At 42.4% G+C, this 121,896-nt stretch overlaps 1 protein-coding gene and 1 long non-coding RNA gene across 15 annotated transcripts in view; both read left to right on the top strand.

The window, feature by feature from the left end:
- The first annotated feature begins 2,322 nt into the window (after positions 1 to 2,322).
- Positions 2,323 to 92,501, top strand: LOC105611988 (uncharacterized). 3 transcript variants are annotated; one of them, XR_001434878.4, is made up of 7 exons: positions 2,323 to 2,434; positions 39,617 to 39,935; positions 63,480 to 63,596; positions 67,217 to 81,026; positions 83,388 to 83,512; positions 84,172 to 84,357; positions 84,534 to 92,501. It is a non-coding gene; the product is annotated as an uncharacterized LOC105611988 (long non-coding RNA). The 3 variants fall into 3 exon arrangements; XR_009601392.1 differs by having other exon boundaries at positions 67,217 to 83,512; positions 84,534 to 84,668; positions 88,736 to 89,595; XR_003589840.3 differs by having other exon boundaries at positions 67,217 to 83,512; positions 84,534 to 84,668; positions 88,606 to 89,595.
- Positions 92,502 to 102,933: 10,432 nt separating this feature from the next.
- APC (APC regulator of WNT signaling pathway) overlaps positions 102,934 to 121,896 on the top strand; it is a 134,449-nt gene continuing 115,486 nt past the window's right edge. For 6 of the 12 annotated variants that reach the window (XM_060418711.1, XM_042251953.1, XM_060418710.1 and 3 more), the window contains exon 1: positions 102,934 to 103,216. In XM_060418711.1, the coding sequence (XP_060274694.1) occupies positions 103,052 to 103,216 (165 nt within the window). In that variant the 5' untranslated portion in view covers positions 102,934 to 103,051. Of the gene's footprint in view, positions 103,217 to 103,442 lie in introns of those variants that run through there. The other 6 variants (XM_060418712.1, XM_060418706.1, XM_060418704.1 and 3 more) reach the window with 3 other exon arrangements.

The following is a 121,896-nucleotide window of genomic DNA, read 5'->3' as shown; positions in this document are numbered from 1 at the left end:
TTGCTGATATAAGTGCCATGGTTTTCCCCACTGAGAGCTAAGACACGGAGTTATGGCTCACAGTGACTGAGCCCATAAAAGGCAGCTCTGACCCCAAAGTTCGAGTTCTGAATCTCTATACTATCTTCTATGGATGAACTCTGTGAACAAAGACCCATCCAGCTTTTCCTTTGGTGGTGGCTGGAAATGGCACCCCACTCCAGTACTCTTGCCTGGAACATCCCATGGACGGAGGAGCCTGGTAGGCTATAGCCCATGGGGTTGCAGAGAGTCGGACACGACTGAGCAACTCCACTGTCACTGAGGAAACCTAGAGCATAGGAAGTATGTAGATGTGGCAGCCTTAGGCTCGCCTCTTCCCTGCTGTGCTGTGTATCTTTACACTCTCTTTTCCAGTGACTATATTCAGTTACATGGGAGTATTATAATTCATATCACTAGTCCCAATTTATGGACACTGACGTTAGGTCCAGTCTTTTGCTACTATGAACAACTGGAAGTATCATTCATTGCTGGGTCACCCAGTAGGTGATACCTATTTTGATTGCAGTGCCGAATGCCCTCCACAGAGTTGCACCAGCTTACACTTCCTCCAGGAAACCTGAAGATGTGTATTTCCTCATGCTGTTGCCGTTACAATACGTTTCAAGCTTTTGAATCACTGTCAGTCTGATAAGCCAAAAATTGTTCTTAGTATACGTTTATTTTATTGTAAATAATATTAACTATCTTTTCCAGTTTTACGATCCATTTATCTAACATTTTCTGTAATCAGTCTGTTACATACTTTGTCCATTTTGCCACTGGATTTTTTAATTTATTGATTTGTAGGAGATCTTTATGTATTAGGAAAATTGCTCTTCAGGGAAAGCATGAAAGAAGTGAGGCAAGCAGGATGGGGAAGAGGAAAGAATGGAGCAGAGGAGGCCTAATGTTGCTCATCCACCTCCTTGCAGAGCTGTCCCCTATTATGACAGACTATCCTGGTGTTGCAGGAACGGGGACCCATTTCAGGGCCTGAGAGCGGGCTCTTATCTAACTTTCCCACATGCTGACAAAGCCAACGCCTGGGGCACCTAGGCCCAGAGCAGCAACGCGTGGGAGCCCAGGAGCATTGCTCTGCCGCCTGGATCACAGCCTCAAGCTTTAGGCGATGGAGTCAGTTTCAGGTTGTCTGGCCGTTCATCTTGCTTGGCCGGTAATTGGTCTGATTCAGGGTCCTTCCTAGTGGCACGTGCATCTCTCAGCCAAGATGGATTCCAGCATGAGAGTTTCTGGGAGGTGGGCAGAACATGTCATCTCCTCCCTCCTCCATTTGGTCCCCCCCCAAATTCTTCCAGGTTAGTTTTACAAGACGTATTATGGGCTGGCAACTCCTCCCGGCTTTTGGCCCGTCCAAACTTCTCCTGGTTCATTTTCAAAAGCAGTACCACCTTCTTTATCGGGACCTCCTGTTATGAGACAACTCATGCCAACGGTTTTCATTGTGCCGGCCAAGACAGGCAGTTTCGATCCATGGTTCCCTAAATGGTATCAGTGAGTGGTTGATTTTGAGGATACCTTCCAGGATAAGGTGGGTCACTTCATCTGAAGGCAATTTTCCAGACGCTGTGGGCCATCAGCACTCAGCGCTCTGACCTGGTCACAGGAATTGTGTGACCCAACAAAGTAACACCTGCCACATAAGGTGAAAACAAGTGTCTCAATTTGGACATAGTAAGTTTGACATATTTGAGGTATTAAGGGTCAAGTAGGCCATTGGAATGGAGGAGGAAATGGCAGACCACTCCAATATTCTTGCCTGGGAAATCCCATGGACCAGAGGGGCTACAGTCTATGGGATCACAAGGAGTCAGACACAACTGGGCTGCAAGCATGGCATGGCAAGCAGTTAGAAAGTCTGTAACTCAGAAAAGAGGTCTTTACTGAATGTACAAATTTAGTCATGGTCAACATACAGATAGTACTTGTTAAATTATATGGATATCTCTTTACTGATACAGAAAAGCTCTAGCATAAAGGGAAAGGGAAAAAAATCAAGAAACAGGATAATGTTTGATTCTGCCTTTTGTGTAAGAAAAGGGACAAATAAAAATACACACATGCTTATATGTATACATTTGCACAAACAAAAGGAAACACTGAAAGAACACTCAAGGAAGAAAGCAAAAGGGTTTACCTGAAGGCTAAATGGGTAAGAGGAGATGGGGACAGAAAGCAGACGTGAAACTTAGTTTAATATAATTTCCATTGTTATGTTATAGCCTAAAATAAATGCATTTTTTTTAATTTTTAAAGGAAAGAAAACCATGTGGATAGTTGAGATCTTCTGTGAAGAAAGGAAAAGACAAAAGGCCCTAGATCCAAAACTTAAAGAAAATCAACGTTTAGAATTTCAACTGTGGAGGAAGGACCAAAAAAATGCAAGAAGCAGGTAAGAGGTTGAAGGAGAAAACTAGGAAAAAGTAGTGTTAGGATTCCGTCCATGGACGCAGTGGTATGTGAGCCATTGGTAAACCATTGAGAGCTTGATATTGGCCACGGTAGGAGTATTTGTTACACTGTGAAAAGAGGGAAATGCTCCAAATCAGGGTTTTTCCCCTCGTTGGAGCCAGTTTACCAGGATACGACCACTGCATGGAAGTCGGGAAACTTCTGAGAATGGGAGAGAGTTTTTGGCTAACCAGAGGCCAAATGAGACAAAGAAACGTATCCACCATTTGCAGGCTATCTACACAGCAGTCACTGATGATGCACGAGAGCAGTGTCAGTGGAGAGGTGGGACTGCAAGCCTGCCCCAGAGGGAAGACTGAGTGAGAGGTAAAAAGGTAGAGGCACTAAGTACAGGCAACTCTTCTTATCAGGTTCGCTGGAAGTTCAGTTCAGGTCACTCGCTCAGTCGTGTCCAGTTCTTTGCGACCCCATGGTCTGCAGCACGCCAGGCTTCCCCGTCCATCACTGACTCCCAGAGTTCACTCAGACTCATGTCCACTGAGTCGGTAATGCCATCCAAACATCTCATCCTCTGTCGTCCCCTTCTCCCACCCTCAATCTTTCCCAGAATCAGGGTCTTTTCAAATAAGTCAGCTCTACGCATCAGGTGGCCAAAGTATTGGAGTTTCAGCTTCAGCATCAGTCCTTCCAATGAACACTCAGGACTGATCTCCTTTAGAATGGACTGGTTGGATCTCCTTGCAGTCCAAGGGACTCTCAAGAGTCTTCTCCAACACCACAGTTCAAAACCATCAATTCTTCAGTGCTCAGCTTTCTTTATAGTCCAACTCTCACATCCATACATGACCACTGGAAAAACCATAGCCTTGACTAGACAGACCTTTGTTGGCAAAGTAATGTCTCTCCTTTTTAATATGCTGTCTAGGTTGATCATAACTTTCCTTACAAGGAGTAAGCGTCTTTTAATTTCATGGCTGCAGTCACCATCTGCAGTGACTTTGCAGCCTCCCAAAATAAAGTCTGTCACTGTTTCCATTGTTTCCCCATCTATTTCCCATGAAGTGATGGGACCAGATGCCATGATCTTAGTTTTCTGAATGTTGGGTTTTAAGCCAACTGTTTCACTCTCCTCTTTCACTTTCATCAAGAGGTTCTTTAGTTCCTCTTCACTTTCTGCCATAAGGATGGTGTCATCTGCATATCTGAAGTTATTGGTATTTCTCCCAGCAATCTTGATTCCACCCTGTGCTTCTTCCAGTCCAGCGTTTCTCATGATGTACTCTGCATAGAAGTTAAATAAGCAGGGTGACAGTATACAGCCTTGACGTACTCCTTTTCCTATTTGGAACCAGTCTGTTGTTCCATGTCCAGTTCTAACTGTGGCTTCCTGACCTGCATACAGATTTCTCAGGAGGCAGGTGAGGTGGTCTGGTATTCCCATCTCTTTCAGAATTTTCCACAGTTTATTGTGATCCACACAGTCAAAAGCTTTGGCATAGTCAATAAAGCAGAAATAGATGTTTTTCTGGAACTCTCTTGCTTTTTCCATGATCCAGTGGATGTTGGCAATTTGATCTCTGATTCCTCTGCCTTTTCTAAAACCAGCTGGAACATCTGGAAGTTCACGGTTGACATATTGCTGAAGCCCGGCTTGGAGAATTTTGAGTATTACTTTGCTAGTGTGAGATGAGTGCTATTGTGCAGTAGTTGGGCATTCTTTGGCATTGCCTTTCTTAGGGATAGAAATGAAACTGACCTTCTCCAGTCCTGTGGCCACTGCTGAGTGTTCCAAATTTGCTGCCATACTGAGTGCCACACTTTCACAGCATCGTCTTTTAGGATTTGAAATAGTTCAACCGGAATTCCATCACCTCCTCTAGCTTTGTTCATAGTGATGCTTCCTAAGGCCCACTTGACTTCACATTCCAGGAAGTCTGGCTCTAGGTGAGTGATCACACCATCATGATTTTCTGGGTTGTGAAGATCTTTTTTGTACAGTTCTTCTGTGTATTCTTGCCACCTATTCTTAATATCTTCTGCTTCTGTTAGGTCCAGACCATTTCTGTCCTTTATCGAGCCCATCTTTGCATGAAATGTTCCCTGGTATCTCTAATTTTCTTGAAGACATCTCTAGTCTTTCCCATTCTATTGTTTTCCTCTATTTCTTTGCACTGATCCTTGAGGAAGACTATCTTATCTCTCTTTGCTGTTCTTTGGAACTCTGCATTCAAATGGGTATATCTTTCCTTTTCTCCTTTGCTTTTCACTTATTTTCATAGCTATTTGTAAAGCCTCCTCAGACAGCCATTTTGCTATTCTGCATTTCTTTTTTAATGGGTATGGTCTTGCTCCCTGTCTCCTGTACAATGTCATGAACCTCCATCCATAGTTCATCAGGCACTCTGTCTATCAGATCTAGTCCCTTAAATCTATTTCTCACTTCCACTGTATAATCATAAGGGATTTGATTTAGGTCATACCTGATTGGTCTAGTGGTTTTTCCCTACTTTCTTCAATTTCAGTCTAAATTTGGCAATAAGGAGTTCATGATCTGAGCCACAGTCAGCTCCTGGTCTTGTTTTTGCTGACTGTATAGAGCTTCTCCATCTTTGGATGCAAAGAATATAATCAATCTGATTTCAGTGTTGACCATCTGGTGATGTTCATGTAGAGTCTTCTCTTGTGTTGTCAGAAGAGTGTGTTTGCTATGACCAGTGCATTCTCTTGGAAAAACTATCAGCCCTTTGCCCTGCTTCATTCTGTACTCCAAGCCCAAATTGGCCTGTTACTCTAGTCAAGTGTTTCTTGACTTCCTACTTTTACATTCCAGTCCCCTATTATGAAAAGGGCATCTTTTGGGGGGTGTTAGTTCTAGAAGGTCTTGTAGGTCTTCATAGAACCATTCAACTTCAGCTTCTTCAGCATTACTGGTTGGGGCATAGACTTGGATTACTGTGATATTGAATGGTTTGCCTTGGAAATGGACAGAGATCATTCTGTTATTTTTGAGTTTGCAGTACTGCATTTCAGACTCTTTTGTTGACTATGATGGCTACTCCATTTCTTCTAAGGGATTCCTGCCCACAGTAGTAGATATAATGAGCAGCAAGCAGCGTGCCACTGGCATAGCTGAGGAGATACCCCACATCCAAGGTCAGAGAAACCCCAGCAAGACAGTAGGAGGGGTGAATTTGCATTTAGAATCAAATCCACCATTCCCACCAGAGATGCTATGAGGGCTCAAACAAATGTTGTGTGCACCAGGACCCAGGAACCCCTCCGAGACTGAGACAGAACTGTGTTTGAGCATCTCCTGTGGAGGTACGGGTCAGCAGTGGACTGCTGCGGGGGCAGGGGCTCTGGGTGCAGCAGACTTGAGTATGGCGTAAGCCCTCTGGGACGAAGTCGCCATTAACCCCACCACAGAGCTGCCAGAACGTACACAGGACTGGGAAATAGACTCTTGGAGGGTGCAAACAGAACCTCGTGCACCAGGACCCAGAGAAAGGAGCAGTGACCCCACAAGAGACTGACCCAGACTTGCCCGTGAGTGTCCAGGAGTCTCCAGTGGAGGCGGGGGTGGGTGGTGGCTGCTGTAGGGCTGGGGGCACTGCGTGTAGCAGGGCCTGCACGGGACCTTTTGAAGAAGGTCACCATCATCTTCATTACCTCCACTATAGTTTGCTGCTAAGTCGCTTCAGTCGTGTCCAACTCTGTGCAACCCCATAGACGGCAGCCCACCAGGCTCCCCCGTCCCTGGGATTCTCCAGGCAAGAACACTGGAGTGCATTGCCATTTCCTTCTCCAATGCATGAAAGTGAAAAGTGAAAGGGAAGTCGCTCAGTCGTGTCCGACTCTTCACGACCCCATGGACGGCAGCCTACCAGGCTCCTCCATCCATGGGATTTTCCAGGCAAGAGTACTGGAGTGGGGTGCCATGGCCTTCTCCAACCATAGTTTAGTTCAGTTCAGTTCAGTTCCGTCGCTCAGTTGTGTCCGACTCTTTGCGACCCCATGAATCGCAGCACGCCAGGCCTCCCTGATCATCACCATCTCCTGGAGTTCACTCAGACTCACGTCCATCTAGTCCATGATGCCATCCAGTCATCTCATCCTCGGGCATCCCCTTCTGGCCCCAGGTAAATAACAAGGAGGGAAGACAGCCCCACCAATCAACAGAAAATTGGATTAAAGATTTACTGGTCCTGGCCCCGCCCCTCAGAACAAGACCCAGCTTCCCCCTCAGTCAGTCTCTCCCATCAGGAAGCTTCTATAAGCCTCTTATCCTTCTCCATCAGAGAGCAGATAGACTGAAAACCACAATCACAGAAAACTAACCAATCTGATCACATGAACCACAGCCTTGTCTAACTCAATGAAACTATGAGCCATGCCACGTAGGGCCACCCAAGACGGATGGGTCATGGTGGAGAGTTCTGACAAAACATGGTCCACTGGAGAAGGGAATGGCAAACCGCTTCAGTATGCTTGCCTTGAGAATCCCACGATCAGTATGAAAAGGCAAAAAGATAGGACACTGAAAGATGAATTCCCCAGGTTGGTAGGTGCCCAATATGCTACTGGGGATCAGTGGAGAAATAACTCCAGAAAGAATGAAGAAAATGAAAAAGTGAAAGTGAAGTCACTCAGTCATGTCCGACTCTTTGCGACCCCATGGAGCCCGCCAGGCTCCTCTGTCCATGGGATTTTCCAGGCAAGAGTACTGGAGTAGCCAGGCTTGCCATTTCCTTCTCCAGAGGATCTTCTCAAACCTGGGTCTCTCGCATTATAGGCAGACGCTTTACCATCTGAGCCTCCAGGAAAGCCCTAGAATGAAGAGGAGAATGAAGAGACGAAGCCAAAGCAACACCACCACCCAGTTGTGGATGTGACTGGTGATAGAAGCAAGGTCCGATGCTGTGAAGAACAATATTGCATAGAAACCTGGAATGTTAGGTCCATGAATCAAGGCAAATTAGAAGTGGTCAAACAGGAGATGGCAAGACTGAACATGGATATTTCACTGGAAGGGCAGGCATGAAATCAACCAGTGGGTGATTTGGAATCAAGGAAGGGGAATGTGTGTGTTTTAAGATGAGTAATCTTTTTATTTTTTTTTTTTTCTCTTGCTTAGAAACAGTTCCTTTCTGTATCTGACTGGGTCAGGTCTTAGTTGGGGCACAGGGGAGCTTCCATTGCTGTGCATGGACTCTCCAGTGGCACACAGGCTTCAGCATAGGCTCCAGAGCACAAGGGCTCAGTAGTTACTACGTGTGGGCTTAGTTGCTCCATGGCATTTCGGATCTTTTCCCCAACCAGGGATTGAACCCATGTCCCCTGCTTTGCAAGGAGGATTCTTAATCACTGGACCATCAGGGAAGTCCCAGAAAGTTCATAATCCTGTACTCTGATCTGATTACTCCAGGGGAGAGAATGTTGAAGAGAGAGGGAAAAGACTAGTCCATCATCCTTGAGACAGAAATCCCAGCACACACAGAGGGACTCTTCGTTTGACGGGAAGGACATTGCTTCTGTTAGAGAAGAGGTTTCCAAGCAGCATCTGAGCTGGGGCGATGCCCAGACACACAGGCCCTGCCAACTCCCTGCCTGAGAGAGTTCATTACCAGCAACCTGACATTCTTAAGACAGAGTATGCACATGTCTCTCTCTGAAACATGTAACCAATTAGTAAATACATTTCTTCTTGCCCTCAGTTTCTCAAAGGAAGCTCAAGTACATACCTAAAAACTCAGAATTCCAGCCATGGAAGGAAGAAAACTTGCCAAAGAGTGTAAATGGGCTTCCCTGGTGGCTCAATCGTCAACAGGAGACACAGGTTCAATCCCTGGGTCAGGACGATCCCCAGGAGAAGGGAATGGCTACTCACTTCAGTATTCTTCCCTGGAAAATCCCATGGACAGAGGAGCCTGGCAGGTTACAGTCCATGGGGTTGCAAGGAGTCGGACACAACTGAGCGACTAACACTCACACTTTCGAAGAGTGTAAATATCCTAGGCAAATGAGTTCCCCCCGAAAAGGGTAGAGGTAATTATGTGTCAAGATTTCACTGTCTGCCACTTCTAGATTACACTTGACTTCAAAAAAGTGCGAGTGTTTGATTAATGTTTTCTTGCTGTTAGTAGCTCAGCTAAAAGCACAGCTTCTAGTGAACAGGTGGTATATTAATTGAAATATAAAAGAAAGAGACTGAAGATGCTTGGGATGAGAAGGAGAAGGGCCTTTAGAAGATGAAACTGATGATTACCTTAATTGTTTCAAAAAGGCAAGGACTGATCATTTAGAGGAAGATGCTCCAGCCATCGTAGCAGTTTCCCACTGTCTTCTAACTATTTTGCAGCTGTAGAGACAAAGGCCTTTGATGAATCACATTTGAATGGGGTTCTCACTATGCTCACTGGGTGTTCATAGTTATATAGTGAAAATAACAAGGTGTTTGGATAAAATACCTAGTACCCTACCTGGGATGAATAAATACCAACTTTTTTATTACTTTTATTATTTAGCCACTTATTTCTGAAAATTCTTTTGTTACTGTTATTACCCAAATGTGTGAGCATGACATGTGACTTGCATCCTTTTCCAACCCATTATCAGAGATGAATTTTCCAATGGTTAATAACTGTAACTGTTGCATGAATGATGAGTTCCTATTTCAACTCAGCTGGGTTTTAGTATATTTCCATTCAAATTCAAATGAAGACATCTGTCTGTGTACATTGTATCCAGATCTATGTCTGTGGTAACTGCATCTGACCAGTTGGCAACTTCTTATATTTCAAGTGGCATTTTAAGTCCATCTGAAGAGTCTTGAATACCTTGTTCTCAATAGCAATATATCATTAAGGAAGATATCTCTCACTCATTTGGAAAGATACCTTAGGACAGGCTCCTTGGGAGCAAGATTGGGATTCTTGGGTAAGCAATTTGTTGACAGAGTGAGAGAGCAATCTTGGGGAAAATCTGTAAGGGAGTGAGGGAAGCAGAACTGGGGAGGGGAGATTGTTAGGGAAAGGTGTGGTTTCAGGAGAAGTCTAGCCTGAGTCTTATCTCATAGGGAACTCTGCAACATGACTTGTACCGCAGCTTGTTCTGCCTAAGGCACGAGGTTGGCTTGTATACCACTCTCTGAGTCAGTCACAGGTCACAGGCCATCCTCCCCAGGTGGCTGGTGGCTATACCCTTCGGCTTCTGTGGACAAGGGAGTGCCCACTAGCTAAGGGAAAGTACCCAAAGACAGAGGCAGCTGTGAGCAGCTTTGAACAGCCAACACCCACAGCAAATGGAGTGGGCTGGGAGCTTCAGCCTAGAAAAAGAGGATTTGGGTGGGATAACAAGAGCATCTGCCTCAGTGGGCAAATGGCAGCAGTGATTCCAATCCCGGAGCAGATCCAGCAGTGACTCCAGTCTAGGAGCAGAGCCAGCAGGGAATGCAAGTTCCCTTAAGCCGTGCCATTTCGATCGCTGTTGGCAGTTCTTGAATGCTCAGTCATGGGACTTCTCGGTAACGAAAACAGAACTGCCAAGTAATACCAATTGATCCAAGAGCTACAGTTACAGAGATGTTCAGCCCACAAGCTCACTGTTTCTGCAGCACTGTGTAATGGTTGTGAAACACTTTTTTAGGGGAGCTCTAGGTAGAAAACAACACATCAAATGCACAATTCTTATTCTATTAACAGAAATACACCATGCACTTCACAAAGTTTGATGCCATTAGGAGCTGTCCATATAAGACAATAAAGATGACATCATAATATGAGCTTAGCTGTCTATTTTGGAAGTAACGTCTTGGAGGGCAAAACCCTGTTAGCATGAGTAATATGAGGAAAAGCAGAGGACTGTTTGCTAGGTACATGCTGTTGTATTGTTAGGAGAAAAATAAGTACAGTGTGGGCTCTGTGTTGTCAGTGACCGAAGGTCACTTGAGTCACCATTCCCCGAGATTAGCAGATGAACTTCCGATGAGCAAATAACACAAATCAGTGCTTGCTTCTCTGGCACGTTAATCACAGAGTGAGATTCCCTGCAGATTTCCGCCTTCTCATGCTATCTGCTACTGAAAATGCCTTCTCAAGCCACGGATCTCATGACCTGAAAGGTCCATTATGAAGCTTCTTGTTCATAATTCACGCTCCTGGCTGGGTAGGACTAGGACATTGAATGCAGAGCCTGAATTTAGCAGCTTGGCCACTTGCCGAGTGGTGGGACCTCCAGGCAGGCAGTACGCTGAAGAAGAAACTGGGCTGAGAGCACCAGGGTGAATTCAGGGTTGAACGGAGAGAATGTTTTATCTTGCTTCTAAAACAGTACTCTCTATGAGACAGGAATCAAGGGTTCCAAAGAGAACAAGTGGGGAGAAAGATGACTGGCTGCCTAAAGAAATGATAGCAGGCAAACCATGAAAGTGTTTGGAAGACAAGAACTGTGTCATTTATTTTTCTTAAAACTGCCCATCTCTGCATATGAAGGGATCAGGCCTGACTAAGCTGGGTCTTCAGCATATTTAATTTTTCCATTGTCTTCCAAAGTGCTTGATGTTTTTAGGAAGAGCTTGCTGTAAGTACATGTTGACTTACTATTGGGTTGTTATTAATGTTCTGCAGGCCGGTTAGTTTTAACTTATTCAGATTGAAACAGGGGATATTAACTGGGTACCTGTGTGAAAAGATAGCTTTTTGAGAAATAGCATGTTTATAAGTCACCTCAAGAAGCCTTCAAGTTTGAGTTCTCACCCCTTTAATGAAATGATTCAGTGAGAAATTTTGTTTCCTGGTTCCTTTACAGTCCCAAATTTCCCAGAACAGTATTTTTTTTTTTTTTTGTAGGCCAATGTAGCAACTCTGTGGGTGCCAACCTACTGCTGTTTCCACACTGACAAAAATAGCATGATGATAAATGCTGTAACCCAGTAGTAAGCATGAGCATCTCCTAGAGATCTTGGTAAAATCAGATTTATAAGAACAAGATGATGAGTTATTAGGTCTAGGGTGGGGCTCAAAAATCTCATTCATAAGCAGCGCTTGTCTAGTTCTTTAGTTGTTATTCTCATTTTATTTCTTGATTTGTAAACTTTTTATTGTATTGGGCTGTAGCTGATTAACCATGTTGTGACAGTTTCAGGTGAACAGTGAAGGGACTCAGCCAAGCATGTACCTGTGTCCATTCTCCTCCAGCCTCACCTCCCATCCAGGCTGGCACATCACACTGAGCAGAGCTCCCGGTGCCGTACGGTTATCCCTTTTAAACATGGCTGTGGAGCGCTCGTTTGGCTCTGAGGCAGATGCGTTTCCGTAGGCTACTGCCACAATGATACTGCATCACGAACCACTGGAACCTCAGGGGCAGACAACAGTCAACATCTGCTCCCACTCGTGTGTCCACAGGGAAGCTGGAGTACAGATTAGCTGGGCTCCAGGCTGTGGGCTGCGTCCAGACCTGCTGCACGTGTCTCTCATCCTCGAACCAGCGTCTACCTGAGGCAGGCTCTTGTGGCAAAAAGCAGGAGATGAGGTGGCGCACCAAGCCTCCACTGTGTCTCATCCCCTGATATCCCGCTGGCCAATGAAGTGACTGAAGCAGAAGCCAAGGGAGGGGAAGCATACTGTTTTTGTGGAATCCTGGTGGAAGAAGTAAATATTTGCTGAATGATAACTGATCACAAGGTCATACACAAATTCTGTACATTAAAAAGTGCTAGAGTCTCTGGGACCATCCAGGAAGGGTGAATGCAAGGTCACTATTTGCTTGTAGAGAAATAGAGGAAAACAGAATGGGAAAGACTAGAGATCTCTTCAAGAAAATTAGAGATATCAAGGGAACATTTCATGCAAAGATGGGCTTGATAAAGGACAGAAAAGGTATGGACCTAACAGAAGCAGAAGATATTAAGAAGAGATGGCAAGAATACACAGAAGAACTGTACAAAAAGGATCTGCACGACCTGGATAACCATGATGGTGTGATCACTCACCTAGAGCCAGACATCTTGGAATGTGAAGTCAAGTGGGCCTTAGAAAGCATCACTATGAACAAAGCTAGTGGAGGTGATGGAATTCCAGTTGAGCTATTTCAAATTCTGAAAGATGATGCAGTGGAAGTGCTGCACTCAATATGCCAGCAAATTTGGAAAACTCAGCAGTGGCCACAGGACTGGAAAAGGTCAGTTTTCATTCCAATCCCTAAGAAAGGCAATGCCAAAGAATGCTCAAACTACCACACAATTCCACTCATCTCACACGCTAGTAAAGTAATGCTCAAAATTCTCCAAGCTAGGCTTCAGTAATACGTGAACCATGAACTTCCTGATGTTCAAGCTGGTTTTAGAAAAGGCAGAGGAATCAGAGATCTGCTGGATCATGGAAATTGCCGACATCCGCTGGATCATGGAAAAAGCAAGAGAGTTCCAGAAAAACATCTATTTCTGCTTTATTGACTATGCCAAAGCTTTTGACTGTGTGGATCACAATAAACTGTGGAAAATTCTGAAAGAGATGGGAATACCAGACCACCTAACCTGCCTCTTGAGAAATATGTATGCAGATCAGGAAGCAACAGTTAGAACTGGACATGGAACAACAGACTGGTTCCAAACAGGAAAAGGAGTACGTCAAGGCTGTATATTGTCACCCTGCTTACTTAACTTGTATGCAGAGTACATCAAGAGAAACGCTGGACTGGAAGAAACACAAGCTGGAATCAAAATTGCCGGGAGAAATATCAATAACCTCAGATATGCAGATGACACCACCCTTATGGCAGAAAGTGAAGAGGAACTAAAAGCCTCTTGATGAAAGTGAAAGAGGAGTGTGAAAAAGTTGGCTTAAAGCTCAACATTCAGAAAACAAAGATCATGGTATCCGGTCCCATCACTTCATGGGAAATAGATGGGAAAACAGTGGAAACAGTGTCAGACTTTTTTTTTTGGGGGGGGGGGCTCCAAAATCACTGCAGATGGTGATTGCAGCCATGAAATTAAAGGACTCCTTGGAAGAAAAGTTATGACCAACCTAGATAGCATATTCAAAAGCAGAGACATTACTTTGCTGACTAAGGTCCATCTAGTCAAGGCTATGGTTTTTCCAGTAGTCATGTATGGATGTGAGAGTTGGACTGTGAAGAAGGCTGAGCACCGAAGAATTGATGCTTTTGAACTGTGGTGTTGGAGAAGACTCTTGAGAGTCCCTTGGACTGCAAGGAGATCCAACCAGTCCATTCTGAAGGAGATCAGCCCTGGGATTTCTTTGGAAGGAATGATGCTAAAGCTGAAACTCCAGTACTTTGGCCACCTCATGCGAAGAGTTGACTCATTGGAAAAGACTTTGATGCTGGGAGGAATTGGGGGCAGGAGGAGAAGGGGATGACAAAGGATGAGATGGCTGGATGGCATCACTGACTCGATGGACGCGAGTCTGAGTGAACTCTGGGAGTTGGTGATGGACAGGGAGGCCTGGCGTGCTGCGATTCATGGGGTTGCAAAGAGTCGGACATGATTGAGCGACTGAACTGAACTGAACTGATTCAGCAAACATTTATCAACAACAGCCAAATGCCAGCCAGATGGTTATTAGTTTTTGTTTAATATTAATGATAATTAATATTTTGTTTAATTTTGATAATAATTAGTTGTTGTTTATCTGAAAGGAGTCCAATCCAGAGAAAGATAAGCACATAGATAACTACAGGCAATGTTCTCTAATGGCTCAAGCAGTAAAGAAACTACCTGCAAATCCAGGAGGCACAGGAGACGCAGGTTCGATCCCTGAGTTGGCAGGATTCCCCAGGAGGAGGAAATGGCAACCCACTCCAGTATTCTTGCCTGAGAAGCCGCACAGACAGAGGAGCCTGGTGGGCTACAGTCTACGGGGTCGTAAAGAGTCGGACATGATTGAGCATGCAAGCAGGTGCGGGGGTGCCAGTTACCAAATAAGAGAAATGATAAGATTCATTTTTTAAAAAATCTAAAACCAACCTGAGAAGCAAAATGTGATGCTCTCTGTGAGCCAGCAATTGTAAAGTATCCTTAAAATATGGAAAACACATAGAATTGGATTATAAGATGAAATCAGGTCCCAGGGTACTCTCTGGAGGAGACTGCTGAAAGTAATAATAGTGGCTTCTGGAATGTTTCAGGCTCACAGTTTGCAGACACAAAGGCAAGAGAAGGCCTGGGGGACCATTCTCTTAGCAAACAACAAAAGTCTTGGGGATGATGTTGATCGGCCAACATAGGGGCACCATTCCTGTGATGCTAATTGGCGCATATGAATCTTAGTCTGGCTTCTAGATGGAGTTCAGTTCAGTTGCTCAGTCATGTCTGACTCTTTGCAACCCCATGGACTGCAGCACACCAGGCCTCCCTGACCATCACCAACTCCCAGAACTTACTCAAACTCATGTCCATCACATCGGTGATGCCATCCAACCATCTCATCCTCTGTCATCCCCTTCTCCTCCTGCCTTCAGTCTTTCCCAGCATCAGGGTCTTTTCCAATGAGTCAGCTCTTCTCATCAGGTGGCCAAAGTATTGGTTTCAACTTCAGCATCAGTCCTTCCAATGAATATTCAGGACTGTTTTCCTTTAGGATGGACTGGTTGGATCTCCTTGCATTCCAAAGGACTCTCAAATATCTTCTCCAACACCACAGCTCAAAAGCATCAATTCTTCGACACTCAGCATTTTTTATAGTCCAACTCTCACATCCATACAAGACTACTGGAAAAAACCATAGCTTTGACTAGACTGACCTTTGTTGGTAAAGTAATGTCTCTGCTTCTTAATATGCTGTAATATGCTATCTAGGTTGGTCTAGATGGAGAAGAGGAGCTTATTAGACCCATGGACAAACAGTACAGGAGGTGGTTTCCTAAGAAAATATCATGATACTGTCAAAAGAAATATGTCCTTCATGCTAAAATACTATGTGGCTAAAATAGAGATTTATTTTTCTGACATGGAATACCTTTCAGACATATTGTTGGATAAAATAAGAAAGTTCCAGGATATTTTACATGTGAATTAATTCTATATTTCTGTGTATACATTTGTGTATATGAAAATGCATCAAAATGTTATAGATACACACCAAAGTCCTAAAAATAGTCGTTACATTGTGGAGGAGCCTGGGCTTTGAGGATAAAGCATAATAGAAAGGAACGTTGAGTTTTCCTATATTATCTGATGCTGGTTGCCTTTTCCTCTCACTGGGTATCCCAAGACAATAGAGGCTTGACTTTGCCTGTCTTGCTCACTACTGTATCTCTGGAGCTTTGAAGCACAGCTAGCATATTTTTAGTGAGTGCTTAGTAAATGTTTATGGAATGAATAAATGGAGAGCATGTATGTAGGGATGAAGGTGTGAAGTGTCATGGACCAGTTAGGAAACTTTGAGTAGTTTAACATGATCAGAGTGCTTGGTACAAAAGAAATGGCAGAATGTGAGTCTGAAAAGTCAACCGGAATCCACTGATATTCGATGCCAAGGGATTGGATTACTCACTGCAAAACGGAGCCATTAGACAGGCGAGAGCCATGAAAGAGCTCGCATTTTAGAAAGGTGCCTTGTGCAGCCATCTGAAGGATGAAAGAAAGCAGATGGAGAACTGAACACCAGTCAGAGAAAGGCTGCTATCAGAGCCTGGGTGAAAAATGACAAATCCTGAAATAAGCGTGGGGTAGGAGGGATACAGTTGGACTATAAAGAAGGCTGAGCACTGAAGAATTGATGCTTTTGAACTGTGGTGTTGGAGATTCTTGAGAGACCCTTGGACTGCAAGGAGAGCCAACCAGTCCATTCTGAAGGAAATCAGTTCTGAATATTCATTGGAAGGACTGATGCTGAAGCTGAAACTCCAGTACTTTGGCTACCTGATGCGAAGAGCTGACTCATTGGAAAAGACCCTGATGCTAGCAAAGATTGAAGGCAGGAGGAGAAGGGGATGACAGAGGATGAGGTGGTTGGATGACATCACTAACTCTATGGACATGAGTTTGAGTAAGCTCCAGGAGTTGGTGATGGTCAGGGAAGCCTGGTGTGCTGCAGTTCATGGGGTCGCAAAGAGTCGGACACGACTGAGCCACTGAACTGAGAAGGGATAAGGAGCAGATGATGGTTTTGAGAGATAGGCAGACCTTACTGACCCTTGGAATGTGAGCAGGGTGGGGTGGGGGGTGTAGGTCGATTCCAAGTGTCTGGATAAACCACCATGGGGATGCTGGTGCCATTCACCAAGAGAGGGGACATGTGAAAAGAAGTCTGTGGGTGAAGGATAGGAACCCATTTTTTGATAAACATTGATTTATCCCCAGTTCCTCATTTTTTCTTTTTCCTCTGTATTTTAAATTTTTTTCATTTTGTATTGGAGTATAGTTGATTTACAATGTTGTGTTGGTTTCAGGTATACAGCAAAGTTACACATGTACACATGTCTGTCCTTTTTCAAATTCTTGTCCCGTTTAGGTTGTTACAGAACTCTGAGCAGAGTTCCCCGCGCTATACAGCAGGTCCTTGTCGGCCACCTATTGTAAATATAGTAGTGTGTATCTGAACAAGTCCATCTCCGCACATGCTGATTTCCAGGGAACAGTGGAGCCTCCAGGTAAAGATGTCCCACAGAAAACCTGGGGTCTGGAATGAAGTCTCACTTTTCTTCTGCCCAAGGAGAGCCTTTCATATTTCATTAAGCATTTTTAAAAGGAGTCAATGCTCAGACAATAGAATGTTTAATGCTTACCAACTTAACAAAAGAGAGGCAGCCCAACAGGGATGATTTTTTTCTCAGGGCCTAGGATTTCAGCTTACCCAGCTCAGTCTGGTATACCTTATCCTCCTGCTTCATTAGCCAAAATAGCAATAATTCTGCAATTAGTTACAAGGAAAGACTATAATATGTACACCTGGAGAATTAGAAATATTAAGGCACACAGAGAGACGTTTGGGGACACAGGCTGCCTCCAGTTTAAAGGGCTTATCTGGCCAGGGGTTGCTAGGGGAGAGACAAAGGAACGCACAGCCCCTCAGCTGAGGTTCTATCTGGCAAAAACCTCTGCTTTCTTGCATGCTCTGAAATCCAGAGCATCTATTTCTTTCAGTGGCCTGTGCATCCTTCTCTTTCATCTGTTTCAAGGCTCAGAGTTGGCAGTAGCGATAAACAGTAAGAATCGGGATCAGTGGCCGTAAACAGAAAATGATGATCTGACTCCCCTGGGAACCCAGTTCCGCACCTGGCACTTCAGCGCAGGAAGCGCAGGAGTACAAAAGAGGCTCTCACCCTGTATTCTTTTTCCTCCCGCTCTGAAAAGGTGAGGCCTGGGATGAGGAGAACTTTCTTCTGCCACAACAAAAGCTGAAAACTTAAACCCACCTTGTGCCTAACCGCCGGCCTTTCTGGAAAACCTTCCCCTCTTTGTCTCTTTGTGTTTCTCAGCCGTTGGAACTGGAGTGCTCAAAGAAGTACCTGACCTTGTTTGTCAGAAAAGAAACAGGAAATGCTGACCCTGAATTCTCTGCTTTGCTCCTGCTGCTAACCTAGCAGTACTGCAGAATCTCAGACACTTCAGCAGCTTTGGCTGGCTGGGGCTGCAGAATAATGAGTGCATAAAGCTGCTGGACAAGAGCCTTCTCTTCCCTCTAGAGGGAGGAAGGCCATTAGCAAGGAGTGAGCACAGAGGAAGTGGCATGCAGGCGCGCCCAGGATAAAGGCCCATTTCAGCCAATACTGATGACCTACTAGAACTGTCCCTACTCAGAATGGCTTATCTGCTTTGTTGCATTGTCTGGGCCCTGCCATTAATTTTGTGGGTTTTTTTGTTTTTTGGTTTTTGGGTTTTTTTAATTTTTGTTTTTACTTTATTTTACTTTACAATACTGTATTGCTTTTGCCATACATTGACATGAATCCACCACGGGTATAAAGAAACAGCCCATGGGGCAGACGCAGTATCTCCTTCATTGCCAGAACCGAAGACAGAACCTAGATTTAGAGAGGCAGAGATTATGGGGAAGACATCTTTTGCAAATTTGAAAGCTTTTACATTCAATTTGCAGAAGAGAAACACAGCGTTGGAGATGTTAAGAGACTGGATTCATGTTGATGTATGGCAAAACCAATACAGTATTGTAAAGTAAAGAAAACTAAATGCTGGAGAGGGTGTGGAGAAAAGGGAACCCTCTTACACTATTGGTGGGAATGCAAACTAGTACAGCCGCTATGGAGAACAGTGTGGAGATTCCTTAAAAAACTACAAATAGAACTCCATTATGACCCAGCAATCCCACTGCTGGGCATACACACCGAGGAAACCAGAATTGATAGAGGCACGTGTACCCTGATGTTCATTGCAGCACTGTTTATAATAGCCAGGACATGGAAGCAACCTAGATGTCCATCAGCAGATGAATGGATAAGAAAGCTGTGGTACATATACACAATGGAGTATTACTCAGCCATTAAAAAGAATATATTTGAATCCATTCTAATGAGGTGGATGAAACTGGAGCCGATTATACAGAGTGACGTAAGCCAGAAAGAAAAACACCAATACAGTATGCTAACACATATATATGGAATTTAGAAAGATGGTAAGGATAACCCTGTATGCAAGACAGCAAAAGAGACACAGATGTAAAGAACAGACTTTTGGACTCTGTGGGAGAGGGAGAGGGTGGGATGATTTGGGAGAATGGCATTGAAACATGTACACTATCATGTAAGAAATGAATTGCTAGTCTAGGTTCGATACAGAATACAGGATGCTTGGGGCTAGTGCACTGGGATGACCCAGAGAGATGATATGGGGAGGGAGGTGGGAGGGGGGTTCAGGGTTGGGAACTCATGTACATCTGTGGTGGATTCATGTCAATGTATGGCAAAACTAATACAGTATTGTAAAAAAATAAAATTTAAATTTTAAAAAATCAATAAAAAAATTAAAAATAAAAATAAAACTATAATCTTAAAAAAAGAAAAGATAAATTAAAAGCTATATATGACACACACAAAAATTAAAAAATAAAAAAAATAAGAAAAAAAAAGAGAGACTGGTTCAAGACACAAAGCTCATCAATAGCAGTGTCTCAATTGGGCACCTTTGCAGATAAGCATCAGAATACAGCTCTGGCATATTAAACCAAAAAAACTGTCATTTTTTAGAGGGATAAAAAGAGGATGGAAATCTAGAAACCCAAATCAGGAAGAAACTCCTGTCCTAATAGGAGTTAGAACAGATATAAAGAGAGAAGGGGTTTTCAACCCCCTCACTTAGGAGTCAGTTTGAACCAACAGTTTTTTAGCATCTTTGCCTTCACTCTGCTCAAGATGGTCCATGTCCTAAGAGAAAGTGCTAGATTGACCAAGCTCAGTTCCACATGTCCACCAATTGGAGGTGGTGGGTAAGACACTGTCTCCAAGATTTAGAGACCCATCAAGTCAACATACAGTGGAGAAAGGTTATTTCCCCAAAAGAAAATGGGATACTGTTAACAACAGAGAATGGGTGAGGAGTGGCTACCAAATTCAAATGTCCTCTAGCTCATGAACATCTAAGACCAAAGTCTGCATTCTTTCTTTCCCTATTCCTGCATGGTATAGGCAAAGGTTCTTAATCAGTGGTGATCTTGTCCTCCTACTCCCAGAGACATTCAGCAATATCTAAAGACATTTTTGGTTGCTGGGAAGAAGTGTGATTGACATCTAGTGTACAGCAGCCAGAGATGCTGTTGACAGTCCTGTCATGCACACGACAGCCCTCCAGAGGAAAGAATAATCCAGGCCACAGTGTCAGTCAAGCCAAGCTGGAGAAACTCTGGTATGAGCAGACAGGGAACTGAGATAATACACCATGTGTTTAAGAAAATTCAATAATTTAATTTGGTGAAAGTATGGGATCACATATAGAAAAGTTGGAGGGGAAAAAAGTTTTTAAAAATGGTTTCAGATCAGATTTTGTGGGGTCTTGAATCACAGGTTAAGTTGTCTATAGGCTATATTTAATAGGATTGGGTACTTTGTAGCACAAAATGAAATCTTGGTTGCCTGGGCCTGGCAGATCTCTGTTTTTGTCTGGAGTTTGTCTCTAGGAGACTTTTGGAGAACAGGACTGGATGCCCCGAGGCCGTCCGTGATGAGACCCCGTCGGTGCACCCTACCCTGGACAGACTCACGGGGCCTCTCCTAAGAGCTGTGCCTCTCTGTGCCGCTCACTCTCTCGGATGTGTGATTTCAGAAAGGTCGTCGCTTCTTAGAGTGTATATTCCTGCTAAAGAGATTAACACTAGCATCAACATTCTTTCAAGTACTATAGCTGCCAAATGATCTTTCTTATTTAAGAACAAGCTGTTTTTAAAATTGGCATATTTCATTGGTTCATTTTTTTCACACCTCTGAAATGAGGATGTATTTACAATCAATACTATGTCCTTCTTTAATCAGTAGCACTTTTTTCTGCATATAGAGATACATACAGTTATGGCACTTAGATGCCATGACCCTTTAAATTCAATGAAATATGATACATTTATTATTGTTTAAATTTTATTCATACTCATTTCAAAGAACTGGGATTGTATATGGGTATTACGCAGAATATTCTTAATATTCTGACAGAATATTAAGAACTATACAGAATATCATAATGGAACTGGTCATTCTCTGTCATCATTGTTTTATAATTAGAAATACAGCTCTTATATTGAACAGAAGAGGTTTTGTAACCACGCAACCATCTCCCCAGTGGGAGCATCCAGGGCCTGACCCCAGTGAAATGTTTCATCTGTGTTTCAGAGCTCTTCAAGAGTATTTGACAGAAACATTCATTCAGGTCAAATTGCGCTGACATATGCTTTGGGGCTGTTCTTGTTTTATACAGACTTCCTTGGTCCATCATTAGATAATTGTATTTGTACAAAGGAAATGGAGTTAAATTTCCTTCTGCATCTTTTCTGTGTCTCTCGTCTTTTTCTCTAAGAGGACTTTCGCCCTTCCTTTGTCATCTGTGTGTATGAATACGTAATGACATCCACCCTCCTGCAATATTATCAGCCCAAGAAACAAAGGCTTGAAGTAAGACTGAAGAAGAAGAGCTGGAAATGAAGAGTGGTGAAGCTTAAGCAACTGTGACTTTCCAAGAAATATTTATGAGCTGATTTAAATACTAATAAGCTGTCGTCTGACAGCAGCAGCAAGAAGATGAAGATACTGGAGCTCAAAGTCTCAGCTGAGCCATGGGCTCTCTCATATCTACACAAGCTGCACAGCAGAGCGGCCACGTTTTAAGCCTCCTGCTAAACAGACATTCCAAAATGCTGTTAAGTGAGAAATTGACATTTTCCCACTGATTTTGATTATTTATTTCTGCCATAGTACTTACCAATCAATTTGAATCCCATCTTAAAAAAGTATCTAGGGCCGAAATGTAAAAATTGCTTTGCCCAAACCTTTTATCTCAATGACTACTATATTAGGAAAAACGCTTTCAATTTCCTTTTCTGTCCACTGTAAGAATCTGCCAAATAGCCTCTCCTTGCAAGTTCCGATGAAGCAGCATGAACGATGTCTCCAGAGTGTAGTAAGAGGTAATTTATCTGAAAATGTCTCCTGTCCCAGCCTGAATGCAGAAAATACTTCAGTTGCCTATGGGTTAGAAAAGATAAAAACACTTGCTATTGTAAAAAAATAAATTTAACTTCCAAAGAGCATTTTACATATATTGCCTTGGGTCTGACAATCTGCTGACTTGATCCAAAATAAACAACTGGCTTTTGCATTTCTAAATCATAATTCAAAGTTCCACACACAGAACTGCTGTCAGGGTTTATTCAGAGAGATTTTTTTTGAGAGGTGGGGGGGCCAAGGGGGTGGATGTAGGATGCAGGAGGCTTTTTTCCAAACATGTAGATGCTGAGTAAGGCAAGGAGAAAAATAGAAGGAGGGAACCCAGAATGTTTCTGGGAAATGAGTCACCTTTCGAATTGAGAGGCTGTAAATCCCCAAAGCTGGACAGCAGAGAGTCGGGCCGCACCATCTAGAAACTTTGCCAATCACGCCCTGCCCTAGAGACATGGCGACCACAGGGCCTGGGACTGGAAGAAGGTGAGTGAGGTTCTCAGGCGCAAAAATTAAGGCAGCACCAAAAAACTCAATAATCAAGAAAAATACTATTCTTATGCAGTATTTTTAAAAAATCAAGATTAATGCAAAAATAAATAATGAACCTAGCACAATTTTAAATAATTACTGGATTCAACAATGCCGGGCTGAGCCATGTTGAAGCCCAAGGCAAAAGGAATAAGGCGCACCTCTATATAAAGAGTTTAATGTTTTAAAAAATTTTGTGAGATATAGATTGTGAATATATTGCTGATATTTTGCTCCACTAAATACAGGAAAGTAAAATTATAAAACATTCTGCTTGGAATATAAGTCAAATGTTTAAACTTAATATAATGTGGGTTTTTATACACCTGTTTTTCCAGTTTTCGGTATTTTTTCAATTTCATGAATGTTCTGGTCACAACTCTGTTGTGGTAGCGTTGCACTGAGCTTGCCCAGAAGACACATTAGAAACACTAATATGCAAGCCTGAGCACCAGACCTGTCAGGGGTGTGTGTTTGTGTCTGTGTGATGTGGATTTCATGGTATGTGCAACACTTGTGGACCACTGGATTAGGATGCTCCAGTTAAAAGACAACTCATTGCTCACTACTGAACAATGAAGAGAAATTATTTTCATCTAACAAGAAGTCCAAAGGAAGAGTGGCTGCAAAGTGGTTAATTCAATATCTCGATGACAGCAACCAGGATTCAGATTCTTCTTATTGTCCTGCTCAGCTAAACACAGCAGCCAACTTCATCTTTGACAGGCTCCTCTCACAGGTAGAAGGTGGCTGTCTCACTTCCTGGCATGCATGCTAAGTCACTTCAGTCATGTCCAACTCTTTGGGATCCTGTGGATTGTAGCCTGCCAGGCTCCTCTGTCCATGGAATTCTCCGGGCAAGAATATTGGAGTGGGTTGCCATGACCTTCTCCAAGGACTCTCAAGTAAATACAATGGAAGAAGAGGGATTGTTTTCTTCCCTCTTGGTCTCAGTTTAAAATAGAGGAAAATTTTCTCAGAAGCCTTCCAGCAGACCTTTCCCACATCTCATTGACCAGAAAGAGGTCATATGCTACCACTGAAGCCTGTCCCAGAGAAGAAGAACAGCAGGCTTAGGTTAATGACCCTAACACATCATGGAGGGCTAGTTATCCAAGCAAAGTTAGGGCCTGTGGCAAGGAAAATAGAAGCAAGAGCTATCAGCTGGGCTGCTGCTGCTGCTGCTGCTAAGTCGCTTCAGTTGTGTCCAACTCTGTGTGACCCCACAGATGGCGGCCCACCAGGCTCCCATCCCTGGGATTCTCCAGGCAAGAACACTGGCTGCTAAGTCACATCAGTTGTGTCCGACTCTGTGCGACCCCACAGACAGCGGCCCACCAGGCTCCCCCATCCCTGGGATTCTCCAGGCAAGAATACTGGAATGGGTTGTCATTTCCTTCTCCAGTGCATGAAAGTGAAAAGTGAAAGTGAAGTCGCTCAGTCGTGTCCGACTCTTCGCGACCCCATGGACTGCAGCCTACCAGGCGCCTCCGTCCATGGGATTTTCCAGGCAAGAGTACTGGAGTCGGCTGCCATTGCCTTCTTCGATCAGCTGGGCAGTCTGTTACAAATGTCAACTATGAGAGGAGAGACACTGGGTAGAAAATGCACCACAAAACTTTGTACCAGGCAAATTATTCATGAGCACAGGAAATGGCCATGATGTGTGCAAGACAAACTGCAGAAATCTTCAGTGAAACTATATTTGTTGTTGTTCAGTCACTCAGTCATGTCTGACCCCTGGTGACCCCATAGACTACAGCATGCCAGGCTTCCCTGTCCTTCTCTATCTCCCTGAGTTTGCTCAAACTCATGTCCATTGAGTCGGTGATGCCATCCAACCATCTCATCCTCTGTTGTCCCCTTCTTCTCCTGCCCTCAATCCTTCCCAGCATCGGGGTCTTTTCCAGTGAGTCAGCTCTTCACATCAGGTGGCCAAAGTATTGAAGCTTCAGCTTTGTGTCAGTCCTTCCAATGAATATTTAGGGTTGATTTCCTTTAGGATTGAATGGTTTCATCTCCTTGTAGTCCAAGGGACTCTCAAGACTCTTCTCCAGCACCACAGTTTGAAAGCATAGTTAGATTCATACCTCCCAGCTGGCAGCAGGAGAAATTCCAAATAGATCATAGAATTAAATGTGAGAACTTTACTCCTATTAAATGAACACATTGGAGAGCTCTATTACAATCTTGGAGTAGGAGAAGGCTTTCTGATTTTGACTTAAAATCAAGAAGTTGTAAAGGGAAAAAGAATCAGTGTGGAATGAAAACACCAGAAGTAAAGTCAAAAGATAATTGGTTAACTGAGGGGCAGAGATTGTAACTCGAATCCTGAACAAAAAGTTCATCTCCCTATTGCATCAGAGCTCCTACAAATCAAGAAAAAAATAAAAGATATCAGCCTATAGAATAACATAGGATGATAGGCAAAGGGGATAAACATTTTTCCACTAGAAAAAAAAAGCCCACAAATGTCCCTTACACATATGAAAAGTTGTTCAGTTTCACCTCATTCATATTAAGAAACATGAAAATTAATAAGTATCCTGAAATATTATTTTTAAGCTATCTGATTGGCAAAAGTTTGATAACACTCTGTTGACAAGGTTGTATAAAAAGAAAGATCCAGTGAGAATATAAATTGGCATAACTCCTATGAAGGACAGTTCAGCAGTTAGTCCAGCAATTCTGTTTCTGAGACTACATCTGTGGATTCTATAGATTCCACAATCTACAGATATATTTGATTATATACAAAAAGATTTTTCAGGGCTAATATTTAACGGAACATACACATAAAACCCAATTGATTAGTTCATGGCCAGTATCTCTCCTAAAATGTTAATGTCCCTGTTTACTTAAATTTGAAAATTTTGAAGATTATTCTTTTGGGTATGTAGAACTCTATTGTTTGTGAAAAAAAAAAAAATTTAGGGACAATCCAGCCAACCAGAGTGAACTAATTAAATAAGCTTTGGTGATCCTTACAATGGAATATTATACATCCGTACAAAAAGGGGAGTATACTGAGGCTTCCCTGGTGGCTCAGTGGTAAAGAATCCACCTGCCAACGCCTCCAGGAGACACAGGTTCTATCCCTGATCAAGAAGATCCCGCAGGGCACAGAGCAACTAAGCGAGTGCGCCGCAGCTTTTGAGCCTGTGCTTTAGAGCCCCAAAGCTGCAACTGCTGAGCCCGTGAGCCATCACTGCTGGAGCTGCCAGCCTTAGAGCCCGTGGCCTGCAACAGGAGCAGCCCTGCAGTGAGGAGGAGCCCGAGCACCACACCTGGGGAAAAGCCCGCGCGGCAACCAGACCTAGCCCTGCCGGAAACACGTGAATAAATATGTCAAAACGGAGGACCACCATTAAAAACAAATGAGGATACATATCTGTAGGTAGGGATACGGAAAATTCTCCCAAGCATAAAGCTGGGGGGAAAAAGCAAGATGCTGATCAGTACTTGTAATACTCCAGTTCTGTATAAAAAGAAAAATAACCGTCATTAATATATCAAAAGCATTCATCATGATATTTGATTATAAAAATGTAAAGAAACTCTGTAGGAAATACTAGAAAAATAACAGTAGTTCCCTGTATTGGGGAGATGCAAACAGAAGATGAAAAGTTTTCATTATATATCATTTATTTTTCTTTCAGTTTTGAGCTATGGTAATGTATTTGCTCTAAGTTTTTCAAAAATTTATTAAATATCTACAATTGTTTACCATCACATACAGTTCCAGTTCCAAATCTTTAACTTGGGATTCAAGACAAATCATAATTTAGCTCAAATCAACCATTTCATGGTGAATTCCTACTAATTTCTCCTAATGTCTACTTCCACCCCTACTGCCCGCCCCCCCCCCCCCACACACACACAGAAACACAAACACACGCACACACACAGCCTTCCCTGGATCTTCTCCCTAAAGATAATCACTGTTAACAGTTTTCACTTCAGAAAAAAATGTCATATGCCTATGCCTGCTTTTATATTAGCTATATAACATTTTTGAAAAAATGTATACTTGTGATCATGTTTTTATTTATTACATGTTTTAAACATTTTTATATAGCATGAGTTTTTTCCACTTATTTATGTATTTTGTAATTTTTCATGGCTTTTTTAATGATTAGATAGCAGTGCATCATCACAAGGATACGTCTTAATTTAGCTTATTTCCCTTACAGAGTTAGATGGTCTTTATTATATTAATAATCGTTGGTACAAGCTACGCTGCAATAGACATCTTGTCATTTTTTTGCCATAATATCAAAGTACAGTTGTTAAGGAAATGTTATATGTTTTTGTAAATTTGATTGATAGTGTCAAATTGACTTCACAAGTTATATGATGTACACTTTCAACAAGTATTTGAAAATGCTCCTCCTTTCCTCATTCTTTCACCAATATTATTTGAAACTTCCAAGAGCTGCCTGATAACAAAAAAGTATTCTCTTTATTCTTAATCATCATTTCCTTAATTATGAGGTTGAGTATATTTTTTTAAGTATATAGGAATTTTTTTTTATGAACTGTCTGTTCTACTTTCATGGATCAGGTGAAGCCATCTTTTCTAGTATGACTCGAGGATTGAGAGTTGTGTTAGAAAGGCTTCTCTGCTCCCACATGCCTCTCTTACACACACAGAAGTTCTCCTATACCTGCTTCTAGTCTCTTACATATCTTTAAATATTTAAATCTTTAATCCATCCAGATTTGACAAGAGTAGGAGAGAGCTGGTATATCCTAAAAAGTAGCATTGTAATTAATTTTCCCCCAAATGTCTCAATGTAAGCTCCTCTACAATCTATATCTTCTCCACTGATTTGAATTACAATAATTGTTATATACTGAATTCCCATAGGCCATAAGGGCATTTTTAAAGTATTTATTTATTTATTTTATTTGTTAGGCTGCATCAGCTCTTTTTTAAAAAATTTTACTTATTTTGTATTGAAGGATAATTGCTTTACAGAATTTTGTTGTTTTCTGTCAAACCTCAACATGAATCAGCCGTAGGTATACATATGTCTCCTCCCTTTTGAACCCCCCTCCCCTCTCCCTCTCCATCCCACCCCTCTAGGTTGATACAGAGCCCCTGTTTGAGTTTCCTGAGCCATACAGCAAAATCCTGTTGGCTATCTATTTTACATATGGTAATGTAACTTTCCATGATACTCTTTCCATACATCTCACCCTCTCCTCCCCTCTCCCCAGGTCCATAAGTCTGTTCTCTATGTCCGTTTCTCCATGGTTGCCCTGTAAATACTTCAGTACCATTTTTCTAGATTCCATGTATATGCATTAGAATATGATATTTATCTTTCTCTTTCTAACTTGCTTCACTCTGTATAATATGTTCTAGGTTCATCCACCTCATTAGAACTGACTCGAAGGCGTCCCTTTTTATGGCTGAGTGATTCCATTGTGCGTATGCACCACAACTTCTTTATCCATCCATCTCTCGATGGACATCTAGGTTGCTTCCATGTGCTAGCTATTGTAAATAGTGCTGCAGTGAACAATGGGATACATGTGTCTTTTGCGGTTTTGGTTTCCTCAGGGTATATGTCTAGAAGTGGAATTGTTGAGTCATATGGTGGTTTTATTCCTGGTTTTTTAAGGAATCTCCATACCGTCTTCCATAGTGGCTGTATCAGTTTACATTCCCACCAACAGTGCAAGAGCATTCCCTTTTTTCCACACCCTCTCCAGCATTTATTGTTTGTAGACTTTTTGATGATGGCCATTCTGACTGGTGTGAGGTGATATCTCATTGTAGTTTTGATTTGCCTTTCTCTCATAATGAACGATGTTGAACATCTTTCCATGTGTTTGTTAGCCATCTGTATGTCTTCTTTGGAGAAATGTCTGTTTAGGTCTTTTATCCACTTTTTCATTGGGTTGTTTGTTTTTCTGGTATTGAGTTGTATGAGTTGCTTGTATATTTTGGAAATTAATCCTTTTTCAGTTGTTTCATTTGCTATTATTTTCTCCCATTCTGAGGGGTGTCTTTTCACCGTGCTTATAGTTTCCTTTGCTGTGCAAAAGTGTCTCAGTTTAATTAGGTCCCACTTGTTTACTTTTGTTTTTATTTCCATTACTCTAGGAGGTCAGTCATAGAGGATCTTGCTGTGATTTATGTCAGAGAGAGTTCTGCCTATGTTTTCCTCTAAGAGTTTTATAGTTTCTGGTCTTACATTTAGGTCTTTAATCCATTTTGAGTTTATCTTTGTATATGGTGTTAGAAAGTGTTCTAATTTCATTCTTTTACATGTAGCTGTCCAGTTTTCCCAGCACCATTTATTGAAGAGGCTCTTTGTCCCATTGTATATTCTTGCCTCCTTTGCCAAAAATAAGGTACCCATAGGTGCATGGGTTTACTTCTGGGCTTTTTATCTTGTTCCATTCGTCTATATTTCTATTTTTGTGCCAGTACCATACTGTCTTGATGACTGTAGCTTTGTAGTAAAACCTGAAGTCAGGGAGCTTGATTCTTCCAGCTCCATTCTTCTTTCTCAAGACTGCTTTGGCTATTTGGGGTCTTTTGTGTTTTCATATGAATTGTGAAACTTTTTCCTCTAGTTCTGTGAAAAATGCCATTGGTAATTTGATAGGGATGGCTTTGAATCTGTAGATTGCACTTGGTGGTAGTATAGTGATTTTCACAATATTGATTCTTCCTACTCAGGAACATGGAATATCCCTCCATCGGTTTATGTCATCTTTGATTTCTTTCATTAGTGTCTTATAATTTTCTGTGTACAGTTCTTTCATCTCCTTCAGTTAAGTTCAGTCGCTCAGTCATGTCCGACTCTTTGCGACCCCATGAATTGCAGCATGCCAGGCCTCCCTGTCCATCACCAACTCCTGGAGTTCACTCAGACTCACGTCCATCAAGTCAGTGATGCCATCCAGCCAGCTCATCCTCGGTTGTCCCCTTCTCCTCCTGCCCCCAATCCCTCCCAGCATCAGAGTCTTTGCCAATGAGTCAACTCTTCGCATGAGGTGGCCAAAGTACTGGAGTTTCAGTTTTAGCATCATTCCTTCCAAAGAAATCCCAGGGCTGATCTCCTTCAGAATGGACTGGTTGGACCTCCTTGCAGTCCAAGGGGTTCTCAAGAGTCTTCTCCAACACCATAGTTCAAAAGCATCAATTCTTCAGTGCTCAGCTTTCTTCACAGTCCAACTCTCATATCCATACGTGACCGCAGGAAAAACCATAGCCTTGACTAGACGGACCTTAGTCGGCAAAGTAATGTCTCTGCTTTTGAATATGCTATCTAGGTTGGGCATAACTTTTCTTCCAAGGAGTAAGCGTCTTTTAATTTCATGGCTGCAGTCACCATCTGCAGTGATTATGGAGCCCCCAAAAATAAAGTCTGACACTGTTTCCACTGGTTCCCCATCTATTTCCATGAAGTGATGGGACCAGATGCCATGATCTTCGTTTTCTGAATGTTGAGCTTTAAGCCAACTTTTTCACTCTCCTCTTCCACTTTCATCTAGAGGCTTTTTAGTTCCTCTTCACCTTCTGCCATAAGGGTGGTGTCATCTGCGTATCTGAGGTTATCGATATTTCTCCCAGCAATCTAGATTCCAGCTTGTGTTTCTTCCAGTCCAGCGTTTCTCATGATGTACTCTGCATAGAAGTTAAATAAGCAGGGTGACAATATACAACCTTGACGTACTCCTTTTCCTATTTGGAACCAGTCTGTTGTTCCATGTCCAGTTCTAACTGTTGCTTCCTGACCTGCATACAGATTTCTCAAGAGGCAGGTCATTAGGTCAGTTTATTCCTAGATGTTTAATTATTTTTGTTGCCATGGTGAATGGGATTGATTCCTTAATTGCTCTTTCTGATTTTTCATTGTTAGTATATAGAAATGCAAGTTATTTCTATGTATTGATTTTGTATCCTACAACTTTTCTAAATTCACTGATTGGTTCTAGTAATTTTCTGATACTATCTTTAGGTTTTCTATGTACAGTATCATGTCATCTGCAAACAGTGAGAGCTTTACTTCTTGTTTTCCAGTCTAGATTCCTTTTATTTCTTTTTCTTCTCTGATTGCTGTAGCTAGGACTTCCAGAACTATGTTGAATAATAGTGGCAAAAGTGGACACCCTCGTCTTGTTCCTAATTTTAGGGGGAATGCTTTCAGTTTTTCACCATTGAGAATAATGTTTGCTGTAGGCTTATCATATTTGACCTTTACTATATTGAGGTAGGTTCCTTCTATGCCCATTTTTTGAAGAGTTTTAATCATAAATGGGTGCTGGATTTTGTCAAAGGCTTTTTCTGCATCTACTGAGATTATCATATGGTTTTTATCTTTCAATTTGGTAATATGGTGTATTCCATTGATTTATTTGCATATATTGAAGAATCCTTGCATCTCTGAAATAAACCCAGCTTGATCATGATGTATGAATTTTTTGACGTGTTGCTGAATTCTGTTTGATAAAATTTTGTTGAGGATTTTTGCATCTATGTTCATTAGTGATATTGGCCTGTAGTTTTCTTTTCTCGTGTTATCTTTGTCTGGTTTTGGTATCAGGGTGATGGTGGCCTTGTAGAATTAGTTTGGAAGTGTTCCTTCCTCTGCAAGTTTTTGAAAGAGCTTTAGAAGGATAGGCTTTAGCTCTTTTCTAAATGTTTGATAGAATTCTCCTGTGAAGCCATCTGGTCCAGGGCTTTTGTTTTTTGAGAGATTTTTGATCACAGCTTCAATTTCAGTGCTTGTAATTGGGTTGTTCACAATTTCTATTTCTTCCTGGTTCAGTCTTGAAAGATTCTTTTTCCCCAAATGTCCCAGTTTAACCTCCTGTACAATCTATACCTTCTTCACTGATTTGAATTACAATATTTATTATATACTGAATTCCCATAGGCCATATGGGAATTTTTTTAATATTTATTTTTTTTTTTTACTTTATTTGTTAGGCTGCATCAGCTCTTCTGTTTTTTAATTTGGAGGATAATTGCTTTACAGTGGTGTGTTCATCTTTGTCATACAACAATGCGAATTAGCCAAAGAGGGAGGAGATACATATAAACTCACGCACCAGGTCTTAACTTGCAGCATTTGGGATCTGATCCAGGACTGAACCCAGGGCCCTGCACTGTGAGCACAGAGTCTCAGTCACTGGACCACCAGAGAAGCCCCTGTCATATCTATTATGTTCTGGTCCCTGAAAATCTCTTCTCACCCAGTATCACCACATTTAACTTACTATAGTTTTGTAGCATGTTTTTAATCTACAGATAAGACTGTCTGGTCCCTACCTCATAAGTCGTTTTTTTTTCTAAAAAATTCTCAGCTATCACAGCTCATTTCTATAAGAAGAACGTATAGATTAATTTGAGGGAAAATATATTTTTATAATATGGAGTCCTGACTGTAAGTCCAGTGCTGAAAATGTCACATGAAATCACTAGATTTTCACTTAGAGAATCTGAGACCAGATCCTTGAGGACATTTCTGACCAGATTAGTTGTGTGAGTCATCGGAATCTGTGGCCTTATTATGCATTTCTCCCCTTTCTCGGGTACACCCATGGGAACTACATGGGTATCAAGAAAACCAGGCCCAGAGCAAAAAAAAAAAAAATAGTTCCTCCATATCCTTCAGGAATTCTTTAATAGAAAAATTAATCATTCACATCCTGTCCACAGTGAGAGCGGAGCTCCAGTCACAATCAATACCGCTGCTCATGTGTGCTGCAGGCTGCGTGCATTTTGGGTATAGAATTCCTGGCTTGTGGCCATAACCAATACAGGAGTAAATGCCATTTAATTCCACCCAGCTGTTCCTGGGGCCTTCCATGGGTGGGTGTGCTGAGGGGTGTTTCATTCGATTCACAGGAAAAAATGTGCCCCTCAATTGCTTGGCGCAGAGCCAGATTTGCTAGGACTTTCCGAGCACACCACTGTCAGGAAGCCATGGAAGCCATTCGCATCGCCGCCCAAGCAGCCCAGGGCGCTCTACGGGCTCCGGCAGTCTGTCCAGTGCTCTCTACTTGTGCTTCAATGCACGCTGAAAACCCAGCGCTTTGTGTTCAGCTTAAGGTCTTCCCAACGTGTGAGGTTAAGAAGACATGTTTACCTGTTTAAATCAGTGAAGCAATGGACATGATTAAATAGAAATTATACTTTACGTAGTATTAAAGGTGACATCCATCTATGTAAATTTAGTGTAATGGAAGACTTAGTTTAAGAATGTAATATTCTTAATCCAAAAATAAAAACCTGCTTTGCTTGACATAGGTTACTGAATTGATGTTTTGTAGTGTGTTTAGGTGCCAAAAAAGCCATTTTGGTTTCAGCAAAGAATAGTCATTTTCCAATTCACATCATATAATTCCAGTGTTGTAGGTCAAAACACATCCTTCTTCCCTTGAAAAACAAAGACAAGGGACCCTGTATGGTTTGCTCTTGTGTTGTTGTTTTATTTTGTTTTGATACATCCCAAGATTTCTGCTTTATTGGCTATGCCAAAGCCTTTGACTGTGTGGATCGCAATAAACTGTGGAAAATTCTGAAAGAGATGGGAATACCAGGCCACCTGACCTGCCTCTTGAGAAACCTGTATGCAGATCAGGAAGCAACAGTTAGAACTGGACATGGAACAACAGACTGGTTCCAAATAGGAAAAGGAGTACGTCAAGGCTGTATATTGTCACCCTGCTTATTTGCTGGGCTGGATGAAGCATAAGCTGGAATCAAGATTGCCCGGAGAAATATCAATAACCTCAGATATGCAAATGACACCACCCTTAGGGCAGAAAGTGAAGAGGAACTAAAAGCCTCTTGATGAAAGTGAAAGAGGGGAGTGAAAAAGTTGGCTTAAAGCTCAACGTTCAGAAAACGAAGATCATGGCATCCGGTCCCATCACTTCATGTGAAACAGTGGAAACAGTGTCAGACTTTATTTTTTGGGACTCCAAAATCACTGCAGATGGTGACTGCAGCCATGAAATTAAAAGACGCTTACTCCTTGGAAGAAAAGTTATGACCAAACTAGATAGCATGTTCAAAAGCAGAGACATTACTTCGCCAACAAAGGTCCGTCTAGTCAAGGCTATGGTTTTTCCTGTGGTCATGTATGGATGTGAGAGTTGGACTGTGAAGAAAGCTGAGCACCGAAGAATTGATGCTTTTGACCTGTGGTGTTGGAGAAGACTCTTGAGAGTCCGTTGGACTGCAAGGAGATCCAACCAGTCCGTTCTGAAGGAGATCAGCCCTGGGATTTCTTTGGAAGGAATGATGCTAAAGCTGAAACTCCAGTACTTTGGCCACCTCATGTGAAGAGTTGACTCATTGGAAAAGACTCTGATGCTGGGAGGGATTGGGGGCAGGAGGAGAAGGGGACGACAGAGGATGAGATGGCTGGATGGCATCACTGACTTGATGGACGTGAGTCTGAGTGAACTCCGGGAGTTGGTGATGGACAGGGAGGCCTGGCGTGCTGCGATTCATGGGGTCGCAAAGAGTTGGACACGACTGAGCCACTGAACTGAACTGAACTGAACTGAAGATTATGATGGAGGAGGAAATGGCAACCCACTCCAGTATTCTTCGTGGAGAATCCCATGGACAGAGGAGCCTGGTGGGCTACAGTCCATGGGGTCGCAAAGAGTGAGACACAACTGAGCACGCAGTTCACAAGGTTGTGATAATGTGTTAATCGGGGCTTCTCTGGTGGCTCAGTTGGTAATGAGTCTGCCTGCAGTGTAGGAGACCTGGGTTTGATCCCTGGGTCAGGAAGACCCCCTGGAGAAGATCCCATTCTCTAGGAACAGAGGAGCTTGACAGGCTGCAGTCCCTGGTGATGCAAAGAGTCGGACACGAGTGAGTGGCTAAACACCACACGCGCCGTTAGATAGATTGTTATACAGGGGTTAGGAATTGTGTGCCATGCTCACAGTTATACCAAAAGAGGCTAATGCGGCCAAATCCGTGTGACATAGTAGAGTTGGTGGTTCTTTGGGCTTGAAATTTGGCTAAATGTGTTTGGGACAGCTCCAAACCAAGGAGTCCCTCCATCTTTGGCTCTGTTAGGCAGAAACTATATGGGATAGGACAGAAAAAGAATCTTTATTGAGAACCCGCTTAATACAAGGTGCATATTTGATCATAGTTTAACCCCCACCAGATCCTGATTTGAGAACTAAGTCTCACAATTTAAATTAGCTGTATGCATGTTAACTGATTTCATCAGAGTCAGTTCTAACATGAGAAATCTGTCGATTGGCCAACCCCTGTTTTAGGAAAGGAAACACATTCACAGAGTACCTACTGTGTTTAAGTTTAAAACTGTGGTTCACATTCCTGGCCTACCATATTAGCTTTGCAGTGTTTCAAATTCTGTGGGAGAAGGCGAGGGTGGGAGGATTTGAAAGAATAGCATTGAAACGTGTATTATCATATGTGAAATGAATCGCCAGTCCAGGTTCTATGCATGAGACAGGGCGCTCAGGGCTGGTGCACTGGGAGGACCCTGGGGGATGGGAGGTGGGAGGTGGGAGGGGGGTTCAGGAAGGGGAACACCTGTACACGTTCATGTCATTGTACGGCAGAAACCACCACAATATTATAAAGTAATTAGCCTCCAATTAAATTAATTAATTTTTAAATTTACATATTTTAAAATGTTTAGTTAAAAAGTATGTTGGATAATCTATAACACTTTGAGAAAAGAAAGTCGGGAATTTCTCCAAAGGAGTTGTTTTAAATACAGAGAAGAATATCTGTGATCTAGATGCTCTTATTAAAAGGGTTTTAGAATGTTTCTCAAGCTCTATAGTGCAGCACATCATAGGAGGGGATATTCCTTCTAAGGGACATATTTCAAACAGCAAATAACAAGGTGCTGGAGAGAGACTGGCTTGGATATGGTTGACTTGGATATGGCTGAATGAATGCTGCTCACCACGCATTCAGTCTCACTGTCTGTGCTTCCCCACAGCAGAGGCTAGAAAACTGAAATCTCCATTTTCCCAGACTCTCCTGATGCCGGAGTTCTGGATGCCTCATTCGTGCTGGTGACTGCATGCACTTTGATTTGATTTGGAGACCGGAAGTGAACCTGAGATCATATTCCTGTGACTTTCTACTGACAGACAAGGCAGCCTATCAAGAGGGCAGGTAGTGGCTGAACACAGACTTTGGATTTCTAGGCTCCAGCTTAAAGGGACTGGAGAGGAAGTGGTGTTCACTCTGCCAGCGCTTCCTGGTCTCTGGAGCCACACTTCAGCAGTGTGTCCTTGAACTCCATCGTTCAGTTGCTGCCACTGTGTGTGTTGGTCGCTCAGTCATGTCCGACTCTTTGTGACCCCACGGACTGTAGCCCACCAGGCTCCTCTGTCTGTGGGATTCTCCAGACAAGAATACTGGAGTGCGTTGCCATGCCCTCCTCCAGGGGATCTTCCCGAGCTAGGGATCAAACCCAGGTCTTCTGCATTGCAGGTGGATTCTTTGCTATCTGAGCCAGGGCCGGGAAAACAAGGAAACAGATTCTCCCCTAGAATCTCCAAAACAGACGTAGCCCTGCTGACCCATTCTAGATTTCTGACCCCTAGCGCTGTAAGGGAGTAATTTCTCTTATTTTAAGCCACTAAGTTTGTGGTCATTTTTTACAACAGCAATAGGAAGCTAGTACAAACATTTCATAAATAACTATTTAGATCTTATCATGTGGTGCTGGGGTAGTTATAACAAAAGTAAGTGCCTGTCCTGATATTCCAGCTTGCATTCTTGCCCAGAGTGAAGCAGAAGCAGGACTCCAAGCCCAGACCTGTCCCTCTTGCAAGCCTGTGCTCTTAACACTGTCTTCCTCCACCCTCACCAGACCAGGCCCCAGGCAGGCGTCCAAGCCTGGGGTCTCTTCTGTTCTAAAGGGATCTAATGAGTTTTATTCCTGATTGGATTCTCAGAAGTTGATATAAAGCATCTTTTCTCATTTGTAGGAACCTGGATGAGTCTTCCTTCTGAGGGTCACTGTGGTATTTTCTGTAAAGAACTCCACCCACCCCCACCACCACTCAAGTCCATTTCTAGACCTTTGATTTGTCTCCTGATATGAGGGGTTTGTTAAAATGTTCAGCTTCTAGAGTTCTAATTCCATACATCTTTATGGGGCCTGAGGATGTACACTTTCACAGCCCAGGTGATTCTGAGGCACACCAGGGACCTCACCTGGGAAATACTCTTTATATAAAATTATAGAAAAGCCTTACTTTCTGAATCCTTAGAGACACAGTTTCCAACATTCCAATTGCCTTAGTTCTTCTAGAGGTCTTTCAAGTAGATATTCTTTTCCTGATGACACATTTTGCAATGGCATTAGAAAATAGCAAAATCCCACATTGACTAATAATATGGGTTGTATTGTTTCATGTTTTATTTGTGGTAAAGTAATGCTACTAGAGTTATCTTTCTTTTTAATATTATAATGATATTATTAATATTACAACTACTAAAAAGTCATGTTGAAATAGCCAATGTATTTCAACATTCTCAGACATACTCCCGTAGGATTTGAGTTTTTTTTAATGTCATTTAAATTCAGTTACAGATTGTTTCACTGAAATTGCTACTTACTGGTCTGTGGTTTAAGAATTCCTTCTAAGTGACAGCTCAGAAGCCAACTTTGCTTCACTGGAAACAACAGATTATACTGGCTTCCTTTAGATATTTACAATATTTCTGTGAACCAGAGAATTTTCTTGCTCTAAATAGCACCAGTTATCCAACCCAGCCCTGTCATTTTACAAATGAGGAAAATGAGGTTTAAAGGAGGGAAGTTACTTGCCTACAGTTACACAAGTAGTTACTGTGAGGTTAGCAGCTGCTTTCCTGATTCCTGGTCTATTCAGAGTCCCGGTGACTATAATTTTATTTCTAAATCCACTTACAGTATTTCGATCACTTCCAGTATAAGTTGATTTTTTATAGTGAATAATCTGAAGAAGATACATTTAAAATATTCATGTATTTGTTTTGCTAGTTTTTTCTTTGAAGAAATAAATTCACAACCTCTTCTATGTTAACCGCAATTTTTTTTCCTGTAAGTATTCATTATTTAAAATAAGATTATTAAGGACTTAGAAAAATTTTTGTGGCTCTCTACTTCATTAGCCTTGTCCTCATAACTCTCCCATTCAAACAGAGACAATGTTGTTGGGGGGAGGGCGGGGGGGCTCCAAATGAGACCTAGAGCACCAACCTCACTCTGTTTAATGCACTATTAATTTAGTATGTCATATCCAGCCCTACCCCCAAATCCTCTCCTACCCCCAAATCCTCTCTTTCTTAGCAACAAGGAAATGGTTTCACACAATTGACTCAAGCGAAGTTCTTTGAACAGTTGTTAGGGTGGGAAACTCAACACCCCAGAACAGTGATCACAGAGGTGGTAGTGGAACAGCTGGGGGATTGCACTACCAGCCACCAGCAGACGTGCTGTGGGTCTGACTCTCAAATCACCATTACTCAGATTTGGATCCAGGAGCAGAAAGCTTAGAATGGTGAATACCTGATTCAGTGTGAAATTCAGAGACACCCATCCCACAGTTTAATTAGTATAACCAAATGACCCCTGAAGTCTTGCTGTTTGCTAATTCTTCTGGTCTAAATGCCTTTCCCCTGCCAATGGAAAAGCAAGGGGAGGGCAGTGCTGACCAGCAGGGTATGAGTTATACATAGCAACTGGATATCAAAGGGCGGAGGGAGTCCTCTTTCTCTCGAAAGAGGAAGGAGAAGGGAGGTGGATAGAGGCACGGTGCAGCTAATACTGTTCTGACTTTACCTCCATCCTGTTGAAGTCCTGTTTCTAAAACAGCCACACAGAACTTCCGGTTTCAGCTCCAATATGTAAAACAGTCACACTCAGATTATCTTGACATGAAGCAGAGCAGGAAATTGAAGTGGGGGAGGGAGTTCTCATTGTGTCTCTTGGCAGCAGGGCTGACAACAGTCAGAGGTGGAGGTAGTAATTTTGTGGGAGAGGCTTAAGATAAGTGTTGTGTGTTTTCACATGTCTTTTACAGATTTTCAGTTCAGGCATGAGAAACATTGGGTTGACACTTAAGTTTATTGTCTTGAATTCCAGCCCATTTGGGACAAAGTCATCTTGTTTGGTTACATCCCACTGGAAAATTAGTTCAATGTCTTTTTCTTCCTCCAGGACACAGATTTTCTTTGTAACAGTTCATTTATTCACTTGTTTATCCTTTCAACAAACAATTATTTCAATGTACAATACTTGCTAAGTTTGTAGGATATAAGGGTGATTATAGCTGCTTTCATAAATAAAGCTTAAGGTCCTGTGAGGGAAGCATGCAATCAAGTCAGGACAATAAAGTGTATTAAGATTTACAGTAAAGGAAGTGAAGGGATGAATAGCTGAAACACCAATCCTGCCTACTCCCCCCCTGAAAAAAAGGCATGATGAAAAGAATGTCTACCTCTGGGGCAGGCATGTGGACCAGATGAGATGGTGTGGTTAAAATCTCTGTTAAGTGAAATGACTCTTAGTTCTACTTTCTAGTCAAATCCTCTGTTGAAATCGTTTAAATGCTGCCAAGAAAGGTTCGTTAGAACACTTCTCTTATTTTAAGCGTCCAGGCTCTGTTTCCATAAGATACAAGAGGCTGGTCAGGCATCCTCCACCACATGCTAAACACGACTTATAGCAGCCTGTGTGGATGAGTTACTCCCCATGAAGGCCCTGCCCCACTCTGTGTCCGTGTCCAGAGCAGGCTACATGGGCCAAAGCAGGGCCCAGGAAAGTGCAAGGCACAGAGGAGTGGTGTCCGTGGGTCTGAGCTCACCGTGGACCTGCCCGGCCCACCTCTAATTTCCTGGCTCCCTGCCTTTCAGTCAGCGTTTCTCGCAGTTGTATTCATCTGTTTGTGAGATCATTTTGATCCGTCTCTCTCTTCCCTGGTAGATAGTGTGCTCCAGTACAACAGGCCAGAACTCTTTTGCTTCCCACTGTAGATGCCCCTGAATATTCATTGGAAACACTGAAGCTGAAGCTGAAGCTCCAGTGCTTTGGCCACCTGTTGCAGAGAGCTGACTCACTGGAGAAGACCCTGATGCTGGGAAAGACTGAGGGCAGGAGCAGAAGAGGGTAACAGAGAAGGACATGATTGGATGGCGTCCTCAACTCAATGAACATGAGTTTGAGCAAGCTCCAGGACATAGTGAAGGACAGGGAGGCCTGGCATGCTGCAGTCTGTGGGGTCGCAGAGAGTTCGACACGACTGAGTGACTCAACAGCCAGCAACATAGATGCCCCAGCCGTTGCCCCAGAAAGGTAAGTAGTACTGCCTGGGTATGGTGCCTGAAGGAGCGACCGCAGGCGCGCTGCTTACTCCGACTTATACTCTTAGGAAAGCATCGCTTTCTGTCTATATAGACAGTACTCTATAATGAAACCCCTATAAGACTATTCCTAGAAGATGCTAAAGCAGGATGAGGCAGTGACCCAGAGTGAAACTCAGGTTGAAAGGGGTCAGGACAGTCACCGAGAGGGCCTTTCAAGTGCCTTCAGCAGGATATTCTAAAAAGAGTCTCACAGCCCACCTCCAGCTGGGAAATATTTCCAGAAAGGAGGGAAATGTGTCCTTTTAAAAACAAGGTATTTAATGCCCTTTTGGGTTTGGAGAGGCACTGGGCTCGGCACCCTGCAGTGAGGAGGTTTCTTCACGCCAGAGCTCCATGTACGTTCTTCAAGGAAAGAATGGGCATGCGGCCTCAGCTTCTGGTGTCTATTTTTATGCCCTGGTTGTGTGTAGGGGAAAATGGGAATATATTTTCGGTATGTGTGTTTTTTCCCTGGTGTCTGCTGACTCCCATGGAGGCTGTAAATCCCCAAATCCAAACACAAGAAGTCCATGTCAGGAGGCAATGACCCACCACTTTGGACTCTATTCAACATCTACCCAAAGAATATCCTTGGCAAAGAGCAGTGACAGCAGAATAGTGGTAAAAATAGCAATCATTCTCTCAGTTGTCAACTAAATATAATTCCTAATGGCTAAAGTTCTATAAACTACTCAATTTTTTTTTGTTCTAACAAAATAGTTTGAAAATCAATGTTACCTTGGACACACAAATTCAGTATGACATCAGATATTCCAATTATCATATAATTAGTTGTTTTACATCATTATCTTAGAATTTCCAGTGTTCCAATGTTTTCTATACAGAGTGAAGGGAGAATAGAAGAAATTGGATTTACTGTACACTTTTCTTTCTGTAAGAAATTATATATTCTGTATACACTGAAAAAGATGATGCTGAACAGTCTATAGATAATTTTAAAGAGAAAGTAAGTTTAGTAAGCAATGGAGAGGACTTCCTGGGTGGTCCAGGGCTAAGACTACATGCCCCAATGTGGGGGACCTGGGTTCGATCCCTGGTCGGGGAACTGGATCCCACATGCTGCAGCTAAGACCAGCAAGCCAAATCAGTATTAATAAATGAAACAATGGAGAATATTGGAGCCTTGATTTCAGGAAAACCTCCTGGAGAAGCCAAAGGTTGAAGGGAACTTGAAGTTAGTCAACTGGCTGCCATGTGGTTTTGTGAAGCTAAGGGGGAGTAGCATCATTGACAAATGAGCGCTTCAGTAGACACTTGCCCAGTGAGAACCTGTTACTGAAGAGAAAGGAAAGTGACTTAGGATGCACAGTGCAGGGAAAGGGGCACAGAACTAGGAGAAGTAAAGTTGAAACTAGAACAGATGAGGGAGGGTAGAAAGGCAAAACGTCTTGCCCATTGTAGTTCTCTTTTCAAGCTCCTCTAATGAAAAACAGACATGACTAACATGTCTGCAAGATTTATTCATTCAAGAACATCAGAATCAACTCTGCCTTTCCCCTGAAAGGGGCCATGCATGAAACCTTTGCTCTACACAGTTCAACCAGGAGATAGGCTAGGCTATATACCGTTTTCCCCTATTATACTGTTTTGTGCCTCAAGACATTTTCCTTTACAGCACTAAATAGGGGTTGTCATGTGAAATTTACATATATGATTGTTTGATAAAGGTTACTCTCCCCCGTTAAACTACAAGCTCCCCAATGACAAAAATTTTGTCTTCTTTTTTCACTAACCATTGGTTCCTAGTGTTTGGCATGTTGCCTAACACGTAGGAGACACTCATTTATTGAATGAATGGATGAAGCCCACTTGACCTTCCCCTTTTGTCTCCTTTCTGTCTTCCTTTCCTGCACAGTATTTTCTGGCTTTCCTCTATTCATTTTACTTCCAGATGAAAACCAAAATTCATCTCAGTTCAGTTCAGTTGCTCAGTCGTGTCCAACTCTTTGCGACCCCATGAATCTCAGTACGCCAGGCCTCCCTGTCCATCACCAACTCCTGGAGTTCACTCAAACTCACGTCCATCGAGTCAGTGATGCCATCCAGCCATCTCATCCTTGGTCGTCCCCTTCTCCTCCTGCCCCCAATCCCTCCCAGCATCAGAGTCTTTGCCAATGAGTCAACTCTTCGCATGAGGTGGCCAAAGCACTGGGGCTTCAGCTTTAGCATCATTCCTTCCAAAGAAATCCCAGGGTTGATCTCCTTCAGAATGGACTGGCTGGATCTCCTTGCAGTCCAAGGGACTCTCAAGAGTCTTCTCCAACACCACAGTTCAAAAGCATCAATTCTTCGGCACTCAGCCTTCTTCACAGTCCAACTCTCACATCCATACATGACCACAGGAAAAACCATAGCCTTGACTAGACGGACCTTAGTCGGCAAAGTAATGTCTCTGCTTTTGAATATACTATCTAGGTTGGTCGTAACTTTTCTTCCAAGGAGTAAGCGTCTTTTAATTTCATGGCTGCAGTCACCATCTGCAGTGATTATGGAGCCCCCAAAAGTAAAGTCTGATACTGTTTCTACTGTTTCCCCATCTATTTCCCATTAAGTGATGGGACCAGATGCCATGGTCTTCGTTTTCTGAATGTTGAGCTTTAAGCCAACTTTTTCACTCTCCTCTTTCACTTTCATCAAGAGGCTTTTTAGTTCCTCTTCACTTTCTGCCATAAGGGTGGTGTCATCTGCATATCTGAGGTTATTGAAATTTCTCCCGGCAATCTTGATTCCAGGTTGTGTTTCTTCCAGTCCAGCATTTCTCATGATGTACTCTGCATAGAAGTTAAATAAGCAGGGTGACAATATACAGCCTTGACGTACTCCTTTTCCTATTTGGAACCAGTCTGTTGTTCCATGTCTAGTTCTAACTGTTGCTTCCTGACCTGCATACAGATTTCTCAAGAGGCAGGTCAGGTGGTCTGGTATTCCCATCTCTTTCAGAATTTTCCACAGTTTATTGTGATCCACACAGTCAAAGGCACAGAAAACTAGTCAATCTAATCACACTAGGACCACAGCCTTGTTTAACTCATTGAAACCAAGCCATGCCTGCGGGGCAACCCAAGACAGGCGGGTCATGGTGGAGAGGTCTGACAGAATGTGGTCCACTGGAGAAGGGAAAATTCATCTCAACTCTTCCATATATTAGGTTCTTTTCATCAACAGCCCAGAAGAACCCAATCAAGCTAGGAGTAGTCTCTTTTGCCTCCAGACTACTCATATGTCTATCCCTTAGAACAAAAATTGGAAACCTTAGATGCTCCTGTACCAGCAGTAGTCCTGGGAAAGGTGAGCAACATAGTGGTTCCAAGTGCAGAAACTGGGTTTAAGTCACACTTCGGTACAGTTCACCAAATGTGATCCTGCATGAGCTGTTTAATCTTTCCAAGTCTTAGTTTCTGCAACTATAAGATGAGGATGATAATAAAATCATCCACTTCCAATGGTTATTTTAATGATATAATGATTTTCTTAACAAACGTAAAGTGTCTGGTGCTGGAAAGCCCTATAAAGTATCACCTATCATCATCTCAGTGACCACAAGGCCTAAACATGGACCTTGTTATATATTTTTGAATCTGGTTCCCAATTTGCACCCCTAAACTGGACAACAAAGCTAAATGTTAGATCTTTGTCCTCTGCTGCCTGTTACGTTTCACTGGCAGTCTCCTTGCCCAGGTATCCAGGCTGCAGAAATGTCTGCTCTGGGATGGGGGAGCTGGGGCAGGGATCATGGGGTCACAGGGTCATGAAGAACCCCACGAAAATCAGAGCCCAGTGGCCAGTGGTTTTTCCAGGGCAGAGGTTTATTTGTTTCCACTCTTGGTCTTCGGGCATCTCTGTGATGGCTCTGCCTTGTCTTTCCAGGGAAGTCGTCTGTGCCTAGATGGACAGCCTCCTTCCAAGAGCTCTCCTCTCTTACAGCCCCCTTCCCAACACCAGCAGGTTCCTGTGGTTAAATTCCTGTGTCACTGGAGAAGGAATGCTTTATAACTCTTCTTCAGGCATCTCAAGTTTTCTCTCCAAATCTGGAGAGAGAGAGAGAGAAGGTTTCTGTGACGCACAGCTCAGCAGGCAGAAATGGTTGGGGCTTTGCAGGGAGGGGAGGTGGGAGGCTGCCCAGAGCAGCTAGGGGGCCAGAGTCCCTGCACCCACCAGCCACTGCTTGCAAGAGAGCTTTTCTGAGAGAAATGGGAAAGTGTGGGTACACTGTCAGCATTTCTGCATTTTGCTTTCCAGACAAGCCTGAGAAATCAGAATGACAGGTAGAGTCCCCTGCTGGGGGAAAGCGGCTCTTTGCAGTCCAGTTTAGACAGTTGCAGCGGGGAGGAAAATGGAGTCACCTAGGCCCACGTCTCCTTGTCCAGGAGGTGGGGGGGAGTAAGGAAGAAACAGCCGTCCAGCCTGTCTCCCAGTCGACGCCCCCGAGACTGGAAACTGCTCTGGGTCGGGAGGGAGATGGGAGGGAGGGTCAGGATGGGCAACACATGTACACCCATGGCTGATTCATGTGAATGTGTGGCAGAAACCACCACAGTAATGTAAAGTAACTAGCCTCCAATTAAAATAAGTTTTTAAAAAACTGCTCGTGGATAAGACCAGCAATGTCCACAAAGCCGCACTGCAGCTTTCTAGTCGGGGATTGGTGACTGTAGAGATGGAGACTGAGTTGTCAGGGACCCTAGGAGGTGCTTAGAAACCACAGACCAGAAGAGCTGGGAGATGGGGGATGTGCTGAGAGAGATCCTGCTTGCAGAATTGCACGGGGAAGAGAAAGCCCACAGAGGTGCTGCATTCTCAGCCACGACGGGAGGACTGCTGCCAAGGGGCCTGTCCCTTAAAAGCAGGCACCCTGAGCTGTGTGTCCAGGCTCAAATGCCAGGGCAGAGAAGTCTTGTGGATCAGTTTTGTGTATGAGGTGTGGAATCAAACTTTCACACAATTAGAGAACCTCCTTTTTCACAATCGAGTCACAAGGCAGGAGCTCTGTGTTTTCCTAAAGTTTCCAGTTTGTGGGAAATGAGAGAGAGGGAAACAAGAGTTTGTCATCATTTTCATCCCCACCTGGTTTTTCTTCTCTGGGCCTGGTTTCAAAACCCACACATATAATCCTCACCTTTGAAATTAACCTTACTTTTCATTTCTTGGGGCTTCCCTCATAGCTCATTCGATAAAGAATCTGCCTGCAATTCAGGAGACCCAGGTTTGATTCCGAGTCAGGAAAATCCCCTGGAGAAGGAAATGGCAACCCACTCTAGTATTCTTGCCTGGAGAATTCCATGGACAGAGGAGCCTGGTGGGCTACAGTCCATGGAGTCACAAGAGTCGGATATGACTGAGTGACTAAACCACCACTTTCATTTCTTACTGCTTTTTTTTCTCTAAGTTTCCATTTAGATAAATCTCTTTCACCAATGGGATGTTTAATGAAAGATGTAGGGGGTCTAATTTGGGAACATTTTCTTAATGGTTATACCTCTTTGGAGGAAGGTTGAAAATACTTAAAATATTGGCGAATTTAACATTTTTTTTCCAAAGCTGACAAATAATTAGAACTCCAAAACAAAACAAAACAAACAAAAAAAAGAAGTCTTGGGGCTTGGGGAGGGACCCTTACCCTTTATTTAAATGGAAAAATTAAATTAATTTCCCGAAGAGAAATTTTAATTTTTGTGGAACCACCAGTTTTACTAAAACTACTCCAACAGTGTGAGCTAGTCAGTTGTGTCCAGCTCTTTCAGACCCCTATGGAGTCAGCCAGACTCCTCTGTCCATGGGATTTTCCAGGCCAGAATACTGGAGTGGGTTGCCATTCCCTCCTCCAGGGGATCTTCCCCACCCAGGGATCGAACCAGGATCTACCGCATTGTGGACAGATTCTTTACCATCTGAGCCACCAGGGAAGCCCAAACTGAGCTGCTAATACTCCAATACTACTTCCTAGCTTCAGTCGATACTATTGTTAACTTTACCATTGTTAGGCAAATACTCTAAAGCCATACTGATTTACTTCAGCAACCATGTACATCTCGAACTTATAGATCATGAAAACCAAACACTCATTTAAAAAAAATTTTTTAATTGTTTACTTTTAATTGAAAGATAATTGTACAATATTGTGTTGGTTTCTGCCATACAACGTGAATCACCCATAGGTATACATATGTCCCCTCCCTCTTGAACCTCCCTCTCACCTTGCACCCCAAGGTTGTCAACCTCTAGGTTGTCAAAACACTCTTATTTTTAAATGTATGTTTCTTTTTGATTGCGCTAGGTCTCTGTTGCTGCTCCCAGGCTTTATGGATCTGTGGTGAGCAGGGACCGCTTTGGTTGTGGGGCAGGCGCTTCTCACTGTGGCGGCTCCTCTTGTCTCAGAGCACAGGCTCAGGGTGCAGGGGCTCAGGAGTTACGGCTCACAGACTTAGCAGCTCCACAGCAGGCAACCAGGGGCCAGGGATTAAGCCAGTGTCCCCTGCATTGCCAGCCAGGTAGATTCTTAACCACCGGGCTACCTGGGGGCCCCAAACACCCTTATTTTAATCAGGCATTACACTGATGCAGCATTTTCCAACCTTCACTATGCTGTTAGATACATTATCTCACATCTATTTCTCAAAATGGTCTTCTGAAAGCAAGCATTATCGTTGTTTGTTTTGTTTTTAACTAGCTTATTTCTTGAAAAATACACTCCCACAACACAGCAACAAATTCAAGTAGAAGAGCACAAACAGAAAGTTAAAGCTCTCATCGGGGTTTCGTACGTAGCAGAGCAGCTCCCTCGCTGCGATCTATTGAAAGTCAGCCCTCGACACAAGGGTTTGTAAAAAAAAAAAAAAAAAAGAAAGTTAAAGCTCTCAAAACCTGTCCCCACTCATCTCCTCCTGACCTTAGGCATTCTTTCCAAGCCAGGCTTCAATAGTACATGAACCATGAACTTCCAGATGTTCAAGCTGGATGTAAAAAAGGCAGAGGAAACAGAGATCAAATTGCCAGCATCCATTGGATCATTGAAAAAGCAAGAGTTCCAGAAAAACATCTACTTTTGCTTTATTGACTATGCCAAAGCCTTTGACTGTGTGAATCACAACAAACTATGGAAAATTCTTAGAGATGGGACTACCAGCCCACCTGAACTGCCTCCTGAGAAATCTGTATGCAGATCAAGAAGCAACAGTTAGAACAGGACATGGAACAACAGACTGGTTCCAAATAGGAAAAGGAGTACGTCACAGCTGTATATTGTCACTGCACTTGACTTATATGCAGAGTACATCATGAGAAATGCAGGGTTCAAGAAGCACAAGCTGGAATCAAGATTGCCAGGAGAAATATCAATAACCTCAGATACACAGATGAAAGTGAAAGTGAAGTCACTCTCATTGCGACCCTGTGGACTGTAGCCTACCAGGCTCCTCCCTCCATGGGATTCTCCAGGCAAGAATACTGGAGTGGGTTACCATTTCCTTCTCCAGGGGATCTTCCTGACCCAGGGATCAAACCTGAGTCTCCCACATTGCAAGCAGACGCTTTAACCTCTGAGCCACCAGGGAAGCCTGATACACAGATGGCACAGATGACACCACTCTTATGGCAGAAAGTGAAGAGGAACTGAAGAGTCTCTTGATGAAAGTGAAAGAGGAGAGTGAAAAAGTTGGCTTAAAACTCAACATTCAGAAAATTAAGATCATGGCATCCAGTCCCATCACCTCATGGCAAATAGATGGGGAAACACTGGAAACAGTGACAGACTTTATTTTGGGGGCTCCCAAATCACTGCAGATGGTGACTGCAGCCATGAAATTAAAAGATGCTTGCTCCTTGGGAGAAAAGCTATGACCAAACTAGACAGCATATTAAAAACCAGAGACATTACTTTGCCAGCAAAGCCCATCTAATCAAAGCTATGGTTTTTCCAGTGGTCATGTATGTGTGAGAGTTGGACTATAAAGAAAGCTGAGCGCCGAAGAATTGATGCTTTTGAACTGTGGTGTTGGAGAAGACTCTTGAGAGTTCCTGGACTGCAAGGAGATCCAACCAGTCCATCTTAAAGGAGATCAGTCCTGAGTGTTCATTGGAAGGACTGATGTTCAAGCTGAAACTCCAATACTTTGGCCACCTGGTGCGAAGAGCTGACTCATTGGAAAAGCCCCTGATGCTGGGAAAGATTGAGGGCAGGAGAAGAAGGGGACGACGGAGGATGAGATGGCTGGATGGCATCACCGACTCAATGGACATGAGTTTGGGTGAACTCTGGGAGTTGGTGATGGACAGGGAGGCCTGGTGTGCTGCAGTTCATGGGGTCTCAAAGAGTCAGACACGACTGAGTGACTAAACTGATACACATAGCAACCCAGATCTATGTGTTCTCTTTAAAGATAAAGTCACACACATGGCAGCAGGCTCTCCCCTGGTTTGTGCCTTGCTCTTTTAATTAACCAATGACTTGGAGATCTTCAATAAGAATATACAGAGCTGTGCCTCATTCTTTTTTAATGGTCTATGTAACTGGTTTCCTACTGTTTGTAAAACGGAAAACTCTATTTTCCGTTACAAACAATTCTACAATAAGCAATATTAGCAAAAACTTACATAGTTCTTACTTGGTGTTCTTCATGCACAGAAAGTCAGTTAGTCCTCATAACTGTCCTATAACAGAAACTGTCATTACTTCATTTAAAGATGACAAAATAGGCACAAAGATAAGTAATTTCCCCAGTCACACAGCTGCTGCTGCTGCTGCAAAGTCACTTCAGTCGTGTCCGGCTCTGTGTGACCCCATAGACAGCAGCCCACCAAGCTCCCCATCCCTGCGATTCTCCAGGCAAGAACACTGGAGTGGGTTGCCATTTCCTTCTCCAGTGCATGAAAGTGAACAGTGAAAGTGAAGTCGCTCAGTCATGTCCGACTCTTCACGACCCCATGGACTGCAGCCCACCAGGCTCCTCCATCCATGGGATTTGCCAGGCAAGAGTACTGGAGTGGGGTGCCATTGCCTTCTCTAGTCACACAGCTAGTAAGTGGCGTTGATTTGCACATGTTTGAATTTAGATAGTCTGGCTCTAAGACTCAAGCACAGTGTCCTGCCCCTTGTGTTTGCCCTGTGCATTTAGACCTGAAAAGCCAGGCCACACTTCACAGGGTGGAAAGATTGAGCCCAGAAGGGCAGAGTCTGCTCAGCCAGGCGGCGGCAGAGCCTGGGCTGGAGACCACGTCTCACGGTTCCCAGAGCCTGGCTCCTTCACTGTCCGTCATGCCCTGCCGCTCCTGCAGAATATTATCTGTGGCTTCTCGAGAGCTTCTGAGCGCTTTAGACATGAATAGAGCAACTACACTGAGAAGTACTTTAGGAAAAGTGGTTCCAGAAGAGACTTGGGACTGTGATGAAGGAGTTCAATTCTCAGGGACTTTCTACTGCTCACGTCCTGTGCTAGTAGACACATACTTAAAGCAACTGTTGCCGCAGAGTATCTCTAACGTAAAAACGTGCTTTTTGAGTTGCAAGTTTAGAGATACATTATGTAAAATTTTATTCAATGTTATCCCTCTTTTTTTTTTTTTTTTGCAATTGCCGTAAGACAAAAACTGTATTAAATCATGAAAGTTTAGACTAAAGAGTGTATGCCCCATTTAATCCTACATGGCTACTCATTAACCACAGAGAAAGCAGCATGGAACCAACATTCTGCCCCCAGCTTGGGAAAAGTACAGCTGTACTCTATCTGAAACCTGCTTCCAAAGTGCTGGGCAGCCCTGAAGAGTTGTAAGCAAAACTATTTTCGGGGACCCCTTGAGTTTAAACAGTTCAAGAATTTCCCATAGATCCTCCCAACACCCTGGCCCTGGCCCTACTTGATTCTGAATGCCTTTGATACACAGACTGGAAGGCTCCTTAGAAGCATCTAGCATCATCTTTCACCACGACGTGGCCTCACATTTGCCTCATGCTTTACTGTCTTCCGATTATTTCACCATTTACGTGTTTCTGTGATCCCCATGACCACACTGTGAGAGCAGGTTCTTTGTCTTCACAAGTTTTGTATCCCCTTCACCCAGGCAGGACTTAACCCAGCATGGAGGCTCTACAAGTTTTGATTGCATCCTTCCCTGTTTCTCTGTTGTCCTTAAATTTCCCCCCACTATTATCCAACTGTTGCCCAGGCAGCCTGAGCTCTTCCAGCAGCAATGCAGACTTGACGGGGAACCAGGCTCCTTGGCTCTGCTGCCAAAAGAAAGACTTGAGACGGGTTTCTGGGCTACACATTTAGCTTTATCATTTTTCTTCATTCATTCATCAGCTATGTACCTGCTGAGGGCTAGGTATACTGCCAGGGCCTCGGTGTACAGAGATGAACAACTCTGTCGGAGTTACCTTCTGTGTGAATGACCAATTCAATGTGAGACACACAAATACAGACTCAGCGCTCCTGGCATGGGCACTGAAGGCGCTATGAGAGAGACTGCCAAAGCAGACATAACCTAGACTGGAGGTCAGGGGAGGCAACTCTGAAGAAGTGAAATCTAAACTGAGACTAAAGGCTATGGCAGGGATCCAGGACTCACAGAAGGGGGAGGAGAAGGAGGCCCGTGTAGGGAACCACGTGCACAGTCACCAATGCAAGACAGAGTTTGGAGGAGGAGACTCTTCTGGAGCCCCATGTTACATATTCTCAGCCCTCCTCTGTTTCTACCACAGCTGTGATGGACACTCCCCTGACAGCTCAAGCTTGCATCCATCAGACAGCCACCCCCTCAAGCCTCTGAGCAGCTTTCTCTTTTCTCTGACAATGGCCCAAGTGCAGCCTAGAAACCCCAGGAAATTAGTGCTGCCCCGTTCCCAGCCCTCACCAGGCAACCCTCAGCAGTGGGGCCACAAGCCGGTATACACATGTCCCAGCTTCCCTCCTTTCAGTGAACATCACTGGGAAGCATTCTGTATTCTTCTCAGCAGAAGAGAGACATGTTGCTTAGAACAGCAACCTCCAAAAAAGGCTCTCTTTGTTTTTGCCTCTTCTTTTCTTATTCTTCTCATGCCGTCACTCCTTTCAGATCCCTGATCTGGCCCCCACTTCCCATTTGCCCCTAAGTCATTTCAAGGAAACTCAATCTAGGATATACACACACTAGAGGAGCTGGAAGAGGGTCTTAAAGAGGGTGGGCAAAGAGGAGAGTAAAGCAGGGTGAGGCCAGAATTGTAGGGTGGGGCAGGCTATGCAGAGCTGAGAATGTTACACTCTATGGCTCCATGGTTCTGGGTGCAGACTGGGTTGTAGTAGCTGAGCAGAGCAGGAGGCTCACACAGTAGCCCAGGCAACAGAGATACTGTCTTGTAGTGTGATGTTAGACATCCCAGGTGGCACTACTGGTAAAGAACCTGCCTGCCAGTGCAGCAGACATAAGAGACACAGGTTTGATCCCTGGGTTGGGAAGATCCCCCCGGAGGAGGATCCAGGTCAACTCACTCTAGTATTCTCTCCTGGAGAATCCTCATGGACAGAGGGACCTGTCCACAGGTGGGCTACAGTCCAGAAGGTTGCAAAGAGTCAGATACAACCAAAGTGATTTAGCACGCATGCATACATGCACTGTAATGTTGGCAGAGGTGATAAAAAAAGATACAGACAGGACTTCCCTGGTGGTCCAGTGAAGAAGAATCCAGCTACCACTGCAGGAAACACAGGTTCAGTTCCTAGTCTGAGAAGGTCATGCATGCCGCAAGGCAGCTAAGCCCAAGTGCCATAGCTCCTGAGCCCGTGATCTAGAGTTTGGGAGCCACAGGTTTGAGCCCACAGGCCACAGAGCCTGTGCTCTGCAGAGAGAGAAGCCCACGCACCTCAACTGGAGAACGGCCCCCGCTCACCAGCAACAAAGAGCCAGCACAGCCAAAAAGAGATACAGACAGGCTGGAATATGGTTTTGGGGGAGGGGTTGGTTGCCCTGGGTCTGCACTGGTGCTCGCAGGCTTTCTTTAGTGGCAGCAAGCGGGGTCTGCTCTTCGTTTTGGTGCACCGGCTTCTCACTGCAGCGGCTTCTCTTGTTCCAAAGAGCAGGCTGGAGGCACACAGACTCAGGAGCTGCCGTGTGCAGCTCTAGAATGTGCCGCCGTCAGCAGTTGTGGCACATGGGCTTAGCTGCCCATATAGCATGTGGAATATTCCCAGACCAGGGATCCAACCCCTGTCCCCTGCATTTGCAGGCAGTTTCTTATCCACCATACCACATCCCAGGGAAGTCCTGGGATGTGTTTTAAAAGTAGAATGATCTGCACTTGCTGATGGGTTGGGTTAGAGAAAGGAAGGGATCAAGGATGCCTTTACTTGGGTTACTGAGTGGATGGTGGTAATGTGTAACTGAGAATGGAAGGATGGTGAAGGAACAAGATTGAGCAGGAAAATTGAGTGCAATTTAGTACTCACAAAATCTAAGATGTCTGTGTGACATCCAGGGAGAAAGCATCAATTATGCATTTGTTTACATGAGTCAGGAACTCAAGGGTGGCCAGCAATGTGGATTTGGGATCATCTGTTTACGCACGGTGCTTAAACCAAGGGACTAGATAGGCAGAGAAGACGAGGATTCACAGTAAAGCTCTGAGGGACTCCATCATTTAGAATTTGAAAAGACCCTGATGCTGGGAGAGGTTGAAGGCAGGAGCAGAAGGGGACGACAGAGAGGAGATGGTTGGATGCCATTACCAACTCAGTGGACATGAGTTTGAGCAAGCTCTGGGAGATAGTGAAGTACAGGGAGGCCTGGTGTGCTCCAGTCCGTGGGGTGGCGAAGAGTCAGACATGACTGAGCAACTGAGCAGCAACAAAGGGGGCAAAAGGGCAGCAAATGACATTCAAAAGTAGCCAGCAAAAATAGAAGAGACTATGATATCACACAGTCCAAGACGGGAGAGAGTTTCACGAAGGAAGGGGTGGTCAACTCTTCTGAATGCTGCTCAGAAGTGGGATAATTTGAGGATGTAAAACTACCACCTTCTCTCATATCTTTCATCAGCATTAATCACAAAAGGCTCACACCCTTAGGCCAGGCATCCCAAGTGCAACCAAGCTACTTTTAAAAATCAGCAGATGACTCGAGGCAGAAACTAAAAGCTTTGTCTGGCTTAGGAGACATCTCACTCAGAGATCCTTAGATCTGTGTGCCCCTGTCTGCCTTGGTCTCTCTCTTCCTACCTGCTTCCAAGCTGCTGAACTTCTAGATCTGATCCAAGTCCTTGAGTTCTTCTAGCCCCAAAAAATGATTATATGAGTTTTATAGAGCACTGTGTTACTTTTCTAGGACTGGATGACTTGAACAGCAAAAATGTAAACCACTCTGGAGGTTAGAAGTACAAGCGCAAGGTGTCAGCAGAGCCGGTTTCGTTCTGAGGCCTCTCCTTGCCTCGTAGTGGCCATCTTCATCCCTGTGTTCATGTGGCCTTCCTTCTGCATGCATCTGCTTCCTAATGTCTTCTTTTAAGGACTCCAGTCATATTGGACAAAGGCCCACCTTAATGACCTCATTTTACCTTGCTGTTGTTGTTCCAAGTCATGCCCAACTCTTTGCAGCCTCATGGACTGCAGCGGGCCAGGCTTCCCTGTCCTTCACTATGTCCCAGAGTTTGCTCAAACTCATGTCCATTGAGTCAGTGATGCCACCCAACCATCTCATCCTCTGTTGTCCCCTTCTTCTCCCAGGCTAGGGATTGAATTCTGAGATGCTGGGGATTAGGACATTAACATATGATTGGGGGGACACAGTTCAACCCATAACTGATATATATGTCTTAGACATGATTTAAGAATCTTACCTCAATAGGCCTACCTTTCCTAGGTCTCAGATCCATTCACTTAGTCAATTTCTAATGATCCTCTTGATTTCCTATCTTTCTCTTACTTAGTGCTTTTTAAAATTCTTTGTTTTTAATTTCTATAATTTTAAAGGTTACTTTCCATTTACAGTTATTACAAAATATTGGCTGTGTTCCCCATATTATGCAGTAAATCCTTGAGCCTGTCTTACACCCAATACTTAATATCGCCCCCTCTCTCACCCTTCTGTTGCCCCTCCTACCTTCCCACTGGTAACCACCAGTCTGTTCCCTATTCTTGATACATTCATTTGATTGTTGTTTTTTTTTTAGGTTCCACATATAAGCAATACCATACAATATTTATTTTCCTTTGTCTGACTTATTTCAATTACCATAATGCCCTTCAAGTCCATTCATATTGCTGCAAATGACAAAATTTAGTCCTTTTTTGTGGCTGAGTAGTATTTCATTGTACGGGGCTTCCCAGGAGGTGCTAGTGGTAAAGAACCTGCCAGCCAGTTCAGGAGACATAAAGAGATGTGGGTTCAATCCCTGGGTCAGGAAGATCCCCGGAGGAGGGCATGGCAACCCACTCCAGTATTCTTGCCTGGAGAATCCCATGGACAGAGGAGCCTGGCGGGCTACAGTCCACGGGGCCGCAGGGTCTGACATGACTGAGCAAGCAAGCAAGCGAGTATTTCATTGTATGTGTGTGTGTGTGTGTGTGTGTGTGTCTGTGTGTCTGTGTGTGTGTGTGTGTCTGTGTGTGTGTGTCTGTGTGTGTGTGTCTGTGTGTGTGTGTCTGTGTGTGTGTCTGTGTGTGTGTGTGTCTGTGTGTGTGTGTGTGTGTGTGTGTGTCTGTGTGTGTGTGTGTCTGTGTGTGTGTGTGAGAGAGCCGTACCTGCTTTACCTGTCTGTCTGTTGATGGACACTGAGGTTGTTTTCACGTCTTGGCAACTGTAAGTAGTGCTGCTGGGAATGTAGGGATGCATGTGTCCTTCCCAGTTATAGTTTTATCTGGATACATGTCCAACATGGATCATATGGCAACTCTATTGTCAGCTTTGTGAGCCACGGTGGCTGCACCAATTTACGGTCTCACCCTCCCAGCGTGTGAGAGTGGTTCTCCACATCCTTGCCAACGTTTAGTATTTGTAGACTTTTTGATAATGGCCACTCTGACAGGTATAAAGTGATACTTCCTTGTGGTTCTGTTTTGTATTTCCCTAATGATTAGCGATGTTGAACATCTTTTCATGTGACTATTGGCCATCTGCATTTCCTCTTTGGAAAAATTTCTACTCAGTTTTCCTGCCCATTTTTAAATCAGGCTATTCGTTTTTGTTTTTTTTTTTTTGGATGTTGAGTTGTATGAGCTGTTTATATATGTTCGTTATACCCTTATCGGTCATATCATTTGCAAATATTTTCTCCTATTCAGTAGGCTGTCTTTTCATTTGTTGATGGTTTCCTTTTCTGTGCAAAAGTTTTTAAGTTTACTTAGGTCCCATTGTTTATTTTTGTTTTTATTTCCGTTACTTTAGACGACAGATCAAAAAAAAAAAGTTGTTGTGATTTATGTCAGATTGCTGCTGTTTCACATAGCCTTTAGCTTTGTTTGGCTGTCGAGACTTGCTTTAATCACTCGGGTTTAAAGTTACCACACCGTTGGCCTCTGTACACAGTAATATGTATTCATCAGGAATACATAGACTGGTCCCAGGAAAATTCACTGAGATGTATACGACCTTTCTTCACTGAAGTTTAGTGCTCTACACCTTAGGAGGTTAGCTTTCCAGAAGTAGTCCTTTTTTCCCAGCAGCTCTTCAGTTCCGATTAGCCAGCGATGGCTAATACTCTAAGATTGTTATTGGGGGTGGGGAGATTTAGTTCATGGCTATCCCCTGAGAATATATGATCATATAATTAGAGAACCGAAAGGATTCACATTGTGCAGCCGGATTTTCAGGATAATCAGAGATGCTCTCCATCTCCCAAGTCACCCCAAGTACCTTCAAAAGTCGACCACCCCTAACTCCCTCAAGTCATCTCATTTGTATTAGATCTTGCCTGTGCTCAAACGTTTCCGTGTCTCTTTCTTGCTTGTTTCATCGAGCTTTCATCCTTTGGTAAGCCAGCCCTACCAGTCTACCATCCATATGATGAAATAATGCAGCCCTTTCTGGAGCCCTTTCTCCCCACGGATGCAGCACTTTCTCCTCTTGGTTGTGGAAGCTGACCTTGCCTCTTCCCACCTGTCCCGTAGTTCTCGCTCGGACCACCATCCTCCACGCAGGCCTCACCCTTCCTGGAGCCCTGCCTGCCACTATATGCCAGGTTTCGCATTATTCTCTTCAAAATCCCAGAGGCCTTGGTATCCATCCATAATTCAGCCTTTTACCTTACCTTCTTTCCCCTTTTTATTGAGTTATAATTGATTTACAATATTGTGTTAGTTTTAGATATACAGCAAAGTGATTCAGTTATATATATATTCTGATTATTGATTCAGATTATTTTTCATTATAGGTTATTGTAATTAATAACCTATAGGTTATTCATTATGTATTTATTATAGGTTATTATATTATAAAATAGTGAATATAGTTCCCTGTGATCTATAGTAAATCCTTGTTACTTATCTATTTTGTATACAATAGTTTTTATCTCTTAATTCCATACTCCTAATATGGAGTTAATATTAGGAGTTCCCTCTCCCCTTTGGTAGCCATAAGTTTGTTAGAAAATAAATGTCTGTGACTTTGTTTATGTTTGACTAATACATTAATTTGTATTATTTTTTATATTCCAGATATAAGTGATATATAATATTTGTCTTTCTCTGTCTTTCTTTGTCTTTCCCTGGTAGCTCAGTTGGTAAAGAATCCACCTGCAATGCAGGAGACCCTAGTTTGACTCCTGGGTCGGAAAGATCCCCTGGAGAAGGGATCGGCTACCCACTCCAGTATTCTTGGGCTTCCCTTGTGGCTCAGCTGGTAAAGAATCCGCCTGCAGTGTGGGAGACCTGGGTTTGATCCCTGGGTTGGGAAGATTCCCTGGAGAAGGGAAAGGCTACCCACTCCTGTATTCTGGCCTGGAGAATTCCGTGGACTGTATAGTCCGTGGAGTGGCAGAGTCAGACAGGACTCAGCAACTTGCACTTCTCTGTCTGACCTACCTCACTAAGTTTACCTCGCCTTAATTTTCAATCTCATTCTGTACACTAGTCTGAACTCTTCATCCAAACTGTAAAGTCCTCGCTAGTCTCACCACCTGGCACTGACATAGTTCAAGCCCTAAAGTCTCTACCAGAATGACCTTAATAACACCTGACTGGTCTGATAGAGTCCCTCCTCTACTTAAAAGTCCTTTACAAGCTCTCAGGATGAAGTTCCTCCGCTTAACCACGCGCACAGCCTCGCCTGTTCCTGCCTCGCTGGCCCTGAGCCTTCGCCTCCCAGCTTTCTCCTCCCTTAGGACCACACACAGCTTGGGCCCCAGCCACGTGGAGCCCCTTGCTCCCTGAAGCTGCTGTGCTAGCCTGTGCCTCTCACGCACCATTGCCTGATTGTGCTTCCATGCTCATCCCCCGACCAGCCCTACTCGCGTTTCAGTGTAGCTAGAGTGAAACCTGGGCTTCCCTGGTGGCTCAGGTGGTAAAGAGTCCGCGGGCAATGCAGGAGAGCCCGGTTCGATTCCTAGGTCAGGAAGATCCCCTGGAGAAGGGATAGGCTACCCACTCCAGTATTCTTGGGCTTCCCTGGTAGCTCAGCTGGTAAAAATCCACCTGCAGTGCAGGAGACCTGAGTTTGATCCCTGGGTTGGAAAGATCCCCTGGAGGAGAGAATGGCAACCCACTCCATATTCTTGCCCAGAGAATCTCATGGATAGAGGAGCCCGGCAGGCCACAGACCGTGGGGTCACAAAGTGTTGGGCACGACTGAGCAACTAAGCATGGCATAGCATGAAACCCCCTCCAAGAAGTCTTCCCTCATTTATTTACCTAGTTATTGAGTTTAAAGAATCTTTTTTTTAGCAGTTTTTAAAAATTGAAGTATCCTTAATTTACAATGTTGTATTAGTTTCAACTTTTAGTTGTATTAGTTCAACTTTTCAAGTGAGCAAAGTGACTCAGTTACACAAACATACACACACACACACATATAGTTTTTTAGATTTTTTCCATTATAGGTTACTGCAAGATACTGAGCATAATTCATTTATCCTGTTGTTCACCTGTTTTATATATAGTAGTATGTACCTGTTAATCCCAACCTCCTAACTTACCTCCCCACCCCACGCGGTCTTCCTTCATTTAGATACCCCTGTCCATGCTTCCGAAGCGCTTCTTGGCCTGTTCTGTAAACACTAACTCATTTTAGCAGCGGAGGTAGTCTTCTTTGTATTGGTAACCCTACTGCCCAGCATTACAACTGGTAACAATAACAATAAAATATCCCACAAATACTTGTTCAGTGATTAGAAGAATTTACCACTGGTTTCCTGCCCACTGTTCCTTCTCATTGCTTCCCTACATATTGGTGCCATAGTTCCTGTTAGAACAGATACTTTGTATCTCCCCTACCCAAATGCTGCTGATGGATGATGTGACTAACAAAATCCATCCTCTTCAGTTTAGAATTCAAGATCCTTGGCAATCTGATCCCTACTCTGCATAGACCACAATTCTACTCCCCATTTTGTAAGAATGTGTCCTTTGCTTTCCAAACCTGGGAATTACCTCAAACCTGAGTGGCCTGCCTGGAGGGAGTCCTCTTGTTTCCCCTCCTGTGTCTCCTATCAGTGCTGGACCATTCTCCAAGCCTCAGGTCCATCCCATCTCTTCTATAAACACATTCCCAGATTCCCCCTCTGCATGGTTATAATTAATTTTTTCCTCACTATTTTTATAACATTGTGATATCTAATTATAGTATTCATTTCTATTTGCTTTATATGAGGGGAGTGTATGTGTGTGTTTGTGTGTGTGTGTTCCCCGCTAGATCGTGAGTCCTAGATGGTAAGGCCTCCAGGGTACCTAGGGAGTAGAGCATGCTCCGTGAATGTACTAAACTAAACCTTTTTGTTAAAAGAAGCCCCAAGCTACATTCTGGCTTCTGTTCCAGGCACAGCTGCTTATAACCTTGGGCAGGTCCTCTAAGTTCTTTTGGTTTCCTTTGCTTCATCTCTAAAATAAGATTAATCATATCAAGGATGCTGTGAAAATTAATTATTTATCATTTTGAAAGTGCCTTGATATCTTTAGAGATTGGCATTTCTATTTTTGTGGCATCCTTCTCACCAGAGCTTGCCATTCTTTTAGAAGAAACATGCAAAGGAGAGGCAGGGACTGTTCAAAGAACAATTTTTTCAGAAGCTGAAATAATTATATCCTGTATTTCAGACAAGGTCACCTTTTACCCTTAATAGCAAATGATGGAATCTTGAAGAAACCTGTTTTTCCTACTAGTGACTTTAAAGTGATTATAGTATCTATGTACATTTTTTAAAAGATGAATAAAGATTCTATCACGCAGAGCACAGAGCTTTCCCTGAGGGAAGAAATAAATGAAGTAAACTTTTAAAACATTCCTGATGTAAATGACCTTCATAGACACAAGTCCCCTGTTATACGTCCTGGTCAAGACTAGCAGTAGAAACACTCACTTGAGTGTTCAAGACATATCCAAAGTCAAGGGCAAAGGAAGCGAAGTCACTGATGTAATAACTGATGTTTCATGCACATCAACTCAATTCCCACAATACTTTCATGAGATGCCCAGAGCAGGTCTTACTAACCCCTTTTGGTGGTTGAGGAAATTGCAAGCCTCTGTGGTTATGCAACTTATCCAAGGTCACTCCGTAAACAGCAGAGCCAGAACTCAACTCAGTCTTTTGACTCAAGTTCAGGGCTTCTCCCAGTCACCTCACTGCATCTCAGCCCTAGTGCAGTGAACTCTGAACAGGACACCGAGGCTGCTGTAGAAGGAGATGGGCTTAGTTGCTCAGTTGTGTCCAACTCTTTGCGACCCCATGGACTGTAACCCACTAGGCTCCTGTCCACAGGATTCTCCAGGCAAGAATACTGGAGTGGGTAGTCGTTCCCTTCTCTAGAGGATCTTCCCAACCCAGGGATCACACCCAAGTCTCCTGCATTGCAAGCAGATTCTTTACGTCTGAGCCACAAGGGAATCCTGAAGGAGGGGGATAGACTGATTTTTTAAAAAAAACAGATAAAAAAGTGAAAAAGACGATAAACAAAAACTGAGGTCAGGGCTGGGTCCCCTGGGTAGAGATCTATTGCCTCTGGTCTGACTTTAACCTCCACCCCCTCTCTGCTTGCCAAGAGATGACAAAGACCTTGCTGACCCCAGTGCTCAAATCTGGCATAAAAGATCCATGCTCAGCAGCTCCCAGGGCAGATGGAAACAGTTTGACCTTGCCCAACAACTGGCCCTTCTCCAAGCGTCATTCCTCCTGGAGATAGCCACATTTTTAAAGTTAACCACGTGCGTATCTGTAATGCAACCTGTGGCGCTTATTACCTTTTTTAATAAGTGGGGTGTAACAGATCAGAGTTTTACAGACAGACCTAATAAGCAGGCCCACTTATTTTTCCAGTCATTAGATGGCTCCACAGCCTGCTTTGCTATCTCTCTTAGGTCATTTCCACACTCAAGAGTTATAGATGTGGGAGGAGGAGGCAGGCTGTCATTTCGTAAGAGCCAAAGGTGGCAGTAAGCTCAGCCCCTGAGATGCCACCAAGGTGGTTTGATTTTTAAATTGGGACATACATACCAGGTTTCATTTTTTTATAGATTTCATTATCTTTATTTTTGTTCAGACAAAATAATTCAACGTCAGCTAATTTGGAGATTTTCTATCGAGAGAGAAGAAAAGCAGATTATAGTGAAATGGGGTTAAGCTGGAAAGGGAAGGAAGCAGAAGGAGTTTTTCCCCAGCATGAGTACAGTCTCAGCCCAGATGCCTTCCTTCAGCCAGAATGAAAGAACCGGCTTATTCTCTCTCCTTCAGAACCCCAGCCCAGTTTACTTTTTAAAATTCTGTAGCACGCCGTGTTTACAGAAATCCACCCAAGCATATGTAGTTATATTTCTTTCTTCCAGAAAGATTTCGATCTCACGGTTTCAAAAAGTTTACCTATAATGTCTCAGCCTAAAGGAAATAGCTGTTTACATTCCTTAGTTCTCCTAATCTTTTTCCACATATACACATACTTTTCACAGGATTCGTATCATAGAGTATGTATGATTTCGTGTTTCTAGTGGAGATTTTTTTTTTCAAGTCATCAAGGATGCCTTGAGACCCTATTTCTCTAATTCTTACATTTCAAAAGAGAAGATTTTGATTTTATAGTGATTGAAGTTACTATAAAAACTGAGTTGCAAGAAATTTTTTAAAAGCTGAGTTGCAAAAAAGAAAAAAAAAAAAACCTGAGGAGTTGCAAGAGTTGCTTCAAGTGGAGTAATTTTTGAATTTAGTTTCTGAGAAGCCTCTACCGTAATTTCATTAAGTCGTAATCTCCCTATTTGTCTGATTCTGCCCTTTGCCCCACGTCCTTCATGTGCTGTTTCTAAGAATAAAGTGCCACTGTGAACTTTATAAGAGAAAAACATTTCTTAGAGATTTCAAACAGAGAAAATGGAGACTATGAGGCTCGTGATCCAGAAGCGCAATCAATTCCCATCAGCTTGAACCAGAGGGAAGACAGCAGCAGTGCTGGTGCCTGAGAGACTGGACAATCCCAAGGATCCAAGGGGAGCTCTAGAAGCAGATAGAGGAAAGTAAAGAGGTTCTTGGAGACGGCATCGACGGCTTCCTTTGTCTAGAACTTGTTAAGCTGCCTCTTGTCAACTAAAAGTGTTAACCTGCAAACTTGTTCTTTTTATGGATAAAGTGAGGAGGGAAAAGACAGACTGGATGCCTTCCCTCTTCACTGTCGTCCAAGAAATAAAATGATGAAAGATCCCCCAGCTCCCTTATGACTTATGTGCAATAGGAAGGAGTAAAAAGCAAAGTTTAGCATGTTATGCCATGTTCAAGACAAAAACATCAACTTCAGAGGTGGACTGTGGCAAATTTAAGTTGCATATTTTAAAAAGGGAGAGCAAAATGTAGTGTCATAGCCAGCCCCAAGTTTACCCAAAAGAATCTAACTAGGAAATGGAAAATCTAACCAATTTTATACTTTATCTATTGCTGCTTAACAAATCACCCCCAAATTTAGTGGCTTAAAATGACATTCCTTTTCAGTTTGGGGGAGTCAAGAATCTGGAGACGGCTTCGCTGGGTGGTTCTGGCTCCAGGTTTTCCATGAAAAGACTTGCTGGGGTTGAAGGACCCTCTTCAGCCTCACGTGCTGTTGTCTGGAGGCTTCAGCTCCTTGCTGGCTGTTCACAGAATCAGACCCACAGGATCTCTCTATCGGGCTGCTGAGCTTGCTCACAATAGGGTGGCTAGCTTCCCTTAGAGTGGCTGATGAGAGAGAGAGAAGAAAGTTAGCATGCCTTTCATGACCTAATCACATAGCTTCACTTCCACCATATTCTGTTCATTAGAAGACAGTTCAGCCCCACACTCCAGGCATTTACCTCTGCCATTTAGGGGAAGGACATCAAAGAATTTGTGGATATATTTTTAAACTAGAGTACAACAAACTTTTTAAAATGGGGCAGCTGGAGGTGTAAAGGGCTGCAGAGGGGATACCAGCTTCTAGAAGAGAGCATAGAAGCTAGATACACAGGAGAGCCCAGCTCCTAACCTCACTACCACTCCCAGAAACTGAAGATAGTCAGTCAGATCCTGAGGAGTCTCACCAACACTCCCAAATCTGGAGAGAAATATATTGAGTGTATATGTACCTGTCTTTCGTCTTCTGACTGAGGATGAGTGGAAATTGATATGGGGAGAAACAGATAAAATAGAGCAGGGGGCAATCGTGTTAACTCTCTGTAGCAAACGTGAACGATTCAAGATCCAGGGTGAATTGGGGGAAAAAATCCCAAACCACAGTGTAGGGGCTTTGCCCACCCCTCCTCAGCATTCATAGTTACTGTGTTTTCAGGTCGCCAGTGGCAAGCACCGACAACTCGGAGTGTTTTGCTTATTTCTGACCAGCAGCATGCACATGGCCTCTTGTGGGGCAGGCAGAAGTGCTGGGCAGTGAACGCCTCCTCCCAGCAAAGCTGACCGACAACCAGGGGCTCCGCCCTGGTGCATGCATGCTGACCCTGCTGTGTGTTCTGTGCTGTCTGCCCGAGTTCCTGTTGAGCTCTCAGGAAGAACTCCACTTTCTGCTTTCCCTTGCCTGCCCGCCTGCATTCTTTCTCCCCCGACCAGTGTCAGTCGTGTCCAGCTCTGTGCGACCCCATGGACTGCAGCCCAGCAGGCTCCTCCATCCATGGGATTCTCCAGGCAAGAACACTGGAGTGGGTTGCCGTTTCCTTCTCCAATGCATGAAAATGCAAAGGGAAAGTGAAGTCGCTCAGTCGTGTCTGACCCTTCACGACCCCATGGACTGCAGCCCAGCAGGCTCCTCCATCCATGGGATTCTCCAGGCGAGAGTACTGGAGTGGGGTGCCATTGCCTTCTCCAGTGCTTCTTGGGATCACTTCCCAAATGCAGCCACTTCTACTCATTTCCCCCCCTCAGGTTCTGCTTCTGTGGAAACCCAACCTGCAAACCACTGAAAAGAGTGGAATACCCTCTCTAATGAAGAGTGTAAACCCTGGCACGGAACAGTTAACAGAATCCCAGAAGAGAACCCAGGTAATGACAAAGATAGTGTAACAACTGTTGTGTATAGTGTGACTACATTTTTGTGAAAGTCTACCCTTGCTCTCCATCCAGCCAACCAGCTCTCTATTCCTTCTTCTCTTATTCACCTGATTCTATAGACATGCATAGAAAGATGTCTGAAATCATGCTTTTCTAATGTTAACTCTAATTATTTCTAGATGGTGCAACCCAGGGCTTTTTTTACCTTTATACATAACTTTTTCCATAGGATGTATGTTCTTTATAACCAGCACGTGCCATTTTAAGGAAAACAGTAGTGAGTTTTTTCCTTTAAACAACAAAGACCAGAAACAGATAACCAAGAGGTAAGTAGGGGTAGTTTATATGAGACAGTGTGACTCTAGATGGCTGTGATTTTCTCTTGTGAGGTTTTTAAACTTTTAGTGAGAAATTAATTCCTCTTCCTCATCCCTATCAAATCAATAATGAGTTTTTAAACTGAAAATACATACTGTTTGTAAAAGACAGCAAAATAGGTAATTTTATTTATTAAAAGGCAGAGAGGACTCTTCTTTAATGTAGTTCACTGATAAATTGGCCAAACCTTTCAGGAAGGTAAATTAACAATATAAAGCAGAGGTCTTAAAAAGTATCTATCTTAAAAAATATGTTTTTGATCTGGTAATCTGCTTCTATGCATTTAGTCCTAGGCAGCGTTTCCCAGAGCGTGGTCCTGGCATCAGAATCTCCTGGACTTACCCAAAGATGGGGGAATAAAGATATTTGAACATATCTGGATCAGCATCTGTGATTCAGACTGAGATGTGGGAATTTTGAGTTCACGAAGTCCCCTGATAGTTCTTTTTTCCTTTTGGCCTCTCGGGGCAGGCAACTTGTGGAATCTTAGTTCTCTGACCAAGTATTGAACCCAGGTCACTGCAGTGAAAGCACTGGGTCCTACCCACTGGACCACCAGGGAATCTCCCTGATAATTCTTTATTCTCTTATATCATTTTAAAAAATCTTTAACTTTTTAATTTGTATTTGGGTATAGCCCATTAACAGTGTTGGGATAGTTTCAGATGGACAGCAAAGAGACCAAGCCATATCTTTACATGTATCCATTCTCCCCCAAACTCCCCTCCCATCCAAGCTGCCACATCACACTGAGCAGAGTTCCACGTTCCCCTGATAATTCTTATATACCTTAAAGCTTCAGCACCACTTGCCTGGGCCAATGAGAGTCAGTCCCCAACATTTATTGAGTTCCATGAGGAACTGGGCTCCATTCTCTGCACTGAGGACACAGCAGTAAATAACACAGAAAAATCCTTTGTGCTAGTAGAACTAATTTTTCTTACTCAAAAATTTTATATTAGTATCATTATGGATTATTTATGTTTTGATATAATAATATTTCAAAGATGACATGGAAAACTGTTCACCAGGTGTTGTCAGAGGAAAATAGCTAAGGTTACTTTCATTAAATATACATATACATTGATAAAAAGACTAAAGGAAATATCAGTATACAAAAACACTAATCCTGATTATCTCTGGAAAGCATGATTATAGATTATTTTTATTTCTTCTTCATACTTTTAATATTTTCTAAATTTCTAGAATAAATGTGATTTACTGACATGACCAAAAGAAATATTTTTAAAGTTCATTTAAACACCAGAGGAAATGGGAATTTTCCAATGCTGTCTTTTCAAATAAATTTTGACTTACTAATATTAATGCACAATTTCTTTCACTTAAGAATTAAACCTTAGAACTTTTGTCCCCCAACCCCACTGCCGGTGTCTCTTTAGGAGCCCTTCTGCCCCATTTTCTGAGCAGGCAGGGAACTCCTGAGAGGTGGGTCCTGGCTTGCTTTGCCTGTATTGTCAGCAGGACCCAGGATGCTGGGCGGGACCAGGGGTTTGTGGGGTATCTTAGAATATTTGATTCCATTTCTGGAGCTATTTCATCTTCAAGTTCAACCTTACTTAAGGAGATGAGCTTTCAAATTCTTGGTGAAAGGAAGGTGTTTGACTAGCTGATGACCCCAGAGTACTTCCCAGATCTAATGAACGGAGAGCTCAAGAAGAGTATAGATTTTTTTTCTTAAGTTTTTATCTTTGTTGCTTTTTCTGGATTTCAAATGTGATACATACTTGTCATGGGAAAACATTAGAGAAATACGGAATATAGAAAGAGGAAATTATCCATAATTTCAGCTCTGTCCCCCACCCCTAATATAACTACCTTAAAGTATTTGGTTATGTTTTTTCAGATTATTCATCAGTTCAGTTCAGTCACTCAGTCATGTCTGACTCTTTGCAGCCCCATGAATCATAGCACGCCAGGCCTCGCTGTCCATCACCATCTCCTGGAGTTCACTCAGACTCATGTCCATCGAGTCAGTGATGCCATCCAGCCAGCTCATCCTCTGTCGTCCCCTTCTCCTCCTGCCCCCAATCCCTCCCAGCATCAGAGTCTTTTCCAATGAGGCAACTCTTCGCATGAGGTGGCCAAAGTTCTGGAGTTTCAGCTTTAGCATCATTCCTTCCAAAGAAATCCCAAGGCTGATCTCCTTCAGAATGGACTGGTTGGACCTCCTTGCAGTCCAAGGGACTCTCAAGAGTCTTCTCCAACACCGCAGTTCAAAGCATCAATTCTTCGGTGCTCAGCCTTCTTCACAGTCCAACTCTCACACCCATACATGACCACAGGAAAAACCATAGCCTTGACTAGACGGACCTTAGTCGGCAAAGTAATGTCTCTGCTCTTGAATATGCTATCTAGGTTGGTCATAACTTTTCTTCCAAGGAGTAAGCGCCTTTTAATTTCATGGCTGCAGTCACCATCTGTATATATATATATATATATATATATATATATACATGCACCCATATAAATCATACATATCATATTTTATGTATGGATTACACACACACACACATATATATATACATATAATTTTATTTTATTTACTTTAATCCTTTACATTCTGGGGCTTCCCTGATAGCTCAGTTGGTAAAGAATCTGCCTGCAATGCAGGAGCGCCCAGGTTGCTTCCTGGGTTGGGAAGATCTGCTGGAGAAGGAATAGGCTACTCACGCCAATGTTCTTGGGCTTCCCTTGTGGCTCAGCTAGTAAAGGCTCTGCCTGCAGTGTGGGAGACCTGGGTTCAATCCTTGGGCTGGAAAGATCCCCCGGAGAAAGGAAAGGTTACCCACTCCACTGTTCTGGCCTAGAGAATTCCATGGACCCCCATGGGGTTGCAAAGAGTTGGACACACTTTCACTTCACATACTATTTGGACCTTGATGTTTCCTAGTACTAAGTATCTTTCATATCATTTTATGGAGATCCACTTCCACTTCTTTGCAATGGCTGTATATATTATATTGGATGGGCATATGCTGATTTATTTTTAAATTCCTCTTATTTAATCTTTTTTACATTATATTTTATAATTGATTACTGCTGATATGTAAGAAACTTACTGATTTGACCTGCTTATAATTATACCTGGCCTCCTTACTCATTCCCTTCAGTAGACCTCATTGTTTTTTCCTTTGATTGCCTTAAATTTTATATCACTGTCATTAAGAGATCATGACACCTTTGTTCCTTTCTTTTCCGTATTTCTCTTCCAGTTTCTTCCTGTTGTCTTATACTTGGCTGAGACCTCCAGAAACGTGATAAATATCGCTGAGTGGTAACTATCCCTATAATTTAGGTAAAAGTTGATCTTTGGGTTCTAGGACTATTAAACTAATTAGCCTGTATGTATCAAGTCTGTCTGTTCAAGCACTCCCATGCTGTCTCTTAACTTGTTGATGTACCCAGGGATACGGAATTCAAGGTGGACGTTTTCAACTGCACACAGCAGAGGCGGAATGAGAAGGTGATGGGTGCGCTTTTGTAGGTGGTATTCACTTGTAGTTTCCAGCCTCAGACATATTCCTGTTCTATTCGCAATTTCCTATTCCTGCTAACTTCTATCACCAGAGAAGAAAAATAATTAGGAACCCTCATATTCTGCTCTTTTCATATCTGTCCTGTCCCCAGAAAACTTTCCTCCTAGCTGGACAGTGATAACTTGGAAAGGTACAGTTGCTGCATCAAGTAAGTTGTAGAGGACTTAATTGGATACTAGTGTCTCTCCAGGTTTTAGTGGGAGGGATAACTGAACCTAAAGACTTTGGTAGAATTACTGATACTGTTAAGCCAGTATAGAAAGTTGCTTTAAATTGAGTGAGGGAGATGGCTAATTAAAAAAAAATTTTTTTTTCTACTTAATCTAAAAATAAAGGTAGAAAACTGGAATTATTATGGCTTCAGGGGGAAAAAAGCAAAAACTGTGTGAGGTCAGCACAATTCTATCAATAACCAAGTTAGAAAAGTTGGAAAGTTATGCTGTTTTTTCTTAGCCTCATCTTGTTCTCAGTAATTGCTTCCTTTCAACCATGAAGTTGTTTAGTGTAGGAGAGATATTCCAGAGCTTCTCTTTATATTCACTGCTGCAGGATCCTATTTTAGCATAATTACAGTCTTGGAGTTGCAGAGACAGGCTCACTCTATCTAACTGTGCAGCTGGCTTTCTCAAATGACGATGGGATGCTCACTAGCTTAGCAAAGTCCAAGGCTGTGCACCAGGGGGAGGCCCTCATGCTGAAATTTTGCCCTTGCTTGGTCTGTATTTCCTCCATGAAAATGGGGAAATGGTTTAGAATTATAAAAAGCACAGTTTTTATTCTCTTAGGGCTTTTTAAAGGGATACACTGAGTTTAAATGCAGGTTTCAAAATCCTAAATCGGAGATTATTCATCTTTACATCTCAGACTGACATTTCAGAGTAAACACAACAAAACAGGAAAATGAGTTTCGTAGTACTTATCTCCTTGTCCTTCCTCTTATATTTCTCTTTTCTTTTTGCAAGAAAACTAAAGAAAGTCTAAATTTGCTTGCCTTCTTTACCTGCAAGGTGCCTTCCTATTCAGCTTGCTTATTTTCTGTTCTTTCGATGATTTGATAACCAATAACTATTCACACTCAACACTCAGTTATCTCTTTAGAGACTTCTGCTTATGTATATTTTGATTTCCCTGCTTCTCAGTAAGACCAGGGCCCTTCTGGGTGAACACACTTCACCCAGATGCATTCTCCTCTGCCCCCAAGTCCCATACAGTCTTCCTTAACACAAATTCTTGCATTCATCTCTTTTCTCTTTCACTTAGCATAACCTTAGTTCAGGTCTTTATATCTCTTTTCTCATTTATTACAGAATCTTCCTAAATGGTCCATCTACTTCTAGGCTTTCTCTATCCAACTTTTAAAGGTTTCAAATCAAATTTTTGGTAGCACCATTCAAAGAGGAATGAACAAAAAAGACATACACCATCCATTCTGTATCAGGTGCCAAAACTGACGCTTGGAATGCATAGGTGAAAGATGCTGTCATGAGTGGACTTTATGTTCTGATTCAACTGGTGTCTTTTCTAGCGCAGAGACAGGCTCCATATATCAGTGGTTCTCAACTACAAGTCATTTCTGATTGTTCCAACTGGGGTGGAGAAAGAGGATACTGTCATCTAGTATGTAGAGGCCTGGGATGGTGCCAAGCATCCCACAATGTACAAGACAGCTCCCTCAAACCGAAACAGTACGACACAGAGTGCCAGTGGTGCCAAGATGGAGAAACTGCACATTTCATAGCCAGTTTATGAACTGTCCCTTCAGTTCAGTGCCGCCCGTCTCCACGTAATCACCTCCTACTCAGTCTCCAAAGCTTACTTCAACTCCATCTCTCCCAGTTCCCTCCCTGAATTCCTGCAGTCCATGGAATTCTCCAGGCCAGAATACTGGAGTGGGTAGCCTTTCCCTTCTCCAGGGGATCTTCCCAACCCAGGGATCAAACCCAGGTCTCCGGCATTGCAGGCGGATTCTTCACCAGCTGAGCCACCAGGGAAGCCCTTCCGTTACATACCGCATTTTGTCGGTCCATCCATCCATCAGGGAACACTTGGGTTGCTTCTACCATTGGCTAAGGAATAAGGGCTTCCCTGGTGGCTCAGTGGTAAATAAGCCACCTACCAGTGCAGAAGACTCTGCTTCGATCCCTAATCCAGGAAGATCCCCTGGAGAAGGAAATGGCACCCCAGTCTAGTATTCTTGCCTGGAGAATTCCATGGACAGAGGAGCCTGGCAGGCTATAGTCCATGGGGTCGCGAAGAGTCAGACATAACTGAGTAACTTTCACATTGGGAATGAAGCTGCTATGAACATAGATACATAAAAATCTGTTCAAGTCTCTGCTTTCATTTCTTTAGGGTATGTACTCAGAAATGGAATTGCTAGATCATGTGGTAATGCTATTTTTAATTTTTTGAGGGGTTGCCATGCTGTTTTTCACAGAAGCTGCACCATTCAGCATTCCCCGAGACAATGCACAAGGCTGCCAGTCTCTCTACATCCTTGACAGCGTGTATGCTTTTCTATTCTGTTTCATTTTTTAATAACCATCTTAACGAGTGTGACGTATTATCTTATTGTGGTTTTGCTTTGCACTTCCCTAATCACTAATGATGTTGAACAGTCTTGCATATTCTTAACTGACCGTTTGTATATTTTCCTGGACAAGTGTCTGTGCAAATCCTTTCCCCGTGTTTTAATCGGGTTCTTTATTTTGTTGTTGTTGAATTATAAGAGTTCTTTATATAATTTAGATATCAATCCTTATCAAATACACAATTTGCAGATATTTTCTGCCATTCTGTGGGTTGCATTTTCATTCTGTCGATAGAGTCCTTTGATGAACAAATATTTTTAATTTTGAAGAAGTTCAGTTTATTTATATCTTTGCTTTTGTTGCTTGTGTGTTTACTTTTACATTGTCAAATTCTCTGTCATGGAAATTTTTCTCAGTGTTTTTCTAACAGTTTGATGGTTTTTGCTCTTATGTTTAGGTCTTTGATTCATTTTGAGTGAATTTCTATATATGGTGCAAGATAAGGGTTCAATTTCATTCTTTTGCATATGGATGTCTAGTTTTCCAACACCACTGATTGAAAAATCTGTCCTTTCCCCGTTCACCATCCTTGGTCTTGGCATCCTTGTTGAAAATCGTTTGACTATATATGAGAGGATTTATTTCTGAGTTCTGTATTCTGCTTCATTGCTTTATACGTCTGTCATGATTCCAATAATCACTCTGTTATGAGTCCTGGGATTTTGTAGAAAGTTTTGAAATCAGGAAAAGTGAGACCTCCAACTTTTTTCTTTTTTTTTTTTCAAGATCACTTAACTATTTTGAGTCTCTTGAAATCCCACATCAATTTTAGGACGAATTTTTCTATTTATGAAAATGGTGCTGTTGGAATCTTGATAGCGATTGTGTTGAATCTGGGATCCCACTTTGGGTAGTACTGATGTCTTAGCAATATCACGCCCTCCAATCCATGGACGCTGGATGGCTTTCCATTTATTTGTGTCTTCTTTAATTTCTTTCAACAGCATTTTATAGTTTTCACAGTAGAAGTCAATTGATTCTTTGTAAAAGAAGTTATTTTTTTCAAACAGTATAATAATCCTAATGGAAATTTTAAACTAGAAATTATTCACTCTAAAACTCACTTCACAAGAAATAATTTGGCTTCATATTCACCCATCTTCTTATTGTCTTACCTGCATATATATATGATATCATTGTAGGAGCAGTCATTTCGTAAATCTAATTTTGAACCCTGGTTTATTTACTTATTACTATACCCTGTTCATTTTCCACATAGTCATGTAGTCATGTATGGATGTGAGAGTTGGGCTATAAAGAAAGCTGAGTGCCGAAGAATTGATGCTTTTCAACTGTGGTGATAGAGAAGACTCTTGAGAGTCCCTTGGACTGCAAGGAGATCCAACCAGTCCATCTTAAAGGAAATCAGTCCTGAATATTCATTGGAAGGACTGATGTTGAAGCTGAAATTCCAATACTTTGGCCACCTGAAGTGAAGAACTGACTCATTTGAAAAGACCCTGATGCTGGGAAAGATTGAAGGTGGGAGGAGAAGGGGACGACAGAGGATGAGATGGTTGGATGGCATCACCGACTCAATGGACATGAGTTTGAGTAAACTCCAGGAGTTGGTGATGGACAGGGAGGCCTGGCGTGCTTCAGTCATGGGGTCGCAAAGAGTCAGACACGACTGAGCGACTGAACTAAACTGAACTGATTCCTTTTCCATGTGGTCATATAGTCATTTTAGCAGATGCTATATCAATAGTGAACTCTATTTAGAAGGAGGAAGAACAGTAGGGGTTTTTTTATTTCATGAAGTAGCAAAAACAAGTCCTTCCTTAGCAAATTGAAAGCAAGAGATTTAGACATTCTTCTTGGGAAACTCCTTTACTGCTCAAATGAAAGTAGTCAAAATGTAAGAAGATACATTCACTGACTTTGCTAGTCCTATCTCTGACCGGGAGCTGACTGTGGCTCAGATCATGAACTACTTATTGCCAAATTCAGACATAAATTGAAGAAAGTAGGGTAAACAACTAGACCATTCAGGTATAACCTAAATCAAATCCCTAACGATTATACTGTGAAAGTGAGAAATAGGTTTAAGGGACTAGATCTGATAGAATGCCAGATGAACTATGGACGGAGTTTCCTGACATTGTATAGGAGACAGGGAGCAAGACCATCCCCAAGAAAAAGAAAGGCAAAAAAGCAAAATGGTTGTCTGAGGAGACCTTACAAATAGCTGTGAAGAGAAGCAAAAAGCAAAGGAGAAAAGGAAAGATATACCCATTTGAATGCAGGGTTCCAAAGAATAGCAAGGAGAGATAATAAAGCCTTCCTCAGCGATCAGTGCAAAGAAATAGAGGAAAACAATAGAATGGAAAAGACTGGAGATCTCTTCAAAGAAATTAGAGATACCAAGGGAACATTTCATGCAAAGATGGGCTCGATAAAGGACAGAAATGGTATGGGCTTAACAGAAGCAGAAGATATTAAGAAGAGGTGGCAAGAATACACAGAAGAACTCTATAAAAAAATCTTCACAGCCCAGAAAATCACGATGCTATGAAAGTGCTGCTTTCAATGTGCCAGCAAATTTGGAAAACTCAGCAGTGGCCACAGGGCTGAAAAGGTCAGTTTTCATTCCAATCCCTAAGAAAGACTAATGCCAAAGAATGCTCAAACTACCACACAATTGCACTCATCTCACACGCTAGTAATGTAATGCTCAAAATTCTCCAAGCCAGGCTTCAGCAATATGTGAACCATGAACTTCCAGATGTTCAAGTTGGTTTTAGAAAAGGCAGAGGAAACAGACATCAAATTTGCCAACATCTACTGGATCATCAAAAAAGCAATGGAGTTCCAGAAAAACATCTACTTCTGCTTTATTGACTATGCCAACACCTTTGACTGTGTGGATCACAACAACCTATGGAAAATTCTTCAAGAGATGGGAATACCAGACCACCTGACCTGCCTCTTGAGAAATCTGTATGCAGATCAGGAAGCAACAGTTAGAACAGGACATGGAACAACAGACTGGTTCCAAATAGGAAAAGGAGTATGTCAAGGCTGTATATTGTCACCATACTTATTTAACTTATATGCAGAGTACATCATGAGAAACGCTGGGCTAGATAAAGCACAAGCTGGAATCAAGATTGCCGGGAGAAATATCAATAACCTCAGATATGCAGATGACACCACCCTCATGGCAGAAAGTGAAGAAGAACTAAAGAGTTTCTTGATGAAAGTGAAAGAGGAGAGTGAAAAAGTTGGCTTAAACCTCAACATTCAGAAAACAAAGGTCATGGCATCCGGTCCCATCACTTCATGGCAAATAGATAGAGAAACAGTAGAAACAGTGTCAGACTTTATTTTGGGGGGCTCCAAAATCACTGCAGATGGTGACTGCAGCCATGAAATTAAAAGACTTACTCCTTGGAAGAAAAGTTATGACCAACCTAGACAGCATATTAAAAAGTAGAGATATTACTTTGCAAACAAAGGTCCATCTCATTAAGGCTATGGTTTTTCCAGTAGTCATGTATGGATGTGAGAGTTGGACTATAAAGAAAGCTAAGTGCCGAAGAACTGATGCTTTTGAACTGTGGTGTTGAAGAAGACTCTTGAGAGTCCCTTGGACTCCCTTTTCCTAAAGGAAATCAGTCCTGAGTATTCATTGGAAGAACTGATTTGAAGCTGAAACTCCAATACTTTGGCCACCTGATGCAAACAGCTGACTCATTGGAAAAGACCCTGATGCTGGGAAAGATTGAAGGCGGGAGGAGAAGGGGACGACAGAGGATGAGATGGCTGGATGGCATCACTGACTCAATGGACATGAGTTTGAGTGAACTCCAGTAGCTGGTGTTGGACAGGGAGGCCTGGCATGCTGCAGTCCAGGGGGTCACAAAGAGTCGGACATGACTGGGTGAGTGAGCTGAACCCTAACTTTAAAATGTAGCATTTAACATTTTGAATTTTTCTTGAAATAAAAGTCCCAGAGCAATAAGAATATTTGTTAGGTGCACTTATTACAGTGGATAATTGAAATATTTATATCCATCTGTAACTTTTAGTTACTCTGTTTTCAATAGCTGTTCAGAAATTCTGTGAAACTGGATAAAATTCCAATAGCAGTTTTCCTAAATATGAAGAGCCGTTTTAGTCATATTTGACTTTATCACCTTTCTTGGAATGAAAAACTAAGCTGACAGTGTCAAATGTTGAACTGGGAGGTATGAATTGGTAAAGACAGGTTTGGGAAGAGTTGCTGTGCCAAAGTTTATAATCAGAGTAGCGAACATGCCCCTACAGGGAAAGCAGCCTGTCTCCTAGAATTACTGTCCTCAAGTAGTTAGAAGGAACCTGTACATACTTGATTACATCAGTGAAAATCCACTGTTTCACCTTTCCTTTTACAACATTTATGCCATTTCTTGGATGAATTTAAGGACTGATGAAATATAATCATGGGTCTTGGAATCTTCTTTTCTCTGGCTGTGTGCCGCCCACCCCCTTTTTACTTTTCTTTATTTAAGGACCATGCGTTTCTAATCAGTTACTAACAATGTTATAGACAAAAATTCTCCCATTTTTCTCCCCCTCGTTCTCCACCTCCTCCTTTACCATCATTGTTATCATAGATTCTTATTCCAGTTTTCAAACTATTTATGTTGTCTTAATTATGTCACATTTTTCTCCTAGCACCACTTTCTCCAGGTTCAGAAATTGAAACCTGCGTAAAGCAATCGCAGTGCTCCTTTTAACTGACTTTTTGTTTTTGCTTTCCCACTCAGCTAAAGATTGAATAGTTTTTTTAACTGGAATGTTTTTTGACAGTCTGGAACAAAAACTTTTTTTTTAAACTCCTAGTGACCAGCCCTGAAAGATCTGAGGTTTAACTTAAGAAGTTAAAATAACAGCTATGCCCACTGAGTAGCTCCTGGAGAACTGGTTGGTTTAACTTTGCAGGCTGGCTGCCCACGGTGGTCTGCTTTCACCTGTGGGGCACACGCACCTCACTGCAGAGTTCAGAATGCACACACTCTAGCCAGTCACTATCAACACGCATGAGGGGAGTAGACAGCTCCGTTAGGCAATGTCAAAGAAAATAAATGTGTCCAAATTACTAGCCAGAAATGCTTAGTAAGCATCAGATAGATGGGTTCTGCTTTCCAAATTATTAAGTGGACTATTCAGAAGTACTGAAACATTCATTTTTCATTACAGATTGTTGACCAGAAGCCAGGGACAGCTGTCTTCCTGTAATGGCCCACAGTGACACCCACAGAACTTTTCCCTTCAGTGTTCAACCCGCTAAAATGTGTGAAGAGATGTGCAGTCATTTAGCATCCCTGACATCTAGGATTAGATGCAAGCGTTTTATGCAGAGAAGTGCATGGGTCCTGGAAGGTCAATTGTCTACCTTTAGATGAATTTGTTTCAGTAAAATCAACTTGTCTGGTTTTCTCTGCATAAAAATACCGAAATGATCACAGTACGTATATGCATTGTGTGCATAAATGTATCATAGGCTGTCTGTAAGCATCTTTCTGGGAGAAAGGCCTTGGATCTGAGTCATGATGAATTTTAAATGTGAGATTTTGCTTTCATTCTACAAAGGGTAAAGTGGAGACATCAACCATCTCTAAGGAACTGTTTTTGAAAACGAGGTCCTAGGACTGTCTGCATCAGAATTATCTGACTTTAATATCTCCATATTTCAGAGTTTCACCCCAAGTAAGGTGTGGGCACCTGCTTTTTGGCAAACACCTAGGGCATTCTGATGCACACGACCTCATAATCTCTTGTTCTACTATCAAACTGTGCCTATTCACTTATTAAAATCAATGCAGAAATCATAAAGATTATCAAAGAGAATCCAGCAGCACATCAAAGGACTAAATGACCAAGGTCAAGTGGGTTTCATTCCAGAGATGCAAGGGTAAGTCCATTTTAGGAACTCCATTAACTGAATTCATTTTAATAGATCTTAAAAGAAAAGTTATCTAATATTACCTACATTGATGCTGGAAGAGCTCTTGAAAAAAATATACATCTATTCTTCGTAAAAATTCTCAGTCCTTAGTGTGACTGAGTTGATCTGCCGTAATCTGAAGCCCACATCATACTTAATGGGAAACCACCAGAAATATTTCCATCAAAGTCAGAAACAAACAAAGGATACTTATTCAATCACACTTGTTGTAAGAGGTACTTTGGTAAGTGGTAAAGTTTGTGGACTTTGGTATTCACTACTACTATCAAGGTTCAAATCCCAACCTTGCAATTTATTTAATATTTCTCTGCTGAGTTTCCCTTTCTGTAAATAGGCATAATTATAATACTTAAATCATAAAGTTCCTTGCCATGAGGTATTAGTAGCTTGATAGGTATAAAATAATTGATAGGTTCATGGAAGTGTTTGACAAATATGAGCTACCATTGTTATTATTTACCATTATTTTTGAAGTACTAGACCAAACAGAAAGAAAGGATTTAGAGGTGCTAAAAGAAGAGACAAGATTATCTGTAGATAAGATTAACTATAACTAAAATATAGTTACTATAATTGTAAAACTTGAAAATCCAGAAAGACTACTGGAAAACTATGACAGATAATAAGAAAATTCTCTAAATAGCAGGCTATAAAATTCTTGTACAGAAAGCAACAGAGCTCATATATACAAAGAAACTTGAGTGAAAAGAAGGCATACACTGTTCCTGTGTAGGAAGACTCAACATTCTAAGGATGTTAATCCTCTCTAAATTAAATTATAAATTTGACACTGTCATTAATAAAATATAAGGAATTTTTTTAAAAACTGGATAAATTGATTCTAAATTTCATAAGCAGAATAGTCATATGGAAAGTTCCAGAGAAATTCTGGGAAAGAAGAGTTTAAGTGATAATTTATTCTGCCAGATGTTAAACATAGGCAGATCGAGAATAGAATCTGAGCTCAGAAATGAACCTGAACTCATACAAAAATCCAGTATACAGTTGTCACCAAGAATCAGTTGGCAAAAGAGGAACTATTCCTCACTTCCAGAAAAAAAAAAAAAGTAATAGGAAAACAGCCATTTGAAAAAAATGGAGGCAATTCCTGTCAAGAACTGTGGTGAGCCTGAGGTTTTCGCCTTCTCGTAAGCTGGCCAGTTAGCCTATCAGGTCTTCACAGATGCTATCAGAAGACAGGAAGCTCCTGGGTCACAGGCTTTCTTTTGTCTTCATGGAACAGCAAGGAGCTTGAGCTTCCCAATTGCGTTTGTCTTGCTCCCTAAGTAAGGCAGAGGTTTGGTCCAGATGGAAGCTACATACACAGTGGGTTTGGGTCATGGCTGAGGAACTCTGAGTTTAGGAAAGTCTCTACCTCATAAGGGGATTGCTAGAAAATCTAACCCAGAGGGAAACATTATATTTATCATCCTGGAAACCAAACCAATCTGGCGTTTGACATGGAGACACTATTTCTATCTCCTGAGGCTGAACTGATTTGTAGCTCAGATGGTAAAGAATCTGCCTGCAATGCAAGAGACCTGGGTTTGATCCTTGGTTCAGGAAGAAGATACCCTGGAGAAGGAAATGTCAACCCACTCCAGTATTCTTGCCTGGAGAATTCCATGGACAGAGGAGCCTGATGAGCTACAGTCCATGAGGTTGCAAAGTCGGACACGACTGAGCGATTAGCATACACATGGCTGATCACGATACAAACATCCTTGAATAGTTTGGAACAAAAGGTGTCATAAGATGCACATAAACATGAGCTATCCATGAAGAATCAACTCCTATATCTTTCCCTTATACCAAGATAAATTCCAAATGGATCAAAAGATTAAATGTTTACCAAAAAGTGGTCAACATAATAGTGATAAAAAGGAAAATACTCAGATTGATAAAGGCCTTTCTAAATTATAACACAAAAATGTTAAATATATTTTTAAAGTATATACCATAATCACTATAAACACAGAAAAGAAAGAAACTTGAAAAAGGAATTTGCAAATCTATTATAAACACATAGCTAATTAACCTAGTATAGCTGTTAAAAATAAAATGCTCAATGGAAAACCAAAGACCAATAGAAAAATGAACAAAGGAGAAAAGTGATTCACCAGAAAAGAAAACATAAATGGCATCTAAACATATGGAAAAAATTCAGTTAAAATACACGGATAATATTTTTCACCTATTAGATTGGTAAAACCATGAAAATTTGATACTACACTGAATTGGTGCTCTGCAGTATAAAAAGTTGTATATGCTGAACAAGCCTATCTTGGATTTGCTATAGTATCACTGTTTACAATTCTGAACCACAAGAAAATGTTTTAGCTATTTTTAAAAATTAAAGTAAAATGTTAAAAACTGGAAATTCTCTTGGCTGTCCAGTGGTTAGGGCTCCAAGTTTCCACTATAGGGGCAGGCACGGGTTTCAAGGCCCGTTCAGGGAACTAAGATGCCACATGCTATGTGATGCAACCAAAATAGATGTCTTTAAACTTACCTATTGCAGCTCATCATGGCTTTATTCATAATCACAAAAACAAAAACCACCCAAACTCACCGGTATTCATGTGCTCAGCCTGCTGTAGCAAAATCTGACAGGCCAGCTGACTTAAACAGTGGAAATTTATTTTCTCACAATTCTTGAAGTTGGCAATTCCAAGATCCAGGTGCCAGCTGATTCTGTTTCCGGTAAAGACTCTCTGCTTGACTTGCAAGTGGCTGCCCTCTCTCTTTGTGCTCACATGACCTGTCCTACGTGTGTGCTGGTGGAGAGAACTTGTCTCTTCCTCTGCTTACGAGGATACCAGCCCTGTTAGGTTAGAACCCTACCCTTATGACTCCACTTAGCCTTAATTAAGGTTTTAATCAATTTAACCTAAAGGCCTTATCTCCAAATACAATTATATTATGGGTTAGAGATTCAACATATTAATCTGGCGGGGGGCGGGGAGGGGGGGACGGACACAATCAGTTCATAACAGCCCTTTAACTGGGCAAAGAATACACAGAAACTGGTACCGTCACACAGTGAACCCTTACTTCAAGCCATGCATAAGAATTTCAGCAATGTCTCATTCTGCGACCCCATGGACTGTAGCCCATCAGGCTCCTCTGTCCATGGCAGGCAAGAATACTGGAGTGGATCACCGTGCCCTTCTCCAGGGCATCTTCCCAACCCAGGGATCAAACCCACCTCTCTTGCGTCTCCTGCATTGGCACATGGGTTCTTTACCACTGAGTCTCCTGGGCTTCCCAAATGATAAAGCCAGATTTGAAAGGCTATATACTGTATGTACCCATTTACATGACATTCTGGAACAGACAAATCTAACAGATCAGTGGTTATAAGAAATGGAGAAGGGTTTGACACAAGGGATATAGAGGAATTTTTTGTTGTTGTTGTGATGGAAGTATTCCATATCATGTTGGTTATGGTGTGGTTACATGGTTGCGTGTATTTGTAAACACTTACAAAACTGAATATTAAAAGGGCTGAAAATTGCTCAATCTAAATTATATTTAGTTTTAAAAATGAAAAAAATAAACACCTGTTCTGTATCCTATACCCTATCAACTTGTCATCATATTATAAGGTAATACTATCTGATATTAATATAATAGTTCTTTCTACCAAGGATTTCTTTTTTTTTTTTTTTTTTAATTTAACAGAGCCTTTCAGGGAAAGATAGTGACTTAACTAAAGCAATGAATCTCAGTGAAAGTTTAGGGAAAGATTTTTTTTTTCCTTGTGGGTTAGGATGTCCTTTGTGTAACCCCACAAACAGAAAGTCACTAACTTAGCCTCCAAGTCCATGAACTAATTATATTGCTATCAAGGTTAAAGTAGAAATCTGTGGAAACAGCCCTGAGCTTTCCTCCAGGGGGGCCAGTTTTTTTAAAACAACGGACAAAGACATCAAAGGAATTCTGAGCACTCGAACCCAACCTGCTGTGTCCTCTAGCAGCACCTGCTCAGAGGAGGAGAGCTAGGCTTCTGTTTCTCCGTTGATTCCTCTGCTTGTCCCCCCACCCTAGCCTCTCCATTTTCCTGCCATGTGCCCAGTGTCCACACAGCAACCAGACAGCATTCCTACCACGTTTTACCACCAAAAAAGAAAAATAAACTGGTGAGCAAAGTCCTTCCTTATAGCAACATTAGAATTTTTTTTAACTTTACTAAGCAGGAAATAACAGTTGAAAGTCACAATCTCTAATGGGACTTCTCTTAGTGAAAAATAATAGCACCATATTGATAGGCTATCAGTTATAGGATGTAACAAATGTGCAGGCAGATTCCCTAGGGAGTTTCTCCATTTATTTGATATGCAGTGAGATATTTTATTTTAAAATTTTTTAGGGAATCATCAGACTCTAAATCATCAGACTGGAAAGGTCAACTGTCAAGGATGAAAACAAAACCTACTTTCCTCTAAAATGAAATCTCTCACCCTGCTCCTCATACTTTGCGACCCCATGGACAGAGGCCCGGCTCCTCTGTTCATGAAATTTCCCAGGCAAGAATGCTGGAGAGGGTTGCCATTTTCTACTCCAGGGGCTCTTCCCAACCCAGGGATTGAACCTGCATCTCTTGCATCTCCTGCATTGGAGGCAGATTCTTTACCACTGTACCACCTGGGGAACCCAACCTTAGATTCCTTTATCAATTCCTCCGTAGTCAGCTTTATACACTGTGGAAAGACAGGTGTGAGTCTGTTACCCAAACTCTTTCCAAGCTGATGAATTCGTCTGAAAAGTAGATGAGAGTGGGACTGGGGATATGTAAGTGGTCAAGATTCCTGGACTAGCTCTGGACCTCTGTTCTACAGGACGTGAGCCTCCAGCCCTTACTGTGAGTCCGAGGTCTGTGTCCGTCAGGTCGGCCTGCGTGGGAAGAAGATGCAGCCACTGGCAAAAACACCTCTGCCAGGTAGCTGGTGGTCAGGCAGCTGCGCGTGCTCAGTGCTGCTCTGTTACTGCAGCTGCAGCGGCAGCTCTGCAGGGCTTCTGTCAGGCCTGGGCTACTTGATGAAACCCACAGAAGTATCTACTCCTCCCCACTCCTCTCAGCCAGTCACTCAGCCCTATTTTTAGGATTCCTTAGCAACTGAGCAGCCTGTTATTCGGTAGCTAATATTTTGCATTCCTGATTCCATTACTACTGGTAGCACCCCCTGCTTCCCCCAAAACGTATGCCATACTGTCCCTGCAAGTTCTCCGCCCCTCCCAACGCAAATGTATGTCTTATTGTTCCTGCAAGTTCTCCAAGGGCAAGAGAAGTACATTCAGCGTCTCTGCTCTGTGACTCATAAGTCCTGGATTCAGGAAATTCTTCAAGCGTTAACTGCTTCCAACAAAGTTGAGCGCTATTCCCAGCTCTCCATCTTCACCAGAATTGAGGAATAGCCAGTCAACATGCCCTCTGTCATAAACTTTCATTTTGCTTAACCAGAAACAAGACAAGCATGATATTTTAAAAAATCAATTATCTGCTTTGGAAAAAGTCAGAGGGCAAGAGAGCTGCATCTGTGACCCCACTATGGGAGGAGGTAAGGGGAGAATTTCTAAGTCCCCAGACCTAAGGAATTCTGCCATTTTTGTTGTAAATCAGAGAAGCATTTGTGTTACAATTACAAGATAACATGACACAGTGGAATGGGAGGAGGCGGGAATCTCTGCCTTTTTAAACTCAGGATCATTTATAATCATTCAGTCTTGGCAGGGCTAGTTTTCATCTATCACTCCCTCTTACTAACAGCTTGTTCCTATTCTTAGCTTGCTGGGAATGTCTGACTGTGTGATGTACTTTGGGAAAATAAGCTAGAGTCATTGAATGCACAAAGGAAGAAGCTCATTTTATAGATATTTAAATTAAGATAGTACTAATCTTAAAACTCTAGTCTATCTTCACAATAAAATCCAAATTTAAGTTATATACATATATATGAATGTCTCTTTCTAATGAAAAGCGATTCGACTTGTCTTTGCCATGGGAACCTGGCAGTAGTTCTGCGAGCTTTCATGAGTCCCCAGTGCAGCTTCACGCTGTGCAGTGTGGGTTCTAGGCTCGCTGGTGGGAGCTCCGTGCTGCTGCCTTCATGGGGCAGCTGGTATGCTCCACTGAAGAATTTGTCCTCTGTGGACACTGAAGCAGGACATTCTTTGGGGCATGCCCTTCATTTTCTTGTCAGCTCTTTGAAGCTTTGCCCAGTGCAAAGCTCACACAGTGGAATGACAAGATGGAATTTGCATCAGCAGGAGCTCTGTGAGCCCACGAATTATAAACTCTTTTCATATTGATTAGAATAATATTAATTAGAAAAACCTTGCTTCGACACCGATTTCAGCTTAATAAACTAAAGATAGAAAATTAAAGAAAGATGTTGTGGGATTCTGGCTATATTCGAGCCGCCACTTGCCTCAAAGAGCCCCATTTGACACAGAATATTACATGCTTCCTAACAACCCACTGGAGGAAGTCACCATTTTGACTGTTACCCCTGAGATTAAGGTATTTGTAGATTTCACACTTTATAATTTTGCCACCAGAGTCTGTCTTTTAGACATTGTCATCTGGTCTTATTAAATGCTGTGGATAATTATATTCTAACAGCTTCAACCATATTACTCTTGCCTGGAAAATCCCGTGGGCAGAGGAGCCTGGTGGGCTGCAGTCCATGGGGTCGCTAAGAGTCGGACACGACTGAGCAACTTCACTTTCCCTTTTCACTTTCATGCTTTGGAGAAGGAGATGGCAACCCACTCCAGTGTTCTTGCCTGGAGAATCCCAGGGACGGGGGAGCCTGGTGGGCTGCCACCTCTGGGGTCACACAGAGTCGGACACGACTGAAGCGACTTAGCAGCAGCAGCAACAGCAACCATATTAATACATTTTTTCAAACAAGTATTTTAATTCTCATCTATACCTACCAAATGATGTAAGTAACTTTTATTGTTATGTAAGATAAGCCAAAAAAGATCACTTTTGCATTAGCCAGCTATATGTTTGAACAGAATTATTTAGGTTATTTGCCTTGATTTTCAGAATCACTTTGTCCAGCTATCACTCTGGTAGTTTGAGTCACAGGCTGCTTGGCATAACCCCACCCATGCGGTTCCCTGGGGACCTTAGGGACCCAGAAGTCTTTGGTCCCCTGAATCTAGAGGCTTTCAGTCAAGGGGCTAGCGAGGCAGAAGTGGAGACTACACCTCGCTGCCATCCTCCCCTCTGCAAGTTTTTCAGTTCAGGACGACAGTTCATCCGAGATCTGACATGTTTTCTTGGTTTTAGCTCCACGCTCTCTAGGACTGCTTTTCCTAGATTCTAGCATCAGGATCTGATGGTTCTAAGTAATGGAGCCCTCACCCGTCTTCTCCTTGCCTACAACTCTCTGCCTCCTCCAGCAGGAACAAATGGTAAGCGTTGTGTTTCTCCAAACTCAGCAAGACACACATTAAATTCTGCTACCCCAAGGGGCCACTTTGTTCTTTTACTAAAGGCAAGTCCATCATCTTCTCTGTTTAACACCTGAAAAGCCAGTTTGTGATAGCGATTTATGAGTAACACCCATAGAAACAATATATCTGAGTAATTCCTTATGGTGAGATTTTGCCAAAATGTCCTACTTCATTTGTATGTAACTCCTGTGAGCTAATCTGTGAAATAAGATTTTGGCCCTAAGCACATTTCTTAGAAGTAAATAAGAAATTTAGGTAAAGATTATGCAAGTTGCTTTGAAGCTACTGCTATACTCCCTCATCCATCACTTTTAATAACTGTTTTTAAAACACCATGTTTTGAAGGGAGCTTTGTTTTTCTCAGCTCCATCTCCCATCTGCTACATTTAGTAACAAAGCCATAATCTGGGGTTTATGATATTAGTTGCTGTGGAAATTAATGTAATGCTATGCTCTCAATGTTTTACTGAGACAGCATGGATCAGTAAAGGGGTTTGAAACATAAACAATAAACTATAGTAAGCATTTGAGAAAAGTGAAACATTCAATGAACGGAATCAGTTTTAGAATTAATTAATATGTGCTCACCTTTGTACTCACATACTGTTTGGTTGCAGGTACAATTTAAGGATGAGGTCAAAGAAAATTCTGTTAAAAAGGAAAAACACCTATTACTTGGGAAATGAAATTGCACACAAAAGAAGAGATGAAGCTGTTGTATTTTAAAGTGGCCTCCATTCTATGTCCCAGGATAAAATGATTTGACGAAGATAACTGATCTGTCTTCTGCCTCAGAATACTAGGTTAGTAACACCTGGTTGTGTGTGTGTGTGTTAGTTTAGTATTCAGCACTAAAAGAAATAAACTACCAAATCATTAAAAGTGGGGAGGGTGAACTAGTGTAGGAGGAAAGAGTCCTGTTATAGAAGATTTTTCTTGCTTTAATAATTTTCTTAAAGCCTTTTATTCCTGCAACTAGACTGGAAGGAAACAATGCCTCTCATCCTTAGCATCTGCCTGCCTTCCCATTCCCTCCAGTTCAAGATGGAACAAGACCAGGCCTGAGCCTTTCTCCAAGCTTCTTGCCTCAGGGATTGACTAAACCCTGGAACTAGTGAGTAATTTACAACATCCATGTCAAATGACAATAACAAAAAAGGAAACTACTCTTCTCTTGTCCTATATGCAAAAATAGATGGCAGACATAAATGTATTATACAACTTACAAACTATAAAACTTCTAGAAGAATTCAGTGGGATTGCTGGGTCATATGGCAGTTCTATTCCCAGATTTTTAAGGAATCTCCACACTGTTCTCCATAGTAGCTGTACTAGTTTGCATTCCCACCAACAGTGTAAGAGGGCTCCCTTTTCTCCACACCCTCTCCAGCATTTATTGTTTGTAGACTTTTTGATAGCAGCCATTCTGACTGGCGTGAAATGGTACCTCATTGTGGTTTTGATTTGCATTTCTCTGATAATGAGTGATGTTGAGCATCTTTTCATGTGTTTGATTGCCATCTGTATGTCTTCTTTGGAGAAATGTCTATTTAGTTCTTTGGCCCATTTTTTGATTGGGTCGTTTATTTTTCTGGAATTGAGCTGCAGGAGTTGCTTGTATATTTTTGAGATTAATTCTTTGTGAGTTGCTTCATTTGCTATTATTTTCTCCCATTCTGAAGGCTGTCTTTTCACCAGCAAGTTTTTTTTAGCTAGAGCACGAAAAGCATATTTTATTAAAAAAAAACCAACAACTGATCATTTAGACTTCAAAATGTTAAACTTCTCTTCAAAAGAGACTGTTAAAATGAAAATACAAGATACAGACTGGGAGAAAATATTTGTAAAATGCACATCAATTAAAAGATTTGTATCCAGAATGTGTAAAGAATTCTCTAAACTTAAAAACAAAAGATACAAGTGCCACCATATAGCTATTAGAAGGACTAAATCTGGAACACTGACAACCCCAAATTCTGGTAAGGATGTGGAACAATCGGAAGTCTCATTCATTCTTGATGGGAATACAATATGGTACAGCCACTTTGGAAGACAGTTTGGCAGTTTCCTACAAAACTAAACATACTTTTACTATACAATCCATCAATCATGTTGGTATTTACTCAACGGAGTTGAAAACTTAAATCCATGGAAAAACCTACACACAGATGTTTATAGCAGTTTTATTCATAGTTGCCAAAACTTGGAAGCAACCAAGAGGTACTTCAGTAAATGAATGAATAAATTAACTGTAATAATTCATATAACAGAATACTATTCAGCTGCTGCTGCTAAGTCGCTTCAGTTGTGTCTGACTCTGTGCAACCCCATAGACGGCAGCCCACCAGGCTCCCCCATCCCTGGGATTCTCCAGGCAAGAACACTGGAGTGGGTTGCCATTTCCTTCTCCAAAGCGTGAAAGTGAAAAGTGAAAGTGAAGTCGCTCAGTCGTGTCTGACTGGTAGCGACCCCATGGACTGCAGCCTACCAGGCTCCTCCGTCCATGGGATTTTCCAGGCAAGAGTACTGGAGTGGTTTGCCATTGCCTTCTCCCACTATTTAGCACTAAAAGAAATGAACTACCAAATCATTGAAAGACATGAAGGAAACATTATGGCCATAACTAGGTGAGAGATGAGATGGCTGGGTGGCATCACCGACTCAGTGGACATGGGTTTGGGTAGACTCAGCAGTCGCTGATGGACAGGGAGGCCTGGCGTGCTGCGGTTCACGGGTCGCGAAGAGTCGGACACAACTGAGCCACTGAACTGAACTGAAGTGAGAGAAGACAATCTGGAAGAGCTTCATGCTATGTAATTCTAGCGATGTGACATTCTGGAGAGGCAACTCTATGGAGAAGCATCCTTGTTTCTTGACAGGCGGTGAAGGGGTGTGTGTGTGTGTGTGTGTGTGTGTGTGTGTGTGTGTGTGTGTGTTAGACACTCAGTCACGTCTGAGTCTTTTTGACTCCATGGACTGTATAGCCTGTTTGGTTCTTCTGTCCATGGAATTCTCCAGGTATGAACACTGGAGTGGGTAGCCAATTCCTCCTCCAGGGTATCTGCCCAACTCAGGGGTCAAACCCAGGTCTCCCACATTACAGGCAAATTCTTTACCATTTAAGCCACCAGGACAGCCCATGGTGGAGGTGTAGGCAAAGCACTAATGTCAGTGAAAATGCTCCGTGTGATATCCTAATTACGGCTGTATGTCACCATATATTTGTCCAAACCCACAGAATGTACACCACCAAGAATGAACCCTAAGATAAATGTGAACTTTCGGTGACTGTGCTGTGTCACTGTAGGTTCGTACTTGGTAACAAACTTGTATAACATTTTCATGAGTGATGCTAATAATGGGCAAGGTGATTCATGCAGGGAGTACTTGGGGATATATGGCAAATCTCTGTACCGTCCTCTTAATTTTGTTGTGAACCCAACTCTGCTCTCTAATACACTATCTTAAGTGAAAGTAGCTAGCCTCAAAAGGCTACATGCTGTATGAGTCCGTCTCAGTGTCGTTCTGGAAAACAAAACAAGAGGATAGGAAAGTGGCTAGAGATGGGGAGAAGAGTTGGTCACAAACAGGCTCAAGTGACTTTGGGGAGATGATGGAAATGTCCTATGTCTTCACTGCAGTGGTAGTTGTGTGACTGTATGCATTTATCAAAACTCATAGAACGGTACTCTATGGTGACTTTTACTGTATATAAATTATACCTTTATTTTTTAAATGTGAAAAACGAGCAAAAAAACCTAAAATGACCTCTCACCGAGGTTCAGCATGTTCACTGTTGCTGGAAACTGCTGGCTCCTTAGCTCTCTAAAAGTAAGGTCACCAGCTAACTCCATGAATATTTGTGACTCCAGGTCACAATAGTTGTGCAATGGTTTGTCTCTTATCTTGTAGAGAGCTGCTGACTGATGATGAAAGACAAGACAGGGAGAACTTTCTTTTTCCTTTCTTTCTCTTCTTTTTCTTCCTCCATTTTCTGCTTTCCACCAGCTCTTTTCCTTCACTTCTTTCCCTGTTTATCAGTCTGTGTGTAGCTGAAAGGGATCTGCTAGAGGCTATGGTGAGCAGGGCAAAGGGAAGCGTTCGATGTGATCAGTAGTGTATTAGTAAATGATTAACAGCCAGCTTTGTGAAGCACACATATTAACACACATGCAGATTTAGTTTAAACTCTACTGATATAAAGGGTATAGAACCCATAGTTTTCAAATACTAATAAAATTTACATCATTCTTTAGTGTCAATTCCATATAGCCAGTTGATTTCCATCAAATGTTTCACTGATTTTTTGCTGAACTTTGGTATCTGTAGGCTTCCCTAGTAGCTCACTTGGTAAAGAATCTGCCTGCAATGCAAGAGACCCTGGTTTGAGTCCTGGGTCAGGAAGATCTGCTGGAGAAGGGATAGGCTACCCACTCCAGTAGTCTGGCCTAGAGAATTGCATGGACTGTATAGTCCATGGGGTTGCAAAGAGTTGAACATAACTGAGTGACTTTCCCTTTCTTATCTGTAGCCAACATACCATTGTAAATACTAAACAAATGTAGTTTTGCAAGAATCTTGGCTGATATTTTCATTAACAGTAATGATTGAGATGAAAGTGAAACAACAGAGATATGTGTTGGATCTTGACTCATTAATCAAGGATCTGAGTGACTTGGATTAATTTGATAGTTCTTGAGTACTGGAGGAAGAGTTCCTTGAACTTTGTGCTGGTCACAATATAACAGTTATAGACACATTTTAAAAATTTTATTCTACATTGTTAACGTTTTCTCTGTTACTATACAATCAACAAACATATGTGAACCCAAATTTGGAGCTTTCTTCTATTTCCATGGTTTAAATACTCTCACCTTGAAGGATTCCAAACTACCAAGGTGAAAACGCTGGATGAAGAGACGTCCTCCAGCCACCATTATAGCCTATTTCCACAGTGTAGATGCAATAGATAGAAACAGCATCAGGAACACAGTTCAGTTCAGTTCAGTCGCTCAGTCGTGTCTGACTCTTTGCGACCCCATCAATCGCAGCACGCCAGGCCTCCCTGTCCATCACCAGCTCCCGGAGTTCACTCAGACTCACGTCCATCGAGTCCGTGATGCCATCCAGCCAGCTCATCCTCTGTCGTCTCCTTCTCCTCCTGCTCCCAATCCCTCCCAGCATCAGAGTCTTTTCCAGTGAGTCAACTCTTCACATGAGGTGGCCAAAGGACTGGAGTTTCAGCTTCAGCATCAGTCCTTCCAAAGAACACCCAGGACTGATCTCCTTCAGAATGTACTGGTTGGACCTCCTTGCAGTCCAAGGGACTCTCAAGAGTCTTCTCTAACACCACAGTTCAAAAGCATCAATTCTTCAGTGCTCAGCTTTCTTCAAAGTCCAACTCTCACATCCATACATGACCACTGGAAAAACCATAGCCTTGACTAGATGGACCTTTGTTGGCAAAGTAATGTCTCTGCTCTTGAATATGCTATCTAGGTTGGTCATAACTTTCCTTCCAAGGGGTAAGCGTCTTTTAATTTCATGGCTACAATCACCATCTGCAGTAATTTTGCACAGGCACTAGCAAAACATAAATGATTAAAAATGATGATTTGTATGTATTTATGACCTTAGCTTTGAATAGAATTTATTTAATTGAAAGCTTACATCCTTTAATTTTTAATAATGACTTTGTTTTAGAGCTAGCTCACAAAACTCCTGAAATTTAACAATCAGTTCTGTGGCACTTCTTTGAGTTGGTTCCAGTTCATTAAGGATTCAAGTGCAAGGCCACAAGCCGCCCCTCCACACACAGATTCTGTAGCAGCAGAGGCAGCGTGAAGGGAGAGAGGGGTGCAGACATATGTGCTGCCCTCAATATGCTGCCAGGGCTGCTCTAGCCTTAGGAGATATTTTCCTGAGCTACTCAGACTGATCGTCAGGGCTAAAATATCCATTGTCATAAGCCACACTTTAAACTGTATGAGAAAATGGATATGAATTGCAGTGGAATAAATGGTTTGACATTCTTCATTAAATTTCATCCATTAAAATATTGTGTCCTTAATAAAAAAAGCCAGAAAGAAAAACACCAATACAGTATACTAACACATATATATGGAATTTAGGAAGATGGCAATGACGACCCTGTATGCAAGACAGGGAAAGAGACACAGATGTGTATAACGGACTTTTGGACTCAGAGGGAGAGGGAGAGGGTGGGATGATTTGGGAGAATGACATTCTAACATGTATACTATCATGTGAAATGAATCGCCAGTCTATGTCTGACGCAGGATGCAGCATGCTTGGGGCTGGTGCATGGGGATGACTCAGAAAGATGTTATGGGGAGGGAGGTGGGAGGGGGTTCATGTTTGGGAAAGCATGTAAGAATTAAAGATTTTAAAATTTAAAAAATAAAAAACTAAAAAAATAAAAAATAAAAAAATAAAATATTGTGTCCTTAATGAAAATTTGTTGTTGAGGGAAAATAGTGTTATTCTGAAATTCCTTTTATTTTTAAAGCCAAATCTGAAAAGATTTTCATAAAAATGTGAACAGTTATCTTGGATGGTGAGGTTTTTTTTTTCCTTCTTGTAATTTTCTGTATTTTACAAATTTTCTATAATAAATATATAACACGAAACTGAGACAAATCTTTGTTAACTTGATATGTTAAAGTGCATTGATGTTATCCTTTTAAAAACCAAAACAATAAGTTGCATTTTCAGTAAAAAGAATGCCCTGGGAAACAAACATTACTATATGTTCAGTTTCATTTAAAAGCCAGATGTCCAGGAATTGGATATGGCTAATTATCAAATTCTACCCAGATGGAGTGTTGTTTTTTTTTTTTTTCTATCATTAGATGGAAAAGCAAGTATCTCTGGCTGCTTACTTTATTATATTTAATCACTTTAGTTGGAAAACTTTAAAGAATAGATGCAGCTTAGAAAAAGGGCAGTTTATTCTATCATGAATGAAAAGTTGAAACAGGTACAAGAAATAGAAGAAAAAGAATTAAAATGTGTAATTAGTTATGTGATAAAGAAGTTTAAGCTTGCTCTTTGACAAATTCCACCAGTGTTAGAAATGAAATTGATCCCATCTCTTTTGGGGTTGGTCTTCCTGAATTGATCTATTGCTGTGTAACAAATTACTCTAAGATTAGCAGCTAAAAACAATAGCTATTATTTCACAGTTTCTATAGAAAGAAGTCAGGAAGTTGAGCATGGTTTATGAATTAGTTGACTGCCAATGACTCAGGGGGCTTCCCTCGTGGCTCAGCTGGCGAAGAATCTGACTGCAATGTGGGAGACCTTGGTTTAGTCTCTGGGTTGGGAAGATCCCCTGGAGAAGGGAAAGGCTACCCACTCCAGTATTCTGGCTGGAGAATCCCATGGACTGCATAGTCTATAGGGTCTCAAAGAGTCAGACACAACTGATGGGCTTTCACTTTCACTATTATTCAGGGTCTTTCTGTGAAGCTGTTAGCCAGGGCTGTGGTAGTATCTGAAGGCTTGATGGGAGCAGATCCACTTCCAGGCTCACTCACATGATTGCGGGAGGGATTACATTTCTTGTGACCTGTTGCACTAAGAACCTCAGTACTTTGTTGGCTTTTGGCCAGGAGCCTCCTCTGATCTTTGCCATCTAGACCGAGAGAAACATCGAAGGTACTTGCTTCCTGCCTTTCAGGGCTCATTGTTCTCTACCGCCAGGTGTCCAGCGCCTCAAAACAAACAAAAAGACAAAGCCATCGCTTCATGTATTTTTCCCAGCTTGGGGTTGTTTAACGCTTGAGGGTGTGCCTGGCACTTGTGACTTCATCTTATCCAGAAGTGGAAGTGTCTGAAAATCACTAATAATTCTATCATATTTCTCTGCCAGAAACAAATTTAATTATTTCTTATACTTTCATTTTTATAAGCATAAGGTAATATGTTTTAAAATTATTCTTATTGATTAAAGAAAAATTACTAGCACAAAAAGTAAAATTTGTTAGAAATCAATGTCATCATGAGACAGACTGGGGACATTAACAGAGCATTAATAAACGTTAAATTATTCTTTTGCTTGGCATTCAGGGCAGTGAATCTCTGAGAAATGCTTGTTTCTCTTTGGTAAAGTGGTGGGAGAGCTATTGTGATAATGGAGTTGACAAAGAACCAGTATGTATAAGTCAGGATGCCTTCTCAGGTAAATCAGTTTTAGAAAGAAAGTCATGAAATTTGGTGATCTGAGAATTCCTTTCTTAAAACCATCCCTTACACATACTATTATTTCCCACATGTGCCATGACACAAAAATGGGTGGGGGAAAAAAATGGTTGGGAAACACTAGTGTTGACAGTGCTCCATTTTCCATTTGTGCCTGTAACTATGACTAGCTAACCTGTATCTTTGCTAGACTTCTCCAGAAAGTACTAGCAACTACCTCTGCCGTGATCCTTCACTGCAGTCTTTCTCCCTCTCACAAGCTGATGCAACACTCTCCCATTCTTAACATTCGTGGATGCATTCCCTTCTATGAACACTTGTTGGCCCCGGGCTTTAGCTGCAGTGAGCAGGGGCCTCTCGTCACTGCGCTGTGCGGGCTCCTCACTGCTGTGGTTCCTCTCCTTGCAGGGCATAGGCTCCAGGGCTCACAGGCTTCAGCAGCTCTGGCCCACGGGCTTGGCTGCTCCACACACGTGCAATCTTCCTGGACCAGGGATCGAACCTCTGTCCCCTGCGTTGGCAGGCGGATTCTTAACTACTGGACCGCCAGAGAAGTCTTCTCCATTTCTTTTTCCAGGGAATTGCAGGGACAAGTTCAATTTCTTTAATGGTTATAGGACTACTGTATTTCATCTTGTTAGAGCTTTGGTAGTTTGTAGAATTGGTCTATTCTAAATTGTTGAATTATAAGTTTGTGATATTCCCTTATTAAAGACTGCAGAAATTATAATGATAAGCCATTTCATTACTGATACTGACGATTTATATCTTCTCCCTTATTATTTTGCACTCTTTTAACTAGGATTTTGTTGCATTTCTTGTTTTGTTTTCCAATGTCATTGATTTCTGCTCTTTCTTTTTTCCTAACATCCTGAGGTTATTGATATGAGACTTTCCTAATGTAATATGTCACATTTTTCTGAGTGATATTTAATGTGTAAATTACCTTCTTAGTACTACGTTAGCTGTAACCCAGAAATTTTGATATGCTGTATTTTTGTTTTCATTCAGTTCTGTGGTTTTTTATTTTCTGTTTATGTTTTAAAATTTTCTTTGGATCTTCTTTGACAAGGTGTGTGTGTGTGTGTGTGTGTGTGTGTGTGTGTGTGTGTTTTGGGGTGCCTTGTGGGATCTTAATTCCCCAACTAAGGATTACACCCAGGCCCTCGGCAGTGACAGTGGAGTCCTAACCAATGGACTGCCAGGGAATTCAAACCAGGTATGATTAAAGTGTGCTGTTTAATCTCCAAGTATTTGCAAAATTCCCTGTTGCCTTTCATTGCTTTTTAATTCAATTCCATAAAGGTCAGAGAACATACTTACATCAATCCTTAAATGTGTTCACATTTGTTTTCTGACCTAGCATTTGGTCTATTATTGATGCTTGAAGAAAAAAACATGTGCATTCTGCTGTTGTGGGTAGAGTGTTCTATAAATGTCATTTAGATCCTATTGCTTGATTGTACTGTTTAGGTCTTCTATATCTTTGCTCATTTTATGATTTTTAGTTCTATCATTTGCTGAGAGAGGGATGTTGAAGTCCCCAGTTATGATTTCAGGGATCCATGTCTTATGGGAGATGAATTTTTCTGTCCCTGTGTAAGAGAAAAAATACAAAATGTGAATACAATTTAAGTATGAAAGTATTTATTTAGAATGAGAAAAGAACCACAACAAATTACACATTTTGGAATGCTAACATAAAATCAACAAATATCACAAAATCCAAGAAACAGCATCATAGGTGTATTATTTTACCACCTGATATGATTTCTATAGTACTTTTTCCTTACACTTTTTGCGTAGATGCTCTTTTCTTTTTTTTGGCATGTGACAGTTGTTTTATCATATTTGTATCAACTGAACAGATCATTCACTCTTTCTAAGTATGGTTGATCAAAAAAAAATTTTATTGCTGATAGTTTTTTTTCCCAGCTTGACAACTTGTCATTTTTTTTAAAGATTGTAGTCACATTTGGGGATGCTTCTATTAGGTTTCATTTATAGGAATTATAAAATTTGGAATAATTTCCCACAAACTAGCTTCTTGCTCCATACATACTTCTGGTATGGATGACATAGGCTGTGTTCATATTGCCACACAGCCTCTGGCTCTGCACCTTGGTGTTACAATCCTGGGAGAGCAGACAGTGGGCTGGAGGCAGATGGCTGGAAGCTATTCTTCTACAGCGATGGTTAACAATAAAATACTACTCACGGAAGTGATTGTGAATCATGTAAATATCCTCCCACTCAATTCTAACAACTTGTATCTCAAACTTAACTTCCCTTTAACTGGAACCTCAAAATTACTCCAACCACTCTAATACTACCAGACACAAGGAGAACTGTGATAGAGGAGAAAAAGTACAAACACACGAACATATTGCTAAGGCACCTTCCAGGACCTTGGAAAGAGCGTGTGTAAATGGGGGCCTTTGAAGCTTAACCCTCCTTAGTTTAATTGAAAATTAAGCCTTGCTGCTGACATGTTACTGGGATACAGAGGGAAGGACGTAAACACTTGTACTTGGTCAGCTATCTTGAAGCAGAAGTTTCTTGGATGTCTTTAAAAAATTTTTTTTATTATGAAAATTTCCAATTATACACCAAAGCAGTAAGAATGGTATAATGGATATCCATGTTTTTCATCAAGTTCTAAAATGATCAGATTTTGCTGATCTTGTTTATTTGGGTGCTGCCAGTTCAAGAAATTGTAGGGGATAGATAGAAAGAATGAGTCATGAGCTCTGCCCTCACGTATGTATCTGATGAGGAAGATGTGGCGTGAATCCAGCAAACCCTGTCACACTGCCCACGAGAGAACTCGGGTATGAAGGAGAGAACACCTTCAACAAGAAATAACCAGTAATGGATTCGAGGAGGAAATAAGTACCTATTTTAGAAAACAAGAACCTATTTTAACTTGTCCAAGCTGAAACAGAATTGAAATATCTGAAATACATATTCTGGTTTTCACTCTAGAATGTTCCTCTCAGCTTTGGAGAAATAGTTCAATCTCTTTGCTATTTACCGAAATCTTTAATACTCAAATTATTCAGATGTAGGACTTCCCTTTCACTTTCATCAAGAGGCTTTTTCGTTCTTCTTCACTTTCTGCCATAAGGGTGGTGTCATCTGCATATCTGAGGTTATTGATATTTCTCCCAGCAATCTTGATTCTAGCTTGTGCTTCATCCAGCCCAGCGATTCTCATGATGTACTCTGCGTATAAGTTAAATAAACAAGGTGACAATATACAGCCTTGACGTACTCGTTTCCCTATTTTGAACCAGCATGTTGTTTCATATCCAGTTTTAACTATTGCTTCCTGACCTGCATACAGATTTCTCAACAGGCAAGTCAGGTGGTCTGGTGTTCCCATCTCTTGAATTTTCCACAGTTTGTTATGGTTCACACAGTCAAAGGCTTTGGCATAGTCAATAAAGCAGAAATAGATGATTTCCTGGAACTCTCTTGCTTTTTCGATGATCCAGCAGATGTTGGCAATTTGATCTCTGGTTCCTCTGCCTTTTCTAAAACCAGCTTGAACATCTGGAAGTTCGCGGTTCACATATTGCTGAAGCCTGGCTTGGAGGATTTTGAGCATTACTTTGCTAGCATGTGAGATGAGTGGAATTGTGTGGTAGTTTGAGCATTCTTTGGCATTAGCCTTTCTTAGGGATTGGAATGAAAACTGACCTTCTCCAGTCCTGTGGCCAATGCTGAGTTTTCCAAATTTGCTGGCATATTGGGTGCAGCACTTTCACAGCATCATCTTTTAGGATTTGAAATATCTCAACTGGAACTCCATCATCTCCACTAGCTTTGCTTGTAGTGATGCTTTCTAAGGGCCACTTAACTTCACATTCCAGGATATCTGGCTCTAGGTAAGTGATCACACCATCGTGATTATCTGGGTCGTGAAGATCTTTTTTGTACAGTCCTTCTGTGTATTTTTGCCACCTATTCTTAATAGCTTCTGCTTCTGTTAGGTCCATACCATTTCTGTCCTTTATTGAGCCCATCTTTGCATGAAATGTTCCCTTCGTATCTGTAATTTTCTTGAAGACATCTCTAGTCTTTCCCATTCTACTGTTTTCCTCTATTTCATTGCACTGATCATTGAGGAAGACTGTCTTATCTCTCCTTGCTACTCTTTAGAACTCTGGATTCAAATGGGTATATCTTTCCTTTTCTCCTTTGCCTTTCACTTCTCTTCTATTCACAGCTATTTGTAAGGCCTCCTCAGACAACCATTTTGCCTTTTTGCATTTCTTTTTCTTGGGGATGGTCTTGCTCCCTGCCTCCTGTACAAGGTCACAAACCTCGTCCAAATTGCCAACATCTGCTGGATCATCGAAAAAGCAAGAGAGTTCCAGAAAATCATCTATTTCTGCTTTATTGACTATGCCAAAGCCTTTGAATGTGTGAGTCAAAAACTGTGGAAAATTCTGAAAGAGATGGGAATACCAGACCATCTGACCTGCCTCTTGAGATCTGTAGGCAGGTCAGGAAGCAACAGTTAGAACTGGACATGGAGCAACAGACAGGCTCCAAATAGGAAAAGGAGTACATCAAGGCTGTATATTGTCACTTGGCTTATTTAACTTATATGCAGAGTACATCATGAGAAACGCTGAGCTGGTGGAAGCACAAGCTGGAATCAAGATTGCCAGGAGAAATATCAATAACCTCAGATACGCAGATGACACCACCCTTATGGCAGATTTCATTAAGCAGATCCTCTTAATGAAAATGAAAGATTAGAGTGAAAAAGTTGGCTTAAAGCTTAGCATTCAGAAAACAAGGATCATGGCATCCGTTCCCATTATTTCATGGCAAATAGATGGAGAAACAGTGGAAACAGTGACAGACTTTATTTTGGGGGCTCCAAAACCCCTGCAGATGGTGACTGTAGCCATGAAATTAAAAGATGCTTACTCCTTGGAAGAAAAGTTATGACCAACCTAGACAGCACATTAAAATGCAGAGACATTACTTTGCCAACAAAGGTCCATCTAGTCAAGGCTATGGTTTTACCAGTAGTTATGTATGGATGTGAGAGTTGGAGTACAAAGAACCCTGAGCGCCAAAGAATTGATGCTTTTGAACTGTGGTGTTGGAGAAGACTCTTGAGAGTCCCTTGGACTGCAAGGAGATCCAACCAACCATCCTAAAGGAAATCAGTCCTGAATATTCACTGGAAGGACTGATGCTGAAGCTGAAACTCCAATACTTTGGTCACCTGATGCAAAGAGCTGACTCATTTGAAAAGACCCTGATGCTGAGAAAGATTAAAGGCGAGATGAGAAGGGGACCATAGAGAATGAGGTGGTTAGATGGCATCACCGACTTAATGGACATGAGTTTTAGGAATCTCTGGGTTTGGTGTAGGACAGGGAGCCCTGGTGTGCTGTAGTCCATGGGGTCGCAAAGAGTAGTACACAAATGAGTGACTGAAATAAATTGAATTGAATGATCTAGTGGTTTTCCGTATATCTTCAGTTTGAGTCTGAATTTGGCAATGAGTTCATGATGTGAGCCACAGTCAGCTCCCGGTCTTGTTTTGGCTGACTCTGTAAGCTTCTCCATCTTTGGCTGCAAAGAATATAATCAATGTGATTTCGGTGTTGACCATCTGGTGATGTCCATGTGTAGAGTCTTGTCTTGTGTTGCTGGAAGAGGATGTTTGCTATGACCAGTGCGTTCTCTTGGAAAAATTCTATTAGTCTTTGCCCTGCTTCATTCCATATTCCAAGGCCAAATTCGCTTGTCCAGGTGTTTCTTGGCTTCCTACTTTTGCATTCCAGCCTCCTATAATGAAAAGGACAGCTTTTTGGGGTGTTAGTTCTAGAAGGCCTTGTAGGTCTTCATAGAACCGTTCAACTTCAGCTTCTTCAGCGTTACTGGCAGGGCATAGGCTTGGATTACCTGGTATTGAATAGTTTGCCTTGGAAACGAACAGAGATCATTCTGTCGTTTTTGAGATTGCATTCAACTACTGCAGTTCAGACTCTTTTGTTGACGATGAAAGCTACTCCGTTTCTTCTAAGGGATTCTTGCCCACAGTAGTAGATATCATGGTCATCTGAGTTAAATTCACCCATTCCACTCCATCTCAGTTCTCTGATTCCTAAAATGTTGACATTCACTCTTGCCATCTCCTGTTTGACCACTTCCAATTTGCCTTGATTCATGGACCTAACATTCCAGGTTCCTATGCAATATTTACATAGGATATTTACACAGCATCAGACCTTGCTTCCATCACCAGTCACATCCACAACTAGTTGTTGTTTTTGCTTTGACTCCATCTCTTCATTCTTTCTGGAGTTATTTCTCCACTGATCTCCAGTAGCATACTGGGCACCTACAGACCTGGGGAGTTCCTCTTTCAGTGTCCTTTCTTTTTGCCTTTCATACTGTGCATGGGGTTCTCAAGGCAAGAATACTGAAGTGGTTTGCCATTCTCTTCTCCCATGCACCATGTTTTGTCAGAATTCTCCACCATGACCCATCTGTTCTCGGTGGCCCTACACAGCACAGCTCATAATTTCACTGAGTTAGACAAGGCTGTGGTCCTTGTGATCAGATTGGTTAGTTTCCTGTGATTGTGGGTTTCATTCTGCCTGCCCTCTGATGGAGAAGGATAAGAGGCTTCTGGAAGCTTCCTGATGGGAGAGACTGACTGAGGGAGTCAGTGAAGAACTAAAGAGCCTCTTGATGAAAGTGAAAGAGGAGAGTAAAAAAGTTGGCTTAAAGCTCAACATTCACAAAATGAAGATCATGGCATCTGGTCCCATTACTTCATGTCAAATAGATGGGGAAACAGTGGAAACAGTGACAGACCTTATTTTGGGGGGCTCCAAAACCACTGCAGATGGTGACTGCAGCCATGAAATTAAAAGATGCTTGTCCCTTGGAAGAAAACTTATGACCAACCTAGACAGCATATTAAAAAGGAGAGACATTACTTTGTCAGCAAAGGTCCATCTAGTCAAAGCTATGGTTTTTCCAGTAGTCATGTATGGATGTGAGAGTTGGACTATAAAGAAAGCTGAGTGCCAAAGAATTGATGCTTTTGAACTGTGGTGTTGGAGAAGACTCTTGAGAGTCCCTTGGACTGCAGGGAGATCCAACCAGTCCAGCCTAAAGGAAATCAGTCCTGAATATTCATTGGAAGGACTGATGCTGACGCTGCAACTTCAATATTTTGCCCACTTGATGCAAAGAGCTGACTCATTTGAAAAGACCCTGATGCTGGCAACGATTGAGGGCAGGAGGAGAAGGGGACAACAGAGGATGAGATGGTTGGATGGCATCACCAACTCAGTGGACATGAGTTTGAGTAATCTCCAGGAGTTGGTGATGGACAGGGAGGCCTGGTGTGCTGCAGCCCATTGGGTCACAGAGTCAGACACGACTGAGCAACTGAACTGAACTGAACTGAGGGCTTCCTTGGTGGCTCAGATGGTAAAAAATCCACCCGCAGTGCAAGAGACCTGGGTTTGTTCCCTGGGTTGGGAAGATCCCTTGGAGGAGGGCATGGCGACCCTCTCCAGGAATGCATCACTAGCTGCATTTCAGCCCCACAGGCTGAAGTGACATTTTGGGTCCATGTGTGCCTGCTAAGCCACGTCTGACTCTTTGTGACACCGTGGATTTCTGCCCACCAGGCTCCTCTGCCCATGGGATTTTCCAGGAAAGAGTACTCTAGGGGGCAGTCCATCCCCATCTCTTCCCTCTGCTTCAAGCCCTGACAGTCTCCTTCCTCTACTTCAAGTCCACACACACACACACACACACACACACACACACACACACACACACATATGAGGAGAGAGTGTGGCGTATTAGTTTCTAAGGCTGCTATAACAAAGTGCCACAAACTGGGTAGCTTAAAACAATGGATATTGATTGTCTCACAGTTCTGGAGACTATACATCCGAGATAGAGGTTCCAACAGGGCTGTGTTTCTCCTGAAACCTGCAGAGAAGTCCTCACTTGCCTCTTTCTCAGTGTTGGTGGCTGGCCAGCAGTCTTTGGTGTTCCTGGCTTGCAGGTGTATGACTCCAATCTTTGCCATTGCCATCAAACAGCCTTCTCCCTATGTGTTTCTTTCTTCATTTGGCTGTCTTCCTATAAGGACAGTAGTTATTGGATTAGGGGTCCACCTACTCCAGTATGACCTCATTTGAACTTAGTTACATGTGTAATTATCCTATTGCCAAATAAGTTCATATTGTTGAGTACTTGAGGTTAGGAATTCAACACATCTTTGAGGAGTAGGGGAATGATCAACCAATAACAGATGATAACCATGAGGAAAGCATACCAGAGAAACCAAAGACATTGCCTTGATTCCAGAATTTATTCCAAGAAGGAGTCCTACTACAGTGGGGTAGAAGACCGAAGAATCTTTTTAAGTATGTATCAGTTCAGTTCAGTCACTCAGTCATGTCTGACTCTTTGTGACCCCATGAATCGCAGCACACCAGACCTCCCTGTCCATCACAACTCCCAGAGTTCATTCAGACTCACGTCCCACCTACTATTTGGTTAGCGATGGACTAACTGGGTTTGATTGACAAGTGTATGCTATCATGAGTTAATTAAAAAATTAAATTAATTTAAAAAGTTAATTTAAAAAACTGAATGCCTTCATATAAAGACTGAATGGCCCTGGATACAGGATAGCGGCCCTATCCTTTCTTGTAGTTTTCCCCAGCTATCCTGTTTGGAGGGAAATGATGGCGTATAATTTTGATGAGTAAATGGGATAAGTGATTGTTGTGGTGAGGGTGTCACTCTTAGCCAGAGAACTGTCTTTGATGTCTAAAGTATTACTTGGGACCTAGATGAAAGAGTTAGTCATACAGTAACAAGCCTAACCAAGGGGATGCAGCTAGCATTTAGGAAATGTACCCATTTTTCTGAATCTCTTTTCCTTTGATCAAACATGTACATATTATTAATAAAAATAAATACAAATTTTTAAAAAGACATGAAAAGGAAATGGTAAAATGAACTCTGCCCTAGTCCAAAAGAAAAAAAAAGCCACAGCAATTTCAAATCAGGCCCTTTGTTGAGATCCTATAGAAGAACAGCAGTATGATTGGGATTCTTAAATGGCAGTGGCTGAAATGACTAATAAAAGCCTGCTAATAACACAGAATCAAATCACCAAACAAACCCATCTCAAAATCCAGTTTCTCTAGAAGGGAAGGGCATGAACTTTATGGTTGGCACCATCTCTTAATGTAGGACCTTAGGCAAGTGACTTAATCTCTCTCAAGTTTGCTATGTATAAAACTAAGGATAACTACCTAGCAAGGCTGTAGTGAGAATTAAGTATCTAGCTGAATGCAGGACACATAATAGGTGGTTCACTAAATTGAAGCCTTCCACCTCCCAGTCCTGCATATATATGCAAAATACAATCCTTGCCCACTACCCCGTCACCTCCTTTTCATCTCATTCTCTTCCTCTCTCTCTCTCTCTTTTGCCAAAGTTCTTATTTATAATCTAGCAAAGGGCATATAAACAGGAAATGACTTGAATTTATTCTTAAAAACCAGTGTAAAACAATGTAGTATACCACTGACTACTTAAGTGCTGACAAACTCGACATTCCTAAAAACAGCAAACACATATTGAGTGATCACTCATGCCAGGCATGGTGCTAGGCATGGAGTAAATGAAACGTCTTCCCTCCCTGGTGGAGTTCAGTTTAGTGAACTGAATGAAGAAGCAATGAATAGATAATTGAAAAATATGTTCAGTGCCCTAAAAGAAATGATCAGGTGCAATGATGGAGACTAATGAAAGGGTAGGTGGGATACTTAGTTTAGGAAGGATGGCCTTTCTGAGGTGACATTTAAACTGAAACCTGAAAGATGAGAAGCTAGATGTGTAAAGAACAAGAGCAAGTGCCTTCAAGACAGTGGAATCAGCATGTGCAGTGAGGCAGTCAGGAGCTAGAAGGGTTTGAGGAGTAGTTCTGGCAGTGTCAATAAGATAGAGGGGCCACCATGAAGTAAATCCAACTCTTATCATGGGCTCAATGCCCTACCTAAATTGCCCCTGTCCTCCCTGCCCCAACCTCATATCCTCCCCAGGTATCCATATCACCTATCCTTTCTCTCCTTTATGTGCTGGTCTCATTCCCACCTCAAGAATGAGAGGTTTGCTGCGTTTGCTGTTCTTCTGTCTAGAACGCTCTGCCCAGACGATTCTCATGAATGACTTCTGGCCCCTGTGGTCAGCCAGGCCTCAGATCAAGTGTCATCTCTGGAGAGAGATCGCTAAGTACCACCCCTCACCCAACATTAACTTTTGGTGTTTTTTTCTCTTCCCATCCCTCATCACTATCAAACGTTATTTTGTTGATTTTTAAAAGTGCTTTTTGTTTGTTTTATACTCTCCGCTAAAATATAAGTCCCATGAGTTTATTTTCCTTATCGCTATAACCTAGAATCATATCTAGAATATAAAGGAAACTCAAATATTACTTGTTGAATTTATGTTGAATGAAATAAAGCTTAAAGAGGTAACGCAAGATGTTAGAAAAGAACTGACCCAATTGTGTGAGCGAGGGCTTCCTGGAAGAGGTGTTTTCAGTTAAAATTGAAGGGGCAAGAGAGCGAAGGTGGCATGCAGGTGAAAACAAGAACTGTGGAAATCACTAGTTCATTCCCGTCCTTTTTCACTAGCTTGGTGGTGGTGGTGGTGGTGCTTTAGTCGCCAAGTCGTGTCCGACTCTCGCTTAGGAACACCTTTAGCGCTGGAGCCGCGTTTTACTAATCTTTCGCCAGCGCCTGTCCCGGGACCTGGCATATAGATAGGTTCTTTACACAATGACTGGCTCTGGGGTGCGCAGAAAGGTCTGTTAACTCGGCTGCAGTACACTTTGAGACTGGCCACTAAGTCTGGCAGCACCCGCGCAAGAGAGCAGAACGCGCCGCCGGAGCCGGGCTTGCCGGCGGCCCCCGCGCCTGCGCGTCACGGTGCCCTCTCGGCGCGGCTCGCGGAGCCGGCAGCCTCGGCGCGCGCCTGCGCAGTGCGGTCTTCCCGCCTCCGACAAGATGGCGGCGGCCGAGTAGCGCGGGGGCGGGGTGTGGCCGCCGGAAGCCCGGCCGCTGCCGGGGGGAGCCGAGGGCGAAGGCCCGGGCGCAGCGGGCCGAGGCGGGATGCTGTTCCCGGGAAGCGCCGCTGGCCACCGGTGAGGAAGGTCAAGCACGGAGCTGCCTTCCCGGGCCCCCAGCGCCCCCTATGTGCACCCCCCTCTGCTCGAGTGCGCTCGCCGCTTCGCCTGCTTCGGTGCCGCCCTGTGCCGTCGGGTCCCGGAGCTGCGGCGGCGGCAGGGGCTGTGTCCGGCAGGAGAGGAAGCGCCCGCGCTGCGCCCGTGCTTCTGTCCGCGGGGCGAGCGTCTGGCAGGTGGGTGAGGATGCAGGCTTCGGGGTCTCTTCTCTGGGCAGAGCTTTCTCGGCTCTGCCCCGCCGTGGCTCAGACCCCGGCGGCGCTCAGCCGGACCGCGCCGCTCCCTTGTCTCCGCGTCCCGCCCCCTCTCCGCGCCCCGCTCCAGGCCTCCGGCTGGCCCCTGGCTTTGCACGCCTCCATCCCCACCCAGGGGCCGGGGGGCGCGGCGCCGGCCGCCCCCCGCAGCCTTCCCTGGCTCCTGCAGGAGCGTCAGCCCTTGCGAGCGGTTTCTCCTTTGCGTTAGGTGGGTGGGCCGTCTGCCTGTTTAGTCACCTCCCCATCTTCTGGTTTCGACCTTCTTGCTTCCTTGAGAAGTCTCTTAACTGTATGGAAAGCTTATCCTGGCTTATAGACTGACAAAGAAAAGCTTGCTATCCAGACGCCAGTGGATTTTGTTCATCTTGTTGAGGGAATCCAGCCCCCAGGAGACTGGGATGGTTTGGGGAATTTGACCATCGAAGTCCTGCAAAGTTGAGGAATGGTGCCAGTGACGGCAAGTGATTCTTCATCTAAATTAATCCTTTTCTCACTACTTGGTCTCTAAACTTTGTTGGGGGGGGGGGGGCGGGGGAACATATGTATGCTAGATCAGGGAAAGAATTGAGAAGTGGTCCTGTTTTAAAAGAAGGCTTTATGAAGGTAAGAAATGTAATAGCCCAAGAAGGGATAAGTGATTTTAGTGATTATTTTGTTCACTGTTAGCCTAAATTGTCCACTGAAGCTTCAAAATCTTGTGTTGTCCGAGCCCTTTGTTTTATTTGGAAAGGACTAAAATGGAGAAAACGCTTTTTAAACTTGAAACTTCTCAAATTTCTTGGATTCTCAATTGTTATTAGTACTACTTGACGATCCTTACTGTACTTGATGTTTTCTGCAAAATTTAGGTTGTCCCAGTATCGTTTCTTCTTCGTTACTAGGGCAAGAGTAGTCAGAATTAATGGTGTAAAAAGTGCAAACTGAAGGGGGGATGTAGTAGTGGAGGAAGTTGCCATGTCTGATTTTTCCCATTTTTTTCCTGTAATTGGATAAAGTGTCAAGAGCAGCAGAATGGTAAAAAATGAGATTATGAATATAAATGATAGCTTGTCCCTTGAGATTGCAATGGGTGGACCTTTTAAAATTTAATTGAGTGATATCCTTTTTTTGAAGCCATGCTAGGTGCTCTCCAGAGTTACTAAAGCACAAACTGTTGTTGCCTTATTGGAATTCCATGCTAAAAATCTTTAACAGGTGGGTTACAATTGGCCTGACAGATTTAACTTTTCCTTCTACCTCCTGACACACATCTGCCTTAACCTTTATTGTAGACGTTTGTCCTCTTGATGAATTTCTTAAATTTGGAGATAGAATTGTTCAATTTAAAAGGAGAGGAGATATTTTAAATGTGTGATTCCTGTGCGGGCAGATTCATCCACTTGTTTGTTGCTGTGCTGTGCTGAGTCGCTTCAGTCATGTCCGCCCCTTTGCGACCCTGTGGACAGCCGGCTCCTCTGTCCACGGGAGTTCTTCAGGCAAGAGTACTGGAGTGGGTTGCCATTTCCTCCTCCACAGGGTATTCCTGATGCAGGGATCGGACCCACATCTCTCATGTCTCCTGCACTGGCAGGTGGGGTCTTTACCACTAGCGCCACCAGGGAAGGCTGTTTCCTGCACCCAAGGACTGCGTGTTTTTAGAGGTGATGCTCTCTCAATTCTGTGCTTTTAGCTGAGCCCTAGTCAGTAGCTCATTGCCTGAGGCATTGTGTCAAGACCTGTCTGACCACAAACAATCAACTCTTCCACACTTCTGGAACCTGTTTTCTCTCTCTCTTCCCCTCTTCCTCCCTTTGGGAACCCTCCCATCTTGGTGTCTCTATTCATTCAATTTGCTAGCCTACTGCTCTTTTCATTTGCCTCCCCTTGTCAGCAGGGTCCCAGGGCCATCATTTTTTACCAGCCTGTCATTGATACCTTAGAATAGTTAACTTTATGTCAGTTTCTCTTTCTAGTGACCAGTTCTGAACAGGCCTCATTTTTGATCCCTGAAGGATACAAGAGACAGTTGTGTGAGGATTTTGGTTTGTTGTCATACGAATTAGTGTTCTGTTATCCCAGGTCTTTAATGTCGGTTGTGTGGTGGTTTTTTTTTTTTTTTTTGATCTTACTTCATGAAAGCTTTTATAGCAAATAACTTTATCTTTTCCTTTCCTGAGAAAAATCTCAAACATCTGAGGTATAATCTTTTCTATCCTGATATCGTTTCTTTCAGTTCAGTTCAGTTGCTCAGTCGTGTCCAACTCTTTGCGACCCCATGAATCGCAGCACGCCAGGCCTCCCTTTCCATCACCAACTCCCAGAGTTCACTCAGTCTCACGTCCATTGAGTCAGTGATGCCATCCAGCCATCTCATCCTGGGTCGTCCCCTTCTCCACCTGCCTCCAGTCCCTCCAGCATCAGTCTTTTCCAGTGAGTCAACTCTTCGCGTGAGGTGGCCAAAGGACTGGAGTTTCAGCTTCAGCATCATTCCTTCCAAAGAAATCCCAGGGCTGATCTCCTTCTGAATGGACTGGTTGGATCTCCTTGCAGACCAAGGGACTCTCAAGAGTCTTCTCCAACACCAGGGTTCAAAAGCATCAATTCTTTGGTGCTCAGCTTTCTTCACAGTCCAACTCTCACATCCATACATGACCACTGGAAAAACCATTGCCTTGACTAGACAGACCTTTCTTGGCAAAGTAATGTCTTTGCTTTTCAATATGCTGTCTAGGTTGGTCATAACTTGTACTCTTATCTGAAAAGAAGGAATTGTCCTTCCTTTTCTTCAAGAGCAACCTTCTCCAGATGTATCCATGATATCCCTCTCTATCTTTCTTTCTCAGTAATTATCCATTAACACTGCTTTTTAAGTCTTGCCCTCTCTAGCCTACATGCATGCTTAAATATACCTTTGCAAGGGCTGCCAAACACAGTGCTGTGTGCCGTGCAACTCACAGAAGCCAGTCTGAATTTTGAGCCTGCTGTGCCACTGTATTTTTATTCTTCAATCCTAGGAGCCTGGCATAGTTGTTGTTCAGTTGCTCTGTTGGGTCCAGCTGTCTGCAACCCCATGGGCTGCAGCACGGCAGGCTCCTCTGTCCTCCATTATCTCCTGGGGTTTGCTCAAATTTATGTTCATTGAGTCGGTGACACTACCTAGCCATCTCATCCTCTGCCACCTCCTTCTCCTCTTGTCTTCAGTCTTTCCCAGCATCAGGGTCTTCTCCAGTGAGGTGGCTTTTTGCATCAGGTGGCCAAAGTATTGGAGCTTCAGCTTCAGCATCAATCCTTCCAATGAATATTCAGGGTTGATTTCCTTTAGAATTGGTTGATGTCCTTGCAGTCCCGGGACTCTTAAGATCCTTCTCCAGCACCACAATTCTCAGTTCTTTGACACTCAATCTTCTTTATAGTCCAACTCTCACATCCGTACATGACTACTAGAAAGACCATAGCTTTGACTATAGGCACTTTTGTCAGCAAAGAGATGTCTCTCCTTTTCAGTATGCTGTTGAGGTTTGTCATAGAATTTCTTCCAAGGAGCAAGCATCTTTGAATTCCATGGCTGAAGTCACCATCCACAGTGATTTTGGAACCTAAGAATATAAAACCTGTCACTGCCTCCAGTTTTTCCCCTTCTATTTGCCATGAAGAGATGGGACCAGATGCCATGATCTTAGTTGCTTGTGTGTTGAGTTTCAAGCCAACTTTTTCATGCTCTTCTTTAACCCTTATCAAGAGGCTTTTTAGTTGCTCTTCACTTTCTGCCTTTAGAGTGGTATCATCTCCATATCTGAGTTTGTTGATATTTCTCACAACAATCTTGATTCCAGCTTGTGCTTCCTCCAGCCCAGCGTTTCTTATGCTGTACTCTGCATATAAGTTAAATAAGCAGGGTGACAATATACAGCTTTATTGTACTCTTTCCCAGTTTGCAACCAGTCAGTTGTTCAATGTCCGGTTCTAACTATTGCTTCTTGACCTGCATATAGGTTTCTCAGGAGGCAGGTAAAATGGTCTGATACTGCTATTTCTTTAAGAATTTTCCACAGTTTGTTATGATCCACACATTCAAAGGCTTTAGTGCAGTCAATGAAGCAGAAGCAGATGTTTTTCTGGAATTCTGTCGCTTTCTCTGTGATCCAACAAATGTTGGCAATTTGCTCCCTGGTTCCTCTGCCTTTTCAGAACCTAGCTTGTACATCTGAAAGTTCCAGGTTCACATTCTTTTAAAGCCTAGCTTGAAGGATTTTGAGCATAACCTTGTTAGCATGTGAAATGAGTACAGTTGTATGGTAGTTTGAACATTCTTTGACATTACCTTTCTTTGGGATTGGAGTGAAAACTGTGACCTTTTCCAGTCTTGTAGCCACTACCGAGTTTTCCAAATTTGTTAACATATTGAGTGCAGCACTTTAACAGCATCATCTATTATAATTTTAAATAGCTCAACTGGAATTCCATCACCTACACTAGCTTTGTTGGTAGTAATGTTTCCTAAGGCCCCCTTGGCTTCACCCTCCAGGATGTCTGGCTCTAGGTGAGTGACCGCAGCAGCTGGTGTGCTGTTCTGTGTATTTGTGCCGCCTCTTCGTACTATCTTCTCCTTGTATTAGGTGCTTACCGTTCTGTCCTCTATGGTGCCTATTCTTGCATGAAATGTTCCCTTGATGTCTCCAGTTTTCTTGAAGAGATCTCTAGTCTTTCCCATTGTGTTGTTTTCCTCTATTTCTTTGCATTGTTCATTTAAGAAGGGCTTCTTATCTCTCCTCGGTATTCTCTGGATCTCCGCATTCAGTTGAGTATATCGTTCCCCTTCTCCCTTGCCTTTCCCTTCTCTCCTTTCCTCAGCTCTTTGTAAAGTCTCCTCAGACAATCACTTTACCTTCTTGCGTCTCTTTTTCTTTAGAGTAGTTTGGTCACTGCCTGCTATACAATGCTATGAACCTCTCTACGGTGACGAACTTTGTATATAAACTCATATACAAACATATGAACCTCTTTCAATAAACTCATATACAACTATATGAACCTCTTTCAGTGTTATGAATCTGGTAGACACTTTCTGTACCAGATCTCATCTCTTGAATCCATTTGTCACCTCCACTGTATAATCATAAGGGATTTAATTTGGGTCATATCTAAATGACCTAGTTGTTTTCCCTACGTTCTTTACTTTAAACCTGAATTTTGCTATTAGGAGCTCATGATCTGAGCCACAGTCAGCTCCAGGTCTTGTTTTTGCTGACTGTATAGAGCTTTTCCATCTTCAGCTGCAAAGAACATAATCAATCTGATTTTGGTATTGAACATCTGGTGATATCCATTTGTATAGTTGTCTCTTGGTTGTTGGGAAAGGGTGTTTGCTATGACCGGCATGTTCTTTTGACAAAAACTCCATTAGCCTTTGCCCTGCTTTTGCACTCCAAGGCAAAACTTGCCTGTTATTCTGGGTGTCTCTTGACTTCCTACTTTGTATTCCAAACCCCTGTGATGAAAAGGACATCTTTTTTTGGTGTTTGTTCTAGAAGGTATAGTTTGAGAAGTACAGCAGTTCTGCTTCATAGAGCTGTTCAGCTTCTTTGGCATTAGTGGTTGGGGCATAGACTTAAGATAACTGTGATATTGAACAGTTTGCCTTGGAAACAAACTGCAATTATTATTTTTTTTTTTTTTGAGATTGCACCCAAGTACTGCATTTGGAACTCTGGTTGACTATAAGGGCTACTCCCTTTCTCCTAAGGGATTCTAGCCCACAGTAGTAGATATAACGGTCATCTGAGTTAAATTCGCCCGTTCTCATCTGTATTAGTTCAGTGATTCCTAAGATGTTTATTCTTGCCATCTCCTGCGTCACCACATCCAGTTTGCCTTGCTTCATGGACCTAACGTTCCAGGTTCTTATTCGACATTGCTCTTTGCAGCCTCAGACACGTCCGCACAGCTGAGCGCCATACCCGCTCTGGTCCAGCCTCTGCATTCTTTCTGGAGCTGGTAACGACTGGCCTCCACTCTTCCCCAGGAGCATGTTGGGCACCTTTTGATTGTGGTGCTCATCTTCCAGGGTCATGTTTTTTGGCCTCATACTGTTCATGGGGTTCTCGCGGCAGGAATACTGGAGTGGTTTGCCCTTTCCTCCTCCAGTGGACTGTGTTTTGTCAGAACTCCTCACTGTGACCCATCTGTCTTGGGTGGCCCTGTACAGCGTGGCTGATAGCTTCATTGAGTTACACAAGCCCCTTTGGTACAACAAGGCTGTGATCCATGAAGGGGTATGGTAGGAAGAACATTTACTTTTAAGCTTTAAAGATCTGACTGTGTGGCTGTGGGCAAGTTACTACTCAGGCTGTATTCTTTATCTGTAAAGTAGAATGTTATACGAGGAGGGCATGGCAACCCAATGCAGTGTTCTTGTTGGAGAATCACCATGGACAGGGGAGCGCGGTGGGCTATAGTCCATGGGGTCGCAAAGAGCCGGACAAGACTGAGCGACTAAGCACAGCATAGAATGCTATACTTACCTCACAGAGGGGTAATCGACAGAGTTTAACACACCTTGCGTGTCTTTCCAAGGGGCTGCTCCATTATGGAGCTCTTAAAAGTAGAAACTGTTCTTTCCTTGGCGCTCTGGCTTCTTTTGCCGTTGCAGCACTGACGTTGCTTTCTAAAAAGCCGTCTTGGCAATCTAAGTACCAAGTCTAATGGCCTTATCTCAGTCGTCCTTGGTTTTCTTAGACCGCTTTTGAAATATACTCTATAGGAATGAAATGATCTGATCTCTTGTTTCGTAGCTTTATAGTTCCTGATTCTCGTATGTCTCTGAAAGTTTCTTTACATTTCCTGCAGTGTCTTGATTTTGCTCTTCCCCCTAAACATAGCTGTATCAGTTAGGATGCGAATAGGATTTAAGAACAAAAGAAGTGTATTAGCTCAGGTAATTAGCAGGTGCATAGGTAGGATTAGTTTAAAGGGTGAGTGAGTCAAGTCGCTCAGTCATGTCCGACTCTTTGCGACCCCATGGGCTGTAGCCCACCAGGCTCCTCTGTCCATGGGATTCTCCAGGCAAGAATACTGGAGTGGGTTGCCATTTCCTTCTCCAGGGGATCTTCCCAACCCAGGGATCGAACCCAGGTCTCCTGCACTGCAGGCAGACGCTTAAACCTCTGAGCCACCGTTTGTTCATAAACTTAGCTTTGTTTAGTCCTTTAGTCCTCAGTCCTCAGTCAGGACTGAGGTTCTGTTTTTCCATTTTCCTCTAAACTTTGTCCTCCCGTTTGGGTTTCATGCTCAAACTGGCTTCCCTTCTAGATTAAATCCAAGTGCTTTCCGTCTTTATCTGTAGTGTGGTGACCTTTGTGCTCGGGTTTATCCTTTCATAGTTGCATGGTTCTCTTTCTGCTCCAGGCGTCACATTCTGACACAACCACCAAAGACAGGAGGAGGTTTGCCCTCTCATCCCTTGATGAGGCAAGTAAACCTTTCACAGAAAGCCTGTATCAGGTTTCATTTTGGCCTTATTACTTATGCCCTAGTTGCAAGGGGACTGGAAAAAACAGTATCTGGCATTTCAGTCTAGGAAGATATTGGGTGAATGGCTACAGGGAAGGTAACCAACACTGTCAGTGACATGTATTGATAGTATTGTGTGGCGAAGTAAGCTTAAATGCATGAGAATTTTCAGATAGTAGTAGCAGACTGAAAGCACTGATTATCTCAAGAGCTGATATAAGCTATACTAAGGACTGGATCAGTCATTTAGATAGTCATGAATGACTAATTAAAATTGGATTATTATATAAAATTAGTATGTTTGGTATATCCCAGTTCTTTTAAGGTGGTTGTTAAGTACATTTACGCATGCACTGTGAGAAATGGACACACACATGTAGCAACTATTAGGGAATAGATTTGTGGTTCTTGGAGATGAGAGGTATTTGGAAATCTATGGGTTTGGTTTTTTGGTTGTCAGTGATTGTGAGGTCCGATCCAGTTACCGGTAGAGTTGCGATATATCAAGGGTCCTGTGATATTTGCCCACAAAACAAGAATTGCCCCTTCCAAAATACCAGTAGTGCCCCTATGCACTGAAATAACAAACGCTTTGGTTTTGAAAGAATTCACTGAGGTTCGTCTGTATACTTATATTGCAAGTGACAGACAACCAGATTCAGACTGGCTGCACGGTAAAGGGCATGATTAGGTCTTGTCCTTGAACTTCAGCCAGGGCTTCATCCAGTCTGAAATCCTCAAGGACTTGGCTCTGTTTCTGTGACTTGTTCTGCTCTGTCATTGCTCTTGTCTTGGTTTCATTCTCAAGCCAGCTTATCTCCTGGTAGCAAATTACTGTAGCACTTCAGACTTAATACTCTCATTTTGTCTGTAAAGTGAAATGCCGTGTACCTTTTGTTATTTGATTTTGCAAGTATTTGTTGAATGTCCTCACTCTTGAAACTTCCCTGAACACCTACCCCTAAAAGTCGATTACTTCCTCTGTTATGTCACAACTTTACAAAACTCTATCACATGCCGTATTCTATGGTTATCATGTTCATATGTCTCATGCATTGACTGTGTATTCTTAATGTGTAAAATACTCTCTGACTTAGTGATAGTGACCATTTATGGATGAATGAGACAAGAAGGGAGGATATGGGAAGGGGCGGAGAAGCATAAGAAGTCCCCATTCCTTCCTGTCACTGAACCCTGAATTATGAATGCTGTACTCCTACCTCCAAAGTACGTGTATAATGCTCTTGTGATTGAGAATTCATTTGAAAGCTTTACTGAATTCTAGTAGTGTTCCATCATTATTTTCTCAGCAAAACAAAAACCAGTTACTGTCTTCTGTTCTTTCAACAAATATTTTGGAAAGCCTGCTATTGGCACATAATGTAACAACAATGGTAAGCAAAACAGAGCTATGCTTAAATATCAGTGAGGGACATAGACACTGTTCGTGTGTGCACGCTCAGTCTCACACACACACGTCAGGCAGCTAATAGGTTTTGAAGCAGAATGAGATAGATTCAGGGGATTAAAACGTAACAGGATACTATAATACTTGAGGTGGTTTGGTGAGAAAAGGCTTTTTGAGAAGCCGTTTTCTGAGTGAAGTGGATTAAGCCATGGAACTGTCTGGAAGAAGCTGTTCGGGTAGAGGAAGCAGCAGTTTCTAACGAGAAAGTGTCCTTGGCCTGTTGGAAGAACAGCATGTGGGAGGCCGTGGCTGAAGCAGAGTGAGAGGAAGAGGGGTGTGGCAGGAGAGGTGGCAGGACAGGCCGGAGGGAAGGTGTGGGGAGGGGAGACCAAGGAGAGCTCTGAAGGTCATTTCAAGGCTTTGATTTTATTACGAGATGGAAACCACTAAAAGGTGTTAAGCATGGGAATACCCAGATTTGACTTGATTTTTAGAGGATTACTCTGGCTCTGTGTAGAAAATTGATTTGTATCGAGGTAAGAATGGAAGTAGGAAAATCATTTAGGAAACTCTTACAGTAATCTAGGTTGGAAATGTAGTGCTTGGGCAAGGTGGTAGTGGTGGAGGACCAAAGAAGTGATCAGATTTGTGACCTATTTAGAAGGTGAAGGAAGGACCGTTTATTGATGGAATTGATGTGGGGTGTGAGGAAAACAGAAATAAGGGATGGCTCTGAGTTGTTTGATATGAGCAGCTAGGTGAAAGGTGGTATATGTTGTTGAGATAGAAACGGTGGGGCGAGGGGTAGGGGTTAGTGGGAAGCAGGTTTGGAGAGTTAAATCAGGAGATTTGTTGTGGATGTGGCTTTGTTTGAAATGCCTACCAGATACTCAACTGGAGACGCTGAGTATACACACAGACACACACGTGTATACATATATTAGCTAGGAGTTTAAGAGAGAGAGAGGGCTAGAGATAAACGTTCGGAAATTATCAACGTACAGATGGTGTTCAGGTCCATGGGACCAGGTGAAATCCCCTGAGGAGTGAGAATAGAATTCATGAAACACTTTGATGTTGAGAATGGCTTCCTATATCGAAGATTGGGAGCTACTGTTTTGGACAATAATAGCATTCCGAGTATGGAGAAGATAGTGACCCTTGGAGAAAGAAGTGCAACCTGACCTGGACTTCAAAAGGACACAAAGAATAGAAAAGACTTTTTCCTTCTCTCATGCCAAGCACAGTGCCTGGCTTGTGGTGAGCATTCTACAGGCGCTGATGAAAAGGTACTGGGTTGGGCAAAGTTTGTTCGGGTTTTTCTGTAACATGTTATGGAAAGTAGTCCAAAGTAGGATTGGGTTGGTCTGTTCAAGGCTTTAAATGCTAAAATGCCAGTTGTATTTAACTCTGTGAACTAATGATTTTCAACTCTTTCATTCATTAGCACAACAGCTGTAGTTCTTGGCCTCCTGACAAACGCTCAGTAAATACTGAATGGCTTCTGTGGTGGCTCGCTGGTAAAAAATCCGCCTGCCAAAGCAGGAGACACAGGAGACGTGGGTTCGATCCCTGGGTTGGGAGGATCCCCTGGGAAGGCAGTGGCAACCCACTCCAGCACTCTTGCCTGGGAAATCCTGTGGACTGGCAGGGAGTCGAAGACTTGGACACAACTTAGTGACAACAGCAGCAACAACAATAAAATCATTATTTCTAATGATAAGCTTTAAAAAGTTGTCCTTTATTATTGATATAAAATTGCCTGTGACATCTCTCATAACCAGTCAGAAAATACCAGAGATAGCAGCCCCAAGGATGAAAGTGGCTTTCAAAACACTGAGGAGCCACTAACAGTGTTATGTTAAGAGATGATTATTTTGTTGTTATAAAGATAACTGCCTGAAGCCTGTTTGTTGATCATTTTTTCCTTTAGCTGTCAAGGAGCAAACTGATTTAGAAGTATGGGGGGTGTTAGCTAGAAAGTCTGGAGAAAGCAGTGCAACCCACTCCAGTACTCTTGCCTGGAAAATCCCATGGACGGAGGAGCCTGGTGGGCTGCAGTCCATGGGGTCGCGCAGAGTTGGACGGACTGAAGCGACTTAGCAGCAGCAGCAGCTAGCTAGAAAGTCACTCAGTCATGTCTGACCTTTGTGACCCCATGGACTGTTCCATAGAATTCTCTAGGTCAGAATACTGGAGTGGGTTGCCTGCCTTTCTCCAGGGGATCTTCCCTACCCAGGGATTGAACCCAGGTCTCCCACATTGCAGGCAGATTCTTTACCACCTGAGCCACCAGGGGGGTACCTCAAACGGTAAAAGTGTCTGCTTGCATTGCGAGAGACCCAGCTTTGATCCCTGGGTGGGGAAGATCTTCTGCAGAAGGAAATGGCAACCCTCTCCAGTACTCGTGCCTGGAAAATTCCATGGATGGAGGAGGCTCATAGGCTACAGTCCATGGGGTCGCAAAGAGCTGGACAGGCCTCAGCAACTTCACTTTCACTTTTCACTTTCTAGGTAGAAAATTGGAAATGATATATCTTTGGAAATCTAATGATTATTTTTAAGTTATATTATTTTAAATACTAATTATGATTAGAAGTTCTCTCTGTGCTAAGTAATTAGCATATGATAGACTTAACACAATTTAAATGTTAAAAAATAATTTATCTGAATAAAATGATACTGAGATAAAAGTTGAAATTTTAAAGTTGCCCTTTGAAGGAACTTTTTAAAATATTTAGGATACTTTATTTAGGTTTGTGATTACTTTCTTCAGTTCTTACATACCCTATTACTAAAGTTTTCTGTAGTCATTAACGAAAATTCAGGAAAAGTACAGGTGACATTCGTAAGCTCATCATATGAAGAAAACCAGTGTACTTTTCGTCTCTCCCAACCCTTCCCTCCTGCTTTCATTACCCTCCGTCCCGCTCTTCTTCCCTCTGTCTCTCACTTTCTTCTTTGTGCCTAGGACTTTCTCCTCTCGTTACAGTGTAAACATGTGTATATATCTAATTTTTAAAAATTAGGTTATATTCATTCCTTGGAATATTTGATAAATCTTATTTTTATTGACTGTATAATCCCATTGTAAAAATTATTTTTCTTAATTGTTTCCTGGAGTTGGTTATTTAGTTTAGGTTTTCTGTTTTATTATCATGTGGGCAGTGAATGTCTTAACACGTGGATTTTTTTTTCTCTTTTCCCTTAGAATAGGATGATAGGCAATAGAGTTACTAAATAAGGTTTCATCTTAAACATTTTTAAGGTTCATGATACATGTTGCCACATTGTACAATGTCTTGTAAGCCCAATAAATGTTAATTGGTTTGAAAGTAATCCTAACTGGGTGCTGATGGGGAGGTTAGGACCTACGGAGTTGCCAAGCTTGAGTGATAGGCTAGGTTAGCCTTTTATTTCCAAATATTTCTTTCTTATCGTTAATATATATTTCAAGGTGTATATAAAAAATAAGATGAAGAGCTTAACATGTTACTGCAGACACACATGAAGTTATTCCTCAGGTCAAGACGCACAAGGCTGCCATCATCCCAGAGCTCCTGCCCTTCCGGTTCCTGGTCTTTAGGAGAAAGCTTTCAGCATTTCACTCCAAGTCTGTTTGCTGAAAGATTGTTTTTGTGAAAACGTTTATCATATTAAAGAAGTTCCCAGCTGTACCTGGTTTACTAAGAATTTTGTGTTTTGTTCTGTTTGTTTGAATTTAGTGCTTTTTTTGTTGTTGCAGCTCTTCATTACCATGTGAGTTTTCTCCTTCACTGTGTTAATATATTTAATTACATGTTATTTAAAATCTTAAACCTAACCTGATTTCTGAGATAAACCTAATTTTGTTTTACAGTATTACTCTTTTAATGTATTTCTGGATTCAGTCTGATAGTCTGTTAATAGTTTTGTATCAGTGAGGTGGCCTATATTGTCCTTGTCAGAATTTGAAATCAACGGTTATCTCACACTAGCCTTATAAAGTGAGCTGACCCTCATTTTCTATTCTGAAAAAGTTTAAGTAGGACCGAATTGTTCCGTTAAATTTCTGTGAGAATCTGGCCGAGAAGCCATCTGGGCTGGTGATTTTCTTTGTAGAAGAATTTTTAATTACTACTTTGATTTCTAATTTTTAAGCCTTCTCAGATTTTCTATCTGTTGATTATTTTGGTAGTTTTTCCCCTAAGAAGTTGTCTTTTTCATCTAAACTTTTTAAATTTACTAGCATAAAATTATTTATAATAAGTATTCAATTCAGGTCAGTTCAGTTGCTCAGTTGTGTCCGACTGTTTGCGGCCCCATGAATCGCAGCACGCCAGGCCTCCCTGTCCATCACCATCCCCCGGAGTTCACTCAGACTCGCGTCCATCGAGTCCGTGATGCCATCCAGCCAGCTCATCCTCTGTCGTCCCCTTCTCCTCCTGCCCCCAATCCCTCCCAGTATCAGAGTTTTATCCAATGGCTCAACTCTTTGCATGAGGTGGCCAAAGTACTGGAGTTTCAGCTTCAGCATCATTCCCTCCAAAGAACACCCAGGACTGATCTCCTTCAGAATGGACTGGTTGGATCTCCTTGCAGTCCAAGGGACTCTCAAGAGTCTTCTCCAACACCACAGTTCAAAAGCATCAATTCTTCGGCGCCCAGCCTTCTTCACAGTCCAACTCTCACATCTATGTATGACCACTGGAAAAACCATAGCCTTGACTAGACGGACCTTAGTCGGCAAAGTAATGTCTCTGCTTTTGAATATACTATCTAGGTTGGTCATAACTTTTCTTCCAAGGAGTAAGCGTCTTTTAATTTCATGGCTGCAGTCACCATCTGCAGTGATTTTGGAGCCCCCCAAAATAAAGTCTGACACTGTTTCCACTGTTTCCCCATCTATTTCCCATTAAGTGATGGGACCAGATGCCATGATCTTCGTTTTCTGAATGTTGAGCTTTGAGCCAACTTTTTCACTCTCCACTTTCACTTTCATCAAGAGGCTTTTTAGTTCCTCTTCAGTTTCTGCCATAAGGGTGGTGTCATCTGATATCTGAGGTTATTGAAATTTCTCCCGGCAATCTTGATTCTAGCTTGTGTTTCTTCCAGTCCAGCGTTTGTCATGATGTACTCTGCATATAAGTTAAATAAGCAGGGTGACAATATACAGCCTTGATGTACTCCTTTTCCTATTTGGAACCAGTCTGTTGTTCCATGTCCAGTTCTAACTGTTGCTTCCTGGCCTGCATACAGATTTCTCAAGAGGCAGGTCAGGTGGTCTGGTATTCTCATCTCTTTCAGAATTTTCCACAGTTTATTGTGATCCACACAGTCAAAGGTTTTAGCATAATCAATAAAGCAGAAATAGATGTTTTTCTGGAACTCACTTGCTTTTCCATGATCCAGCGGATGTTGGCAATTTGATCTCTGATTCCTCTGCCTTTTCTAAAACCAGCTTGAACATCAGGAAGTTCATGGTTCACGTATTGCTGAAGCCTGGCTTAGAGAATTTTGAGCATTACTTTACTAGCGTGTGAGATGAGTGCAATTGTGCTGTAGTTTGAGCATTCTTTGGCATTGCCTTTCTTAGGGATTGGAGTGAAAACTGACCTTTTCCAGTCCTGTGGCCACTGCTGAGTTTTCCAAATGTGCTGGCATATTGAGTGCAGCACTTTCACAGCATCATCTTTCAGGATTTGAAATAGCTCAACTGGAATTCCATCACCTCCACTAGCTTTGTTCGTAGTGATGCTTTCTAAGGCCCACTTGACTTCACATTCCAGGATTAGTATCCATTTAATGGTTGCAGTAAAGAATTATCTTCTTGTGTCTGTTATAGGCTAAAACTACCTCTGTTTTTCCTCATTCAGTCTCCCTGGGAATTTAGTAGTCACTCAAAGGAACCAAATTTTGAATCTTGTTGATTCCTTTTTTTAATTATATATTTGTTCTCTGTTGCATTGATTTCTGCTCTTTATTTCCTTCCTTCTGTTTTTGGGATTTACTCTTTTGTTCTTTTGCTAAGTTCTTGTAGATCACTACTCTTCAGCATTTCTCCCTTTTAGATATATGCATTTAAGGCTAAGCATTTCCCTCTAAATAATGTTTTAGCTAGCTAAATTACTCAGATTTTAATATGTAGTACTTTTATAATTCACTTTAAAATGTTTTCTAATTTTCACTGGTACCTACTTTAACTTTTGGATAAGGTGAATGTATTGTATTTCTCAATTTCTGAACACATGGAGATTTTCTAGTTGTTTTTGAATGTTTTTTTATTTCTAACAACATAAGAATGTCATCAGAGAACTAACATAACAGTGTCATAGTGTTTCAAGGGTCTGTGATTTCAGACCTTTAAAATGTTAGATCTGCACTGTGGCCCCAGTATATTATTTTTTCTCTACAGCTATTTAATGTGGTGTTCTATATGTTTACGTTAGGTCTTGCTTGTTAAACCCATATTTCAAATCTTCAGGATTTTAAGCGACCTTTTGTTTGCTTGTATCAATTACACAGACAAGGGTGTATTAAAATATCCCATTTACCACTGTAGATATTCCCCCTTGTATTCTCTTAGCTTTTGCTTTGTTTATTTGAGACAGTGCTAGTAGACGAGTATCTATATACACTGTGCTTAGTTGCTCAGTCATGTCTGACTCTTTGCAACCTTTAGATTGTAGCCCGCCAGACTCCCCCGTCCATGGGATTTTTCAGGGAAGAATACTGGAATGGGTTGCCGTTTCCTTCTCCAGGGGATCTTTTCGACCCAGGGACCGAACCCGCATCTGGGTCTCATGAGCTGCCAGCAGATTCTTCCCCTGCTGAGCCATCAGGGAAGCCTCGTAGATGGATGTGTAATAGTTGTATCCGCTTAGTGACTTACTGTCAGGAAATATTCCACTTTTATTCTGAAAGTGCTTTTTGCGTTAAGGTCTAGTTTGGGATTGATATAACAACACCAGTTTTCTTTTTATTGTTTTCTAAGGCTGATCTACCTACACGGTTTAGAAAAATCATATTCTGCTTTTATGTTATCAAAGCCAGATTGTTTCTTGCCATATCATCTTGGCTGTTTCTAGCATTGTAACATGTAACTTGCCTCAAATGTAGGCACTAATAAGATAGTGAGATAAAGTCTTACTTGGTTGAAATTTTAAAGTAATGAGCATGATTTTAAATAAGTTGTTTTACATTTCTCTTATTTTAAACATTAAAAAATGTAGTTTTGTCAGGAAAAAAGACTTTAAGATTTATATCCTTGAGCAGATATTACTGGTATGCAGTATACATATAAAAAACTGCAAGAGAAAATGAAATGAAAATAAATCTGCTACCCCTGTCTCTTCCCTGGTGGCTTAGACAGAAAAGAATCTGCCTGCAATGCAGGAGACCCTGGTTCAGTCCCTGGGTTGGGAAGACACCCTGGAAAAGGAATGGCAACCCACTCCAGTATTCCTGTCTGGAGAATTTCCTGCACAGAGGAGTCTAGTGGGCTATAGTCCGTGGGGTCACAAAGAATCGGGCACAACTGAGCGACTCACACTTTGACTTGGCACCGTCTTTTGGTTACACATGTCCTCTGCACAGAGGCAACCACTGTGTGATCACTGTGACCAGTTTCTTGTTTAGTTTTTCAAACTGGAGTCCACAGAAACCCAGATTTCGCAAGTACCGCTTGTTAGATGGGCAAATATATGTACTGTGTGGTAAACTCTAATTTGTGTTTTCATCAAAAGGTCGCATTCTGGAACATGACATGCTTATGAATTTTAAATCATAATGATAACTCTCATTCAAGCTCCGGAACAGGTTTTTACTTCAAAAATTACAAAGCAGATACTGGAAGAGGATAAACAGCTCTCTGCTTAAATCTGATTATCCAGTCCTTCAGTTTGGAAATCCTACTGGTTTGGACTTTAACAGAAGTGGTCCCATGGTTAAAGATAATTGGGAAAAATCTGACAAGGATGGCTCATTTGCTAGTTACTCAAGGGGGTGGCTATGAGGAATTTCTGTTACAGATTACAGTAAGGTGAAAGAATCTGTATATTTTGCTTATTTTCTGTCTACATGAGCAATAAATGCTGAGTAGAGCTAGAGGATCTGCTTCCGGGTCATTCGCTCACTCATTTGGCTGGCAAGTTGGAAGTCGTCGTCAGGACACTCAGGTAAGCTTATGGAAAGGCCATCCCGGGACCCAGATGTTGACCTTTCCGTAAGGTTGCCTGAGTGTCCTTGTAGCACAGAGGCTGGCTCCACAGTAAGCTGTCTAAGAGACCGCGGTAGAAGCTGCAGTGTCTGACAGTGGCCTGGCCTCAGAAGTCACACGCTTCCGCACGTCTCAGTGGCCACTCGTGTGTGTGCTCCATCGGGCCCAGTCCTTTGTGACCCTGTGAACGGTAGCCCAGCAGGCTCCTTTGCCCTTGGGATTTTCCAGGCAAGAATTCTGGAGTGGGTTGCCATGTCCTCTTCCAGGGGATCTTCTGACCCAGGGATCAGATTTGAGTCTCCTGCGTCTCCTGCATTGGCAGCTGGATTCTTTACCACTGAGCCACTTGGAAAGCCATTAGTCCCTCGGGTCAGCTCTATTCAACATAGGAGAACACTATGCAAAAGCTCGAGTATCAGAATTTAAAGATTATTAAGGATAGTCTTTGAAAGTGGCTATAGTATCACTCCCCATTTAAATAAGGATTGGATCAGCAATCTTATATTTGGTGTTTATGGTAATCTCAAGGTGAATTTATTCAAAAAAGTCTAACGCTTTTAGGGTGCTGCATACTTTTCTATTATTTATGCATTGCTCAGGAAAATGCCTGTTTGCTGACGTTTTCACAGTGATTTATTTTTTGTTGTATTTGATGCCTGATAAGAAAAGAATTAGTGTTCTGGCTTCCTCTTAGAAATTGTAGCATACACCCTCGAGCTTTAATATGGTGCTGAAGTCTTGCCTGCCTTATCTGTTGATGTTACTGCTTTAATCTAGCCATTGGATCCAGGTGTCATTTAGAACTTTGACTGTAATAGGGCATTTTCATTCAGAAAATAATGAATTCCAACTATACTGTTCACAAAATAAGGTGGTGTGAGTGGTAAAGAACCCACCTGCCAATGTAGGAAATGTAAGATACATAGATTCCATCCCTGGGTTGGGAAGATCCCCTGGAGGAGGGCATGGCAACCCATTCCAGTATTCTTGCCTGGAGAATCCAGTGGACAGAGAAGCCTGGTAGGCTACAGTCCATGGAGTCAGAAGAGTCAGACACAACTGAAGTGACTTGGCACGTACATACTTAGCCGCTGTAATGGTGTGGAAGAACAAGGCTGCCATTGTAAGAGGAAAAAAATACTGTCCATGTATCCTTTGTGAGAGAAATCTTGAGAGGAGTAAGAATTTGAAGATTTAAGTCTGGTAGGGAGAGGGCCAGGAAATTTGTGAATCAAGTATCTGTTTATTTTAAATGTATCAGATATCCAAGTGAAAAATAGATAGTTGGATATTCACAGAAGAGGATTAGGATTTAACTTTGAGATTTAACATCATTAGATGATGTTAAAAGCCTTGGGAGTAGGTGAGAAGACAGTGAGGAGAGAAAGCAGTCCTGGTACAAGTCCTCGGGCACTCATGTTTTAGAAGATGCTGGAAGAGACAAAAGGAATCAGTAGAGGAAATCAGAGGGAAGAGGAAAACCAGGAGAACATGGCGTGGAGGACAGGA

The sequence above is a fragment of the Ovis aries genome, chromosome 7, assembly GCF_016772045.2.
Source record: "Ovis aries strain OAR_USU_Benz2616 breed Rambouillet chromosome 7, ARS-UI_Ramb_v3.0, whole genome shotgun sequence".
Taxonomy (NCBI): Eukaryota; Metazoa; Chordata; class Mammalia; order Artiodactyla; family Bovidae; genus Ovis; species Ovis aries.
Note: the sequence above shows the minus strand (reverse complement) of the source record. Positions and strands in the feature narration are given on the sequence as shown.